Below are 144,179 nucleotides of genomic sequence, written 5' to 3'. Positions count from 1 at the left end.
TGGAAAGAGCAGAACTTCCTATGATGCAGCTGGCACTTCCTGAAATAGAACAGGATTTGAGCAAACGGTTTTCACTAGGCGGGTAGGAAAAGCTGCGGGTGGCTCGATATTTCCTCAGTGATGACTCAGACCCTTGCTCCTGGCTGCTGTCTCATCCTGGTTGAGTCTGTTTTCCAATTATCACGCTCAGCCATCAGATTCCCTCTCCCAGGGTCCTCTTTTGCCAGTGTTTATTGTCCCACCAGCCTATTCTAGTTCTGGGGAGGTCAAGTCTCTGTCTTAACTTTTATGTCACTTATACTCTGCTACAATTTCTATTATGAAATTGATTAGAATTTGATCAACAGTTTATGTTTGTTTCCAGAACACCTCCTGTCTGGCCCTGCCTCCTTCTGGAAGAGATGATGATTTATGCTTATCTCAATCACAGGCAAGTCTTCCAAATCTGTAATTTGGGACTGTTTACAAATTTTGGGCATATGCCCAGTTACTACCAAAATTACTTGGAGAGAAGTGTATCAAGGGTGCTGATTCAGCAAAGACTCTCTTAGACACGCTGCATCACCCAAAATCCATTCCAGACTTTCCGGCCCTGTCTCAAATTGGCTCTTATTCGATCAACATTTAGTGAGTCCTGACTATGAACCAGGCATTGTGCTTGGGGTACAGAGATAAAAAAAAAAAGCCTGATCCCTGATGCCCCCATTATATGCCAATGTGGAAAAGACTGCAACAGAGTTATCTCAAAGCACACGGGGAGTCTCAGAGCGAGGTGTGACCTGTCCCCTGCCTGCCTCTCCAGCTGCGCTCACAGCATCCTCACCATCCTCACTCTACTCCTCACTCTACTTGGTCCCACTGCCCTTCATTCTGCTTTGGGTTGCCCTGCTCTTCCCTCTGCCTGGAACGATCTTTTCCTGTCGCTTCACTTGACTAGCTCCTTCTCATGAGTCAGTCTCAGTTTATGCATCCTCCTCAAACAGGTCTTCCCCAATCATCTCATCATCCCCTGTAGCTTCTCCACGTGCACCCCAGCAGTCTGTATCATGTCACCTTTGTTTGCTCCCTGGAAGCATTCTTTCAGTATCTGACACTACCTTGTTTATTTATTTGCATATTGCATATTGCCTGTTTCTCCAAAACAAAATGGAGTCTCCACAGGGGCAGGAATTTTGAACCTGTGTTTATCACTATGTCCTTGATACCTCCAACAGACTTGGCACACATTAGATGTGCCAACAGTAAATACTTGATGATTGAATGAATAATACTTTCTGTGGGGAAACTGGGAAAGGATTCATAAGGATGTGACTTTAGGAGGTAGCCAGGTGAGCAGTTATACAGGTGAGCATCTCCCATAGAAAGGCATGATGCTTTAGGGGAATAGCAGCAGGTACTGCAGGCCATGCAAGCGATCTCGAAGGAGGGTGAATAATCAGGCAGGGCCCCCATGGTGACGATCTGTGGATGTCAATCTCAGGAGTTTTTATTTTTTTTCCACTAGGGCAGTGACAAGGTCACTCATCAACTAAACCTAAAGGGGAGGCAACTAACCATATTTCACAGGGGGTCTTCACCCATGCAAGTGAGGGACTAGGGGCTCACACTGTGAAATTGCCAAGGCTCTTTGCTAACACCCCTAATAATACAATCACGATTGCTTACTTAAAACTCACCATGTCTTCAGCACTTCACTGGCATCATCTTATTTAATCCTCACTACATCCTTAGAAGAGATCTTATCTTCCCCACTTGGCAGATAAAGATGAAAAGAGGAGAAGTGATTTGCTTAGAATCTGCTAAGTAGAAGAGCTGGGATTTGAACCCAGGCATTCAGACACCAAAGTCTGTACCCTACCAGCTTCTATTCCTTGGGAATGGAAAAGGCTTTCTGATTTTGCATGAAAGGGTGCCCAAGATAGAACAGTCTAGATTCCTTGCCGTCCTCCTTTTCAGGCACTGACCTGTGTGTTCATGATATAAATCATTCACCTTCCTGCCTGTTCGGAATGCTGGCATTTTGCCCTCCATCCCCTGCTGCCTACATTCTTTGGACATTCACTGAGGATGGTATGTGTGACCAGGGCCTTGACTGAGTTACTCAGCTCAGATTTAATCTCTTTGTGTCTCACTCCACTTAAGACCTAATTTCTGTCTTCAAGCATGTCCCAGGGAAGTAGGAGACTGAGGCAAGGATAAAAAAGTGAACTAAGATTAGTGCTAAGGGAATTTCTGTGCAAAACATCCATCTTCGAGTCCCTCAGTTGGCTGGACAGTACTGTTAGGGTAAAAACAAAAGTCCTTGTCAGGGCTCTGCCTGGTCATCCTTCAAATCTCAGCTCAGTAGCTTCAGGAAAGCCTTCTCTTTTATGTCAAACCCCCCTCTATGAGGCTGTCAAGGCAACACCACCTCTTTTCCTTGGCTCTTATCATAAAGGCACTGTTGTATTTACATGGGTGATTATTTGTTTAACATGGGTCTTCTCCACTAGAATGTGAGCTCCATGAAGTCAAGGACATGCCTGCTTTTCCTCAATATTCTCTCTCCAGGGCCCAGCACAGGGCCTCTTCATACTGGCGCTCAATAAACATAAGTTGATTAAATGAACTCACAGTTGGAAGGCAGTTACTGCATGAGTGATTGAGGGCATTACTTAATCTCTTTAATTTTCTCATTTGCAATTTGGATAATATCTGCTCTATGTCCTTTTGAAAGCCATGAAATAGAATTAAGTGCTTAATAAATTATTAAGTGCAGTACAGATTATTTCTATTAAGGAACTACAGACTGAGTCTATCTCCAGGATTTGGAGCACTTTCAGGAATGTCAGCCTCAAAAACGAGCTGAGAGGACAGTGAATGGAGGCACAACTTGCTGTCTCTTTGTTTAAATGGAGATGGCCACAGAAGCTTGTAAACTCAGTCATCATTGTGTCACCTGAGGCCAACTGGAAATCTGGGCATCTCCTCCAGAAGCCATGCTTGGAATAGCACAGGTGCTGTGGTCTTTGCAATTGAACTCTGATGGGTCTGAGGTCATGGTTGTTGTCAAGACAGCTGTGGGAGTATGTGGTCTAGAGGGGGAGAGGAAGAGACCAAAAGACATGCCTGTGTGTCTCCAGCATAGTCTGAGGAAGAAGAAGCTTTGATGGGTAAAGCTCCAGTACAAATATCCTCAGAATTGGAGACGTGAACTCATCACACTTCTGAGGAAACTCTGCCAGCTGACAGCCCCCATATTCAATTATTGCTAAGTATTTTCATTCCTAACCTCATCCTCTAGCTGAGCTGACCCCTAGTTTCTACTAACCTGGGGGAGAGAACCCCAGATTTGGAGGCTGAAAACCTAGATCAAGTCCTAGAAAATAAACAAATGACCAAATACTGAGTCCCTGCTGTGTGCCAGGCGCTGTGCTAAGCACAGGATGTGCTTTAGTTCATTTGCTCTCCCCAGCAATCCTCTAATACAGGCAGAAGTACCCCCAACCCCATTTTACAGATGAGGAAATGAGCCAGGCTGCCTGCCCAAGGTCACACAGCTCAAACATAAGCTTCCTAAGGCTCTGTCTCCTGGGTCACATAATGAGACAAAGCAACTCATCACAGGATAAGCATAAAAATCAAGTGGACTGATGGCACGAGTGTCATGTGAGGCTTAGATTTTGGGACCAGCGGCATGGACATCACCTTCAAGCTTGTTACAGATGTGGAATTTGGGGTCTCATTCCAAACCACTGACCCAAACTCTGCATTTTAACATGATTCAAAGGTGATGTATATGCACTTTAAAGTTTTGAGAAGCTCTGATGCAAGGTTATTAGCCCCCACTATAAATTGTTGAGCTAGCATCTGACTCATTACTGTCTTCTCAATTTGGTTAGTGAGAGTCTATCACTCTCTACCTTGATTACTTCTAGGACAGTTTAACGTGAATACAAATCAATGGGGGCTGTTGATAACTGCAGATTCTCATCCAGGGGGTCTGAGGTGAGGCCCCAGAGTCTGCGCTTCTCACATGCTCCCAGCTGATGCCACAGAGGGCTGTGAACTACACTCTCAATAATGAGGGGTGAGAGGAACCTGGCAAATCAAATACCTGCAAGGTGGAAACCAGACCTTGTGCTTGGATGACTTTCATCAGGGGAAGGCACCTCCACCAGGGCATACACGTCTAGAGGGAAGGGAGCATCTCTAGTCTTCCTTGCATTCTCAGCACTTAACTGAAAGAATGGGCATTACTCCCCTGCTTAACACTGTCCAGTGGCTTCCTATACACACAAAACTCCACACTGCTCACCAGAGCTCACAAAGCCTGACCCAACCTTGCCCCACTGGCCTCCCTGACCCCTTCATACCTCTCCTCCTCCACTGAAGCCCCACCACACCAGACTTTTTTCTGTTTCTCAAACACACCAAGTGTTTTCCTGCCTCAGGGTCTTGGCACCTGCTCTCCCCTCGACCTGGAATGCCCTCCCTCCAGCTCTTTCCATAGCTGATTCACACCTCAGCTCAAATTTCAACTCCTCAGCGAGGCCGTCCCTGACTGACCTGCCTAACCTGATGTACCCACACCCCACCCCAAAACTCTCAAACATGAGATTTTTTTTTTTTTTTTTTTTTTTTTTGCTTAGCCCTTATCAGCCTGAAAATATTTCATTTGTTTATTTACTTATTGGTAGTTGCTTTTTCTCTCTGACTCTTATGAAAGCAGAGACTCTGTCCACAACCTCTGGTCCACCGTAGGTGCTCAATAAATAGTTGTGGAGTGAATGGATTAATGGACTAACACACCTCCAGGAACTCATAATTTGCTCCTGTCATTACAACAAAGGAGGGAAAGATAGAGCGCTATGGAAGGCCAGAAGAGGAGCGAGCATTCCTCCTGGATGAGGATGAGGCACGGGCGGGGAGGACGGATGATAATCAGGGCCAGCTCTCTGAAAGAAGTGGTGTTTAAACTTCACCTGGAAGGGTGGAAAGGATTTTGACAGGCAATGATAGGTGGAAACAGCCACCCCAGGCAGAGAGAACAGTTTGTACAGAGGCTCAGAAGCTGGCAAGTGCAGAGGGCTTAGGGAACAGTGCATACAACTGACGGGTGGAGGCTGAGAATTTGCCCCATTCCTGCCCAACCCATGGCTCCAGGCAGAGACAGCCCTCCCTGCAGGAGTGACAGAGTCTGGCAGGAGTCCTGCAACTGAGCAGCTGAGGTCAGAGCCTCTCCTCACCAGGCCTCAGCCACACCCGTAGCCTAGATGACAGACAAGGCATTAGGAAGGAACAAGTGGGTCTGGGGCTCGGGACCCACCTCCATCCTACTCCCCACCTCACTCTAGCAGGCAGCTCCGAGGTCCACCTGGCTTCTGCCCTCTTGTCTCTATGGTTCCTTTAATCCAAGGGTCAGCAAAATTTCTGTAAAAGGCCAGGTGGTAAATATTTCAGGACTGTGGGTCAGATAGTCTCTTTTGCAACTACTCAGCTCTGCTGTTGTGGCATGAAGCCTGCCACAGAAAAGACATAAGCAAATGGGGATTCCAACAAGATTTTATTTACTAAGACAGCTGGGAGGTTTATGTTTTCATATATGGATCTCCTACCACTTTTGAGACCCCAAATGCCCTGTGCTGTCTGCCATCTGGCCTAATCCCACCTCTACAGTCTACAGCCCCCTCTCATTGCCTCGTTGGTTTTTCCCACCCAGGCACCTGGATCTCTAAGGGCTTCTGCAAACATGTGGTTCTCTCTTTCTTTCTCTCTCTCTCTCTCTCTCTGTCTCCCTGTGTCTCTCCCTTTCACTATCTCTCTCTCTTCTTACCTGTGCTCCTTCACACCTGGCTTCCTGCTCCCTGTGGAGCTCTTTTTCTCTCTCCAGCTGTGCCTTAGAAACCCTGACTCCTCTTCACTTTCCAGTCACATCACTTTCTCAAGGGAACCTTTCAGATGCTCTAGATGAGGTCCCGGGCCCTCTCGGGTGCCCGTATATTCCCGCTCTACAGAGCTTGGCACATTGCCATTATTTCATAAACCACTTGTGATCATTTGTTTCAGGTCCATGCTTATCTCTAAGTCTAAATGGGAAAAAACCACATTCATCAGCCTTTTCTATTCCATTCCCAGAGCCAAGGACAGGGAGCCTGGCACATAAAACATCCTCAATAAACATTTGTTGACTGTTCCTTAGGTCATAGCCCATAAGACTTGTTCATTCATTCGCCACTGTTGCTCATGCCCCTACTGTGTGCCAGCCATTGTGCTACACAGGGAGGATACAGGAGTGACACATGCACGAAAGGTCTCTGCCCTTTGAGGAGCTCACATTGTATTGGGGGTAACACATTCTAGAAACTGGATTCTATTAGTCTCAGTGTGTGACTTCAGTAAAGTACTTAATTGTCTGAGCTGCCTAGAAAATAAAAATGGGCAGACTGAATTGCCTAATTTAGAGTTTCCAACTAAATTTTGAGGAGTCTTGGGGTTCCGTAGCACTTCCTAGGTTCAGCAAACAGTGATGTGTTTCTTTCCAGGAAGATTTCAATGGCCTAAATAAGCTATTTGTTGTTGTTTTGTTGTTGTTGTTGTTTTACCGTTTTCTGTTATGGAGTTCCACTGAAAAGTTCACGTGTAAAGTAGGTTCCATTGCTCAAGAAAGAGTTGGAAGCTACTTGCTAAGTCTGGCCATGGTATGGGCCAGAGTTGGGGAAGGTAGAAACTCTCAGTGCCTCCAAGATGGGGTCAGGAGAAGCCAGCCAGATGTGCATGGGGGAACGACATTCTGGGAAACAGAAGATGGTGTCCAAGGAAATGCACAGATGGAGTGCCAACCAGAGAAAGAGAGAGCAGTCCGACAGCGATCCAGCAAGATGGGACAGAGACGGGCACTCCCTGGCTCTTGAGCACACGGAACTGCATGCCTGGTCACTGACAGTGGTCAGAGGCCTCAGCAAGAAAAATGAAGCTTCTGGGAGTTCTGAGAGCAATAGGTCCAGAGCCTAAGAGAGAGATAAGGGTAAAAGGTAAGCAAGTTTCCAGTCTCAAAGATGCTGAGACTTGAATACAAAGAGACGAGACTTAAATCAGAACTGAAGCCCATGGTGGGGATCCACAAATCAGGTCAGAGTAGGAACTGCAGCAAGCTGATTTACGCTTCTAATCAAGCTTCCTGCCCGCAAGTCTTTAAGTCTCCCACTACTGCTTGTCCAAAGTCGCCCAGACAGCAAGAGGGAAGAAGCAGAAACACAGCTCCCTTTACCTGATCCCTTGAGCTGTGTTATTCCCACTACCTAACCCATGCGATGCAAACTGGGCTATGTTCCAAATCCAAATAGGATTTTCTAAGCCTGCACTAGACAACGAGTTGTTTATTGAGTGCTTAGTGAAAAGGAGAAGATAATTTACTCTTAACTGAGTTCTGGCTCATGTCCTCAGGAACCAGACTGACATTTATGTTTTAGCACCAGCCCATTAGGGGAACTGGAATGGCTTTTTCTGCCTCTAGCTGAACATCTCTGGGGCGGTCTTAATGGTGATCTTAAAGTTCCGTCTACATAATATCAAAGCTACGGGTCAGTTCAGGCCAAAAATAATAAATAAAAATCACTACTATTAATAGTAAGCTAGTGAGAGCACCCTGCTCACTTTGCACTTCATCCTACTTGCTCCTAAAGATCACGAATCTTGGGGAGGAAGCACAAGGACAGGCTAACGTGCCCCCACCTCACTTTAGGAGTTCCCTCTGCTACATCACCCTGTGGTACTCTTGAAAGCACTTAACAGTCTTTAAGCTAATAGTCTATTTTCAAATGCCTTCCAACTAGACTCTAAGCCCCACAAGAGAGGGAATATGTCTTTCTTGGTAGGGCTTTACCTCCAGTGCCTAAAATCTGATAAATGCTCAGGAAATAGCTATTGTATGTTCTGAATTATGTCAATAATGAATTTGGGGTGAAAAAAAGGTGGAAATATGTGTGAGGATATTACTATCATTTGAGTGATAATAAAAATTACTCTAGAAACAGGATTCCGGTATTAAATTTTTATATTTCTGTAGTTTAAATTTTAAAACATTGAGACACCATCTCACTACTATTAAACATGCAAAGACAACATTGGTAACTGGCTGTGTTGGGGAGGGCCTGAGGAAAAAGGCAGTCTAGGCATTGTAGGAGAATACATTGACAAGACCATCATGAAGGGCAATTCAGCATCTATCAAAATAACAAATGCATATGCCCTTAACATTCTGCTATTTCACTTTTGTGGAATTTTTCCTACATATATAATCACAATCACATGAAATGACATGGGTATAAAGTTATTGACTGCAGCATTGTTTATAGTAGCAAAGTATCAAAAATAACCAAACTGACACCACTAGAGAACCAGCTAAACAAACCGTTATTCCCATCATGCAAGGAAATACTTTACAGCTGTAAAAATGAATGAGGATACTGTTTGTATAGTCATATGAAAGATTTTCCAAGATATACATTTTGAAATAAGCAAGGTGCAAAGCAGAGTGTATAGTATGCTATAATATTTAAAACGGCAGGAGAGTATATCACGGAATTGTTTTTATACACACAAAATGTCCCTGGAAGAATACACAAGAAACTAATTTTTTTAAATGTGGCCTATGGTAGGGAAATGGAGGCATGCTATTCCCTGTTTAATTTTTGATTTGGGAATCATGAGAATTCATTATTTGTTCATATAGATTACTTAAAAATACTTTTAAAATAAAAAATGAGCTGTTTTAACACCAGTGGACCCTGTGAAAGATCACTTTAGGAGACTGACGCCGCAGAGGCATCATATCTGGAAGTAGAAGATGTTGGTCCCAGGTCCAGCTCTGAAACCGACATTGGCATTGACATGGATGCTGATGTCAAGTTGTTCCCTTTCCTGGGTCTCAGTGTCCCATCTATGGATAAAGAGGGAGAGCTAGCAGGTATTTTAAACACCTCTTGCTAGTCTCACTTTCTGGGATCTAATCTGTGGCTAGGCTTTACTTAATTTGGCTTAAAGCACATGCTGTATAAAATATGTCCTGCTAAAAGCATTTTGAGTGCTGTATTTTTTGTTACTTTGCTTCATTTGTTTGTTTGTTCTTCAAATTGTCACTTACCATTTTTAGTACAAATTCCTTTTAAAAAGCTCCCACCTTGTCTCTCCAAAGAGGGGCACTTGGGTGTCATGAATACACCTGTGGCCTGAGATATAGTAAAGGAAGGAACAGACCAGGTTCTGAGTGGATGAAAATAGCTCAAAAGGAGATAGCAAGGAGCACCAAGAAAAAATTTACTGGGAATAGGAGCATCCTATTAGATGCATGCTGAACCCCTGAACTCAGTTTATCCAGGTGGAGGTTCCAAGAAACCAAATGCAGCTCCCTTTTTTACAGTTCTGCATATGTGGGAGCTGAATTGCATATCAGTTTCATCTTGCTGAAATGCACATTCCCCTTCCAGTAACAGCAATCTTGTTTCCTATTTTGGGGTTTCCTTCCCCCCACCCATCCCCCATTAGCTCCTGTCTGTGTTCTCTATCCCTGAATTCAGATGTCCCAGGCTGGTCAAACAATGGTATTCTACTTCCCTGTCACAAATGGCCATCGTGTCCAGAGCTTTTGTCCAAAGTGCTAGGGAATAAGACACTCTTTTTTCTGTTCCAGTCAAACCCAGGAGAGAGGGAAGATGAGATGTAAGCTCCTGGTCACCACCTGAAACTGCACGAAGCTTAGGAATGAACAGAGAAAGCACATCCAAGAGATGGTGACATCTTTGAGGTACTATCAACCTGCACCTGGAACCAGTGTGGTTTTTAAGTCATTTGAACCAATATATTTTCTTTAAATTACTTAAGCCAGTTTGAGTTTCACCTTCTGTTTCTCAAAGTAAAAAGAACCTGCATACAGCTTCTTGTACATGAATATTGATATCTCTTCACAGATTTGGGACGTTTTTAGCTATTATTTCTTTAGATAGGCTTTGTGTCCCTTTATCTCTCTCTTCTCTTTCTGAAATTGTATATGTAAATATTAGTTCTCTTCATGGTTTCCCATAGATCCCATAGACTTCTTTTATTCTTTTTTCTTTTTGTTCCTTCAACTGGATAATTTCAAGTGTCCTGTCTTTTAGTTCACTTATTCTTTCTTCTGCTTAATTGAACCTACTGTGGAAACTTTCTATTGAATTTTTCAGTTTATTCATTATACCTTATAAATATATACAATTGTTATGTATCAATTAAAAATAAATTTTAAAAGGAACAAATGCCATATAAATAGCAACTCCACTTGACTTATAGTGACTTCCTGAATAACTGTATTGGGAAAAACCCTGGGGCCTTGTTTGGGCTCATGACTCATGAGGAAGGTATGCAGGAAGAGGGAAAAGGTGAAAATTGAGCATTTCTTGACTAAGTCGAAACCCCTGACTCAGTCTTCTGTCTCACTCTGGACCGGGCAATGCTTCATATATCTCCCAGGCTTGGTCTTTCAGGTTGGCATATAGGAAGCAATTTGTCAGCATGTATCCCTGAAGGGTAAATGTCCACATTTGCTTAGATGTTTAGTGGGCGTTCTAGCCCTCAAAGAGCTGTGCTTGATAACGTAAACAAATTTGTTACTAGTATCTGACCTAAGAGAACTTATACTCGGAAGGAGAAATCTGCTTGTACATCACCTTGAAGGGTATGTACTCCACTCACTTCTTTGACCTCAAACAATTTGTAATATGCAAATAGTCAAAGTGAGCAATGACACCAAAAAGCATAATGGATTAAAGAGGTACCTTTACAAAGTGTATAAAACAGGACAGGAAGCAAATCCTAGGGACTGAAGCAAATCCTAGGGATCGAAGCAATGGAAGATTACTCCCATTATTTTTAATCTGGTTTTCATGGTTCCACCAATCTGGACAAGTTAATCTGGTTAACTGAGACTCTTCTTGAAAGAACGTTTATTGGTTCTGACCCACTTGACATCCTCAGAAAATAAACACTGAATAATAATGAGCTACTTTTCTGGAAAAAAAAAAAACTATTCACTCAAAGCACTTAAAATCAAAACACACACACAAATATATTACTACTCATTTAAGGGTATCCTGTTATGAAGGTATAATTTAAATATAATAAAATTCATTCTCTTTTAGTTACAGCGTTCTGTAAGTTTTGGCAAATGCATTCAGTGCCATCACAACCATAATTAAGATATAGAACAGCTCCATCACTTTGTGTCTTTTTTCATCAATTCTTCCTCCGACTCACAGCACAGATCTGTTTGCTGATCCTATAGTTTTTAAAATGCCATATGGGTGATATACAGTATGCAGCATTTTAAGTCTGACTTCCTCTAATTAGCGTAATGCATTTGATATAACTCCAAGTTGTGCATATATTGGGTATTCATTTCTTTTAATTACTGAGTAGTATTCCGTTGTATGAATACACCATAGTTTGTTTATCCATTTCCCGGTTGGAAGACATTGGGTTGTTCCAATTTTTGGCAACTATGAATAAATCCACTCTAAACATTTGTGTATAGGCTTTTGTATACATACGTTTTCATTTCTTTGATATAAATACCTAGGAGTAGGAATTCTGAGTCATTTTGTAAGTGTACGTTTAATTTGTAAGAAACTGCCAAAGCATTTTCCAAAACAGCTGTTTCATTTTGCATTCCCAGCAGCAATAGCCACTTTTATTTTTCAATGTGTAGAATGTCATTTTATATAGATTTGGCACACTATCATATCTCCATTAGGGCTCAAAAGACTTCACGTCTGTGCTAGGAGCAAAGTAACCTATAGATATCACTCGATCATTTTTCTGACATGAGACTTACAGAGCATCATCCCTAGGGTGATTTTTGAAAAACACATAAATGCAGAATCTTGGTGGTTTAAAAGGAAATTAGAACTCACTAGTTTAACATCTTTAAGTAGGGCTGTTTTGATCCAATTATAATCAATTATCACTCACTAAGGCCCTGCTTAATAGCCTTATTTTACTGCCCATGTGAAATTGGGTATATTACATAACTGCCTTAAACCACAGTTTCTTCATCTCTACACGGTTTTTGTAAGAACAAGAGAAAAAAATGTATCTGAAATCAGAAAGCAATTAAACATTGTGCTAATTAGAAAACAGACATTGCTAGTGAGTGTTCTTAAAACCTAATAGCACAAATCATGTAATTACTAAATGTTAGAACTAAAAGAACCTTAGAGATCTTCCATTAGGTCCCAGCTCTTAATGATAGACTTAGTGAGAAAACAGAGGCCCTGGAAAGCCAGGGTCAGACAAAGTTACTAATGGCAAAGCTAGTTAGAGAATTCAGAACTTCTGACCCTCTGCTCAGGTCTCTCATTATCCTGTGCTGCCACCTTCTAAAGGCTGGTTTAAACAAAAATCAGACATAACAATTACACCAGGTCAGTCCTCATTATGATTGATGACCACCCAACTTAAAGTAACCCCACTCACTCCCTATTACATCTCCTTGTCTTACTTTTATCATAGCACTCATTTTTCTGCTGTCTCTCTGACCCTTTGTGAGTTAAGATCTGCCAGGGTAGCAATCTCTATCAACCACATTCCTTAGAACACAATAAGTTCTTAATAAATGCTTGTTGAATTATCATTTTAAAAGTGAACTTCAATTAGATTATTCATACTCAACAGGTTTGACTACATGACAGATACCTTTTTTGACAAATTATTAAGCCACTTGTTAGGGTGACTTGTAGGCATCATAATGAGCCAAATCAGAGCATAAGAATTGCTCAGTCAACCAAATGTGACGAGCCTAAATCCCATTCCCATGCTGTAATCTCCCAGTCCTGTTCTGTCTTGCTCCTCCAAGGGACACGTTGTATAAACAGCATCAAGTGTTAACTTGTTAAAACAGTTACACCCAGAAAATGTTGAGATTATTTAACAATGCAATCATATGAGGTCATATCAAGAATTCCAAGGAGAGGCAGAGTTTTCAAAGACTCCAGTTCAATGCCAGGGAGCTATTGTTTCTAAAATGATTTTTGGAAAACGAAATATTAATTCCCCAGCTAATGTATTTCATGGTAGTTCATTGTGCTTAATTCTCTAATCTGAAATTCTTTATTTTAGATCCATTGCAAAATCATCTTATTAGTCTCACACTTTAGAAGAAATGTGTAAATCAAATGCTTCTAAATTTAATTTGATTTAAATTATATTTTAACCACTGTAACCCCTCTGTGGGGAGAGGAGAAAAGCACATTTTGCCAATGGTCTTTGTTCTGAACAAAGATTGGTTCTATCTGTCACCATTGGGAATGTTCAGGAATATTCTCACTGGATTGTAAGTGCCAAGAGGACAAGAACTTTATGAGTTTTTTTCATTGATCTATTGCCAGGCACATAGAAGGAATCTAACAACTATTTATTGAGTACATAAGTAAATTTGAGAAGATAAGATGTTGAAACTCTCCCAGGCCTTATTCAGAAGAGATCAGGCTGAGCTTCCAGCTAACAGTTGATCCCACAGCAGACCCGTGTGGTCTTTACATCTATAGTCTTGGGCGTATTCCATAAGACTTCCACATATTTGGCTGGGTTTCTCACCTATAGCATTTTCAGAGAGGCTCACTATGTACAAACACTGAAATAACTAAGTGCCAGGAATGACTACAGAAACAAGGGGAAACCTTATAATGAGTGTGGTGGAGTGATTCAGTAATGATCATCAGATTAGGATTGAGAAGAACAAAACTGTGGTCACTCTCCCACCACTTAACAAGTGTGGCAAGCTCACCAAGTCATGTCCTCACTCTAGGCCTCATTCAAAATCCGTGTGTGTGTGTATGTGTGTGTGTGAGCATGTGTGTTCTATAGATCGTGAAACTTCTCATCTGAAAATCTCCACTCTGTGGCCCAGAGTAAGCTTACATAGTGAGTGCACCCAAAGGTGAGCCATCTCTACTTTGGCCACTTCTCCAGATGCCCACAAGGAAGTGCTGAGAATACTACTGTTGCACCTCCTCTGGCCAAGGACAGAGTCACGTCATCTGCCCACTTGGGGACAGAGAAGATGACTTGCCTAATATCTTTCCTGCATATCTTAAGGACAAGGCTGGGTTCTTTTGGCCTCACTGGGTAGTAAAAACTCTGTGCATGCAGGCTAGAAGTTGAGTGGTGGAAGATTCAAGAGAACAAGATAGATTTTCTGAAAAGTGGGTAACAAAGCATCTTTACTCCTTTTCCCATGGACATGAAAATCATTATCAAAAATCCTACCCCAGATGGGAGTGTTATCCGGTCTTGTAAAGCTGCCTTACTATCTAGTCCCCAAGATAGCCTCAAGTGAACCAGGCTTCCCAGTGCTCATGCCATTGAGTAATCCCCTCCTCTACCAGCTCTAGGCTGGCCTTGTGTAACCAATAAAATGTAGCAGATGTGACACTGTGTGACTTCTCAGGCCAGGTCATAGGAAGCTTTGCAGCTCCCAGTTTAATCTCCTGGAATGCTAGCTCTTGGAATGCACTCTCTTGGAACTCAACCACCATGCTGTAGAAGGCCAAGCCACATGGAGTGGACATGGCTCATGGCTCCAGTTGATCACAGCCCCAGCTGAGCTCCCAACCAACCGCAAGCATCAATTGCCAGCCCTGTGAGGAAGCCATCTTTGACGCCCAGCCCAAAGGAGCCTTCAATGACTCTAGCTCCAGCCATTATGGGACTGCAACCACAGGAGAGAACCCAAGTGAGAATTGCCTGGGTGAGCCCAGCCAATCCATCAGACGAACAGATGATAAGCTGTTTTAAGTCAGAAACTTTTGGGATGGTTTGTTATGTCACTTGTTCCATCTTATGCTTCAAAAACATGATCCCCATAACTTTAATGTTCAAGAGTTATCGCTTTGCTTTCTTCTTTGGATTTGAGATGTCATTTCCAAGCAACTCTTTCTCTCATTCAAAATGTTTCCTTTATCTGGTCTAGTTGTGCCCTACTGATCCCAAACATGAGGGAAATAAAAAAACAAACACCAACCACACACTCATATAACACACACAACACACACAAAACAATGCCTTGGATTGTGGAAAAATTTGCTATTGTCATTGTTTTTTAACGTATTTTCTTCATATTTCTTTGAGTTCCTTTTGGAGTCACTGAATTCCCTCTTTGAGTCTTTTTTCCAAGATTACAGGCTCAAGTCATGGTTTTAAAAATAGCCATAATATATTAAAAACCTATTACATTCCAGTCACCATGCTAACTTCTTCAGACATATTAACTCATTAATTTTACAACAACTTTGCAATATAGGTATTTATTATCCCCATTTTACAATTGAAAGATCCATGGCTCAGAAACATAAAGCGATTCGTCAATGCCACACAGATACTAAGCACTTTGAGACAAGATTTGAACCTAGGTCTACCTTAACCAGCATAAATGTGGCTGAGGAATATCTGAATTCATTCACATCCAGAAATCACATTGTAGTTGTTGAGTCCTTTGGCAGGAGCTATACCTGGATCAGAGAGCAAAAGGAGTTCAGCAGAACTGTGTACCTTTGAAAATCACTCTGAAGGAAGGACTTACATGTGAGTTTTGGGGATTGCAAAGTATTGACATTTTCAGACTAACTCTGTATATTGCTACAGATGTTGGTACAATTCTGTATTGTTCGGTTTGCACTGATAATAAGACAGTCTGATAAAATCTTATGCCATCCTTCCAGAACATGAATACTGGAACCACTCATTCAAGGGGATCTGGAAAGTGACAAAGGATAGAGTGAGTCACAGAGACCCAAGAGCTTCAACAATCTGGAACTCAGAAGCAGCTGGAATGAACTGGAAGAGAAGAACTACATAGCAACCAGGGCATTTGGGAAATGTCCCTATGAATCAATCCATCTGCACCGAGGAAAAATGAGATACATAATGGAAAAGAATGAGTTCTTGGGGTGTGGGGATACACATGTGTGTGCACATTTGTGTGTATATGTGTGTGTGTGTTTGATGGGGTAGGGGCTGCTTCTTTTCTAGGAGTCATTTGCAAGCAACCTCTCCTCTCACTCAAAATGTAGCTCCCTTAAGCCAGTTTTCCCTGCTTTCTCTCGTAGATGAACCATCCTGGGGAAACTGAGAGAACTCCAAAGTAGATTTCATCATGGTATGCTCTGGGGTGGGGTGGGCTGCTCTGTTTTGTTCTCTGATTTATTCTTGTCTCTGCTTGCACTTGCAGTTCCTTTTTCCTACTAGGACATTGGTCATTTAAAATATATTCATAGTAAGATGACAAACAGTTCCCCTTTAGAAGTGCAGATATATGGCTCTCTGAGCCTTCGTTTCCTCATCTGTGTATGTTCACACCTCCCATCATAAGCAAGCTGGCCTTTGTCAACACACACACATACCCACACAATGTTGTGCTGCCACGTGGTTCATAGGGGAGGACTTGAGGGGAAGACCAAGTTAACCTAAAGACAACCATGCTGATGAAGCCAAGTCAGGAGCGAAAGGAGATCAGAGCAGCTTGGTGGCAAAGAGCATGGGCCCTTGGATGAGATCAACTGAATGCAAATTCTACCCCTGCTACTCACAAGCTATTGGACCTCATACAAATTACTGAATTCTCCAAGACCTCGTTTCCTCACCTGTAAAATGGGCATGCTAATAATACCACCCTTGAGGTTGTTGTGAACATAGAAAATGAAATCCTGCATTCAAAGAATTTAATCTAATACTTTATATCCCATAAATGCTCAGTAAACATTAGCTGTGTTATTTATTATAGAGTACACAGGATACAAAACATAAGCACCATTATATATTAAATATTTGCAATAAGCAAGGCCCTGAGTTAATTATTCTAAATACATTACCTCTTTTAATTTTCAGAGCAACTTTGTAAGGCAAGTTCTAGGATAACCCATTTGACAGGTGAGAAAACTGAGACCCAGAGAGGTTAAGTCATGTCTCCAAGGCCCCAAAGCTGCCAAATGTCAGAGTCCAGGCTATCTGACTCCAAGCCTTGAGGTCCCAGCCAAGTCCACAAACTTCATTTCCCAAAACCCAGAATTAGATCACTTGTTGAACATCTGTTGACACTTTCCAGGGGACTTTCAAAACCCCAATCCCTCAGAAGCCCCAAAACCTTTAATATCACCCTTTAAAACACCAGGAACATTCACGGCAAAAGACCAATAACTACACATGGGGTAGAAATTAACATATGTAGAGGACTGTTTCTTCTCCATACAAAAGCTTTTACCCATACACCACATTGGGTGTGAGAGTGAATATACTGTAAAAATGTACTTCCTGCAGCTGAAACCAGCAGGGCAAAGAAGATGCTTTCAGTAGGGTAGTGTGTACCCCTTACTGTGCTCTGAAGAAGAGGGTCAATTTCTTTGTGGGGAGTAGCAACACAAACCATCCCACCAGCAATAAAATCCACAGTTCCCTTGACAACAAAGCTAACTTTAGCCATATGGGCTCATCCTGTATTTCCCAGGACCCAGAAGTCTTTGGAAGTTTCTTGAGTGGGCTTCCACCTTAGCTTTTGCTTTCTGTCAGATAATACAGCGGTTATGTCTGAAGGTTTTCCCCCAGGATCTCCAGTTCTTTTAGTGGTGGTAACATCAAGCAGTCTCCAGACATTGCAGCTGAGTGGTTGAAATGCTTACTCTGGGAGGGGTGGCCAGTCAGCTGGGGTCACAAAAGCCTTGTAATTAGAATCAGTGTGACTAATTTCCAGGTAGAATGACAGGCTCTTGCAAACTGCTTTTGTAGAAATTATACTCACTGGTGTCCAAGCAGCCCTGAATCACTCTATACTCACAACAGAAACAGCTGGTGTCAGAGAACTCTACAAATATGGCAGATCATCACATGGGACTTTATCCATGGAGGTGAGCCTCCTCTTGCACTGGAAGCTGGTATGTTGATGATGTCATGGTGGCTCAACTTTCTTGGTGTCTAAGGGGAGTGTCAGAGAGCAACCCTAACATGTGTTGGGTGACTGTGGGTAAGGCTTTCCCTTTTCTGGTTCACCTTTCATATAATAACAGAGACTGAGCTAGAGGGTCTCCAAAGCCCACCAGCTGCCACTTTGTATGACATAAAGTTATCAGAACATGAATTCAATCATGAGGTAATAAGAGGTAACAATTGAACATTTAGCTGTTTCATCCAACAGCCATATGATGTTGTTATCATTAATACTCCCATATTACAGGTGCAGAAATGGAGGCCCAGAATGGTTAAGTGCCTTGCCCAAGATCATGCACAGAGTGGGGATTTTTACCAGGTAGCATAATCCCAAGGTTTATGCTCTTAACCATTCACAATATTAATGAAAACACTAAGAAACCAACAATGCATACACAGGGTTCCAGATCCTACTTTTCTGGATATCTCCATTTTTATCCATAAGCAGTGTGTGTGTCAGTTCTCAGGCATCACCTGGAGGATACATATATAACACCTACCTAAGCCCTAGCATGTCAACCCTGGACAGGTCCTGACAGATTAAAAGGCTGAGGTTTTAACTCATCATCCTTGGGCGTGCATTAAAGGGTCCATGAGCCCTTTGAAAGTATGTGTAAATATGGGTGTGCATACATAATTCCAAGAAGAGATTTCATAGGGTTTTTTTTGTTTTTTTGTTTTGTTTTGTTTTTTGTGTTTTAGATTTTTGAAGGGGTCTATGAACTTCTAGAGCAATCTTTTGACAGTTGGTAAAACTGAGACCTCAGGTGGGAAATGGATTTGTCCCATTACACACAAGGAGTGACAGAACTGGGTTCAGACCCCAGATCACCTGACCCCAATCCCACTGCTCTTTGACTACATTACATGGAGCTAACTCATCCCTGCAACATGCACCAAGAGTCTTCTAGGATTAAACTGCTGGGTATAATGTGCACAGCTCATAGGGTTTGGGAATGGTTTGGAAAATCATCATGCTTCACATATATCATTGACTTTAACCTTGGGCCTCTGTATCTCATCATTTCTTTGAAGTTTGTATCATTGATACAGTTACCCCTGATCTGCCACTCTGCCCATCTTCTGTGAATGAAAACTTAGCCCACAGTGTTTCATTCCGATCTGGTCTAGTGTGCCTTTACCTGGCCTCACTCCTGGCTTCCATAGACGCTTAACGTGATTAGACATTTGTCCCTCACTGTTTTAGTTGAAATAATCAGTTCAAAATAAAACTGACAACAGCTAACCTACATAAAGAATGTAATCCCAGCACTTTGGGAGGCCGAGACGGGCGGATCACGAGGTCAGGAGTTTGAGACCATCCTGGCTAACACGGTGAAACCCCGTCTCTACTGAAAATACAAAAAAGCTAGCCGGGCGAGGTGGCTGGCGCCTGTAGTCCCAGCTACTTGGGAGGCTGAGGCAGGAGAATGGCGTAAACCCGGGAGGCGGAGCTTGCAGTGAGCTGAGATCCGGCCACTGCACTCCAGCCCGGGCGACAGAGCAAGACTCCGTCTCAAAAAAAAAAAAAAAAAAAAAAATGTGTTAATGGGTAAACATTCACAGGGGAATAAAATTATCCAAATGAAATTCAAATCAATCAAATATGAACCAGGAAAATTTCACTTAGTAGAAACAAAATTACAATGGAAAATTCACAGTGGCAGAAGCCAAAATTTGACCCAAATAAATTATTGTCAATAAATTACAAGCCATCATTGTAAAATTTCAAATGCAAAAGAATTAATCTCCATAAAATGATTTTGATAAAATAAAAAAGAAGATAGAAAAAGGTAGAAATTGTTTAACTGCTCTGTATTGAACATTTATCTTGGAGTAAAATGATTGAGTAAGCATTAATTAGGAAAAGACTTTCTTGAGAAAAATTCAGCTATTATTGGTGTTTTTAATGTTGTACTTATAAGCGTGAGTCAAAACACCCTCAGCAATAAATCACAGAGGTCAAAATATCTGCCAGACTAAACATAGGTTCAAAATGACAGCTCCAATAAAGGGAGGTCACAACTTCCTGTGCCTATGCTTGGTAAGTGATGGAGGCAATCATTTGCAGATGATGCTCTGACAAGGGAGGCAGACTGAGACCATCACTGTCACATGTTCACTTGAACAGCCATGTGTCTAGCCCAGATTACATTCCTCTAAGCATGCCTTAACCCCACAAGTTCAACAAAGAAATGTTCACTAACTTCTTCGCCCAAACAAGTACTCTTCTGAAACGTCTGTCAACACAATAATAGCCAACATTTATATAACATGGGCCAGGTACTTTACATGTATTTACACATTTGATCCACACAACAGTCTCGTGAGATAAGTACTATTACCATCTCCATTTTCCAGTGATGAACGTGAAGCACCAAGAGCTTAACAACTTGCCTGAGGTCACACATTTGATAAGCAGTGGAGCTGTTCAGTGGTACCACCATGCATCCCAGACAGGATGTTCAGGTGAACAAGATCTTTCTAGCTTAAGTTCCATAAAATTTATCAAAATTTCAGCTGAGGTTTTATGAAATACTTGCAATATAGATAAGGCTTGGACTGGTGCCCTGACGCTGCCACTCTCTATCCACAGGACTTTGGGTAACAATTATCTCTTAACCTCTTTGAACTCATTTCTTCACATGTTAAGTGAATAATTATATAATGCAATTACTTCTTGCAGGCAGGAGAAATTAAGAGAAGTCAATGATGTAATAAGAGTATAACCTTTAGTACAGTGTTTGAGGTATAAGTGCTCAAATCTAAGCTGTGATGGTAAGAATAATAGGTAAGTTTATCAGAGGATTCTTACCTGCCCTGGAGCCCATAGGACTTCTGAAGTCAGGGACTGTCATTATCTTGCTCACTGGATTGTGAGTTTAGCACATAAGAGGTGTTGAATATTGGTTGGTTGGTTGGTTGATTAGTTGGTTGGGTATGTGCGTGGTTGGGTGGTTAGATGCTTGCTTGCTTGCTTGGCCGGTTGGTTGGTTAATTGGCTGGTTGGATAAATGAATGGATGGATGGATGGAAGGATGGGTGGGTGGATGGGTGGGTGGGTGGATGGATGGATGGATGGATGGATGGATGGATGGATGGATGGACGGACGAGTGGGTGAATAGATGAATGAATAGATGTATAACCATCTGCCTCCTCTGTCTCAAAGGAGCTAAACTCAGACTTTTCCTTCTAGTGCTTTGCACATATGCATCCAATCTCCCCAAAACAGACTGACAGATACTCAAAGGCAAGGATGAGCTTTTTATTGTGCATCCCACAATACCATTAACTTATGATTTCCCCAAGGAAAGAGACTTGGGATTCTGAAACAATACTCTGGACCACTCAGGCCTCAAAATACCTTAAAGGTACTGCTTATCCCCTGGCTCTTTATTCCATAGAACATTCATCACTGAAGGTATTTCCTGTGGTATTTGGTGCAATACTGATTATATAAGCCAAGGTCCCTGCCCCCTAGATTTTCTATCTCCCTCCTCCTTAAGACAAAGGTTCAAAAGAGAAATATTTATCTTGAAGATTCTAAGTTCTGAAAACGTGTAACCAGAATTACATAATTATGTAAAGCACTGATTTTTCAGGTCAGACAAAACTGGTTTTGAATCTCTGCAAAAGTCTGAAGTACTTTAAACCTTGATTCCATCACCTGAAAAGGGGCGATAAGGTCACCTTCTTTGGGGATCATTTGGAGGATCAAATCCTATACTGTGGGTGAATTACTTAGCACAATGACCATTACAGCTTCAGTAAAAGACCATGATTATCCCTGGTCAAACTACTATCTGTCTGAAAATTAAGAAAAGACCTACCACATCTATAGCAACTTATTCTAAACAAACAAAAATGATGCTTATTATTCTCAATAAACTTTTGCTGAATACCTGCTATGCATGTAAGCCACCCTATCACCTGATTTCTCAATCGCTCATGAGCAATAAGTAGTTCTATTATAGTTTTCTCAATCACTCGTGAGCAATAAGTAGTTATATTATAGTTTTAAAACTTTCTCCCTAAAGGTCAAAACCCAAGCCCAACATTTCATTCCTTTTTTTATTCATCCATTCAACAAATCTTATATTGAAAGCCTGCCATGCATCAGACACTGGGCTGGGCTCTGGAAATACAGAGCCGAGTGGCCCAAATAAGATTCCTGCTTTCATGGAACTCCCAATCTAGGTGGTGCACATAGATTATTTAAAATAAAATAAAACTGAGTCACATAAAGTATACTTTTAAACTATGATAAGCGCTTTGAAGGAAAAGTACAGGGACAAATGAGCACAAGCAAAAGAGAGATGCTAAAGACATGAGGAAAAAGAAAAAAGAGACAAAGTGGCCAGGCGCCATGGCTCACACCTGTTACCCCAGCACTTTGGGAGGTTGAGGTGGGTGGATGATTTGAGCCCAGGAGTTTGAGACTAGCATGGGCAACATGGTGAAAACCCATCTCTATAAAAGCTACCAAAAAACAATTAGCTGGGCGTGGCTGTACATGCCTATAGTCCCAGCTACTCGGGAGGCTGAAGTGGGAGGATCACCTGAGCACCTGAGTCTAGAAGGTCGGGGCTGCAGTGAACCATGGCCACACCACTGCACTCCAGCCTGGCCAGCAGAGTGAGACCCTGCCTAAATGAGAGAGAGAGACAGAGAGAGAGAGAGAGAGAGAGAGAGACAGAGAGAGACAAAGACAGAGACAGAGACAGAGACAGAGAGAAACAGACAGATGGACTTTACACAGCTTTGAAAGAAAGAAAACAATGCCACAGGACTTGGAAGAGGATCAGAATATCAGTTTATATAAGCTCTTAGGCCTTTAAAACAACTGGAAATGAAAATCCTCCAAGTAATCTTTCTGTTTGCTATCCTTTCCACCCACTACAGCCCAAAGCTACATGTTCTAGAACAGACAAAAGTTTTTTGTTTTGTTTTGTTTTGTTTTGTTTTATGAATAAGTAGCTTTTTGGTCACCAGGATTATCATGCAGCTGTTATTTCAGCTTAGCCCATGGCAACTCCCCTGAGGAGGAAAGCAGACATAGCCATTGTCACTGCTTGCTGTCTGGTACAATATTCAAAGAATTCAGGGGCATTCCTATGAATGTCTCTATGAAGTAGATGTCAGATATATCCCCAGATGAACAAACATCAGAAGTTCTCTATGTGCACGAAAGTTCAATAACAAAAAAAAGTCACCTTCACACATATTTGGTCTGGGCAAGGAAGATCAAGTAGTTGAGAATCATACAGATCATGTTTAAATATGGTCCACTAGATTTGAAAGGGTGAAATAAAAGACAGCAGTGAAGTATCTATTTTCAAAATCCTTTTCATAGATAATGGCAAAATGTGCGACCCTAAATAAAAATACAGTAAAATGGAAGGTTAGGGAAGTAGATAATTAAGCATTTCTGAATACTGAGTGAGTAAAAAAGTGCTACTATCAACATTTATGCATAAGAAATAAAGCAACTCTAATGAACATGGGCTCTTCCCAGGCTATTTGTTTTGCAACACATATTTGGAGGAGAAGGATGTTCCTAATAGCTTTTCCCATGATGTCAAAAGTAGGCTATTCTCTCATGTCCGTGATCTTCCTTCTGCTACCACCACTGGAGCTATGGGTACCCTGATGGGTGAGACCCACGAAACTCCACCTGGCTGCTTCCCTTCCTCAGATGTCCATAGTCTCCTATTATTGGCTCTGGAGTCTCTTGCAAGTTTCCCTCATTCACCTTACTCCCAACCTGGAATCTTCTTCAAAACACAACTTATAGATCTTATAATTTGTTTTGACCAATCACTACTATAGGTCAAAGCTTTCTGTTCCTCCTATTTTCCATTTGGGAAATACAGTCTCTCTTTTTTCTAGGCTAAGTTACCTGACTGTGGTCAACAATAACATCAGTTTTTTTTGTTTTTTTTTTTTTTCAAGACCTCCTGGAAAGTCAGTTCTTTCCGATCCTGTTCTAAAGTAACCAATTTTGACTGCTTCAGTTACACCAGAATCACTGTGTTGATTTCAGCCCAGTATTTCAGGCTGATGAAATAAGTTTTAATCTAACGCTCCTATTCATGATCATATTAGAGATAGCATTTCTCTCAGAGATGTGTCACCTGACAGAAACACAATATAATATAATGGTTTCTTTTTCTAGCTCCAGCATCAGAGAGACATGAGTTCAAATCTCACCTCAATCACCACTAACTGTGGACTTAGACAAGCCACATCAATTCTCTAAACCTCAGTGGAGATAAAAATAATAGTAACTACACCAAAATGTTGTTTGATTACATGAGAGTCATGACAAAGGTTTCGCATAGGACTTAATGCATAACGCACATTCAACCTCAACTATTATTTTTATTTTGAGATGTACACATTCTGTGGTCTCAAAAAGAAGTAAGATATCCATCAAATAATACATAGAAAAGAACGAAGGCTGGAGCCCTCCCGCACTTTTTTAGAGACCTCCCTCCAGGTCAGTACTTTTCAAACTACAGGTTAATGAATGAGAAATTCATTTGGTGAGTCATAAATTTTAACTAGAATAGAATGTTAATGAATAGAATAGAATAAAATGAATAGAACAGAAAAATGAATAGAATCGAACAGAACAGAATGTATCAGTGCATTTCTCTATATTGCTGCATATGCAAACATGCACACGAGGATATAACATAAAATGCATTTCTTACTGTGGGCCACAACAACAACAACATAACAACCAAAAAGGATTTGAAAGCCACTACCCTCGTCTGATTCAGAACTATTAATATTAAACACATTCTTTACCAATGATATACTATTTAGGAAGACATCACTGCCCCCTACTGGAACTCTTGGATTCCTCACAGAAAAGGACAGCAATTGATTAGCCTGTCTTTTCATTATCCATGTGACCTCAACCATCCTCTCACTTACCCTGTCTGGAAGCTCACCTCAAAGAGCCTCATCCCTCAAGCTAGTGTGATGCCCTGGACAAGGAGTCAAAGGCAGCACTAGAAGTGGCAGCTGGGTTGTCACCTTTAAAATCGTTTTGAAAGCACAGCATCCTTCCCTCTCACTTGCCTCACAGAGTATCTGCTGGGAAGCCAAGCCAAGCAGCCCCATTGTGCAGCTCTGGCCACGCATGTTATTCTTGATCCTGCACCATGGCAGCTGGGGAGAATCCCCACCCCCTAAGCAGCCACTTGTCTCTGCTTCTCTGAGGAGAAACACCCCTTAGAGGAGGGTGAACGAAGTGCACATTCCCAGAGCCAGCACTTCCAGCAGCCTCCATCCTCAGGTCCCCTGAGTTCTGGAATAATCAGACAGAGTTGGGAGAGTGAGGGGATACATATCAGGAAATATATGTCATCCCACTAAGAGGGAAGACTGCCAAGTGAAAGGCCCAGTAGCAAAGAGCGCCCCTAACATACACACCCTCCCACTTACGGTGTGGGAGCCAGGAATAGATGTGCACACTAATAATCTACTCAGTTCTGCTTCATTATGACAGCTACCACCAACTGAGCATTCATACCAAGTCATCCATACATCTCATCTCAATTAAAAGTCTGAGCAGAGGAATAATTGAAGCTTAAAGAGGTAAAGCAAATTGCTCAGGTCACTCAGTGATGAAAAGGAGAAGGAGCTTCAGACCCAAGTGTCCCTGAATGTAGGATCAGGGTGCCCGGCCACACCTCTAGGTTTGGCTGCACTTCTCAGTGTCAAGGCTTACATGCCCCCAAAGATGAATTTGCTTTAGCCATTTCCTTGTCTATGACATAAATAAGTCTGATGTAATTCCGACAGAACTGGGCTCAGGGAAGTTAGTTAATTTGCAGGCCACACAGCTAGTAAGAAACAGATTCTAACCCAAGTATGCCCAACTCCAAAACACATTCCATTGCCCCTACCTGAGCTGCCACCTGAGTGAGTGCAGAGCCCATTCCCTTGAATTTCTTCCTTCTTTGCCCCTGTCCACATCTCTCAATGGGAGCAATTAAAAGAGGAAAAGAGACCAAAACTGTCAAAGTCATGAAAAACAAGGAAAGGCAGAAACTGTCATAGACCAAAGATGCATAAGGAAATATGGCAACTAAATCCAACGTGGGATCAGAAGGAGAACATTAGTGGGGAAAACTGGTGATATCTGAATCAAGGCTGGAGTGTTTTGTTGCAATAGCCAAGTCCTAATGTGTTTTCCACCTCCACTGCTGCCCTAATCCAGTCTCATGCTGCTTCCAGAATCATCTTTCCAAAGCACAAATCTGATCATGTTTTGTTCAACTGCTTATAACCCTTCTATACATTCCCTTCAACCTCCAGGTAGAATCCAAACCCTCTTTGCTTCCCTGAATCTGCTCCAGCCTCACTGCACTCACTGCTGTTCTCAGAAAACATTACGCCCTGTCCACCCTCTAGAGCTTTGCTTGACACGTGCACTGTCTGTCAATAGCAACCTGCTGGTCTGCAGTTAGAATTAAGTAGGTATCCTTTTCAGAACTCAGTTTGGATGTCACGTCCTCCAGAAAGCCCTTCCTGATGCCCGTAACCCTGTCTGGGTAAAATCCCTTCCCCTCAGTGCCCGTAACATCCTGTAATTAACTCCAATCACAGTGCTTCTGATACTGAACCATATTACATAATATATCATTTGCCCCTTTCCTGTCACCCAGCTGAATCCCCACTTCCCCGCAGTGTGTGCCCAAACCTGGCATTGAATGACACTGACCCTCATCGGAATGAGCTCAGTCCTCCTCCCTGCTTACTCCATTTCTCTGAGTGCACAAGGAAAAAGTGGTTGGTGCTAGTCTGTCATCTACACTCTCTGCCACTTATTAATCTCTCTGTTTTCAAACAATGCCAGATAAGGCCTAGGCTGGGTGCTTGCAATGAGCAACATGACCTAGTTTGAAGTTAATGCATTGTTTTATTTTCATTGTATTTGCCGTTATTTACAGAATTCTGTTTATGGAAAACAATACAAGTTTTTCTTCTATATAGACTAGTCATGCTTTATAAAAATAAGTTAATATGGCCAGGCGTGGTGGCTCACACCTGTAATCTCAGCACTTTGGGAGGCCAAGGCGGGCGGATCACGAGGTCAGGAGATCGAGACCACCCTGGCTAACATGGTGAAACCCCGTCTCTACTAAAAATACAAAAAAAATTAGCCGGGCGTGGTGGCAGGTGCCTGTATCTGGAGGCTGAGGCAGGAGGATGGTGTGAACCCAGGAGGCAGAGCTTGCAGTGAGCTGAGATGCGCCACTGCACTCCAGCCTGGGCAACAGAGTGAGACTCTGTCTCAAAAAAAATAATAATAAAATAAGTTAATATGAGTAAAAGAAGTAAATCAATTTAGAAAATGTTTTGTAAAGGCTCTTTGGTGCATATCATGATAAATGCATGCATACATACACACACGTGTACATATATACATACAACTGTGAAGGCACCCCAAAACAGCAGAAATCCTGTCATTTGTGCAACTAAGTCCTTGAATCATGAGACCCCTGCCTCAACTACTGTTGCCTTTGCCACTAACTACCAATGTGTCTGGGAGAATGTTACCCTTCTGTTCCTCAGTTTACTCACCTGTAAAAAGAAGAGAATATAATTGGGCTATAAAAATATATTATTTCATCTCTCCAATACTATTTCTCATCCTGTTCATACAGTCTAAAATAGCTCCTGCTGAAAACCCAGAGGTGAGGTTCTTTTATCAGAGGACAAATATCTGAGATGTGCAGAGGTTAAGCGACTTGCCCAAGGTCACACTGCAATCTAATGTCAAAATCAAGACCAAAATCCAGGTTCCCTTTAGTGACAGGCTTCCTGATCCCTCATCCTAACACGCTCCATTTCTGCATATTCCCTTCCTCAAATAAACTTCTGCCAAATGAGGTGCATTATATTTACAAAGAGGAAGAAAATGAAAACACACACATACATATATATACACATGCACAATATAAAGGCATCTTAAAATAATGGAAAAGTAAATAAGAAAAGGACAAAAGCAATATTGGATTTCAAAGTGTTAATACTGTTGGACAGGGAACTAGTACACCTGAAAGCTGAGAAAACATGTTACAGGGTTTTCCACAATGTTGCAATGCCCTCCTTGTTCTTTATTTAGATTAGATGTAAGGAGCCAGCAGCCACACAGCCCATATAAGTTTTGAGGGAACAATTAGAATAAAGAGGATAACTAGATCATCTTTGGCTATGATACACTTATTTTTTCACAATGTTTAAGTAGAGACCAGATCCAATCACCACTTTACTCTCTGCGGATCATGAAAAAAAGGTAGCATCAACATGTTTCCAAAGGGAATAGTTGGCCCACATTTTAAAAATGAAATCTTTAAACGCCTTTTAAAAGAGTTTTAGCAAGTGATTTACATATAGAATGTAGTAATTGCAATGATATCACACAATGTTTTTCTTATTTAAAAAAAAAAATAGTCTTACCCTTGTCTTTGGAAACATGCTAAACATTTTGATAACTGACCTGGATACAGGTAAATTCATCAGATTTACAGGTAAATCAAAGTGCACAGAATCGGGGAATTTTAGCTAAAATCTCCAGTGAAATGTAACATGAATAGATACAATGCTCTTCACATATGTGTGTATGTGTATGCATATGCAAATGCATATGTATATTTGCAGCAGTTGAGAAAGATCTGTCCAAACAGAAGTTCAAGTCAGAAGACACAGAAGTTTCAATTCATTATATAGCTCAATGGAGGCCAAGGACAGATGTGGTTGCTGGGGAGAGGAAGAATCAAATTAAGTATAGTAACATCCCTCTGTACTCTTCACCCACCAGCCAGTGTCAAAAGCCTGGTGCACGTATGGGAACCGCTCTTTCAGAGAAACAGAAACAAATCTGGCCAGAGGAGAGTGAGTGGTCAGTGGGAAAAGGGAGGGGATCTGTAACCTGAGTCAGATGGGGAATGGCCAATGGCATGGTTTCCAGAGCTGTGTGAGCCTTCTTCAAATATACGATGCATAACTGTTCTGGAATGCGTGTGCCCCTGACTGTCTCCCAGGAATGTTGTTGAAAGGACTATGCATGGGAGATTAGACTGGATAGCCTCAACCACAACATCCCTCCCAGCTTGGGGCTTTTACAGCTTGTGGTGGGGGCAAAACCGCGTCTATTCTGCATGGTAGTGGATTAGATAATTTTACTAATTAGACAATTGGAAGCTTCTCCTTCCTGGGAATACTCTAGAGAGTAGACAGCCTTTTGACAACGAACCACATCTCTAAGAGAAAATATGTGCCAATGCGTAGACAACCTTGATGACTAGAAGATACAATCGTGGCTCAACTCACCACTCCCATCTCATCCTGCCATACAACTAACCATCTGGTCAGTCCAAGAAGCTAGAAATTAAGGGCAGATGGTCTGATAATAAAAGCTAAGCTGATGGGCATCAGACGCAGGGAATTATGGCTGGTGTCCTTGTGGTTCACACAAGGAGCAAGGGTGAACCACCTGCATCAGGCTTGCTTGAGTTGCTTGATAAAATGCATGTTCCTGGGATATATCCCAGATCTACTGAATCAGAATTATTAGAGATAGAAACCAGGAAGTTCATGTTCAACAACCTTACCAGGTAATAGGTATGCACACTAGCTGAGGGTTCTTACCCTGCAGTGGTGCTTCCCATACTTCAGGGTGCATTAAAACCACAGGAAAGTTTGCACGAGTCAGGGTTCTGGGATCCAGAGATTCTGATTCAGAGACCATAGGTGGGGCTGCAGATTTTCAGTTCAATCTCACAGGTGATGCTGATGCTGCTGGTTAGTGGACCATATTTTCAGTTAGCTATCTTAGAGAATTCCTGATTTCATTATCAAAGAACTCAGATACTGTGTGGTAGGTCACTTCTGAAATGATCCCCAATGATTCCTCACCATTTGGTATTCAAGCTGTTGATAAACACCCCACTCTTGTGGGAGCTGGACCTAGTGACTCACTTATTATGAATTGAATAGGTAAGACTAAGGAGATGTCACTTCTGTGATTAGGTTATGGAAAGACAGTGACTTCCTTCTCTCCTGCTCACTCTGGTTCTTGCTCCTCTTGTTTGCTCCCTCTAGTGAAGCATGGTGCCATGTTGTGACTGCCCCGCAGAGAGGCCCACGTAGCAAGTGGCTGCAGGAAGCCTCTGGCCAACAGCTAGCAAAAAAACTGACTCCTAACAACAACTGTGTGGGTGAGCTTGGAAGCCCATCCTTCTCTAGTTAAAGTTGAGATAACTGCAGCCCTGGCTGATTGTAGCCTGTGAACCACCTTAAGCCAGAGGGCTCAGCTAAGTCATGCTTGGATTCCTGCCCTGCAGAAACCATGAGATTATAAGCATTTCAGTCCACTCAGTGTGCTATGCAGTGATAGGTCATTAATAGAGATGCTTTGCAAAGCAGCTACCCTGAAATCAACAAGATGCCTTGTAGTTGGGTGTGGTGGCACGTGCCTGTAGTTCCAGCTACTCAGGAGGTTGACACTGGAGGATCACTTGAGCCCCGGAGTCTAAGGTTGTAGTGAGCCCTGACTGTACCACTGAACTCCAACCTGGGCAACAGAGGAGACAATGTCTCAAAAAAAAAAAAAAAAAAAAAAATGACATGTCTTGGGATTCTCACCCATCCTTCAAGTCCTCCATCTCATCTGTCCCCATTGTGGATGAGACAAAATGTGTGTGTAAATGTAACTGGACAATATTTAATCATATATACTATTTATATGTAATTTATGCCATAATTTTCTTAACACTCAATTTCCAAGCCTTGGCTCTTAGAAAGCTTCCCTGGAGCTTGTTATGTGGGAGCACAGCCTTACGGCAGGAGGAAGATAGTGAATCCCAGTCGGGTTTCGTGCTATCCATCTGGCCATTCTGAGACTGTGTCTTTTGAGCTAAGAGCCTGGTGAATTCTCTCCTGCCCATCCCTGTGAGCATGAGGAGTGATACACACTTTGGTTCTGAAGAAAGAAATGGAAAAAACTACAGGTTCCTCTGCTGGCAAGGGGAAGGGGTCTTTCCCTGAGAAAATTGGTGAAGAGCACAAATTCCAATCGGCTTGCCTTTGCACCAGTGCAGTGACTGATTTCCTCACTGGGGGAGGAAGGAAGGTTCCTGGAGGGCAAGATTCCTCATCTTCTTCAGAATTATGTATGGAGAAAGTGCTTTTCAGAAGCTGTTTGTGTGGAAGGCAACAGTCAACTGGTAAAGACTCCAGATGCAAAGCTTGGAACCAGGAATTCTCATCGCTGCACCATCAAATCTTTCTGTGACCTGCAATGAGACCCTCTCCTTCTAGACTTCATTCTTCTCATTGTAAAATGAGGGGGCTGGGCCAAGTAGTGACTCAGACCCTCCCAATGAGTATTTAAGAGCCTAGGGCAGTGGGGTCAGAGTCTGTCCATGCCAAATGTCCAGAGACAGGACAGCTTTTCTCAGAGGGCCAGGCCACCGCCACTCAGCCACCGTGCCCTCTCTGAGGAGCACCCAGAGGGGCTGCTGTGCCACAGGGGGCTCTGGCAGATGTTGTCCAGCCTGCTCCTAATGGTGTCCTGAAGCTCCTCGTCACCCAGCAGGACCGCTGCTGCCAGGGCCAGCAGGAAGTACTCAGTGGCATCATGGGCATCCTAACCCCAGGGTGTGGGGCAAAGACAAGACAGCATTAGCAAACACTTCCAGGACAGGCGAGGAGGCTGTGCTGGCCCCTCTAGCTTTTTTTTTTTTTTTTTTTGCCCAATATCCCATCTCCATCTCCTGAGTCCTTAGGGGAGCTCCTCTCTCCCTCCACTGTGGTCCTTGGAGCATTGCTAATCACAGTGCCCTGCACTCCAGGCACAGAGGTGGTCCCTTACTGAGGCTCAGCCAATCATGAAACATCATTGCCCTGGGCACAGTGCTTCAGGGATGTGTACATGACCCAAACTTGGCCTATATCTGCCACTCCCTGGGACTTTCCACTGTGTCTCAATAAGGAAAAAGGTCCCTCTGAAGTGGCAGGTTCAGAGGTGGACTTAAACTTCCAGTAGCTATAAGGGGAAAAGGCCAAGAAAGGAAGCAAAGTAGAAACATACAGAGTCAAGGAATACAATGAGAGGTAGGGAAATCCCTGATGACAATTGAGAAACAGGATCCAGAGCTATCTGCCGTTAAATTTGTAGCTCAGCTTTCAGATTCTTCGAGCCAGTAAGTTGCCTTTTTTACTGAAGGAAGTTTGAATTGAGTTTTTCCCTTTGCAATCTATAGAGTTCTTGGTTGACATGATCAGATCATACATTTTGTCCCCGAACCACTTCGTGGGAGCTGTGGGGCAGAGGCAAGATGGTTCTTCACCATCTTGAGGGTCCCTCACTAGCCCCTGGACCTCCCTGCTTGGTAAAGATGAGAAACAGATGCTTCTTTGGGTGAGACTCAAAAAGGCTGCCTGGTTTCCATTAACCCTCTTAAATCAGTAATTAATTCAGGCCAGAAGCAAAGCCTGGCAAATAAGAAACGGACAGCAGAGCTGCCCTGAGGGTTCCCTGGGGGCCAAACACAGGACTGACTCAGAAACCACTATATTAAGAGATTAAGGGTTGGGCTTCAGGGGACAGGGACCTCTGGTAAAAGGAAGCCAAATCTAGGGACATAGTTTGAGGGTCAGGGTTGTAACAGAGACTTGCAACCAACACAACTCTAGAAGACACCAAAAAAATAAGAAGTTCTGGGATGGGCATGATGGCCTACTGCAACTGTAATCCCACCATTTTGGGAAGCTGAGGCTGGCAGATTGCTTGAGTCCAGCAGTTTGAGACCAGCTTAGGCAACATGACGAAACCCCATCTCTACAAAAAATACAAAAATTAGCCAGATGTGGTTGTGTGCACCTGTGGTCCCAGCTTCTAAGGAGGCTGAAGTAGAAGGATTGCTTGAGTCCCAGATGCAGAGGCTATAGTGAGCCAAGACTGAGCCATGCTACTCCAGCCTGGGCTACACAGCAAGACCCTGTCTCAAAAAAATAAAGCAAGCAAAAAAAGAAGTTCTAGATTCAGCAAGCAAGAGAAGCAGAGCTAAAGCCCTCTTAAGATCTAAGTATACTTAGTTTAAAGGCCCCATACCTCGTTATCTCAAACATGTTAATATGCACTCACATTTCTCATAAAATGTACTTTTATATTACTTTATAAGAAATGAGTTGCAGTTGACTAGTTGGTCTGTAACATTTTATGGACATGCTCTTAAGTATTCATTTTGATCTTCATTTTAGACCTTAGAGTTGTTTTGGCGTCTTGTATATTTCCATAGGCCCTTGAGAGACTCACAGGCAATGTGCCTATAGTACCTGACAGATAAAGCAGCCACAGACATGGTGGCAAGACAAGGAGAAAGAGGAACCATGGTCTATTCCTCAGCGAAGATGGGAGCACCTTTGAGGTCTTCAGCTGGGCTAACTGGAAAGAGCCTCCATGTCCCCTGTAAAGCCACTCCTCACCCTATGAAACAAGACTCCTCATCTTGGCACTCTGGTTTTCTCAGCTCCGCCCCAAAGGCTCCTCATTGTCTTCCGGTCAGGAAGGAGAATGGTTGGGTGTGGCTCTCAAGAAATCTTGGAAGTCTGGCTCTTACCTTCAGCTGGCAGAAGGTGAGTCGGCCCAGGCGATAATATACCTTGGCATAGTACAGGGCCTCCTTGGGACTCTGCAGCCAGGGTGGACAGAGGGACAGGGTCTTCAGGTAGCAGTCCTCAGCCATCTCATACATGTGCAGGGAGTAGTACACTGTAGCCAGGCGGTGAAAAGCCACCAGCTCCTGCCTCCGATCTCCTAAGAATTGGAAGACTGAGAGAGATACCCTGCAGCCAACACTTTGCATCATTTGTTCACTCATTCATTCCATAAAACTTTTTGAAGGTCTACTAGATGTCAGGGACTGTGCTAGGGCATAGCGAATAAGACAGAAGAGGTGCCTGTACTCATAAAGCTTATTGTCTCACATGACAGACATTCCTTAAATAATCCCACAAACAAATGTAACATTACACATGTCATAAATGCTACAAAAGAAAATGCAGGGCTCTATAAGAGTGACTTAGTAGAGGATGGGTGCCGGTCAAGGTTTCCTGGGGGTGATTCTCGGAAGAAAATTTTCTCCTTATTGCAGATGCTACTGTAATGCAGGATTCTGGGAAAGAATTCTTCTTAAACCCTTTTAATGGGACATGGTGACAAGTCTAGCTTGATGGAGTAGCTAAGAATTGCAATGAATAGCTTGTATAATAAATGTCTTCCTCACACAAAAGTTTCTCTCTTCAGAGAGCTATCTTGGGTACCACCATGTAGCAGTCTCTCCTTGGCCCCATTACCCACTGTCAGTCTCAGATAAGCTATAAACACCTGTTCACCCTTACACCGTGCTTTAGAATGTTGGTTTCTAATGGGTCTATTACTTGTTGTTTGGTGGATTTGTTTTAATACAGAGCTACCTTTTACAGGGAACAAAGGCTTACAATCACGTCTTCGGAATATTTGCAAGGTGACTGTTGGATACCATCCAAAAACATCACTTTTAAGCTTCAAAGAGCCAAAAGCCAAAATTAAAAGAGAAAATCTTAGAGAGAGAAAATTCTCTGATATGGAAAAGTCAACCACAGGGGAAGTACATATAGAAAGGATGCATGCAGCCTCCCTTCAGCTCCCATCCAGTGAGAGATAAAGAGTACTCAGAGGAGCTGCCTGGGGCCTCCAAGGCCTTTCCTGAGATTAGCACACAGTCACTCAGATGAGACTTTATGCAATAAGGAAAAAGGTAGGGAAAAGACAGAAGGAGCTCTCAAGAGTGCAATTAGACACAACAAAGTCCAGTATCATCCACATCCGATGCCCTTGAAAATGCCCAGAAGTCCCTCCTGGAATCATCACAGAATATTCCATTTACCCTTACATCTAATCAAGGCTTCTCTAATCAAACCTGCTTTTCTTCAAACACAAACATTCAAGATGAGGGGTTTTTAAATCTTTTTTATTCTGCCACCACGCCCGGCTAGTTGTTTGTACTTTTAGTAGAGACGGGGTTTCACCATGTTAGCCAGAATGGTCTCCATCTACTGACGTCATGATCTGCCCGCCTCAGCCTCCCAAAGTGCTGAAATTACAGACGTGAGCCACCACACCCGGCCTCTGATGACTTTTATTGTTTACCACTAGCTTTTGACATAAACACAAGATACTCAGCTATGTTCTGAGTTAGGGTAATGGGAACCTGACCTTCATTTACATTTTGGCTTCATGGGAAAATGCACTTTTGACTAAAAATTAACTAATTTAAAATTTAGGGCACAGTCCTTTTGCAATGGGAACATAGCCTACGCAGAGAATAAAATACCATTTACTTTACACTTGGGGAACAACAGCAACTGTAATATAATAATTAGTGTGGCACAGGCAACACTTACCAAGGACTTACCATGTACCCAGCATTGTGCTGTGGCCGTTACATGGATAATCACTGGTCTTCATAACAACTACCATGAGGTGGGCACTATTTTTAATCCTGATTTGGTGACGACAAGCTTGAAGCTTACAGAAGTTAGGCAGCTTACTTAACTAAGGTCTCCCTGACAGTTGGCCCTGGGATTTGAACCCACACAGTCTGACTCCAAAGCCTGTGCTGTTATTGCTTTGCTGTCTATCCTTGACTAGTCACCTCTCCCATTCAACACACCCTACAGTGAAGACCACCAACCTGTGACTGTGCTGAGCCTGGCGGCCAAGGTGGCAAATTCCAAAGCCTTCTCAAAGCCTTCGAGGCTGATCTGCAGCTCTGTCAGCTTGTTGAAAATCCGGAGCTCAGTTCTCACCGCCTTCAACCTCCTTGCTAAAGGAACAGCTCCAGCCTAAGAACAGAGGCCCAAGGAACCTTAGTCTAGCTAGGAATCATCAGTGCATACCATAGCTAGGAGGCTTCTCTTCTACAGGCAGGGTTTGGGGAATGGCAGTGGACTAAAACAAACGGGGGTCAGCCATGTTTCCTTGTGTGCCTTTACTCAACTCTCTCCTGGTCCTTGCTCATGATGTTTTGCCCAGATCTTAAAGAAGTAGAGGGCATTAGGCCTCCTAAAATTGGGGAAACCTGGAGCAGAAAAGGGAAGTGGCTTTTCCCAAGGTCACTGGAAAGTCGTTCCCTTCTCAGCTGTGTGCTCTCAGCTGTGCATCCCTGTGGATAGCATCCACGGCGCTATCTATGAAGCACACTTGAGTACACACATAGTGTGGGAATATCTCAAAAAGTGGTCATTTCTATGTTTTTATTATGATAGAATTTTAGGCAAATCACTTCATCTTTCTGAAACTTAGTTTTCTCATCTACAAAATGCATATGAAAATAAGCCCCTCAATAGTCAGAGATGCGTTCCCTGTTCTTCCCCACCCCTAGCTCAGTGCCTGGCACAGACTGGGTGTTTGCTAACGTTTGATGACTGAATAAACAACTGAACAAATAAATAAATGAATAGCTGAATGAATAAAATTTTAGGATCAAATTAGATAATGAGAATTCCTAAACGTCAGTGATGAAAAACAATCACAATCTTTGACATATCCGCTTAATATCTGGACATTCATTTAATTTGTGTTATTCTTAACATCAACTCTTTTTCTTGCCTCATGCTTTGCAATACTATCTGTGAAGTGATAGGTTTAATGAGCTCATATTATGTTTTTAATTTAAAAAAATATTTTTTTTTTTGAGATGGAGTTTCGCCCTTGTTGCCCAGGCTGGAGTGCAATGGTGCTATCTCGGCTCACTGCAACTTCCGCCTCCCGGGTTCAAGTGATTCTCCTGCCTCAGTCTCCCAAGTAGCTGGGTTTACAGGCAGATGCCACCATGCCCAGCTAATTTTTGTATTTTTAGTAGAGACAGGGTTTCACTATGTTGGTCAGGCTGGTCTCGAACTCCTGACCTCAGGTGATCCGCTCACCTCGGCCTCCCAAAGTACTGGGATTACAGGCGTGAGCCACTGCGCCCAGCCTAAAAAAAAAATTTTAATACATGCTTATTAAAAATATGATCAAACAAAAGCACTCATCTACATAACCCTTTAAATAATCTCCCACCGCACTCCCAGTAGTAAGTGGGAAACACTGGTAAACTTGAAAGTGTGCTGCAAACTGTAAAGTACCATGCACCCAAGAGTTCGAGATGGTCTTGAACTCCTGGACTCAATTATTTTGATGTATTATCCCAGGAAGGATAACTTATCAAGCCTGAGAATGACTAAGTTTATCAGAACCTTCCCTGAGCTCCCACTAGATTGAAGAGAGGGTAAGTAGGTGGGCACTGGACAAGAAAGAGAAAAATGAAATACAAGCAAGAGAGGAGAAGTGGGACCCAGGCCAAAGTCCAGCCTGACCCTGCCCATGCCTGTGCCAGGACTTGTCTCAGCAAACTACACAGCTTGGACTTACTCTGTAGTACTCTACTGCATGATGCCTGTGGCGGGTCCCATTGAAGAACACATCACCTGCTTCTTCATAAAGTCTGAGAGCCAGCAAAGGCTCCTCTGACTTCAGGGCTGTCTGGATGGCTGCCTAGTGGGGACAGAGACAGCTGTTAAAGGCAGAGAGGAGGGCTTCCAGACCTCCACAGGACTGGCAGAGCTAAGATGCAGACCACCTAAATCAATTAATCCTCTGCTAAAGTCCCCCAAATCCTAAATTGGTCTTCACACTCATAAGGCTGGTAAGAGGACTTTAGAGATTCTCCAGTCTGGCATTTCCCCATCCTGGTATGAGAGACTGCTTTTGGTGGTGCTAGATTATTTTTAATGGCATATAGAAAAACATTTTGTTTTACTAGTTAAGTATTTATTTTAATGTGTTTTAGAAAAAAAGAAAAACTAATAGTGCATCCAACCTGCAATTTTAGATAGTATTGTGTAGAATAAGGCTAAGTAAGTGTACAAAAAGCTACATTGATTTGATGTTGAGTCAAAGAAGTAAACAATGGTATAGATGACACATGTATATAGCAAAACCATGAATTTAATATGTAAATAACTGAAACGGAAAAATAATGATCCAGTTCAACACCTTACACTTTCCAGATGGAGATAGTGCGGCTCAGAAAGAAAACAGAACCTCGCCAGTTTCATGCCAATAGTCACTGGCAAACAAATGTTGGTGTCTTCCATCCCAATACCCTAGTCTCCAGAGCTTCTTTATCTCTAGCAAGCTATTTTGGATTACATCTACACCAAATGTGCTAAGGAAGTTGAAGAGTAAAGAATATACCGCTGCATCTGCAGCACAGTTACAGGATCTCAAATAGCTTCAGGTCCAGAATGATTCACTTCCATGGAAATGACCCTGCACAACATCAGTTAGGTGGCAGCCTGGGATTGGGTGAGACCTGGGACCCGTTCTGGCCAGTGAACATTTCATCGCTGGGGCAAGATGCTGCAGTTGCTGTGTTATTGCATGGGCAGCTACAGAGAGAGAGGGGGCCAGTGAGATGGAATCCTGGAGTCAGGACCATTAAAACAATGCACAATCGGAACAGTGCCCTCTGGGCTTCAGTCTCCCACAACATGAAAGGAAAAGACTGAATTGTCTGCTCTCCAGAAACGCTTTCAGCCCTTAAATCGCAAGGCAGATGGCATAAAGGCTGAGAGTGAAGGCTCTAGGTCACATTGTGTGCAGTTCTCAGCTCCACCACTTACCAGCTGTATCACCTTGGGCAAATTACTCAGCCTCTCTGAGCTTCATCTGTAAAATGGAAATTATAATGGAAACTCCTACTGCATTTATAATGAGGGTTAAACTACATCATGCAAATGAGGTGTTTAGCAAAGTCTCCCGTACATAGGAAGCATGCAATCAGTGTTATGCAGCCATTATTAAGTCTCAGTAGAAGTGAATTTGTGCAAGTTTATGTGCTAGTATAAGGAGAAGTAAAGAGAGAAAACAAAACATGGGAAAGAAAGATAAATTGGTACATTTTTGTAGACGGAATTAAACATCTTACATATCATCACAGTATTTAATGTCAATATTGTACAGATAGTAATAAAACACTAAAATATCATGTATTAAACATTTACTAAGTTCTGAGCACTTAATAAATGCTTACTATGCATTTACTACTATGCAAGTGAGATATATAAATTTTTGTTTTACTAATCCTTATGCTAAAAGATAGCGTTCAGTTCCCCCATAAAGAAACTGAATCCCAGAGATGTCATATGGCAAGCCCAAAGTCACACAGTCAGTCCATATGTAATGGCCCTGAGATTTGACTCTAGGCTTTTCTCTCTTCAAAGCCTAGGCTTTTAACCACTACACTGTACCACATCTCTGATATTAAAAGTATGCAAACCAACAAAAAAAAAGAGAATAATATTGTTAATACCCCACATGCACACCAACCTTGCCTCAAACTGCAGCGAAACCCTAAAGTCAAGGTGTATGTTGAGCTTTGGAAAGACGGGTATACTTAATGGGACAAGTGGCGTTACAGGTGATATGTCAGTCTCCCCTCACATCTCCCAGGGTGCACACGTATATATGGGTCTCAGCGACTGGCCCTTTGCTACCTGTACTCAGCTTGCTGGATGACCCTGGTTTCCACCATGTGTTCAGGGAGCAGCCCAGTGCTGACCCTCTCTCCACGGGCTTAGGGTGAACATCATTCCTCTCTGGTTCCAGCTGGTCGATTTGGAGGGTACAGCTGCCTCCCCATATGACCCAAGTCAACAACTCCCAGAGAGCTCTGCAGGAGGCCTACCTGCAGGTACAGCTCCACCAGCTCGTCTTCCTGCATGAGGTAGTGGAGTCGCCCCGCCCCAAGCCAGGCCTCGGCAGCCTTGTCTCTCTCCCCCAGGTCAACGAAGATACGCAGGCTCTCCTTGATGCATGTGAGTGACCTCCTGAGAGACCTGGGGACAGACATGAACTTGTGAGGTGCTAGGGCTCAAAGGGCCCTCAAGGTCCCCTCAGCACAGAATGAAACAGAAGCTCCGAGAGGGAACAGCCATGTCCCACATCACACAGGGAGGTGGGCCTGACTGAATCCCAGCTCTACCCCAATCAGCTGTGTGACTTTGAGAACTTACAGGATCCTTCCTGCTTTGGCTTGCTTACCTGTAAAACAGGCCTATAATTGTGCCCACCTGAGCAGATTGTTGTGAGGATTAAATGAGATAAAACTAGAGTGCTTAGAACAGTGCCTATTACGTCGTTGGCAGCTGATGAATGTTTAAAGATTACTTACAATTATTATTATTACTGACGCATGATCCATCAACCCTTTGACTACTCTATAACCTTTTTTGGTGTTATGTTATTGCAATGGTTTGTCTCTGTCCCCACCCAAATCTCATCTTGAATTGTAGCTCCCATAATCCCCACGTGTTGTAGGAGGGACTCAGTGGGAGGTAACTGAATCATGGGGCATTACCCCCATGCTGCTGTTCTCATGATAGTGAGTCTCATGAGATCTGAAGGTTGTATAAAAGGCAGTTCCCTTGCCATTTAAGATGTGCCTTTGCTCTGCCTTTGCCTTCAGTCATGATTGTGAGACCTCCCCAGCCATATGGAACTGTGAGTCCATTAAACATCCTTTCCTTTATAGATTACCCAGTCTCAGGTATGTCTTTATTAGCAGTATGAGAATGACCTATTACAGTTACCAACACAAAGTAGACACCAAACGCATACCTATTGAGTGAATGCATGAATGAGTGACAACAGTGGTAACTTTAAGTCATCAAAAAGATTTTGATGTTTTGTTTGTAAAGAAAATCAAAGCAGGGTGAAAGTTTTAACAGGTTGCTGCTTAACGGGTGCCCTTTAATTATTTGGAAAATTATATTTTGTAGAAAACTCTCCCTCCACGACAATGGAGGGACCAATGAAGAAATGAGACATAGGTAATATATTTTCTCATAGACGATTCAGTATTCAAAAACAAGGAAAGAACACTGTGCATCATCCAGATAGTAGTTCTCAGTCCCAGCAACAACTAGAGTCACCTGGAAGCATTTTAAACTTGTACACTGCCACACTCTTTCCCAGTGTGTTGCAACATCGTGATAGCATGAGCACCGGGCTCAGGCACAAGCACTGTGTCTAAGTTCTCCATGTAATTCTGTCGTGCAGTTTGGCTTGAGACTTGCCAATCTAGTCCAATATTCTTATTTTATAGAAGAAACAAGCCCAGAAATTGGAAATAACTTACATATGTTTGCACAGCACATTAGCGGAAGATCCAAGGCCAGAACTCCCTTCTGAGTAGCAGCCTAGGACTCGTCCCATAACACTCATATTTCCCAAAACATGATTTGTGGCCCACCTGCATCAGCATTTCTTAGGGACCTTATTCAAAGCACAGAACCCCCACCCCAGAATTACCTCAGACTGACTGAAAAAGATTCATTACAGTTGCAATCCAGGAACCTGAATTCCTAAGACACACCCAGGTTACACTCCTGCACAGCGAAGTTTGAGAACCACTGCAGCAAGCCATGCAACTCTTCCCAGAAACACTGATCATCATCAACCACGTCTGTGGACACTTAAGTAGAAAGTCCTCAACAAACGTGGTTACCACTTGATTACAGACCTCTCAGCCGCCAGGCCCCTTTGTGCACCATGAGGGAAACAAGCATTGCCCTCAACTCCTAAGGCCCAGATCCTTATTGGCAATGAGGCAGCTGTTGGCCTTCTGGAGAGAGTGCCAGGCATTTGGCCCTTGTAAGAAATAGAAAGAAAAAACTCAAACTTTCTCTTCTGCCCTGCTCTTAACATGAGATTTATTGACATCCCAGATGGGCCCTGGCCACCCTTTCACAGGTTTTAAAATGTGAAACTTCCTCTGAGAATGCAATGAGCTGAAAAACTCCACACCATGCTGCAGTGATCACCAACCTCCTCAGCTCAGCTACAGTAACCACAGGCATCTTTCACTATAGGAAGCCCTGCCTTTCACTCCCCACTTTGTACCCTGCAAACTCAAGCCGGGTTCAGATTCAGCAGGCCTGGCCTCCACAGCTCTCCTCACTCTCACTGGAGCAGTTGATGAGGATAAGACCCATAAATCTCATCCTCATCCTATTTCCTGCTCTGTTTTTTTATATTACCATTTACTGTCCTGGGATGCCCTTGGGCTACTATAGTTGTTTTCTCCAGACCTTCAGGGAACAAGATTTAGGTATTACAGACAGGCCAACTGACAGAGCCAGCATTTGCTTCTTGTACTTTCTCCCTCTGAGTTCATTATGACTGTGGAAGAGAGGAGATCTCTATTTCTTTCCAAGAAACACCCCATCAGGGGAAGGCGAGACTTACTGAGACCTGGTGGCTCACACAGCACCACTGAGACTCCTTGCAAATGGAAGATTTTCCAAAGGCACTGCCTCTCACCAAGACTTGCACATGATCTATGATCTCCAGTAAGAAACAAGTGCTTTTGTGGTCTAAAACTGGGCAGTAGTCCAGCTTCCTTGGTTCCTTCCTATCACCACTCACCCCCGTTACTTTACATCTGCCAGTGGCCAAGCAGTGTCACCTACCAGTTGAGCACCAGATGGCCCAGCATGCCAATTCCTCCAGCCACCACCCACAGACTCTAGGTTTGGTTTGGCTTCCAAAGCCAAAGAAGCAAGGAGCACTGCTGGTGGGCCAGCACTGCATCAGCCTTGTGTACTTCTGGGTCTCCTGTGCCTGTGTTCCAGCATGTTATCTCCTCTCCTTTCCAGTCTTGACTCATCTCTTTCTCTCATTTTTCCTGTCCTCAAGTTCAGTCTCTGGGCTAAGTCTTTGTTTCTTCTTCCCTGCCTGAACATCAGCCACGAGCCCATGGCCAAGTGACCCCAATACACCTGCATTTCCAGACTTCCTCTTACCACCCCCTGCTGGGGCTTCCCAGATCCCTGCCCTGCCTGGATGAGTCTGTCTGATCTCTGTCCAAAGCCCAACCTCTGCTAATTGGTCTTGTCCTGTTTTTATGATAAAGATGGCCAAAAACTGAGGGCTGACTCTGTGTGAGGCATTGGGTATATACTTTCAGTAGGCGTTTTCTCATTTAATCCCCACAGAAACCCCAAGCCATTAGAATTCTTAGTCAATTTTGCAAATAAAGAAATCCAGTAGGATGTTGTTGTTTTGATTTGTCTTTTGAAACGTATCTAAGTTTTCCTGCACGTTTCCAAAGCCTTATTTTGAGCTCTCAGCTGCTTTGTCTTCTAATAGTAACAATGGCAGTATTATTACCGGACATCTATTGAGCACTTAGTGTGTACTAGGTACTTTACATGCAAAATCTCATGTAATCATCACAACAGCCCCAAGAGATCAGTACTATTATTACATTCATTTTACTAATAGAAAAAAAATAAGACTTGGTAAGAGTAACTATCTTGGACCAAATAATAAACCCTGTTTAAACCAGGATCTAACTCTGAGTCTGAACCAGACCCTTACATTTACACCCTCAAGCAGGGCCTAATTTCTGGCTCAGATATCAGCACTTGGGAAGACTTTTGTTTCATTTACCACTTTAAAAATCCTGACGTTTTAAAAGACATAAGCTATTTTAAACCTTGAACAAAGTTTCCTCATGTGTGAAACTGGGGTGGTAGTGTACATTATAGCCTTGTGATCAAATGAGGACATTTCAGGAAAAGCAATTGTTTCCTTATTTACAACAAAAATGAGGAAAGAATTGCTTCTGTGTTAAGGATTAACATATTAATTATATTTTTTAAAACATAGAACTTTTTTCAGTTCCAGAAAAATAAGAAGCATAAATATAAGAATAGAAGCCAGGAGCAATGGCTGCTAGGCTACTGTTGTATTCACATGCACAGAATTAATCATTATTTTGAGAGGACCTATTATACACAAGGCATCCCTTCTTTCTAAAAATAATAATATGCACATCCTTTGTGGCACTTACCACAATTTATATGATACCTTTAGTGGCTATTTATACATTTATTTTCTGTACTATTCTGTTATTGTGAGCTCAGGAACGATTATCACCCTTGTTCAGTTTTTAGCACAGTGCCTGGGCGATAGTAAATGCTCAGTAAATATTTGTTGAATTGATTTAATAGATTTAATAGAGCCACAGAGTTCTCATGGACCCCATCTGGCTCAGTTCTATGGCCAGTCTGTGTTGTGTCACCTCAAGACAGAAGACAAGACTCCCTAAGATCCCTCCCATTGAGAGATTGCAAACCTTTATCAAACTAAATTCTGTAGTTGTCCCCTGGAAGGCAGAGAAGGCATGATCCTGCAGATATTACACAAAGGGAGAGAAAAGTGTCCCAGAGTAAAAACCTGAAGGCTGGGACAAAGTTTTCAATATCTACCTGTGCCCTCCCCATAACCACCCCCCTCCCCAACACACACACACCATAACCCACTTCTAAACCCTAGAGAAAATCTTTCAAACAAGAGAAATTAAAATCAGTAAAAAGGCAGCATGAGATCGTAAAATTGAGAAGTCAAGGATCTGAGCTAGTACCAATGAAACCAAGTGGTGAAATTGTCCGGACCCTCTGTGGCAGGCAGGGGACAGACTGATGACAAACGAAGTCCCTCCATACAATTCTACAAGGTTGCACTCTATAGCCTTCAATACCTATTTCTTTTGTCTAAGGCAAAAATTATTGGCTGGGTGGACAGAATACATAGAGTGCTTAAGACTATGCATTTTAGACCAGGAGTTGTTAAACTATGGTCCATGAGCCAAATACAGCTTTCAATCTGCTTTTGTAAATAAAGTTTTATTGGAACACAGCTGCATTTATTCATTTATGTATTATCTATTTTCATACTACAACTGCAGAGTGGAGTACTTGTGGCAGAGATCATATGGCCCACAAGGCCTAAAACACTTACTATATGATTCTTTATTTAAAAAGCTTGCTAACCCTGCTCTAGATTCACACTGTTTGGATATCAATGCCTGCTGAGAAGCCTCGTGCAAGTTGTTTGGCTTCTTTAATTCTCAATTTCCACAATTCTGTCTACCTCACAGGGTGGTCCTGAGATTTACGTATGGCTTAGCAAACAATGCATGCTCACTGAAGGCTATTATGGCCATCATTTTCACTACAGATGTTCACTGTACATTCTGGATGCCCATTGCAACCCCCCGCCCCCATGCCCACCAACCTCCATATCTCCTTCTAGGGAAGAAGTTGAGTCTTCGTTGCACCTATGTTAGTCCATTTTCCCACTGCTGATAAAGACATACCCAAGACTGGGTAAATGATAAAGAAAAAGAGGTTTAATGGACTCTCAGTTCCATGTGTCTGGGAAGGCCTCACAATCATGGCAGAAGGTGAAAGACACGTCTTACATGGCAGAAGGCAAGAGAGAGAATGAAAGCCAAGCAAAAGGGGTTTCCTGTTATAAAATCATCAGATCTCATGAGACTTATTCAATACCACGAGAAGAGTATGGGGGAAACCACACCATGACTCAATTACCTCCCACCAGGTCCTCCCACAACACATGGGAATTATGTGAGCAATAATTCAAGATAAGATTTGGGTGGGGGACACAGCCAAACCATGTCACTACCCATAGCCAACTGATCACCAAAACCTGTCTGTTAAATCTACAGAATGTCTTTCAAATGTGTCCTGACCTCTCCATGCCTATTGCTATTCCCTCCACCTAAAACCTAAGCCTTCTCCACTTTTCAAAATATTACTTATCCTTCAAGGGCCTCCTCAAATGCTACCACCTTGATAAAGTCTTCCCTGACAGATCACCCCCATCCTTTGCTTGAAAGCATTGTCTCCTTTCCCTCCAAACCTGCCCCTACACAAGCCTGCCGCTTCTTCCAATGAACATTTCCTGCCTTTGCTTGCTGTGGCTTTGAGCTTTGTGAGAATGCAAATCCCTAGAGGGGAATTTAGTTGAAGAAATCTGTCCATTACATCAAGACCCACTTAATAAATTCCTCCTAAGCAATCTGTGCCAGGAAAAAAATTGCTCCAACAGATACATGTGTTTATGTTCTTTTGTCAGACAGTGAGAACCTCATACAGCTTTCCCCTTTTTACTCAGCTACCAGGAAGCTTAGTGCTAATTTACAGTAACCACCCCTAGGTGCATGGAAACACCCGTTTATCTGCATCTGTAGTTGGTCTTTGTTCTTTTATATTTTTTTTAAGTGTTCTGTAGGAGAAGGTGATTTACACATGCTAAATAAATACAGCATTACAGCATGTTTTCTTCGTTGAACTGGCCATTCTGCAAAGGGACAATGACCTTATGTGTACAGGAGTTTCCTCTAACACCTAAAGTATTTCCCAATCTTCCATTCAGTATCACTCATATTAGTGGTAAAGCAAAAGTGGATATTTATTTCCTCCCAATTGTACAAATAGTAATCTTGGAGTTTAAAACTATAAACTATTCAAATTAAAAATCCTAATTTAGATCAATGTACAGAACAATGGAGTAAAAATTTCCAAAAATTTACTCCTCCATAAAAGCAATGAGAACAGGCAAAATTATCTAAATAAAATTTTCAGAACTCTGGATATTAACCAAAGGTTTGCAAGGAGTGTTTATTCAGGAAAACGGCTGAATCTTGTTGTGAAAGTGAGCTTCATTGCTTTTCAACTTGCCTTAGAGACATCTTGCTTGTCCCTAGCTCTGTGGTACACTTAAAAACCAACAGCCTCACAATAATGGTAGCTGGAAAAACCAGCAACCTAGCAACCACTGAAGGAGACAATGAGCTTGAAATCCCCCAAAGTTCCATCCCCAGGGAACTGTTACTGTTTGATCTGTTTGGAAGTTCCCTGGAAGCCTCTGCTCACAGGGCTTGTTTTCATTTAACCTCACTCAGAGCTCACTCAGCGAAGAACAGCCTTTTCCCTGAGGCATATGTCAAAAATAATCAGCAGCAATTGTTTAATATGGTCACTGCCTTAGGTGGTGAAAACATTTGGAGCAAACAAGAAAAGGTCAGAAAAAACAACACACACACGAGAGGAACAGTTGGGAAATGAGATGTCCATAAAAAGTTTTAAAAGTTCTAACATATTCCTGGGAATCTAGAAGACCCACATGCATGTGCAGGGCTGTGGGCATGACCAGGAAACGGCTAAGATTTTTATTTTTTTAAAAAAAGCTAATTATTACCCCAGAGTAACCATTAAGAAAATAACTGAAAGAAATACAGGATAAGAAATAACAAGGAAATTAAAATAATATACAAGAAAAAAATCTATTTAACATAAAAGAATGCAGTAATGGAGAAATAGAAAAACAAAAAGATATAACCTATTAATATAGAGAAAAAATGGCAAAATTGCAGACATAAATCCTGTCTTACCTGTAATTAAATGTAAATGTATTAAGCACTCTAGTTAAAAGACAAACATTGAAGAATAGAGAGGAAAGAAAATGTTTCTACTATATGCTGCCTACAAGAGACATACTTTAGATTCAAAGACACAAATAGACTAAAAGTATAGACCATGTTAACAGTAATCAAAGAGAGCTAGAGTGGCTACGCTAATATCAGATAAAAAGATCAAAATTGTAATTAAAGACAATGAAGGGCATTTTATAATGATAATAGACTCAATCCATCAGAAAGGCATAATTATAAACATACATGCAGCACCTAATAACAATGCCCCAAAATACATGTAGAAAAAGCTGACAGAATGGAAGGGAGAAATAGACAACTCAACAATAATTAGAGATTTTAATAACACACTTTCAATAATGGATAGAAGAACTAGACATAAGAACAACAAGGAAATTAAAAAATTTAATTAGACCTAAAAGATATTTATAGACTACACCAAACAACAACAGAATACACATTCTTCTCAAGTTTACGTGGAACATCCTTCAGAATAGACCATATGTTGGGCCACTAAACAAATCTCAGCAAATGTAAAAAGAATGAAATCATACAAAGTTTGTTTTCCCACCACAATGAAATGAAATTAGAAATCAGTAACAGAAGGAAATTTGGAAAATTCACAAATATGTGAAAATTAAACAACATACTCCTAAATAACCAGTGACCTGAAGAAGAATCACAAAGGATATTAGAAACTACTTTCAGATGAATGACAATAAACACAGCATACTGAAATATATAAGATGGCATAGGCACAAAACTCAGAGGAACATTTATGGCTGTAAATACTTATATTAAAAGAGAAAAAGATCTCAAATCAATAACCTAATATTCCACCGTAAGACACTACACAAAAAGAACAAAGTAAACCCAAAGCAAACAGAGGAAATGAAATAATAAAGATGAGAGCAAAAATACGTGATACAGAGAATAGAAAAAAATCAATAAAGCCAAAATTTAATTTGTTTAAAAAAAATTTTTTTTTTTTTGAGGCGGAGTCTCACTCTGTCGCCCAGGCTGGAGTGCAGTGGCCGAATCTCAGCTCACTGCAAGCTCCGCCTCCTGGGTTTACGCTATTCTCATGCCTCAGCCTCCCATGTAGCTAGGACTACAGGCGCCCGCCACCTCGCCTGGGTAGTTTTTTGTATTTTTTAGTAGAGACGGGGTTTCACCGGATTAGCCAGGATGGTCTCGATCTCCTGAACTCGTGATCCACCCATCTCGGCCTCCCAAAGTGCTGGGATTTTTAAAAATTTTTTTAATGACAGAACTTTGGGTAGTCTGATCAAGAATAAAAAGAGAGAAGAGTCTCAGGAATTAAAGTGGACAATACTACCAACTTTATAGAAATTATAAAAAGATTATAAAAGAATGCTATGAACAATTGTATACCAACAAATTAGTTAATTTAGATGAAATGGACAAATACCAAGAAAGACAAAAGCTATGAAAACCGCTCCAGAAGAAATAGAAAATCTAAACAAACCATAACAACTAACAATATTGAATTAGCAATTTTCAAAAACAAAACAAACAAACTCCTTACAAAGGTAAGTCAAGACTTAGAAGTCTTCGTTGGTGAATTTCATCAAATGTTTAAAGGAGAATTAACACCAATCCTTCACAAACTCTTTCAAGAAATTGAAAAGGAAGGAATATTTCCCAACTCATTCTATGAGGGATCAAGAAGTGAAAAGACAACCCATGGGCCGGGAGAAAAATTTGTAAATCATATATCTGATAAGGGACTCGTATCCAGAATATATAAAGAATTTTACAACTCAAAATCAAAAGACAAACAACCCAATTTAAAAAATGGACAAGTGAATAGACATTTCTCCAAAGATACGCAAAGGGCCAGAAGCACATGAAATGATGCTCAGTATCTTTAGTCATTAGGAAAATGTAAGTCAAAACCACAATGAGATACAATTTCACTCCCGCTAGGATGACTAAAATTTAAAAAGACAGACACTAACAAGTGGTGGTGAAGATGGGAGACATTGGAACCCGTATGCATTGCTAATGGGAATGAAAAATAGTGCAGCCACTTTTAAAACAACCTAGCAGGTCCCCAAAAGTTTAAATATAGAATTATGGTGTGACTCTGTAATTTTGCTCCTAGGTCTACCCAAGAGAAATGAAAATACTTCTTCACACAAAAATTTGTTCATGAATGTTCACAACAGCATTATTCATAATAGCCACAAAGCAGAAACAATTCAAATGTCCATCAACTGATGAAGGAATAAACAAATGTGGCATATCAGTACAACAAAATATTATTTGGCCATAAAAAATAATGAAGTATTGATACATGTGACAACATGGATGAACCTTGAAAACACTATGCTAAGTGAAAGAAGCCAGACACAAAAGGACAAATACTGTATGATTCCATTTATATCAAATGTCCAGAATAGGCAAATCCATAGAGACAGAAAGTAGATTAGTGGTTTCCAGGGTTGGAGCGAGGTTGGGTAATGAGGGGTGACTGCTGATGGGTACAGGCTTTCTTTCAGGGGCCATGAAAATGTTCTGAAATCAGATAGTGGTGATATTCACAACTGTGTGAATATACTGAAAACTAAATCGCACACTTCAAAAGGCTGAATTTTATGGCGTGTAATTAAACCTCAATAAAACTATTAGTAAGTAGTTCCAGATCCAGCTCAATTCAGGAAACTCTTTTATAAAATTTTTGAATAGTCGGTCTCCTTTGAATACTTGTAAAGGCAACAAGCTCACTCTTACATAGGGCAGACTGTTCTGTTTGTGGGTATTTGGATTGTTTTTTCTAACCACTGAATTCCCCAGTACCTGCCACAGTGCCTGACACAATGGAAGGGCTCCCATAGTGTGATAAAATGCTGGATTGACATTTCACAGTGATATTTTTAAATGAAAAAAAGCAAGTAAGAGAAGAGTATATTATGTAATAGAAATTTTATCTTGATTCCATTTATGTAACTAAAACATGTGCATATTATATTTAATATATCTAATATTTATTTAAGATAGAAAATATGTATCATATATAATCTTTAATATGCATGAAATATTCCTTCATGGGTATTTAAAATCTTTAAGTAGTTACTTCAGGAAAGTATCAAAGAAAGGGAAGTTGGAAGGGAACCTTTATTTTTCACCTATAACCTTCAATACTAGTGTAATCTTTTTTTTTGTTTTTTTTCTTTTGAGACACAGTCTCGCTCTGTCACCCAGGCTGGAGTGCTGTGGTGTGACCGCGGCTTGCTGCAACCTCCGCCTCCCAGGTTCAAGCAATTCTCCTGCCTCTGCCTCCCAAGTAGCTGGGATTACAGGCACCCACCACCATGCCCGGCTAACTTTTTTGTATTTTTAGTAGAGACAGGGTTTCACCATGTTGACCAGGTTGGTTTTGAACTCCTGATCTCAAGTGATCCACCTGCCTCAGCCTGGTTAAAAAGGTGTAATGCTTTTTAACCTGAAGCAACTACATAATTTTAGAAAAACTATGTTCCTCACGAAGTAGAATATCAAATCTCTGATATTCTACTTCACTATATGTAATTTGGTTCTTTATCAGAGGAGAATCCCTAAGAAAAGACACACCGTGTTCTGTGGCTAATACTGTATAGGCCAGTGTTCTCAAAGGGCTATTGGAATGGGCAGCTGAGGTTCCACTCGTGGCACTGTGACTACTTTGCTGGTCACTAAAGACCAAAGAGCCTGCCTCCAAGCTGCAAACACCTTTCTTTCCTTACCTGAGCCCTAAGCAAAAGAACCATGGACTCCCCCACACAAAGCTCCACCATTCTCCATCATAATCATCAGTAGCCATGTCAGCATATAGCTTCAGCTCAAGGGCTGTGAGCTAGTGGACTAAATTACTCACTAATGACTTGGCTACTCCAAACACACATGCACCGTATGTCTCTTCTGTGCCAAGCTCTGTGCTAGACATAATGTCTGCCCACAAGACCTTCTAAATATACTACAAAGTCTTTCAACCCCTAAAAGCTGAGGTCTGTGATTTCAAAGGCACCCTAGAAAGCCCACAACTTTAAGAATCTGCACCAAAAATTCAATACACTTTGGAAGCAGCAGGAATTCTAGTATGAATATTCAGTGTAAGAATACCATAACTAGCTGGTCCCAGACTCAACGTTTTACAGCTGGAAGGTACCTGATTCAACTTATCTTTACAGACAGAAGGAGACCAAGAAGAAAAGTTACTTATTTAAGGACATGTTATTAGGTCATGGCAGGATCAGGTTTTCCGGCCCCTAATCCAGTTTTGGTTGCTCTTCTGCCAGCTCTGTGGCTTCTGACTCCCTTCAGTAACTTCTTGGGCCATCTGTAGACCCATCCCTGACCTCCTCTCCATCACCCCCATCACATCAGGACAGTGATTCTGCGTCCTGTCTTAACTAAGGCCTCCGTGGTCCATGCTAACAGCATCCAGGGCCTTCTCTCTGGCTTCCCCCTTAATATTTCAGTGGGTTTAGGCATTTGGAGTGGGGAGCTGGTGAGTAAAGGATGACAGTGGGGTAGGTGATGTCTGGGAATATTTAAGACTGAGTTTGCCCAGTAGCCAGAGGTGCCAATAGCCTGACACATATTTGGCACTCTTGTTCCTGTTCCTTAGAATCCAACTTTTCCGGAGCCCAGTCCTACAATACCTCACCATGAGCATATGACTATGTCATCTCAATAGTTAATTCAAGCCTGCCTTCTGGATCTTCTCCAGAAGCATTCAGACTCCTAGGGTGTCCTAGAATGAAAGCAGGGTGGAGCTGGGGCCTCCTGACTCCTCACATGCTGCATGGATCCAAAGCTCCCTCCCTGGGACTAAAGACAAAGACAGCAGGAGGTTTGGAGGATACCTGATTCTTGTAAGAGAGGGAAAGAATGAAGGAGAGTGAGAGGGAGACAGACTGGAGGAGAAAGAGAGGGGGGAGTGGAATTCATTATCTGATTATTCCTTATCTGATTGTCCAGGTGCACACCGTTACCATGTTGCTTAGAAATGCAAAAAAAAAAAAAAAAAAAAAAAAAAAATTTCATTTCATTATCTTCTCCTCAACCACCTCTCTCTCTGCTTAACAGTAGCGAATTTACAAGCTATTCTGAATGCTGTATTTTAGAAGTCATTTATAATTATGAATGCAATCCTGCAAGGCAAATCTGTTGCAAAGTGAACTTGAAGATCTTGCAAACCATGCAGGATTTAATGGAATCAATTTAAGGCTTGTTACAAAGCAGAACTTCAGTCTGCCCACTGGCAAATGAGGATGAAACAGCATTAGACCAGTAAAGAAACAATGAAGAGAAAATCAACAGAAGATGGCAAAATCTGCAAGTGATAATAATGTGAATACCAAAGGGTTAAAGGAGGCATTTGGGTTAAACTGTTAAGTTTTATTTTTTTAAAAATGAGGATTTTTAAGGTAGTGCTAAAAAATCAATCACAAAACAAAGAGTGCCCCATTGTGCTGTTACATAATTTTGTCAGCACAATTAAGCCAAAAAGTCAACACTCCTTTTATTCCATGTTTATTCTAAGACTTAATGCATAGTTGAAATTATAATCCAAATATTCTGAACTAAAAGGTGAAAACACACTTCATTTCATAATCTACAATTTCATTTTAAAGGTAAGTTCCCAATAAAAGTTTTTTTTACCATGACATTTTACACCCCTGCTTTCAGTGGGGTGTCCTTTCTTTAAAACCAATTGCCCTCGGTAATGAAGACCTCCTGAAGGTTCCTCTGTCCTTGGTATAACCGCCACTTCTCTGAATTATGCACCCTCAGCCATGATCCTGTGATAGGGATAGGGTTATAGAAACACACAAGTAATGGTGGCATAGTTAAGATTACTGAGACCTACCTATGTATCAGGCACAATTATGAGTGTTCTATGAGCATTAACTCATTTATTCTTCACAATAACACTGTAAGATAGATGCCATTATTATCCTCCTTTGGCTGATGAGGAAACTGAGACACGGAGAAATTAAACAGTTTACCCAAGGCCACACCACTAAGTGATGGATGCACTGTGGTGGCTGCAGAGCCCTTGCTCTTTTGCACAATGTCCCTCCTATACCGTGTACATTTGGACTTGGCTTCCTGTGGGAAAGAACACTGCTTCTCCCTAAGGAAGGAAAGCTACTTCGAGGACGGTTCCTGAGCCCTGACTCACCTGGTGGTGTTGAGGTTCCGATACAGCTGCCCTAGGGACTCCAGCAGCCTCCCTTCCATCTCCCGGTCCCTGAGTTGCTGAGCCAGGGCCAGCCAGTGCTCGTGGTAGGTGATACATGCCTCAGGATTTGGGGACACAGAGCTGTAGAAATGGCAGAGGGATTTGGTGGCCTGAAGCTGACCTGAACACAAAGCAGGAACATGAATGAGATGACTTGTGATAGGAAACAGATAAAACTTGCTCCAACAGTTTTCTCTATAGCTTCCCAGCAGCATGGGACATACTTACTCTTTAGGTGTCGATGCCTTAAGCCAAACAGCAATGCCGTTTCATAACAAAGAAGGCCATGGGTCAGCTGGTGTCCAGACACCAGAACTTGGGCCAACCAGAGAAACACCTGTACTAATTCCATGTCTGTCTCCTTACTGGCCTGAAGTTCACAATAGAGTCGTACAGTCTGCAGGAGATAGTTTCTGGCTGGATGCTGAGCCCAGGACTTAAGGCTCAGGTGGCCAAGATTGGCCATAGCCACTGCCTGGTTACGCACATCTCCCACCTCCTGGGCTCTGTTCAAGGCCCGAAGATAGCTCTTGGCTGCCCTGTTCACCCGGCCTTCACCTTGGAGTGCAAGTCCCAGGAGATTATAGACGACTCCCCTTTGAGTGAGACTCTCTGTCTCCTTCAGGGAGCATAGCAGTGGCTCAAGCACATCCAAAGCCTTCTTGGCCTGGCTGGCTAAGAGATAGGCCCATGCCAGGCAGAGAGAAGACTCAAAGGATTCCTGCTCACCGAGCAGCTGCCCTAGCACCAAGGCCTGGCTCAGGTAGTGGATGGCACCGTCAGGAGACCTGTGCTGGAGGTACACTTTGGAAAGGATGAGACACAGGGCCCTCTGGGTGCTCCGGTCTGCTAGTTCCTCACAGGCAGCCAGGGCCTGTCTGAGCATTGGGCAGGCCAAGGCAGAAACTTCACCCCAGCCTGGGGAGGGAACGCCAAGGAGCTTGGTTGTGTTCTGGAGGACCAGGTGGACCTGCCAAATAGGAAGAGACATCCCTTGGGCACTCTGGATACCATGTTGCTGGACAGAGGCCACTGCAAGGTGTGGAAGATATTTCTTGTCATACAGAAAACTCAGAACACTAGCCACAGCCTCAGAGGCAGGAGGGTGTCCAGAGAGGAGCTGCAGGCGCTCGGCGAATGGCAGGACTTCCTCATGCCGGCCTAGGCTCAGGAGCAAGCGGATGGCCAGAAAGCAGGCCCTGGCCTCCAGCGGGCTGCTGCCCACCACAATCCCCTGGCGCAGCACATAGGCCACCACGTCAAGTTCATGCTTGGCACTAGACTCACGGTCAGGCAGGCAGGCCAGCAGGGCACCTGCCTTTTCCAACAGGGTGGAGCCTTTATGTCTCAGCCTCTGCTTCAGGTAGATGGCAGCCAAATTGATGTACAGAGCAGCCACCAAGGACAGGTCCTCAAATGCTCCATTGAGAATGTGGATGGCCTCCTCAAAGTACACCCTGGCCTGAGAGAGTTTGACCTTCCTGACGCTCAGCCGGCCCAGGAGGAAGCAGAGCCGGGCATGGGCCCAGGTCATGTGGCTCTTCTTGGCCCACTTTCTTGATGCCTCCAGGTAGGCCACAAACTCATCCTCCTCAGAGAAGCTATAAAAGGAAGAAGTGAGGAAAGAGAAGGAGAAGTCATAGAGACTTTTAAAGTGGTCGGCATAACCCTCATGATCCAGAAAAGCCAATATGGGGGTGAAGTTCTCAGCCTCCTCCTCCTGACCAGTGCTTAGGTCCATGAGCAGTTCCGGGTCATCAAGGTCATCGGGCTCCGGCAGGTGATAGCTGTCTGAGGTGGCCGAGAGGAGCTCCTCCTCCAGGCTGGAGTCCTCAGAGCTGCTGGACTGTCTGGAGCCCACAGCCTGATGCTCCTCCCAGGCTCTGCCAGGCCTGACCTCCTTGAAGCCTTCGGGCTGGGATGCTGTAAGGACAGGCAAAGTTGAGCAACCTTGGGCACCTCCTAAGGTGGCCACTCTTGGCAAGAGGACAGAAGTGCTGTCCTCAAGGATGAATGTCAGGTTCAGCATGATCGCTACTCACCACTCAGATCATTTGGAGGATTCTGGATGGATTCAAACCCACCTAAGTAGAGATGAAGAACAGATCTGGTGTTAGGTCAGGATGGACCACCAGGCCCATGCCTCCAGGTGTACCCCAGACCAGCGGCCCCTTAGGAGACTTGGCATTTAAGACCTTCAGTCATCATTAAGGAACAGGGCAGAATTATCCTTTCACCATCATCTTAAGAGCTGCAGGGGCCTAATCATCTTGTTTAACCCATGCACTTTACAGCTGGGAACCAAGGTATACGTGAAACTCAGAATCCGAGAAGAAAAGCTGGAAACACAGGCTGTATGTCAAGAGGTGTGGGTACTGTAAGGGGATGGGGGTGGGGACAGTGGAGGTCGTGGTCGAATTTGAAGATCAGAGAGATGCGGCTCCCAAATCTCTCAGCGAGTTCACGATGGAGCCAGGACACAACCCCCAGCACAGAGCATGTGGGAGCACACGGTGCTTCCTCCCACTTCCAAATGTATCACATCCTTGCTTCTTCCCTCCTCCGTTCATTCGTCATTCATCCACTTGTCAGACATTGGTTCCATGTATCCATTCGGCTGGACACTGTGTTTGTAAAAGTGGCAGGGGCGAGGGGCCAGGAGTGAAGGGCGAATAAAAAGGAGCAAGGATGCATCTGAGGATGAAGTAGGGGATGGGAGAATCTGGAGTGCAGTTTTAGACATTTGGGGTTTGAGGTAGCTGCAGGAGCTCTAGGCAGATAATGATGTAGGTCTGGAGCCAAGGAGAAAAACTGAGACTTTGCAAACACAGGTTTGTGACCCACAGCAGGTCACAAATTGCTGGCCAGAGTCCCAGGACTAAATGTGATCACACAGGTGAGGCATTTGGGGGAAAAGAAAAGTAGTAGGGGAGTGAGGGAGGGGGAGTTTGTTACTAAGCCTGGGCAACTCACTGGCAGCCAGTGGCCAGTGAGGGAGACTGAAAAGGCACAGTTAGGGAGAAAAGGGGGTTGCAGAGGCCAAGGTGACTTAAAACATAGCCACCTAATGCCACCAAGTGCAACCGGACTAGGTAAGAACCAAGAAGACACCTTGGGTTTGGCAGTGAAGAAGTGACCGCTGTTAGCTAAAGCAACCACAGTGCAACTGTGGAGTGAAGGCTAGCTTCACACGTCACAGGATGGCAGCTGCTAGAGGGAAGATTCTACCTCTTCTTAGCAGAGAAATAACAACTGTCTGTGCCACCACCCTGAGTTCTCCAGTGAACTCTGAGGACCAGCAAGCCCCTCACCAAGTCAAACCATTTCCTGCTGTTCTCCAGAGAGGGCTTCTCCAGAGACTGTCACTGCAGAAACTCCAGATCTGCAACCCCCAAAGGGTAGAAAGCCCCGCAGCTCAAGATGGAGAGCTGTAGAGCTTGGCTAAGGAGAGCTGTTCAAGCCCCCTGGCCTCTCTGATGTGCAGGGGCACATGACCCTCATGGGCCACCTCTTCCCTCCTGACCAGGACACCAGGAACACGAGTGATGCGCAAGTTACAAAGTGGTGTCCCCTCTCTAGGAGGAAGAATTACAGAGGGCCATCCTTCCCTAGGGTGTAAGCCTTGGGGAAGCTGCAATTTACCAACAAGATATTCTCCTGCTGCTTGCCTTGGTGCTGGGGCAGCCTGCACAACCCTAAGGTGCAGACTGCACGCCGCAGAGCTGCATTCCTGATCTTTGAGTGAGAGGCAAGTGCTGTCTGGGGCCTCCTCTTGCATCCTCCCCACCACTAGACCAACAGCTGGCAGAAATCATGATCCAAGTCTGCCCCCCAGGCCTTCTCCCCAAGGAACACTGCTAGGACACCTCAATTTTCAGACATCAGACTCCCATCTACTAGGCAGTGCTTACAACTCTAGCTTCCTACTCAACCTCATAAGGCAGTGTGATCTGCTTGTGGCTTGTGGCAAGAAAGCTCTGCTAGGGCAGGGTGCTGATACTGAGGCAAGTGCTTTCACAAATGCTCTTTATGCACGGACAAAGCTCTCAACTCCCTGCTCTACTCCTGGGAGATGGCCCGAGGGCCTTTTCAGCAGAATCTCTGGCTGTATCCATAAAATATGGATCATCTAATCTGGCTACACAGGAGCGGACACAACGTCACCCTCAATAAAGAGATGGGAGAAACAAAAATTCTTCCTCAGGTCACCATCAATGAGAAAATGTACTCCCTGACACAGGGCAGCAGGCCTCTCTCAAAGTAAGGGAAATGCATATCATTCAATCAGTCAGTCAGTCCTTCAGACACTGCTGAAAACTAGTCAGTTTGTCAGAGGAATCTTTCACAATTGTTGAGATCTGATTCTGTGACATAGAAAACATCCAAGACTAACACATCCAACATTTCAATGTCATTTTGTGTAGGGGGAAGTGTGGTAAAGTGGATTGCTCTGACTAGCAGTGCTCATCCTAGCTCAGGCACTAATTCTTTGGGGCCTGTTTCCCGATGTGTAATGTGAGACAAGCAATCATCCCTTAAGGCCTTTTTACAGCGGTAACATTTACAGCCCCACCCGTGTCACTGGGGGCCTACTTAAGTCCTAGAAGCTATCTCAGCCAGGACTCAGGAAGTTCTCCTTTCCCAAGATTAGGAGGGAAGACCCAGTACAGCCGACCACCCATGATATAGGTGAGTTGGTTTCATCATGTCTCATAGTTCCCCTGCAACCCCAGAATTACCTGAAATCTGAAGTGAAATGCTGCTAATCAAATATGATGCAGGTCATCAACAGAATAGTGGTCATGGCCACCCAAATTCATGAATAGGATTAGAATACTTCTGGTTAGGGACACTATCTTATTCTTGAGGACCGCAGGCTTTTGAAGGTGTCTGAGGACCAACACTCACTGAGCCGGTATACAGATGTGATGTCAGTACGAGCAAGAGTGTGGAGAAAGCTGCAACACTCAGTCTGCTTATCACTTCCCAGGGCCAACAGGGAGCATCTCTCCTCATCACTGAGAAAGGCAAAGTTCCTGCTCCTGCATCAGGGCAAAAAACGTAGAGACAGATTAGTGCAAGGCTTCAGACTCCATCTCCTCTTCTCTCCACACTAGGATATAGTGGAGGATGCAGAAAAGCCATCGACCCATCTGCCCGTAGATGAAATTGGATTCCTCATCTCACCGTTGCATACTATATTTATACCCCCAAAAAAGAAGAGCTATTGCACATCACGCTGGGAGAACTGAGGGGTATGGTTGTCCAGTAGGTCAAAGTGGGGATGAAAACACCCCTCCTCTTAAAACTCCATCTCCCAAGAAAAACAAAGCCCCTTCTCTCAACCTCTACCCATTCTTTGAGACCCCATGGTACCCATTTTAATGGAAGAAAAGGAACTGATTGCCCTAAATGGAAGTGTTGAAAAGGGACCATTTAAAAAGTTTATTTGTCCTTAGGTTATTTCAATAAAAAGTGAGGGACAAGTGACACAATCTAGAGGAACAATGAAGAAAATCTGACCATAGTCAGAGGAATCTTTCACCATTGTTTAAGGTCTGATTCCATGGCATAGAACAACAGTCTAGTCAACATTAAGAGGATTGGAATCGCTAAGGGAAAGAAGTGGGTAAAAGGAAGATCAGGGGACCTGAAAGAAATGATTATAAACAATAGAGATCTTGATACTCATGCTGTTGTGTAAACTAACTGTTAAGCCTAATTTGCTTACTGGAGATTTGTTACAGAATTGAGTAATTTAAAAACTAGCAGTGCCTTAGAAGCTATTGGATTGCATCTATCTGAACAATTTTTTAGGCCACTTTTAGTTCTAAAAAGAGAATGTTTTAATGTCAGAACCCATTTTTAAAACAAAATTAACTTGGAAACCCAGGAGTTGATAGTAGTTAACACTTTGGAAGGAAGTAATATGAAAAACCAGATACTGTTGTTTTATTTAATCCACACATTTGCCATACAAGGCAGGTACTACCCTTATCCTTTTTACAGGTGAATAAACTGAGGCACAGCAAAATGAAGTTAGTGGTTAGGGAGTGGTAGAGCAGGACATAAGAACTTCTCTAGTTAAAGTAGTATTCAAGGAGGGGATGGGACGGGGGTACTGTAATCAGCCATTACCATTTGTCCCCATAACTCAGGTAAATGTAGTTTGAAAGCCCGTGATGAGAAAACTAATAATAGCACCACACTTACCGGGCCCCCATCTCCCTGGGCTGGTCACTAGATTCTCCCCAATACCACGGAAGCTTCTAATCTCAAACCAGCATGTAATTGAAATCTACAACCAGATTCAATCGGGATGAGTTGATCCCGAAGTTTTACAGATCTCTTAAATTTTATAATGTATTCCTAAATTTACTATTTCATTTACTGTTGATAACAACTTTATGGTGCAGGTTTTTTAAATCCATGTTTGTAGATTAAGAAAAGGATTCAGAGTGGTTCAGTGACATGCTAAGAATTGCATGGCTAGAAAGTGGTAAAGCTGAAACTAAAACTGAGGTCTTCTACCTCTGTGTGCATTGCCTCACAGCATCTGCTAAAGTCCTGAGTTCCAGGACAACTTAGAGAATTTAGAATTTAGAGAAAGGCCAAGAAGCTTAACAAATTGCATTAGAGATTTCCAAACATGAAAACTGGGTTAGAAGAACATGGCAAAGCTTCTGGCAATATGGCAAGTTGAAGGGCTCTAAAAGAGCCACTCTCCCCCATATCTACAGAAAAATCCTGCATAAAATGTAACAAAGATGACTATTTTAGCATATTCTTTAAAGAAAGAAGGGAAATCACTGGAAGCCAGTAATAAAAGCAAAAACCAAACCCAGATTGGCAGGTAAGAGCAGATGGCCCAGAGCCCCTGGTGGTTTCAGCTGGGACTTTGGCCTTCAGAACTGGGGTGACCTTCTAATGCCCACCCCAAGAACAGGAGATGTGACTCAGACCTGCCTGAAGCAGGGAGCCAAATTACACTCCCTGCAGTCTGAAAGGGTTCAACTGCTATAAAGAGCAGATTGGAAAATTTCTTCCTACCTGCCGAGAACACAGTTTTCATCTATTTGAGTTCCTGGAAAACATCAAACACCTAGGCTTATGCCACACCTAGGCTTATGCCACACCTAGGCTTATGCCACTGGGACCTGTGGGATCTGAATTTCCACTACCTGGTGTTGCTACCACGTTCCAGGAATTAACAGTAAAAAATCAGTCCTGGATCATTACTCCCTAAGGTTCCAGGAGAAGCAAATGCAAAACCAAGGTTTTCTTCAGTCCAGGATCCATATAAAGCCCATCTTTTAAAATGTTGAAAATTAGTTCATGTAACAAAAAATATAAACCATGCAATAAAATGAACTATTCACAAAGAGAGCCAGCAGTGCACAAATAACTATATTAACACTAAAAAAAAACTAGAAATGACAATAATCTGAAGAAGAATTTATAAGAGTGATTAAAAAGGTGAAATAATAAGAAAAAATAGAAGCTACAATGAAAAGATGGAACACTGTGAGAAGAAACAGCTATATATGAAAAATAGCAAAATACAAATCCTAGAAAATGGAAAATAAAGGCACAGAAATAAAGAACTACGTGGGTGGGTTAAACAGCAAGTTTAGTCATAGCGGAGGTGAGAATTAGTGAAACTGAAGATTATGTCAAGAAAACCAATCAGAATTTAGCCTGATGTGACAAAAAGATAAAAAAATAAAAAAACTGACTAAGCAAGAATGAGGATAGAATAAGTCCAACGTACCTCTAATAGGAATTCCAGAAGAGAGACTAAAAAGAATGAGAGAGAGGCAATATTCAAAGGAAGAAGGACTGAAAATTTTCCAGAATTGAAGAAAGACATGAATCTTCATATTGAAGAAACCCACCAAGTCCTGAGCAAAATAAATAAAAATAATATCATTTTTAAAATGATGTCCATGTCTTTATGCTTACAGGTCTTTTGAAGTTGTCTATTTCTCCTACGCCTCCTTTCTTGGTTTAATTACTATTGACAGTTCGATTTCATGGAATGAATGAATTAAATATAAAAGACAACATAATAAATTAATGAAATAAAAACAAAGAAAGTAGAAGAAAATGATCAAGGCAAATGTTGTCATTAATGAAGTATCATTATAAAAACAAAAACCAATAAAGATGGTCAACAAAAGAAAAAATGATTCTCTGAAAAGACTAACAAAATGGACAAGGCCCTGGCAACATGGATTTGCAATTTTATATTTAAAGTTATTTTTTCCTGCAAACTTTGAAGATGTTATGCTATACCTAGCTAAATTATCATTCAAGAATATATTTTAAGTATTATATATATTTAAGACAGGTCAAGACTCAGGACTGAAAGTATTTATAACCCACAGATCTTCGCTGAAATAGCTACTAAAATAGATACTCTATGAAGAAGAAGTGGACAACCTGCTGTCAATATGTAATAAAATATATTACACGTAGACACGTCATGCAAAGAAATGGCTACGAGACCAATGGCAAAATTATTAGTAGCAAAAATAGATGCCACAAGAAACTGAATTATAAAGACACAGGCAATATGAAGAATAAAAGAGGGGGACATAACAAAAGAATGTTTTCTAACTGTAATACTCTCAAATACTAGCTTTTTTCCAACGTTCTTTTTGGTTTTGAGTACATTAATTTATCAATCTTACTTAGTTTTTTAATTTAGGCACGTAAGTATACACACATCCTTTAGGGAGTAATATACAAGCACAAAAAGAGAACCTACACGGAGAAGATGGAGACTTCAGCAAAGGCTGAATTTCTTCTCAGACCCTGACGCCCAACGAACATAGAGAAAGAGTGACACCCAGTGGCCAGTCGGAAGGCAGCGTGCAGAGACTTCAGCCGCTTACTTGCGTGAAGTTGGGTCATTCCTCTGAGCTCAACACCCATCTTTTGGTTGCTGTGATTCAAGGAGCTCTGATATCTGGAGAGTGCTTTTGGGGATATGCAAGGAGCCGGTTCCCCCTCCTCTTCTTGTGCCACCCCTCCCTGTTTTCTGGCTCATTTTCCCCTTCTGTACCAAATGTGCAACCTCTGGCGCATTAGGTCCCACAACTGACCAGGCACAGGAGAATGTCGTAGTCCACCTCACAGAGCACGGGGGACACTGCCCTTCAGTGTGAGAGGACCCCTTACAGCTAAGCCAGTGAAAATGTGATGAATGAATTAATTCAGTAGTGCTGATTTACTGTCATTTAAGATAAATTAGCGTGAGGTCCAGAAGTCCAAATATAAGTTATGAAAATGACACCTGTCCCCAATATCCTATTAAAACTGCCTCTCCAGATCACCACCCACAACAATGGTAATGACACAAACAACAATAAGAACAAGTGTCTGTGGATCATGCACACACACACACTGTGCCAGGCACCATTCTAAGGGATTTGTGTGTATTATTAGCTCATTTAAAGTCACAGCAATCCTGTTAGGCAAGTGCTAACATTCTACACATTTTACAGATAAGAAAACTGAGGCATGGAGAGAGAAATGTATGTGTCCAAAGACACAGAGCTGGTAAGCCAGTGGAGGCACAAGCTGCGCTCACATGGTCATGAAAGCCTTTTGGGCAGCCTGACTCCAGAACTCTGTAAGTCATTTAGCTACTGTGCTTCCGGAAGGCCTCCCAATGGCCAGTCCCAAAGGCCTGTCTTCACTTGGCCCTGCTGTGCCTCTCTGATGACAGCACAGGTGTCAGCCCCGCCTCCCCCGCAGCTTGTTTCTTCCTCTCTGTGGCTCCTCTGTCTCCTCTCTGCGTTCTCTCTTCCTCTGCTCTGTAAATGGAGGCATCCTCCAGTGTTCTTCCCCCATTCCTATTTTCCATTCTCTTTATTCTTTCTCCCTTTCACTGCGACTTCTCACCAGAATGTATTGGATTTAATGTCAGGATTTAAAATCACCAGGACATTTAACCAGAGTTCACTGGATATAATGTCAGGATTCTAAGGTTCCAGAGGGAAGGCCTTGGGTTCAGCCCCTTCACCTCTGGGGTCCTCAGTTCCCCCTGTGGTAACATGAAGGGGTGGCTCAGAGCAATGTTCTCACCTTGGCTGCCCACCAACCCCACCTGGGGAGCTTTTATCAATATCATTGCCCAGCCCCATCCAGACTAGTTACATGACAGCCTCTGGAGGGAGAACACAGGTATCCATATGTGTACAGCTCCTGGAATATTTGACTTCCTGTCCACTGGTCCTCAGCAGTGGCCTCTCCTCTCCATTCTCACCATTTTCTAAGTGCCACCCTGGGCTTCTCGCTGGTCTCCTGCCTCCCGATTCCCCCTGATGATGCACACCTACCCCGAAGCCAGGTTTCATTTCCTAGAGAAAAGGTCCAGTCACGCAATATGTCACTCTTGCTCAGAGACATGCAGTGGCTCCCCATTCTCCGCCAGGTTAAGGACAGGGCCCTGACACAGGCATTCCCAGATTTCCAGAGCATGGACCCACCTTTGCTGCCCTAGTGCCCTTCTGGTAACTCCCTCCCAACTACATGAGTCGTTCTTCAAGCATTGACTCACTTTTCTGCCTATGACCTCTTTTCCCATCAACATCTGTTGAAATATTTTACATTGTGCAAATCTTAATTCACATGTCACCTTCTTCACGAAGTTCTCTTGATATCCTTTTCTTCCTTACAAGTCCCCATAGTTCTCCATCCGTCTCCAGGAGCTCAGTGAGTGGTCTTCCTTGTTTATAGTTATTTGAACTCCCACATGGAGAAAATAACCTTCTGTTTACATGGAGAAAATAACCTTCTGTCTCCTCTTTCTTCTACATGGAGAAAAGAACCCTCTGTCTCCTCTTCTCCCCATGAAGGGCAGGGCTTACAGGGAGCTTCTGCCCCTTGGTCTGCTCTCTTCATTGGCTATTTCCCACAAGAGAAAGAATTTCAGTCTCTGTTCAGATCCTTAGACATTTCTTGGACCACATTTTCCCAGTGTGGGGAGTTATGTTGTGTCAATGTTAGGAGCCAACTCTCCCTTTCCCCATGTACCTCCTGCTCCCAGGCTTTCGACTGTTTCCTATCCCCACGTAGGAAGCCCACTCCAAAAAGATGGGGCGATACCCCATATCTCTGTCCTTCCATGACAGGGTGGGTGGAGCAGGCTGGCCACCTTCTCCTGATTGGCCAGGCAAATGTGTCTGCTCCTCAGAACCAGCCTTTCCGGGTTCAAGGCAGAAAAGAGTAAGAGAAGCACGCTGCCCTCCTAGCCAATGCTGAAGTCACACATTGGCATTCAGCTTGAAAGCTGAATGAGTGAAGATCTATATGAGACCTACCTTCCAGCCTTACATGGGATCAGTACACTGCCAATCTATTACTCCCCGTGTGTGCCCTTCCTCTGAAGGGGCCCTGTGGTTAGTCAGGGTGGGTAGCAGGATCCAAGTAGCAAAACCACACCCTCAATGCTTAACAGCATGCCCTTTGTCTTGGAGTTTTGCTTCCCTCCTTGCACAGAGGAAGTCCTCAGTGACCACCTATTAAAATAAACTGAACTGATGCATTTTCTCCTTTCTATCAGTCTCTGTGTCAACCTTGGTGTCAGAATGTGCTTTTCTGGCTCCATGATACCAGGCCACCCCCGAAGCTCAACTGCAAATCTGCTCAAAGAGAGGAGGGAACCCTGGGAAAGGCAGCCCAGCTCCAGGACATGCTCATTGTCAATACTCACATTGGGGAATAAGAATCAGGATCTATGTTCCTGGTGGGGACAAAGCCCACTTGTCCTGAACTCGTCGACTTTCCAATGAACCACTGAAGCCCAGGTATGACAAAGCCAATGATCTCAATGCTTTCTCCCTGGTAGAAACTCAGTTCGTCCTTTTCTTCTGGCTTGTAACTCTTCATGGCCTTACAGCGTCCTCTGCCTGTGGAAAATAACACGGATCAGCTACAGAAGATGTGAACACATGAGCCTCCCATCACCTTCCAATGCAATAGAAAATGAGGGGTTCTCAGACTTTAGAATGTCAAGGACCAGTAACATTTCACTCCCCAAATTGGCAGGAATGACTCAGCACAATTGGCTTTTCATTTTGCCAATCTAGGACATATTTTTAAAAGAACTACAATCCACTTTCACCAAAGAAAAGATGTCTTAACAAACATAAAAAAAGATATTCTCAGATAATGGATATGCCTTAAAAACGAATAAACGTAGCTTATGGGAAACTGGAAAGCTCACTGTATTGTCCTGGTTTGTCTGATTTTGCAACTGTCATGTAAACGCTTTGTCATAGTTAGCACAAATCCACAGACCAGTGTGTGAGAACCACTCGACCAGAGAAGCTTTCCATGTCCTTCCAGCTCCTTTGGCCTCTGTGACTCTCAGTCTCCCCAACTGTAAAACGGGGATAATAAGAATGCCTGCTGCTTATAAATATTAAAAAGAATCAAAGAGATACAGTGCACAATGCCTGGTACTTGGTCAACCCTCAGTGAACATTAGCCTCATTACCACTGGTGGAATAGAAAGCTGCTAATGACTTAGAAGGATCTAAAAGACTCCCTTTCTGACTATGGTAATTACTCAAACTGATAAATTGCCTAACTAGGAGCTAGCAATGACCTTTTGATAAATGTTTTTCTGTCCAGTTTACAAAGTACAATTTGCATTCACTTTCTCAGGTCTTCCCAAGAGCCTCAAAGGGCAAGGAAACGATCAGAATCCCCTTTTCCCAGATTACAGAGGGAGAGAGAGGGTACATGATTTGTCTAAGGATTGTATGCGTGGCAAAACTGGGTCTAGAACTTAAGTCTTCCGACTGCTGGTTAGCCTGTCTATTAATCCTGCCCTGGTGGAGATAATGGCTTTTATGTGTCTTAGTTTTGATATTTGCTTTAGCTTCTCTGCTAAAGCTACTAGCCTATTTTTTCTGACATTTTTGGTCAAGTTTCTAGATTGTGTTTTCAAGATCAGAAATTCCCACTGTTCTATGGGTTGATGGGATGTACCACATGTTAAATATCTACATTGTATAAGAAACTATATAGAGTGATTTATGGATGTCATTTTGTTTGGTTCTCATAACAACATTGAAGTCGGTTTTATTGTATCATTTTGCTAATGAGGAAGTTGCAACATAGGGCAGGTGGATTGGCCAAGACCACCTTGGTTTTAAGTTGGGGAGCCAGAATTTGAACTCAGAACTGACTTCAAAGCCTTGCATTCTAACTACAAGTCTGAACTGCTTTAGGAAGCCAAAAATCTGGTTCATCATCAATAACTGATTAGATCTGATGTCTTGGTTCCATAATCCTTCTATTTCTTTTTTTGTGTTATTTGGGTTTAGCACTTATAAAATTGTACTTTGTGGTAGGAATATGTGGGAGGGGGGTGAAGGGGTGTTCTATGGATGAAGATGAGCAGAAGGTAGTTCTAGATGTCTAAAAAGTATTGGACTTCATTATCCAGTAGATACATATCTACACTACTTACAGATACGTGTGTGTATACACACATACAGAGATTATTTAAATTGTGTGTGTGTGTGTGTGTGTATAATTCATTTATTCAACAAATTTTTACTGAGTACACTTATGTGCCAGGCATTTCTACTCTTCCTAAATTCAAAGTTAATTTTACAAAACTCCAAGGGAAATTAGAGAATGTTTTGACCGGAGATTGAAACAGGCAGCCCACAGGCTGCATTTGGCTCATAAAACATTTAATTTGGCCCACAACAGGCTCTTTTTTCACTCATGTATCTTAAAATCCCTAATTGTTCCAGCCATTCCCTAACACCTTCCATCCAGGCCCCCTAGCATCTGTGTGTCCTGCCCACACCTGCAGGCATTTGTAGCTGCCCCCTGGATTGAGACCTCTCATTTCACAGGCAGGGAAAACCATGTGCACAGACAGAAACTGGCTTCCCTAAATCCAGTTCCCAGCAGAGACAAGACAGAAATTCACATCAACTGACTCCAAACCTGCAGATAAAATTGAGAGACAGGACAACATTATCTCCCTAACAATACTGTGTTTTTGACTCAGCCATACCAATCTGACAGGAGCCTGTCCAATCCCTCTTCCTGGAAAGGCCACAGCTTCCTGGATAATTCTTTAGGAACCACCTGCCAACGAAAATATGGGGTTTGCAAATACGGATTTCAAAAAATTGCAACAAGGAACAGAACAGTCCATCAGAATAATGATGATGATGAGTATTGCTTTTTCTCTTATTTAAATGATAGCAAACGTTTATTGAGAACTTACTTTTTACCAGGATATGTGAAAAGGTGAGAAGTTAGCAAACCTGGGATATTTTGTGACTCCGAAAGTAGTTTGTCAGTTAAATAACTAACAAACAATCCCTTCACACTTGAACTGTCAGATTTCTGCCAGAGCCACATACAGGTCCATGGTGTGAGGTAATGTTTACTGTCAATCTGTATATTTAAGTTTATCATATCCTCCAGCAGGAATTCTTAAACTTTAGCGTGAAAAACATCTTCTGGGAAGTTTATTTAAAATGCAGATTCCTAAACTCAACCCCAAGAGAGTCTAAGGAGGCCCAGACAAGTGGTCCCCAGTCCATACATAGAGAAACACTACATTGGCAGTCATGTGGTATATTTGCTCCTAAGTACAATGCCCATCTGAAATTTAGAGTTGTCTCCAATTTCATCAGATTGTACAAACCTTGATTGTTAAAAAAGAAAAGAAAAAGACAGAAAGATAAAGAGCCACCCAGAATCTGTACTCTCCTTCACACTGTGGATGCCCATATCTGAAAGCATGCCTACTCTGTTCTGTGCAGACCTCAGTCTGCTCTGGGACTTGCTCCCAGGAGGCAGATGGCTACTCACTGGTGGAAAGGGAGAAGCAGAGGCTCCAAGGCTGACACCAGTACCAGGCCCCGCTGACCTGTCACCAAGGACACGCCTTCCAACTCGGACCCTGCTTCTGCCATCTTCACTGAGATTAACTCATTCTTGCAAAGTGTCAAGCACTCCCCTTCCTTCTCAGCTGGTGGAGTCACAGAGCACAGGGCTCTGCAGAAGAAGTGGCCTGTGGATAATGAGAAAAGCAATGGTTTTCCAAGGAGTAGCAGGAAGTGAAAAGGGATTATCACACAAAGTAATGTTTCTATCCAGAGCTGGAGTACTTTTCTTCCTGGAAGTAAAGTAGACATTTCATGGGGGAGACAGTAAAAGAGGCCTTATGATCCCAGGAAAGCTGATACCAGGAAGAAAAAAGCCATTGAGAGGGAATTCAGTTAAAACAGACACCGACATTTCTAATAATCTATGAGAAAAGGCTTAATTGGGACTTTATCTTGAAAAGAGATGAAAACCTGTGAAAATATGTTTATATTTAATAGAATTTCATTTATTGTTGCAACCTCATGATTAAAATTAGAACCAAAAAGGAATTGATTAAATTAGTTTAGGTGAATATAATTACTCCAATAAGTTTTATAATAGTATGATATTAAATTTTTTCCTTCATGCAATATTTGTGTAATGCAATCATAAGAAGAATCCTTTTTGCAAAAATATCATATGCAAATCTGGCTCTTTCCATGTGTCTGTGATGTCATCAGGCTTATCCACCTCATAGTTGTTAACTGGTAGATGATAACCTTGATGGGACTCTCACCTATAAACAGATCAAGAGGTGCTCCAAGAGGTTCCTCAATCTCATAAAAAACTTCAAGTTTTGCAACATTTGGAACTTTATTTTACAATCAAATTTTATCACATGTTTGGAAAAGTGTTTCTCGATTTTGGATAGACATTAGATTTATGCGGAAAACTTTCCAAAATATGCCAACGCCTGGGCCCTGACCTTTAGAGATTTAATGGGCCTAAGTGGAGCCCTGACATGGGTATCTTAGTAAAACTCTCCAAGCAGCTCTAATATCAATCAGTGAGACCAACCAGCACAGCTGTTCATGTAATGTCAGTGTTTAACTGAGAGGAATGTTCGAAGTACTATTATAACAAGTGGGTTCATTTATGAATATTCCATGTTTCAATGATTTTTCCCTCCCTTCGTATCCTGCTTATTTCAGGGCCACTGGTAGCAAATATCTGAATAAGATCTCATCCCTACCCTTACGCTGCACTCACCTTCCTGTATCAGGAGTCCCAGGAATATTGTTTCCAGGTGTTTATCATCTACAGACACTTGGATCTCTGTATCCTCCACCAATATGCAGTTGAGCCAGTACTTGTGGTCAAAGAGGAGATGTTCCAGACACACGGATACGTAGCCTAAGAAGTCAAGCCAACAGGATTTCTGAACAAAATGATTTCTGACATAGCTGAGCACAGAAGAGAGTGAGAAAATTCCCTCCTGAGCTTGATTCCCAGACCACAAGCCCCAACCTGCCATTTAACCGGAATTAAAACAGCATAAGAGGGAAAACTAGACATTTTCTAGAATGAGCTGAGTCTTCTCAACATTTATTGGGAAATACAAGTCATTTCTAAATGTTATTTACCATTTCGACATATTGTGGGTTTCCATAAATGCATAATGAGATGACCAAAACCAACTGCCTTTTTCTAATATATCCATGGAGGTCTCCAAGTTTACAGTGTCGACTATGGGGCTTCCTAGTGCCCCCTTAAAGTTCTCCAGACCTGAGGTTCAAACTACTGTGCCCCTGATGATGCAGTGGCTGAGGAGGTGCTACATGGTTCCCCCTCAGTGAATTTCAGGAGTCCGGATTTGCTTCCACCCACCAGCTCTGACCCTGCCCCTCCTCCAATGCCCAGAAGATCTCTCTGGTAAACACAGACTAAAAACTATGTATATTAGAAAACTCTAGTAATTATACATAGTATTTTAAACATGGCCATAAACATGACTACTCATGTTGCTTCTCTTGAGGCTTCTTCTTTTTCCTAAGATGCAAAAGCCTGTCTGTTTCCATCCTGATTGTCCATTGTGCTGATCTAGGCCTTATGTATCTTCTATAATTGCACTTTTGAACTTTAATGTGCACACAAATCACGGGGGGATCTTATTAAACTACAGATGCTTAGTGAAGGTCTGAGATAGGGTTGAGCTTCTCCTTTTTTTTTTTTTTTTTTTAACAGATCCCATGTGCTGCCAATGCAGCCGGTCTATGGAGCACAGTTTGAATAGTGAGGATGTCTGATTGTCAGGAAAGAGTTGTGTAGTGTGGAGAGCACATCTCCAGACCATAAGAGGAGAAGTTATACCCTATGTCTTCCAGTCATGAGTCGTCTTGACCCTCCATCCCTGCACAAAATCTGTCCCTGTGTATGTCGGCATGGAGCCCAGCATTTTCTGAGAGATATAAAACATCCATCAAATTAGGCGGCCTCTTGTTTTGTTTGGCTTCTCTTTAACTTCCCCATTATAAGTTGCTCTCTCTGGAGAAGGCAGGTGAACCATTTCCCACCACAGTGGAACTGATGCTGCATCCCAATGTCCTTCTTTACCTTCTAGAAAACCCTGCAGCCTTAGGATGCTATAAGCAGATAATTTCCCTATTTCTTTCTTTAACTCTTTTCCAAATACATGCGATAACACATCTGGAAATTTGCTACTTACTATGTTGAGCAGCTACTTTGATCTTACTCAAGATTAATTCCCTATATTTTAAAACACACACACTAGCACCAGGTTCACATCTATTTCAGTACTTTGAACTTAGTAGATGACCAACAACTGTTTTCCAGTTGACTGGTTAACTAATAAAAAGGATCTCCCTGGACACAAAAAAGCAAACTTCTTCATATGGCATTTTAGAATAATAGTTAATATTTGCTTTAGATTTAGTTTGAGGCATTTTGTGATATTTCAAAAGTTAATCATCTTTTTTAAGTCTCTATTTCTCTTAATTACCAGAGCCACACCAATTCCTTAATGTCAAGCCCTACAAGTTGGCTAAACCGTGGGGGAGGTCATCCTCCACCTGTTGGCTTTGAATCATACCTAAATTAAGGTAGGTGGAGAACTTCCAGATTTCCTCCATGGTCTTGAAGGTGATGAGAAACTGGGACCTCTGAGACTGGATACTGACCAACCTTGCTGAGAGATCCTATGTAAAGAAAACAGCGAGTCAGCCTGGGATGACAGAAGTGTCCCATTAGCAAGCTCATATATAGACCAAATACTCTGTATGAACTTCTTCATTATGGCATTGATTTTTACATCACCAAAAAATGGAAACAACTTAAAATATTCATCAATAAGAGATTGGCTAAAATGGAGTAAAATTTATCCATAAAGTGAAATATTGTATTATGAAGCCACAGAAAAGAAGAAAGAAGCTCTTTGTGTACTGATATAGGCTCCAGATATAATACTGCTATACAGCAGCAGCAGCAAAAAGAAGCCAGGGAATAGAACTATGTGCAGAGAATGCTACTTTTTGTGTTAAAAAAAAAAAAAAAAAAGTGTATGTGGGAGGATAAAGGACGATGATTCATAGAAGGCATCTTGAAAGCACGTTTGATTGTGAGTCTATGACTAATGATTATTTTTATTAATATAAAGCTGAAAACAGAAAAACCAAAACACACAAAAATAATCATCCCAGTCCTCACCCCTAAAGATCATCAATGTTAGCACCTTCATGTAATAACTTTGAATCTTTTTTCCCCACACAAGTTTCCATACAACTATTTCACATACATAGAATCACATTGCATAAATTATTTTGCAATCTTCTTTTGCTGCTAAGCAATATTTTGCAGAGCATCTTCCATGTCATCACATAGTTTACACCATTCTTAATGGTTACATATGCCATTGTTGCATTAAGATAATGCATTATTATCATTTCCTTATGGTTTCACGTTTGGATTGTTTCTCATTCTTTAAAATCCTAAATGGTACTGTGATAAACATCTTTATAGCTAAATCTTTGTGCACATTCTTCATTGTTTTAACACAAGTAATTCTAAGAAGTGCAATTGGAAATGCAAGGATATGCACATTTTCAATCCTAAAATGCAGTCACCCAACTGTCCCCCAGGAAGGCATTCCAACTTACATGCTCATGAGGAGAGCGAGAGAACTATAAGTCTCTTGGGTTTGTTTTTGTTTGTTTGTTTGTTTATTTGTTTGTTTGCTTGTTTGTTTCTTAGAATCTCGCTCTGTTGCCAGGCTGGGGTGAAGTGCAGTGGCGCAATCTTGGCTCACTGCAACCTCCGCCCCCCCGGGTTCAAGCGATTCCCCTGCCTCAGCCTCTGGGACTACAGGCACCCGCCACCACACCCGGCTAATTTTTTGTATTTTAGTAGAGACAGGGTTTCACCATGTTGGCCAGGATGGTCTCAATCTCCTAACCTCATGAGCCACCCACCTTGGCCTCCCATAGTGTTGGGATTACAGGGGTGAGCCACCGCGCCCAGCATGGGTTTTTTTTAAATACCTAAAAAAAAAAGCAGGTCTGAATCACTGCCCAGACTTAGTTTTCCCTTCCATCTGTTGTTTGTTCAAGCCTCTGGAGTTGACTATAACAAGTAATGGTCAGAACATCCCTCCACCAAGCCAGGTGCTGTCATCAGTGCCAACTCCAGGAGCCCTATCAGGAGGGAAACTTAGAGGCAGAAGAAGATAGAAGAATCCAGAAGAAAAGCCCCAGTTCAGTAAAATCAGAACTCTGGGGTTCCTTCTGCCTTACCAAACTCCAGGAGGCCCCAGATCCATCATTAGGGAAGGGGTCCTAGGTAAAAATCAACTTACAGAGAATTTACTACATCCCTGGCACTTCACCTAGAGCTTTATGGGCAATATGTCATTTAACTCCCACAAAAGTCCTATGAAGAGAACGCAGTGACAGTATTTAGTCCATTCCAAAATGTGCTTTGATCACATTTAACCACTTCTGAACTAAAAGATAAGGAAATGTGTCATCAACCATAATTAGAAGCATTTGTTTTCTTTCTTAGAGGTACATAAAATAACAGTGCATTTTATAATCAGTGGCATCTTAGATCTAATGAAAAATGGCATTATCTCTGTTGTATATTCAAGGGGGCCAAGGCACAGAGAGGTTAAGTAAATTGTCCAAGGTCACCTTCAGGGAGCACGTTGCGAAGAGCCTTGATTAGATTTCAGATCTAGCTGACTCCAGACCTCAACTTTAGCCCACAAGTTTGTCTGACTCAAGCTTCAGCCCAGCAGACCAGCTCTCTCAATCAACCCTGCTCCTGCCATACCAAATGAGACTCAAAATAAAGGAAAATCTACAGTACCAATAGCAGCCAATGTCTCCCAGTTCCTGAAATCCAGGTATTTAAAAAAAAAAAAGAAATTCAAAAAAACGTAACTACTGTTTATGGAACACATATCACCAAACACAATGCCAGGCTCTCTACTGATACCATCTCATGTTTTGCCCCTCAAAAACCAAACACTATCTTTTTCTACTGCGTGACATTTAGACCACTTTTCTCTTTCAGTTTGTAACAGATTCCTGCAGAAACTGTAAAAAGTAACTAGAACATATTAGTTTATTATGTAAAGTAATATTATCCTTTCCCTACCTCTAGTCGAAACAATTTTTTTCCATTTCTGACTTTAGTTCTCCTCCTTAGTACATCCTAAACTGTAAATAATTTGATCATACCCTTCTTTCTTGGTTTTAACAAATGAAGATATTACCTACCTACTATGAAAGATGAGAAACTGGTTTATTTACTTTATTGTTTTTTTCCTCTTACCCAAGTATTTATAAGGTGTTGCTTTTTAACTGGCAATCTTGGTACTTTAAAAATATATACTTAGTGGTTACCAGGAGCTAAGACATGGGGATAGTGGGAGTTATTGTTTAATCGATGTGGAGTTTCAGTTTGAGATGATGAAAAAGTTCTGGAGGTGGATAGGTTGTGAATGTACTTAGTGCCATAGTGAATTACATACTTGAAAAATGATTAAAATGGAAAATTTTATGTTATGTATATTGTATCACAGTAAAAAAAAGAATTTGAAATTACCACATTAGAAAAAAAAAGTATGCTTAATGAGGTAGGTATTATAACAATTACCATTCTATATAGGTTAAGTAACTTGTCAAAGATCACACAACTAACAGAAGATTTGAAACCAAATTTTCTCTGACTCACCAACTCCAAGTTACCCCATTCAGAGCTCCTGCCCATTCCTCTCCACTCCTGTGCAGAGAATGTGCATGGAATCTTTCATTCATTCAGTCTACCTATTAGATGTTTTTTCCGAGGGCCTACTTTGTTCCAGATGCTGTCTTAGGTGCTGGGGATCCTGTAGCAGACTGACACAGTCAGCACTCAGCATTCACCTGTTTCCTTCATGCTCACCTTAAACAGCATGCGCACCTCCTGGTCCTCATTCTCCAGCGCCCAGAGCCGCCTCCGAGCAGCTTCCTGCAGGGGTCCGTTTACACACCTCCTGGAGCGGCTCTTTACACAGAAGGAGAGTGTCAGGTCTTAAAGAGAACAGAGAGAGAAGGATTAGGCTGGAAATAGAATAAAAAGGAAGAAAGAGTTAGATAAATCCACAGTGTTTCCCCTACATGTATACCTGAACCCTCAACTGGTGTCCTCATTAGTTACAGATTAGAGTGGTCTTAACACTCCTCGGAGCACCCCTTTAAATGGTCCTCCCTAGAGGAAAAACACATACTGAACCCAGGAGGGCTCTGGAATCGCAGGAGTTGATACACTCACGTTGGTTATTTCTGCTTTGTACAGGGTTTATTCCTACACTGCCTGGCACTGATGAAATGGTGCTGACACAGGACCAGCTAGGACACACATCACTCCCTGTGAATAACTTGTGAAAGTTTAGAATCAATAGGACTTTATCCATATTTAAGGAAATGTACTTATATGTCAAATTATCTTATGTAATAGACATATACTTTGTGCATTACACATAAATACATACACATAAACATAAACACATTACACATAAACGCATTTTCTCTAACTTGTTTTTTCTGATACCGCAATTATTAATGTTTGTCAGGGTAATTAGTTAATGTATTAAAGTCTACCTTTAATTTCTCCAAAATGCAAATTCATTTAACAGATACTCATTGAGAGCTTTCTATGAGCCAGAAGCTGCTTTACGGGCTCCTCAGCAGAGAACAAAACAGGCAGTCCCTGTTCTGATGGAGCTTGTATTCTTCTTGGTAAGTGAGTAACTACGCAAGAAATTCCACAAAAACAATATTTTCAGATGGAGAAGAGTGCTACGAAAAGAAATTAATGGGGTCAAGAGACAGAGAGATGGAGTGCTTGAAATCCTTTGGATAGTGTTGTCGAGAAAAGCCACACTGAGAAGGTTTATCGTATAATTGCACTTTGCAATGTGTCTTCTTTAGACAGTAAGTAGCAATCCTGTTAATAATTATTCAACGCAATACACCGAGAAGGCATTGGAATAGATCATCACAGAGGTCTCACTTTCAGCCTCAACTTACCAGGACCGTTTCAAATTCTTGAGTACATTAGAGATGACCCCTATCATGCTGGCCCGAGTCCACAAGGCAGCCGTGGACTTCTACCTTTAAAAGGCCTGTCTTTAACCTAGAAGTCGTGAAAATGCTGTGGCTGCAAATGAGCTCTTCTACGACATTCCCAATGACCTGACTTTGATGTAAACTTCACGTGGGTGTTTGTTCCACTCAGTTCCTCCTAGGCTTGTCCTCCAATCTCATGCAACCCCTTTTTCTTCAGCACCCCCCATCCATCCAGGCCTCCATCTGGTAGCCTCATGGCATGCTGAACTTTAGGAGGAGGTACAGCGCAAAGATGAAGCCCAGGGAGGGGTCACGCAGGCTCCAGCTCAAGACTTGGCTCTGCCCCTCAATAACTGTGCCACCTTGAACAATTAATTGCCTCTCTATGCATGGCTTTTCCCTTTAGCAAAATGGCTTTTATTGTACGTATCCCACAGGGGTTTTAAGATGTTTACTAGACTGGGCGCAGTGACTCATGCCTGTAGTCCCAGCAGTTTGGGAGGTCAAGAGAGGAGGAGAGCTTAAGCTCTGGAATTCAAGACCAGCCTGGGCAACATGTCAAAACCCTGTCTTCTGACAAAAAAGGAAAAAAAAATTAGCCAGACATGGTGGCCTGGGCATGGTGGTGCATGCCTGTAGCCCAGTTACTCAGATGCTGAGATAGGAGGATGGCTTGAGCACAGGAGGCTGAGGTCACAGTGAGTCAACATCACACCACTGCACTCCAGTCTGGGCAACGGAACAAGACCCTGTCTCAAGAGAAAAAAAAATTCTTCCTAAGTAACATTGTGCATATAAATCTTTTTACTCAGTGCCTGGTACATATTAAATATTCAATAAACACATTAAGCATTAGCTGTTGCCCTCCTCACCTCCCCATCACCAGCAAGTACTGCTCATGGCTGGCTGCCCTTAGATGATCATGACTATTAACCTTGGCAATAACTGATTCTATGATTCCTTTCTACTAAACCCATCTCATCCATCCTTCCAACATCTGATCCAAAATACCCATTCAAATCTCTTAGAGTAGCCCCTGCTGACTGACAGTCAGGGCCTTTGGTGTGAATCTCCTTGCCATGCACATGAATCCATGTATATGGAACTCAAAAGACCTGGACTTAAATAAGCAGACGGCTCTTGAGATCTCGACTGTGAGAATTGATACTTAGGCTAGAGCGTCTGGGCCCACAGTGGGATCCTACAGTGCCCTCTGCATCACTAGAGCAGGGAGGAAGTCAAGCTCAATATTGTTTTCATGAAGTGGATGGTGCCACAGATTAATCCTTCTCAAAGTCAGTTCTGTAATTGTGATAATATGTCTGACTGATTCTGTCTGCAACTGCACTGCATTAAGGAGAGGTTGGCAGCTACAGCCATCTCCCCTTCTTACTCTGTGACCTTCCTGGAAACAGCATCAGGGTGGAAAATGCTGAAAGATGAACAAGTTCAGCCCGAGGTCAGTTCAGTTTCACCTACAGATACCCTTTGTTCACTGGCCTTCATGCATTGATAAGGCAAAATGCTGACTCTACAGAGTTCGTGAAACAACAGATGGTAATTCAGGTTTTTTCAGGGGTGGTCCAAGCTGACAGACAGATAAGCAGGCTGACACAATATCAAGAAACAAAGGGCAAAGTTTTTCTCATTGTCAACCAAGAAGTTTGACAGAATTTGAAATCGGGCCTATGGCTATACCACCCTGAATACGCCCAATCTTGTCTGAATTTGGGAAAAGAAAGAACCTGGTATGACATGTATATAATATGTATTTACATGGTCTAGATCCTTTAAATATTTATAATCTTTTTCACAAGCCTATATTTTGTGTTAGAGGGGGAGCTACATTTTTGGAGGGTGAAGGAGCGTCGTGGTTTTGAACAAGGCCCTTCCTCATCATGTGTTAAGTGTGCCGTGGTGAAGTTATTTCCCTCTCTGACACTCTGTTTCCCATCAGCTAAATGGAGATTTGGGCGCTTCCACCTAGCAATGGGCAAGCAAAATGAGAAAACATGTGAGGATCACTTGGCATGCGAATTGCCCTCTAAAATGGTCCCATCTACTGTACAACAGAAATCAAGTCTTCTACAGGTTTGTCCTCAGAGTTTCTGGTGCAGAGTTCAGCTGAGACGCACCTTTCTTCCGGTGACAATTTTCTCTTTGCGGGCTTCATCAATGTCTTTTAAAGGGGATTTTGTGAGAGATGTGTATTAAGAATAAGATTTTTTTCACGTTAATTTCAAAACTTTTTCTGCTTCTGAAAGATTCATACAGATGCCCTTCTGCTCAAGCCAATCTCAATTCATATATTCATTTAGTTATTCACTTATTTAACAAATATTCACTCAGAACCTACTACATATAAAGTACTATGTTGGGTATCATACAGAATGTAAAAGTGGCCTCCACATATTCATTCAGCCATTCATGTATTCATCTACTTATTTATTTTGAGGAAGGGTCTCACTCTGTTACCCAGGCTGAAGTACAATGGTGCAATTACAGCTTACTGCAGCCTCGACCTCCCAGGCTCAGGCAGTCCTCCCATCTCAGCCTTTCAAGTAGCTGGGACTGCAAGCATATGCCACTATGTCTGGCTAATTTTCTGATTTTTTTTTTTTTTAGAGATGAGGACTCACTCTGTTGCCCAGGCTAGGCCCCAACTCCTGGGCTCAAGTGATCCTCCCATCTCAGCCTACCAAAGTGCTGGGATTATAGGCAAGAGCCACCACATGCTGCCCATGTATTTATTCATCAAACATTTTCTGAGCAGCAACAATGTATGAACAACTCTTTGAGGTACCATGTTGAATATAAATATTTTTAATTATCCCTATCTCTCAACACCTTCAAATCTTAAGTTATGATATACTTTCTTTAACAAAGCAAATAAGTATGAAGCTCCTAATAAGTGCCAGATTGTGAAGAGCTTTGAGTGACAGCTTGAGAAAGTTAAAATTAATTTTGTAGGCAATGGAGTGCAACAGAAGATTTGTGAGCAAGCAAATAGCATAGTCAAAATCTTTTCATTAAGAGGGAAAGAGGGAGGGGCTCTTTAGATGGGAGAGATAAAGAGATTACTGCAATATTCAGCATGGAAGAATAGGGCTTGTCTTTGGGATTTGGATACCTGGATTCATGTTCTGCGGCAGAAAACATTTTTCCTTGTATTCAGATGAGGCTATACACTCACTCGATATAGTTGGATCCTTGGAAGGAGTTTCTTTACCTGGAGAAGATGAAATAAAAGGTCATCTTAAGAGTGTAAGGAAGTTGGAAGCAAGTTATAAGCAAGGCTGTAGTTTTTGTCAAGTGACAACTTTTTTCCAGGATTAGTGTCATAGAAGAATTCTAATTGTTATCACCATTGCCTTGTAATAATCTAAGCTATTATCAAAGAACTGTCATACATGCCATCTCAATCCAGCATCAGCCTGGGTGTGCCCATGTTATTAGAAAGCAGATCCCTATTCACATATCAAACTAAGTCTCATGGCTTAGAACACTGAAGGTGCTCAATATACATTGAGCCTACACAAGTCATCACAGATCTGACTACAGCAAGGCTTAAGGTTCAATAGGGGCAGATAATGGAAGGGCTGGAGTGGAGACAGACATTGGCATCATTAGGGAGACAATTGGGGTGTGGTTGTAACGACCCTGAAATGTATAATTGTCCCCAACTGTCCTTCTGTCTGACCATTAAATAGGGTCCTGTCAGGACTCTCTTTCTTCCCAACTCTCTGAAAAGTTACTGTCTTCACAACAGTAGAAGTGGAGTGAAAAGAAGAAAGAAGATCAAGACACAGGCTAGGGCTGGGGAGGAGGAAACTTTGATGGCAGAGAGTTGAAAAGAAAGAAGATGGTGCACCTATAAAGCATAGTGAAGCAGATACAGATGGAAATGTCAAAAACATTGCTGTAGAACATAGGTCTCCTTTATGGCATCCCAAAATACAACAAGGAAACTCAAGTCCTTCACACATTAATTTTAGTTGATGGATTCTGTCCTTTTTTCCATAAAACTGTTCAAGAACTGTACTATGGAGTCGGAATGTGAGAAGTATTACCTGGTCCTGAAAAGCAGAGTTAGAGAACCTTGGCTCAACCACTATTTGTGAGTCACTCGTTGAATTTGCTTGTAAAATTGTGCATCAGAGCCAAAGAGGCCTACCAAGTTTTGCATACTGGATCTGTGCTTCTAATGATACAGCTCAAGAATGCAACAGGGGTGGAGCAGTCACACTCACTTCTGGTTAATGTTGAACCTAAATTCTCATATTGCTGCTAATAGCCTGTGTCTCCATTCTGTGTCTATGGAGGGGGATTTTGACACCCAAGTTGAGGACCTTCCATTTCTTCACAGTGGGAGCAGTTAGCACGGTTTTGGGTGATGTACATGAAGAATGAAGTGGATTTCAGCTGGAATAGGCAGAAGCAGGGGCCTGTCAGCTCTTCATCCAGTAAATCTTGTTAGCTGTTCAGTGCTGAAAGCTAAGCAGCTTAGCTGGAAACCTGGCGGCAATGAGCTGTAGTCGAACAGGATCATTTTTCAGTTCTGCCCCAAGGAAGCAAAAGCAACTGCAGCAAAAAGGCACTGGCTTGGGAATAATGAGAAATGAGAATGAGCACAAATCAAATCTTCCCATACATGAGTTCAATGACCTTGGGCAAGACACTTCACCTGTCCACTTTGTGAGTTTTCACTTTCCCCACTTACAAATGAAGGATTGATCTAAATTAGTGCTTTTGAACCCCAGCTGCCTATTTGAATCATCTAGGTTGCCTTTTAAAAATATTGCTTCATCCCAGCTAAAAAAAAATTAAAACAATTGGACTCATGAAGAAAAAGTAGAATGATGGTTACCAGAGGCAGGGAAGGGTGTGTGTGTTGGGGGAAAGTAGGGATGTTAGTGGGTACAAAAATGCAGTTAGATAGAATAAATAAGATCTAGTTGTTTGATAACACAATAGGGTGACTACAGTTAACAATAATTTATTGTACATTTAAAAATAACTAAAAGAGTGTAATTGGATTGTTTGTAACAAAAAGAAAGGATAAATGTTTGAGGCGATGTGATTTACCCTGATGTGATTATTACCCATTGTATACACCTATATCAAAATATCTCATGTATTCCATAAATATATACACCTAATATGTACCCACAAAATTAAAAGAATAAAAGAATAAAATAAAAAATATTGCTTCATCCCTAGAGATTCAGATTTTTGTGATCCATAGTACAGCCATAGATCTTTCTTTTAATAATAACCTCTTCAAATGATTCTAATTTGAACCAGTGTTGAGAACCATATGTCTAGATTGGCGCTTCTGAAACCTTATTGTACCTATGAATCACCTATGGATATTGATAAAATGCTGATTCTGCTTCAGTATTTGAAAGCTGAGGTTCTGCATTTCTGATGTTTTCACAGGTGATACTCCTCCTGCTGCTCCCAGGACCACACTTGGAGTGGCAGCCTGCTTTCCTGGGACAGAGTTTGACTGTAGACTACAGCAAACCCACAAACATCTTCTTTATTTTTTTCTGGCCCACACAGTGAATTTTTAATTTGAACTGCTTGACATCATTTAGAAATTGAAATGTTCCACATAACCCAGATGCTTGGGTTTGTTTTGAAACGTGGAAGATCTGTAGCCCAGGTCAGCTGGGGCTGAGTGGTTGCTGTCGTTCTACAGGACATTTGTTCTCCAGCCACCATGGTCCCCACCCTATTCCGTCACTCATTTACACCCGGCCCTGGCAAGTTTGCGAGTGTATCCCTGCTGTAGAGTTCTCCGAGAAAATACAATAGCCTGACAATGAGGGCTTGTGAGGTGAGCCCACCTTGAAGAAGGGAAGTCAAGGATGGGGACCTGGCTTGGGGAAAGGGTACATAGCTTTTTAGGGATTTGTGAGGCTTAGAGCAGAAAATTGCAAGGTTTTGCAAAATGTGATATGTGAACTGTCTGTATCAGAATTTTTTAGATAATTGTTTTTAAGAAGATGTCTATGCAAAAAAACTTACAGAAAATATAGAAGAATATCTGCATGACTTGATGTTGCCAGTGATTTCCTAAACAGGATGGAAAGAATGCTACCCTCAAAAGGAACAAAGGATAAATAGTAATACATTAAAATTAGAAACTTCTATTAATCAAAAGATGCAATTAAGAGACTGAAAAGCAAGTGACAGAGTACAAGAAATATTGATCATACATATGTATAGTCATCAAATAATTCAAACATAGAATATATAAGGAATGCCAAAAATCTTTGAGAAATAGGTAGCCAGCCCACCAGAAAAATGGGCAAAAGGCTTGAATAAACTTTTCACCAAAGGCAATGTTCAAACAGCTAATAAATACATGAAAATTTGTTTCACCTCATCAGGGAAATGAAAAGTAAAACCACAGGGGAACACAACTACACAGACTGGCTAAAATGAAAAAGACAGATAAAGCCAAATGTTTGTGAGGATATAGAGCAACTAGAATACCTAGAATATACTGCAACTAGAATATACTGCAAGTGTGAGAATAAACAGAAGTTCTATCTTTGGAAAACTGACAGTGTCAGTTCAAGCTGAAAATACGCATGCACTAAGACCAAAGACAACCACTAAAATATTCAGAACAGCACTATTTATAAGAACCCAAATTTGGCCACAATTCAAATGTCAATTTACACTAGAATGAACAAGTAAATGATGTATATATAATATATAATTAAACCTTAATCCAGCAAATCGGGCACGGTGGCACATGCCTACAATCTCAGCTATTTGGGAGGCTGAGGCTAAAGGATCGTTTCAGCCCAGGAGTTCAAGCCCAGCCTGGACAACATAGCAAGCCCCATCCCCCAAAAATTAAATAAATAAATAAATCCAATACAACAATAAGAATGAATGAATTACAACTGTATAAAACAATATCGATGAGTATATTCACTTGTGAAAAGTTACCGTGCTGTACACATGATTTCATGCACAATTCTGTATAAATGGTAAATTTTTTTTAATCCTCTTAAAGCCTTTACTGACCTCAACATTCTTTTTCTTTTTTAACTTTTATTTTAGGTTTTGGGGTACATGTGAAGGTTTGGTTCTTAGGTAAACTTATATCATGGAGGTTTGTTATACAGATTATTTCATCAACCAGGTATGAAGCTCAGTACCCAATAGTTATCTTTTCTGCTTCTCTCCCTCCTCCCAACCTCCACCTTCAAGTAGATCCCAGTGTCTGTTGTTTTCCTCTTTGTGTTTATAAATTCTTATCATTTAGCTTCCACTTATAAGAGCGAACACGTGGCATTTGGTTTTCTGTTCCTGCATTAGTTTGCTAAGAATAATGGCCTCCGATCCATCTATATCTCACAAAAGACATGCTCTCATTCTTTCTTATGGCTGCATGGTATTCTATGATATATACATGTTAATGGTACATTTTTATGAAAAGTTGAATTTTAAAATATTCCTGGAGCCCCTCTCTACCTACTCTACGTTGAAATATCTAGGAGTAGAGTCCTGAAGTGTGCGTTTTTAATTAGCACTTTGGGTATTTCTGATGTCTTCTAGAGCGTGAGAATACTCAAACCAATTCACCAGAGGCCTCGGAACCCATGAGCCAGAAGGGCACCTCTCTGAGAAACAATGAGGAAGCTGGAAAATTAGAATGCATTCTATAATAGGAAAAACAGCTAATAGTTACACATGGATCGTCTGTTTACAGAATTCTTTTACACATGGTGTTATATTTCAACATGAAGAAGTTTGAAAACTTGATCTGGGCCTTGAAAAAGAACCAGAGATGATTCAAGGCAACAAAAAACTGTCATAGAGAATAAATTACCTTAGGAAAAAAAGTATGACTTTTATAACTGAAAGAAAATAAACCAGAAGGTCTATAGTAGTTATCGCTGAGTCATCTTAACAATCTTTTGATACTTTCATCTACTTTCCAAATATTCTAATTTTCTTTTTTATAGGCACATTAAAATATTATTTAACTGAAATATTAATTTTTTGAAAAATAAAAGTTTTGTATATTAAAGATGATAAACAACACAATCTGCTAACAATACAAGCTGCTGATTAATATTGTTTTAATATTAATACTTTAATCTACTATTTCAATTCCAGCTTTGTCAATTGACCCGGTAATGTCAGTAATATCCTTTTTATCATCTTTTCTTCTTCAGTATAGAACGCAGTCTAGGGTCAAGTATTACATGTAGTTGTCAAATGTCTTTAGCCTCCTTTCATTGGGAACATTTCCATATGATTTTTTATGACTTTTTTTTCCTCTAATGACATTGACATTTTTGAATGATAAAGTCCCTCCTCCACCCTTCTTTTAGTTTTTCTTCAGCTTTTATTTTAAGTTCAGGGGTACATGTGCAGGTTTGTTATATAGGTAAACATGTGCCATGGTGATTTGCTGCACAGATCATCCCATCACCTAGATATTCAGCTCAGCATCCATTCATTATCTATTCAAAAATATGGAACACTTTACAAATTTGCATGTCATCCTTGCACAGAGGCCATGCTAATCTTCTCTGTATCTTTCTGATTTTAGCATACGTGCTGCCAAAGAAAGCTCTCTGTTTTTCAAATATTCTGTAATCGGCATGCATTTGTTTTCTAACACTGAAGGCAGGTAGAGAAGTGGCTAAGAACAAGTGGCAATCAGACAGTCCTGGACTCAAACCCTGGCTTCTTCATTAATCATGCGACCCATGTGAACCCAGTCTATGTAGTCTGTGTGGAGCTGACTCTCTCCCTAGCTCCAAAAGTGAGCACATAATTCAGGCATAATCCAACTGGGTTATGCAGTGCCATGGCCACATGGTCAAAGTTAAGCCAGTGAGAATTAGTTCTAGGACCCTCATCAGCACACTTAGCAAAGACATTTCTTTTCACTGCACTGGAAGCTATGAATATGACAGCCTGGAGCTGTGGTGCCCACCACAAGGAGAAAGCCTGCCTGACATTGAGTCCAACCCATAAAAACAGAGCTTAGGAAAGAGAGTTTTCTGATAACATCATCTGAACACCTTGATTTAGCAATATCTGAAGAAAAAAAAATCTAGACTTTGAATTATTAATCAATAAATTGCTTTTGAATAAGCTAGTTTTATTTTTATTACTATTGATCAGAAAAAGTTACTAAACCTCAGTTCAGAAAAACATTGAGATTTATTTGTAAACTGCCAAACTGGTATCCAAAGAGGCTGTAATATTTTGTATTTCCACTAACAGTGTGTGAGAGTTCTAGTTGCTCCACATCCTCACTAACAATTGATGTTATCAGTCTTTTTAATTTGGGCCATTCTAAGTAGGTAGGCCATTTTATCTGATTGTTTCAACGTGCATTTCGCTAATGACTTATGATGTTAATCACTTTTTCACATGCTTATTAGTCATCCACATATTTTTTATATTGAAGTGTCCATTCCAACATTTTGCAATTGTTACTGGGTTATTTATCTTATCACTACTGAGTTGTAAGAGCCTTTTTTTTTTTTTTTTTTAATATTCTTATTCTGATATTACTCCCCAGTTGACAGCTTGCTTTTTATGTTCTTGGCAGATGTACATAAGTGGGAGGAAAGCAAGATAGCGTGGGAATGAGCTTTGTACACACATGGGATGGTAGAAGCCATCCGGCGCATGCTGGGGAGGTGGGTAGTTGTGGGACTAAAATGGATAAGTATGGTAGGGTCAAGATGGGGAGCACTTTAAGGCAGGCAGGGGTGTTTAGAATGGATACAGTAAGCAATGGAGAGATGTGAAATGTTCTTGAACATGGCAATGGTATAACAAAAGTGAAAATTCTACTTGGGTAACATGGGAAGGATAAGGAGAGAAAAGCACAATAGGCAGGGAGCCAGCTGAAGAGGTGCTGTGAAAATCCAGGGACGTGAGTGTGAGAATGTGGGCTGTGGCCCTGGCAATGAGAAGTGAGGGCATAGAGTGAATGAGGCTATTTAAAACAAGAAAAGAGAAGGCATCTTGACATATTGAATATGAGGGGTAAAGATGGGGAAGAGGCAAGAATTGCAGAAACTGAGTGAAGGAGGGGATTTAAAAGATCACCTAGTTCCACTCTCAATTTTACTGTTGAGAAACAAAAGGCCCAGAGAGGAGTCGTGATTTTACTGAGATCGCACAGCAAGTTAGCAAGAGAGCCAGAGGCCATCTAAATCAATGGGTGGGGACCTTGCGTTCTCACTACATTAACCTGACCTCAGAATTCTAAAGTCTCGGGCCTCTGATCACGGAAACATCTCACAACAACTTGCTGAAAATGAGAATTCAACTTCATTTCTCCTCTCTCAGCCTCTCTGTGCTCCTACCCACCCACCATCATGCTCAACTTTAAAAAGAAGACTAAACAGCAAACATTTCTCTGCATGTTTTTTTTCTTCCTGTACCCACATTTTTTTTTTCTTTTTTGACTTAACAAACTTACCATCAGCAGTTTTTATGATGAAACCACTTTCTCCTTGTTGGGATGAGTAGCATGTTAGAAGTACAGCTACATCTACCCACATGAATATATCTTAGATTATAAATGTTTAGGGCAAAAAAAAAAAAAAAAAAAAAAAAAAGTTGGCAGTCAGAGTATTCACTTTGTTTTTGTTTAACTTTTAAAGTCTATAAAACAATTCTTCGGAATGATTGTGAGCTCATGAATATGTAGTGAAAGCACATAACCATTGAATTCATGAAAGTTATTAACTATGTGGAGAGAGAAGGGGAATGAGATTGGAAAGAGATATCCAGGGGCTGCTAAGTATGTTTGTGATGTTTTATTTCTTCAAAAGTAAGAGAAAGAAAAGGTAAAGTTCTGAAGATAACATGACATAATGCAAAAATTTGTTATAGCTAGATGGTGGGCTAACTATTCTAATATCCTCTGTTATCAATATGTTTTACATGCTTTACAAGGCTTTTAAAATTCAAAAGTGAAGCATCATTTACTATTGTCAGCATTCACCCTTGATCTCTTGTTATTATACTGATGATTCGCATCTATCAAAAAGGTTAAAAGGAAAGTCACAAGCACCAGTGATCAACAGAGGTGAATGTATCTCTTCCACATCTTCTGTTTAAGGGCATAAATCTGCCAAATTTTTTCAAACAGGCATTGAAAATAAGGGAGAAGTGCTAGAAGCTTTTCGATCAACAAACTTTGACATGGCTTTCTCTGTGATGCAAAGTGAGCAATTGTAGCTTATGAAACAATGGCAAGAAACAACTCATAGATAGGGTGGGGAAGTCAGAGATGATAGCAACGGATCAGAACCTATCCTCTCACCATGTGCATTCCTCCAGATTAGGGGACTTCTGTGAGCAATTGAGAGCCATCCCAGGGAACAGATGCTGTAGGCAGCGTCCACACGTAAGAATGCAGGTGCCTGGAGTAGTCAGAGTCAATGTTCATTATTGCGTCACTCCACGCAAACCAGTCTGGCAGCTGTCCAGTGCTCAGTGCTATCAAGAGCCTTCTCCTTTCCTGTGTCCATTAGCCCTGAGGACTCACTGTTTTGGTGTCTGCTGTTAGCTCCCACTTAAACAGACATGAGGCAGAAGCACCCCAGGAAACATGAGCACAGACTTCTCCAGGCCAGGATGGAATTAGCAGAAACTGGTGTAAGAATGGTCCATATTAGCTAACGATAAAACAGCCTGTAGTTACCGAAGGGTTATCAAAAGCCAGACCCTGTACTAAGTCCATGAGAGTAATTATTCAATTTAATCCTCACAAAAGTTCCGTGGGATAAGTACCACCATTAGATACAGTTTACAGCCAGGAAAACTGAGGTTCAAAAAACATGAGGGACTTGTCCAAGGTCACACAACAATTAAGTTGCTCCAGGATGGGTCTCATACTTTGTCCCTTTTCTCTAGGATAAATAGGGGAATCTGGAATGGGAATATCCAGATCAACTGGACTTGGACCTACAACACCCACATCAACCTCGCTAGGGAAAGGCCCTGACACAAACAGGGAATAATATGGGGGAATGGCATGAAAAGTCTCGAGGGAGATACATAGCAGGCTGACTCTTGGTGAAAAGGTGAATCCGAGGTGCCAGTCAGTAATCAATGGCAAAAAGAAGGTGAAAGAATAAAGTAGTTGAATGATAGTGTTATTATGATTTTGACCTTTTTCAATATTGTGTTTTGTTTGTTTATTTGTTTTGAGCTGTGTAACTGTTCTACAGGAAATCTTTGGCTGAAGGACAGATGTGAACTAGAAGCAGAGCCGCTCTAGGTAAGGATGAGGGAACATGAGCAGAGCTCTCTGAGACACCTCTACACAGCAGTCTACAACCCTAAAATTGTATAGATGACCAAATGGAGGCCCAGAGAGAGAACGAGATATACTAGTCATCAAAATGCAATTAATAATGGTTAATTTTATTTTGTTCAACTAACTGTGCACCAGGCTGTTTCACCATTTCACATGTAGACTTAATCTCCACCACAGCTCTATGAAGAAGGCATTATCATGTCATAAAAGCTACAGATAAGGAAAACTGAAACACAGAAAAATTAAATAAGTTGTCAAGGCAAGTAAAAGAACCAAGATCAAATCCAGACACTTTGGCCTCAAAGACCAAGTGAGTAGCCAAGATGACACCTGCCTAACTAGAGCTAGAGGAAGTCAGATCTAGACCCCAATCTCCGACTTCCAGACCAGCGGTCCTGCATGTCTCCCTCCATGCTGTTTCTGCTCTCATGGGCCACAATGACAATAGGACTTAGTGGGAGGGACTGAAAAGTGTTTACATCTGAGAAATCTGGAGAAGCTAAATTGTGCATAGATTAAGTTGTGCCTTTTGTGCCAAGGGCATCATTTGGGGTTTGTTTGCTTATAGTTTTAGGTCCACAGGTTGCCTTTTTCTGGGAGACACTCCCTGCTGTAGGTGCCAAGGTGCCTAGATGAAGACTTCAAGCAGAGGAAGCAGAATATGGTTGTTCTGGGTTCACTTCAATGACCTCGAGTGCCTTCTACAAGCCCAGGTCATAAGACTACAGAAGAAAGTTGTCTGTCAGAAAGTAGAAAGCCCTCAGCTAGGGGATGCTCCTTAGCTCCTTCTCTCAGGAGCCATGGTGGAGCCCCAGGAAGACACACAGTTCTAACAAGGGCTAGGAATGATTGCTTGGAGCAAGGTTCCCCTATCTCCCAAGCAAGCCTCCCCCCACCAATCAACCCCCACATTTCCCCAAACCCACCACTCATCCTGATAAACACCACACAAGAGAACACAGTGCCCTACCTTGATTCTCCTCTGAAAAAAAGAAGAAGGTTGCTTCAGGGAAACCAACCAGCCTGGTTGGCCTGGAACTGACATATCCCAGCAAATTCCTCAGTCCCAGGCAAACCATAATGGCTGGTCACCCTAAGTCACTCTCCCACGACTTGACAATTTCTTAGAGCAACAACTCTCCATTTCCTCAACTTGATGCCCACACTCACACACAAATCACACTGTAATAGGTGGAGGCAGGAAACTGCCTGTTTTTCTCCAGTAACAGCAACCCTGACAAAAATAGGCTTGAATGACTAAGGCCAAGTTTATGACCACCTATAGGCCACAGAGGAACTCACTGCCTGAACTTTCTTCCTGTCCTGGGGGATCTCGGGAAGAAAGGAAGGAAGGGCTTAGTTACACCCTGGGAGTGGCAGCCAGGAGCAGTGCTGCTCAGCTTCTGACAGAGCGAACTCAAAGCCTCTTTCTTCAGGAAAAAAATAGATGCTTCCAGGCTTTACTCCCTTTTTACAGAGCCAGCATGACAAATACCCAGGGAGGAAGGAGAGGCAGCCAGAAAGCACAACCATCTCACCATCTTTGAGAGAAAAGTGTCCCCAACCCAGCAGGTCCCTGAGCCTCCACTGGACCATCCACTTTGGCCAAGCCACAGGCCAAGGGCCCCCTGGGAAACTCACCTGGGCCCCGGGTCAGACTCCGCTCCCTGGGGATGCAGAAGCAGCCACCCATGTGTATACCATCCTACCCTGGCCGAGGCCCTTGAGAACACCGGCCAGAAGAGTGCTGCAAGGGACAGCCTCCCAACGGTGTCCCTCCTCCCGCCTCCTCCCTGGCACACGAGGGACCGAGGCCTGCTCAATGCACAATGCAGCCTTTGATATCCCGGCTACAGCAGGAGGCCCAGGGAGGGTGGGAGGGGCAGCCTAGCCCAGCCTGCAGGCCCACAGCTCTTGCACTGTCAGGCCTGGAGAACAGGGCTCCTCCCTGCCTCTCAGCAGATCGCCTCATGCCTATCAGCCTGCAGCACATTCCTCGCATTCTAGGATTGAGATACACAGTTTGGTTCTTGTGGGGGCAGCCAGGGCGGGGGAGGAGGGCAGAGAACATCCCAGAGATCAAGACTGCTGTTGGCTTTCTCCCTCCCTGACTGACTTGACCCACACTGACTGGCCTGCCACCCCTTTACAGTGATCTCCACCCAGTCTCTCTCTGCAAAGGCCTCCCTTGGCTCTCTGATAAAGTTGGAGCTGTGGGTGCAGCATTTCACTTCGACCTAGCAGCATCAATGAGCCAGCTCCTCACTGGTGAACACGCAAACCCCCAGCTGCTGGTGTGCAGGAAAAGAATCCAGGAGATCACCTGATGAAGCCCAGCGTTTTACAGGTGAGGGGATGGAGAACCAAATACATTAAAGGATGGGGAGAGGTTGGTCAATAGGTAAAAGGTAAGAGTTACATAGGAGGAGTAAGTTCTAGTGTTCTATTGCACAGTAGGGGGACTATAATAATGTATCATATATTTCAACATAGAAGAGAGGATTTTGAATGCTCTCACCACAAAAAAAAAATGATGTTTGAGATGCTGGATATGCTAATTACCTTGATTTGATCATTACACAATATATAGATACATTGAAACATCATATTCTAGCCCATAAATGTGTAGAATTATTATATGTCAATTAAAAATAAAATTAAAAAAAACACAGCAAGACTACAGGTATGCATGCAAAACTGGTCCCACCAGACTAACCTCTTTCCTGTTTCAGATAGGCAGTGGAGCAGGGGAATCCAGTTGACACTGTGGCTAAATTTCAGAAAACCTCCCATGAGATCTTGCAAAGGAGATGGAGAAAATATGGCTGAATGCCAGCAAGGCTGGACGGAAGCATGACTACTCTAACAACCAAGCTCAAAGAGCACTGCTTACCCAATGTTTCCTTCATGCCTAGAGCAACGTGGTGAGAGGACCCTAGTGAAAGGCCCAAACAACAGGAGGTGTGAGCCAAGAGAAGGTGGAGTCCTGCCGGGCCTGTGTTGCAGGCTATTTGGAGGCTGAACTTGAGGTCAGTATCACCAACATTTTAAGGAGGGCAGCATCCCAATCAAGTTTATATTCTGAGAGGAGCAGTTGGGTAACCAGGTGAAGAATGGCCTATGGGTCAGTCCCACCGGAGGTCAGGAGTATCCACCTCACACACCAGCCCAGCCCCAGAGGACAGGGTCTTGAGCCTGTCTCTGAAGCACCGCTGTCATCTTCATGCTTACTCATCCTGAGACACAGTTTCCAAATGTTTACTGTGGGCCAGGCTCTCACTGTATGTTATTCTATTCAAATCCTGTAACAGGCCCATAATGTAGGCATCATTTCTACTTTGTAAGTGAGGAAACAGATAAAGAGGAGTGTATAACTTGTCCACCTCCCTCCCTTCTCCCACCATTTATGAATGTCAGAGTCAAGACTGAGCCAGGTCTAGTTGATTCCACAGCCCGGAAGGATCACGTTTCTGATACATGGGATACATTGTGGGTTCTCCCATGACTGCTAGGACACACGATGAGAAAGGCCCAGGAAGGAGTGAAATCTCTGCAGCCAGCTAACCATTCACGCAAAGCCCCTGGGCTTTGATATAAACAGGTAGGCAGACATGCAGCAATTGTAACATCCAGCAGAGAGATGAGAGCTGGGGCGGGGAGTAGAGTGCAGGAGGGATGGGGTCTCTGATCACATTGCCACCGGGCAGGATGTTTTCTCTGTGCAGGTCTATTTAAAGTATCTACTTCCCATACAGTTTCTCATGTGTTTCCCTTACCGAAGCACAGTGTTTTTGAGTATGAATTAGAATGTTTTCTTGGGCCCACAATGAAAGGACAAGAGTTTCTTTAGAAAACAACCACTTAGGCTGGGCGCGGTGGCTCAAGCCTGTAATCCCAGCACTTTGGGAGGCCGAGACGGGCGGATCACGAGGTCAGGAGATCGAGACCATCCTGGCTAACACGGTGAAACCCCATCTCTACCAAAAAATACAAAATCTAGCCGGGCGAGGTGGCGGGCGCCTGTAGTCCCCGCTACTCGGGAGGCTGAGGCAGGAGAATGGCGGGAACCCGGGAGGCAGAGCTTGCAGTGAGCTGAGATCCGGCCACTGCACTCCAGCCTGGACGACAGAGCGAGACTCTGTCTCAAAAAAAAAAAAAAGAAAAGAAAAGAAAAGAAAACAACCACTTAAAACTGGGATGCGCATGAAAATCAGACAGTGACGAGAAGTCCCATGTTCTAACTTACACATGCTGACAGATGTGCAGACTTATCATTGCTCCTTCACTGGTCTGCACACCACTCCTACACAGGTACAACAACAATCAGACTATAAGTGATCAAAACCAACTACTGAAAGGATCCCTGGCCATCTTAGAGGTCATCTAAGGACTTCAGCTTTTACTCTGAATGAGGTAAGAGCCAATGGAGGACACTAAAAAGCAGAGTAACATGCATGACTTCTGGTTTTAAAGGCTCAGCCTGGCTTACAGGCTATAGATGGAACTCCAGATATGCAGCAATTGTAACATCCAGCAGAGAGATGATAATGGATTGGACCAAAGTGCTACTGGTAGAGGTGATGAAAAGAGTTTAGGTATTAGACATATTTTGAAATAAGGGTGCATTAGTCAAGGTACTCCAGAGAAACAGAACCAATAAAAGTTGATAAAGATAAAGAAAGAGGAAAAAAAATTAACTAATTAGCTCCTGTGAGGGTTGGCAAATCTGAAATCCACAGGGCAGGCCAACAGGCTGGAGACTCAAGTAAGAGTTGCTATTGCAGTCTTTAGACCAAATTCCACAGAGCAGCAGACTAGGATAGAAGCTCACACAAGTTTTCCATGTTGCAGTCAAGAATTCTTGAGAAGAATTTCTTCTTTTTCAGGAAACTTCGGTCTTTGGTCTTAAGGCCTTCAACTGATTGGAAGGCCCCCAATCAGTTGGTGGGAAGACCCACACACATTATAGAGGGTAATCTGCTTTGTTCACTGTCTACTGATGTCAATGTTAATCACATATTTTTAAAAAAAATACCTTCAACATCTATTTTGTTCTTTGGTCAAACAACTGGGCACCATGACCTAGGCAAGTGAACACATGAAATTAACAATCACAGAGAGCCATGAGGATGTATGGATATATAGAATGGATGAGAGGGAAAAAATATATACTCTAGAGGTGTTCTGATTTTTTTTTACCTGAACAACTGAAATAATTTAATACTTATTGAAATGTTAAATGCTAGGAGAAAAGAAGCTTTGTGAATTGAAAACAGGAGTTTGGTTTTGTATATGTGATATTTAATAGTCCTTTAGTACATCCAAGCAAATGTAGACAATGTAATCTGGAGTTCATGCAGAAGTTAAAAGCTGAAGGTAAGTATTTGGGAGTTGTCACTGTGCAGAGGGTATGTAAAGTTAGAAGACCAAATAAGATCTCTTAAGGGAGAAAGTGGAGGATAGAATACAGAGGATAAATCAAGAAACAGCCCTACAAACACGTTAATTTTTATATGAATAAGAAAGGAGTAGAAACCAGCAAAAGCGATAGAGAAAGAGTGGCCAGTGAGAGGATATGCACCAAGAGCATAAGATGGTACAGAATTCAAATGAAGAAAGTATAGGAAGAGCACCTGCAAGAGCAGAAAGTGATTAACTATGTCAAATGCTGCTAGGAAGTGAGATGTGCACAGAGAATTTACCACTGGACATCTTGGTAGAGCAGTGGAGATAAAAGCTAGATTGGGAAAGCTTCAAGAGTATATAGTAAAAAAAAAAAAAAACAGTGGAGCTCCAACCCACCTTCAACTCACCACCATCACCATCATTGCCATCATTATGGAATACCTCTTGTTTCCTTAATATTTGCTTGGTGTTCAGGGGTTACAAGCTCATATGTCTACAAGAGCCAGGCAACTGACGGAAATGAGTGAGCTGGCCAGGAAACAAGTGGCAGCTGATCCCACTGTAATTGCCTGATGGATTCTTTCTGCCTGCTGCACAGACAAAGCCAGTTCACTGAGACTGGTATTGCAGCAAAGAAAACCTTTCATTAATGTGAGGCCAGCCATGCAGAACAACCAGGGTTATCGCTCCAGTCAATCTCCCCGAAGACTCAGAGTTTAGGGTTTTTCAAGGATAGTTTGGTGGGCAGGGTGGGAAGGGGTGGGTGCTGCTGATTGTTTGTGGATGCAATCACAGGAATGTAGAAAATAGTCCTCATGCACTGAGTTTGTTTCTAGATGGAAAACACAGGACAGGTGAAGTTATGAGTCTGGGTGGTGTCAGTCAGTTGCAAGAATGTAAAAGTCCGAAAGACATCTCAAAAGACCAATTTTAGGTTCTACAATAGTGGTGTTACCTACAGAAGCAATTGGGGAAGTCACAAATCTTGTGACCTCTGACCACATGACTCCTGAGCAATAAGGAATTATAGAAACTATACCTACATTTTAGCAGAATTCACGTCCCTCCCATAATCTTAATCTTAGGGCTTTTCATTAGTCTTACAAAGGCAGTTTCAGCCCCCAAACAACGAGGGAATTCGTTTTAGGGAGGGACTGTTATCATCCTTGCTTCAAAGCTAAACTATAAACTAAATTCCTCATATGGTTAGCTTGGCCTACACCTAGGGATGAGCAAAGACACCCAGCCTGTGAGGCTAGAAGCAAGACGAAATCAGTCACATTCAACTTCTCTCACTGTCATAATCTTCGCAAAAGCAGTTTCACTGGCGTCAAGGTTGGGGCAACAACAGGGAGAGGTGTACCTGTGGGGCATGGAGGGCACTGCTCTGTCTAAGAAGAAACCCCTGCTAGGCTTTGGGCAATGAGGAACATGGTGCAAGACAGGTCTGTGTAACCAGACATTCTCATTTGTCATGGAAACCAAAAATCCAGATTTGTAAGTGAGGCTTCCTAATATTTAAATGTTTATAAGTTATAGGAGGCTAAGGCAGGAGAATTACTTGAAACCAGGAGTCCAAGACCAGCCTGGGCAACATATAAATACCCTATCTCTAAGAAAATGTTAAAAGTAAATAAATAAATAAATAAATAAATAAATGTTTATAAATTATTTCCAAATATCTTTCAAAGCACTACATGGGCCAATACCTCAGGGCAGACAAACTTGCCTGCAGACAAAATCCAACCCAAGGGCCACCCACCAATTTGCCATTTCAGACATAAAATTGAACTGTTTCCTTAGAAAATGTGTAATCTACTTGGAGCAATCATAAGTTAGGTACTATAATTCCAGGGAAAAACTGAACATATCCCATTATCAGTTGAACTGTGTCCCCCTGAAAAAGATAGATTGAAGTCCTCCCCCTCTGAATCTGACTTTATTCAGAAATAGACTTGTGGTAGATATAGTTATTTAAGATGAGGTTATACTAGAGTAGGGCGGGTCCCTAATCCAATATGATCTTATAAAAAACGTACTTATAAAAAAAAACCTGTGGGCCAGGCACAGTGGCTCACGTCTCTAATCCCAGCACTTTGGGAGGCCGAGGCAGGCGGATTACGAGGTCAGGGGATCAAGACCATCCTGGCTAACACGGCAAAACCCCGTCTCTACTAAAAATACAAAAAAAGTTAGCTGGGCATGGTGGCAGGGACCTGCAGTCCCAGTTGCTCAGGAGGCTGAGGCAGGAGAATGGCGTGAACCTGGGAGGCGGAGCTTGCAGTGAGCTGAGATCGCACCACTGCACTGGGTAACAGAGCAAGATTCCATCTTAAGGCAGGCTTAAGGCAAATCAGCAAGTATGATGAGGCACTCCAGGGCTAGAAATAAAAAGGCCACCAATCCTTGGCCACCATAACATCCTTAGGCCTGAAAGCACAAGAGGAGGGGTAGCTAGTGGAATCTAGCAAGAGCTTGCTGCAGCCAGGGCCCGAGGCCAGTGGCTGTGTCTTTGATAGAGGAACATAGCCATGGCCTAGCCAAGGTCATGAATGGAAAGGGGCCAGCAGAATAAATACTCCATTCTCTCACCTTCCATCTTCCCATGACTGAATATAACTGGAAGCCAAAGAGTAAGAGAGCTTTGGGGGCACAGCACAGGGTAGAGAAGAATACAGAGTGGGTTCCAAAGGATGACTGAAGATTGGCCAGCACAGGGAGATTTGCAGGAGATGAAGTCAGAGAGGTAACAGGGGCCTGGGTATGCAGAGCTTGCTAGATCATTTTAAGGATGGTGGCTTTCATCTGAGTGAAATGGCAACCACTGGAGAATTTTCGGTGGAAGAGTGATATGACTTATGATTTGAAAGAATCACTCCAGCTGCTGTGTTGAGAATAGACTGCGTGGAAAAGGACTAGAGTGAAGCAAGGAGACTGGCAGGAGGCTATTGCAGTAATGCAAGCAAAAGTGTGTCTGGACCAGGGAGTCAGCCTAAAGGAAAACAAAACTGAGGCAAACTTAATATAAGTAGAGAGTTTATTTGAGCCAAGTTTGAGGACTGCAACCCAGAATTGTAGATTCAAGTTGCCCTGAATATGAGCTGGGATTAGCAACAATTACAGGTGGGTTTTTAAATGAAAAGAAGCAGCAGTTCCTAAGTTATTTACCAAAAATTTACATTAAAATAACATAAGCTATTGATTGGCTATACATTGTTATTAAATTCCAGGAAAATGAAGATTATGGGTGAGGCAGCTAGTCAGGAATAAAATGCCTTTAATAATGGACCCAGGGCGTGGGTGCAGGAGACATTACTGAAGTCCCATACTCATGTCTCTGAGCCTGATAAATTTTGCATATCTCTCACAGCTCAGATTGTTCTGAGCTATTTTCTTTTCTTAAAATAGTGTTAAACTAAATTTGGCCTAAGGATGCCTCCATATTTGATTTCTTATGTTACAAATTATAACTTAATTTAGTACATAAACTAACTGAAACTAACTTGGGTGTATACTTTTCTAACAAAAAGCTGAGTCTCAGCCAATCACAGCAGCAGAGCTTCAGTCAATTAAAGGTGGCCAACTGATCAAACCATGATCAAATAAGGCAAATACTGAGCTGTAACCAATCAAGCAGCCTCTGTACCTCACTTCTGTTTTTTGTCCGTAAATGCTGCCTGCTCAAGTTGCAGCCTGGAGCTCTCTGAAACTGTTCCTGTTCTGCTGGGGGTGGGCAAGGGTGGGGGTGCCCAATTTGTGAATCATTCCTTGCTCAATTAAATGCTGTTAAGTTTAATTTTTCTAAAGGTTTTTTCTTTTAACAGTAGAAGCAGTGGAGGTGATGAGAAGTGGTGAGAGTCTGGTTTATTTTGTAGGTTGAGGCAGAATTAACTGTTGCATGAGATGTGGAGTATGAGAGAAGGCCTGAGCACCTAGAAGGATTGGGGGTGCCATGAACTGACAGAGGTTGTGTAATAGTGTGATATAAGAAGAAATACATGGTGGGCATGGTGGCTCATGCCTGTAATCTCAGCACCTTGGCCACCAATGCGGGACCATTGCTTGAGCTCAGGAGTTCGAGACCAACCTGGTCAATATAGTGAGACCTCATCTCAAAAAAAAAAAAAGAAGAAGAAGAAGAGGAAATACATATTTGGTCTCTGCCCCTGGTTGTTGAGACAGAGCTCCTGAAACTTTTATGATTTCCTAAGTGACAAGATCACCTGAGGCAGAGCTCCTAAATCCTTTGGAATTTCCTGGAGGACAGGAGCATCTTTTGTTCTAAAGGTCACTCTTGGTGGATTCCTTAATAGCCTCATGATGGGGGCTGGTAGCCGGGGGAATTCACCATGTGATTACATTAGAACTTTCAAGCCCCCCTGCCCTGACCTCTGGGGAAGAGAGGGGGTGCTAAAGATGAGCTCATCACCAATGGTCAATGATTTCATCAGTCATGCTACATAATGAAGTCTCTATAAAACCCCAAAAGGACAGGGTTCAGAGAGCTTCCTGGCTGGTGAATCAGTAGAGCTGCTGGGAGGGTGGCGCACCTGCAGAGGGCGTGGCACTCTATGCCCCTTCCCACATACCTTACATTATGCCTCTCTTCCATCTGGGATTCATCCACATCCTTTGTAATGTCTTTTATAATAAATGGGTAAATGTAAGTCAGGTATTAGTCTGAGTTCGGTGGGATGCTCTAACAAATTAATCAAACACAAAGAAGGGATCATGGCAACCCTTAATTTACAGCTAACTGGTCAGAAGTACAGATCACAACCAGGGACTTGTGACTGACACCTGAAGTGGAGCGCAATTTTGTGGGACTGGGCTCCTAAACTGTGAGATCTGACACTATCTTTAGGTAGATAGTGTCATAACTGAACTGTATTATAGGACACCCAGTTGGTGTCTGCTGGAGAATTGCTTGGTATGTGAGGGAAAAAAAAAGATACATTTTGGTGAGAAGCAATAAAATATTCTATACGCTGTGTTGAGTGTTGTATCGTGTGTGACAGTAGGAATAACAGCTTGTTTTTCCTATTGTTACAATTGGCACTGGATCTATTTCATATGGGGGTCAGGAGGAGGCCTGCCAGGAGAGCAGGCTTGGCTGAGTGGGCAGGTGAGGCGGAACTGTTCACAAGTCTGGTGTTTAGGGGAAAGATCTCTATGGAAAATACAAACTTGGGAATCACCAGTAAATAGATATATATTTGGTATGAAAATGAAGTTAGCACTTCTCAATGGGAAAAGCAAAGTTTTCTAGAGGAGGTGGCATGTGATTGGGGACCTTGAAGGATGGGATTTTCATAGAAATAGGTGGCAAGACAATCCCAGATTAAGAAAGAGCCATTATCAATGCTAGGATTCTCATTGAGGCTAGTTTAGGGAACACTTTTTCAGTCTGAATGAGCAGAGGACTGATTTTGGAGGGAGCCAGTGGCAGAAATATGAGCAGAATATCAGCCTTATAACTTCCTGTACACTCATGCATCTATCTATGAATTCATCAGACACCACTGGTCACCTTAAAAATTGTGTATGTTGTGGATATTAACAACAACAGTCATAAACGTGTACTGAGCCCTTATCATGTGCTCATGTGAAAATTCCTCACTTAATATTCACCCCCAACTAAAACTAAAGAAAGTAAGAGTCTGAGTGATTTGCTCCAGCTCTGTCTGCTGGCAGGATTGGAACCAAGGCAGCGTGACCCCAGGACCTTTGCCTTACCACTCAGCTCTACTTCTTCGTCAGAAACACCAAACCAGATATCTGTGGTGGTGGAGCCCGGCAGCTGTCAGAAATATACACTACTAGGCCGGGCGCGGTGGCTCAAACCTGTAATCCCAGCACTTTGGGAGGCCGAGACGGGCAGATCACAAGGTCAGGAGATCAAGACCATCCTGGCTAACATGGTGAAACCCTGTCTCTACTAAAAAATACAAAAAAACTAGCCAGGCAAGGTGGCGGGCACCTGTAGTCCCAGCTACTCCAGAGGCTGAGGCAGGAGAATGGCGTGAACCCAGGAGGCAGAGCTTGCAGTGAGCTGAGATCCGGCCACTGCATTCCAGCCTGGGCAACAGAGCGAGACTCTGTCTCAAAAAAAAAAAAAAAGGAAATATAGACTACTAAGTCTTGGGCAAGGCGTTCTCCCGACTTTCTTCTGTATGAGATGTGAAACATGCCCTCTCCAGGGGTCAGCTGAGGAGCTAGAGTGGTAGCTCCAGGAAAGAAGGTAGGGCTGCTGACCAGGGTTTAGGTTACCAAGCTGCTGACTCTGACTCACCTGGGAAAGCTGACTGGCATTTAAAGCATCCACTCCCCATTTTGTGTCTCCTACAGGCAAACCTGGGGTCAAGGACAGAAAACCAAAGCATCACCCTGGAAGGTTAGCACTGAAAGTGCCCTTGAATAGTAACGTGTCTATTCCTCTACTCCTTACCTCCTTCAAACCTATTTAGGACCATAGAGGCTATGTCCCTTGCCCTACATTTTCTTGGAAGTTTTGTGACAAATCCTATACTAGAACTCAAATATGAGGACTTTCATGTTCACTGTGCTTCCACAAAAGATGCTAACATGAATTAGTTCCTGTTTTGAAAGCAATAGTATCAACAACAAAAAGAACGTCCACTCAGAGGCCCCATCCGAAGGCCACCAACATCAAAGACCAAAGGTAGATAAATTCACAAAGATAGGGAGAAGTCAGTGCAAAAAGGCTGAAAATTCCAAAAACCAGAACATCTCTTCTCCTCCAAATGATCACAACTCCTCACCAGCAAGGGAACAAAACTGGATGGAGAATGAGTTTGATGAATTGACAGAAGTAGGCTTCAGAAGGTGAGTAATAACAAACTCCTCTGAGGTAAAGGAGCATGTTCTAACCCAATGCAAAGAAGCTAAGAACTTTGAAAAAAGGTTAGACAAATCGCTAACTAGAATAACCAGTTTAGAGAAGAACATAAATGACCTGATGGAGCTGAAAAACACACGAATTAGCTCCTGTTTTAAAATTAGGTTTCCTGGTGAGCAGGCTGGAATAGAATCATGTGTGTGTGTGCATGCATGTGTGTGTGTGTGTGTGTGCCAAGTTCATAATACAAGCCCAGGACTGACACTCCCTACCACTCCCAGGGAAAGGAATTTCTTCTCAGCTCAGCTTGTCTTTCAGGAAAATTGAGATTTTAGGCATCTGACCCGGTAAATGGGATAGGAAGGAGAAGCCCTCACCATCCAGTGAGTCCTGCTCAGGTGTCTTTCCTGGAGAAACACACACACCTGTGTAGCAAGAGGCCTATGCAAGGAAGGCTACAGCAGCATCACAAGAAATAGTGAGGAGTGGAAGGAACTCAAATGCCCATCAATACAGGAGTGATTATCCAGCAGTTAAAATGAATGAAGTGGGTCTTCATAGAGTCAAAGAAAGATCCCTAAGATATTACACACAAAGAAGGAGAAGAAAAAACGTTGGCAATACAATGTATACAATATGATCCCATTTGTGAAAAAGAAATAACATCCCAACCATATGTGTGTGTCTGTGTGTGTATGTAGAAAGAAGATCCTCTTGCCTGATGATTTCAATGGATTTAATAATTCCACAATTGTGCATTGAGTGCCCTCTTTGTGCTGGCCTTGTGCTCCATAAGGAAATCATCTAGCAGGGAGCAGGGTAGTTAACATCATTGCCCTCCAGTAGCTGGATAAGGGAGGGATAAATCATGTCTGAGCCAGCAGAGCATGCCTGACCCCCCAGAGCCTTAAGCAACCCCATACCTCACCCTTCAGAATCAGAGTGTCAGCCCAGGAGAGTAGCCACAACTCCAGCATTCAAGTCTATGTATCACCAAGCCCCTTGTGGATCCGGAGACTGTTTCACCAGAGCAGCTGCACTCCTGGTGCCTGAGCAGATGTGGTGCTCTATCCCCTAGGGAAACAGTCTTGGCTGTGTTATTTCACCCTACCCTTTGGGCTGAGCAACTGCAGAGCTCCATCTTCTTGGATGTGAACCAGCCCTCTGGAGTCTGAGCTGCTGCACCTCCCCAAGGTGTTGAGCTATCATTGCACTGCACCTCACCTCCTAGAGCCCAAGCCACAGCTGTGCCCCTCCATTCCTAGGAATTCTCCGCCACTGCACCTGGACTCACATACCCTAGGCCACTGTTGTGTTCCACCTCTCCCGAGTCTAGAGTCACCATGATGTGCTACTTCCTCTCCTGATGCCTGAGTTGCCACTGTACTCTGTTGGTTCTAGGCCCAAGTTTCTGGAACACTCCTTCCTCCCCAGAGCCATACCAGAGCTGTGCCCTGGCTCCCAGCATCAGAGTCACAGCTACACACCTGACCCCTGGGCCCAAGCTATTGGGAAGTGCCTCAGAGTAACAGTCCTCTGTTTAGTGGGAGAGCTTCATTCACTTGTCACAGAGAGTGAACCTGCACCCACATTACTGGTTCTACAGTAGTACAACAAGACATTGAAGCCAGAACCCAAACTCCACAGCTACTCCAAGCAGCTGTACTCTGAAACACAGCACCACTGTGGCTGCCTGTGGCCTGTGTCAGACCCAACACCAAGAGGGATCCCCTCAGCTACTTCTTCCCACTGTGGGGAAAAAAAAATCAAGAGGACCCCCCTAAAGACTTTTCCACTGAGAGCTCTAACAACCTACCCTGCCACCACTGCTGCTAGAAACTCCTGTAGCCTTAGCCACTGAATCAGCTGCAGCTATCAATGATGTCAATCACAACTGAAAAAACTGCATGGAGACTGCTCTACTGCACCCACCTGGAACCAGAGCCAACACACTCTGACCAACCTAGGACTCATATGCCAGTGAAAATCTTTCCCTATGAAAGCTACTCTAAAATTGGAGATGACTATTTCATCAGAGGCACAGACATCAACACAGGGACACAAGCAGCATGGAAAATAAGAAAATATGACACCACCAAAGCAACATAATTCTCCAGTAACTGACCCTAAAGAAATTAAACTTCACAAATTTCCTGAAAAATAATCAAAATAATGATCTTAGGGAAACTCAGTGAGATACAATAGAATACAGATAGAAAATTCAATGAAACCAGGAGAACAACTCATGATCTGACTGATAAATTCAACCAAAAGATAGATATCATGTAAAAAGAATCAAACAGAAATCTTGGAGGTGCAGAATTCTTCACCTCCAAGATTTGAAATTAAAAAAATACAGGTGAGGGCTTCAACAGAATAGATCAAACAGAAGAAAACATCTCTGAACTTGAAGACAAGTCTCTTGAAATAACCTAGTTAGAAGAAAAAAAGGAAAAAATTGTAAAGAGTGAAGAAAGCCTACAGGATTTATGGGACACCATTAAATGAGCAAATGCTCCCATTATGAACTTCAAAGGAAGAAAAGAGAAACACATACACAGAGTTTATTTAATGAAATAACTGCTGAAAGCTTCTTAAGTCTTGGGAGAGATATGGACATTCAGATCCATGAAGCTCAAAAGTCACCAAACAAATTTATTCCAAAGGCACATTTTTATTAAAATGCCAAAATAAAAGGCAGAATCTTAAAAGCAACAAGAGAAAAGCAGCAAGTGACATAAAGCGAATCCCCGTTGGACTATCAGTGAATATCTTAGCAGAAACTTTGAAAATCAGGAGAAAAATGGGATAATATATTCAAAGTACTGAAAGAAAAAAATGCCAGCCTGGAATACTATACCCAGAAAGTTATCCCTCAGAAATAAAAAAAGAAATACAATATTCCCCACTTCATTACTGTAATGATGTTATGTAAATCTTTCAAATTGCTAGTATGAAGATTAAAAGTTAAAATGGTCAAAATAACTATAGCTACAATAAATTACAAAGGAAGATACAATATAAAAAGATGTAAACTGTGACAGCAAAATTATAAAAGTCTTGGGTATTCATATGCAACTAAAGTTAAGTTGTTACCTGTTTAACATAGTCTATCACAACTATAAGATGTTTTAGGTAAGATCCATGGTAACCACAAAACAAAAAGGCACAATAGATACACAAATGAGAAAGAGAAAGAAATCAAAACTTGACACTACAGAAAATCACCAAATCACTAAGACAGACAATAAGAAAGGAAAAAAGAAACAAAGGATCTACAAAACAACCAGAAAACAATTAACAAAATGGCAGGAGTAAGTCCTTATTTATCAATAATAACTTTGAATGTAAACAAATTAAACATTGCAATCAAAAGAGACAAGCTGGATGTGGTGGCACAAATCCCTAATTCCAACTACTCAGGAGAGTGAGGTGAGAAGATTCCTTGAGCACAGAAGCTTGAGACCAGCCTGGACAACATAGTAAGACCCCCATCTCAAGAAAAAAATAAGACATTGAGTGGCCGACATAGAGTGGGTAAAAAAAAAAAGATCCAACTATATGCTGTCTGCAAGAGACCTATTTTAACTGTAGAGACATGCATAGGCTGAAAGTAAAGGAATGACAGAAGATATTCCATGGAAATAGCAACCAAAAGAGAGAGGGCTTGCTATGCTTATATCAGATAAAGTAGACTGTAAGTCAAAAACTGTTACAAAAAACCAAAGATCATTATTAAATGAGAAAGGAGTCAATTCATCAAGAGGGCATAACAATTATAAATATATATTCACCTACCATTGGTACACCTAAATATATAAAGCAAATATTAATAGACATGAAGAAAGAAATAGATAGCAATACAATAAAAGTAGGAAACTTTAATACCTCACTTTCAATAATGGATAGTCAACCAGACAGAAAATTAACCAGAAAATACTACACTTGAACTGCACATGAGACCAAAATGGACCTAATAGACATATATAAAACTTTCCATCCTAACAACAGGAGAATATACATTCTTCTCTAGTGCACATGAAACATTCTCCAGGATAGACCACATGCTAGGCCACAGAATAAGTCTTAACAAATTTAGGATGATTAAAATTATATCTAGTACTGCTTCTGATCAAAATGGTGTGAAACTAGAAATCAATAACAGGAAGGGTCTTGAAAATTCACAAATATGTGAAACTAATCAACATGCTCCTGAACAACCATAGGTTCAAAGAAAAAAATCAAAAGGAAAATTCAAAAATGTCTTTAACAAATGACAATGGGAACACAACATATCAAAACTTATGGAATGCAGCAGATGAAGTTCTAAGAGGGAAGTTTAGCAATAAATGCTTGTATTAAAAAAGAAGAAAGATTTCAAATAAATAGCCTAACATTATACCTCAATTATCCAGGAAAAGAAAAACAAACTAAAATCAAAGTTAGCTGAAGGAAAATTAATAATAAAGTTCAGAATAGAAATAAGTCAAATAAAGAACAGAAAATTATAGAAAAAAAAACATAAGAGTTGGTTCTTTAAAAAAAATAGATAAAATTGATAAACCCCTAAGTAGACTAAGAAAAAAAAAAAGACTTAAAAAAAGAAAAGTAAAAACATTACAGCAAATGCCTCAGAAATTCAAAGGATCACAGAAACTATTATGAACAGTTATATGCCAACAAATTGGTTAACTTAAAATAAATCAATAAATTCCTAGAAATAAATAAACTACCAAGATTGAATTAGGAAGAAATAGATAGATTGAACATACTAATAACAAATAAATTGATTGAAGAAGCAATTAAAAGCCTTTCAACAAAGAAAAGCCTAGGACCAAAATTGCTTCACAGCTGAATTCTACCTAACAGTCAGATAAGAATTAATGTCGATACCTCTTAAACTCTTTCAACTAATTTTTAACAAGGGCACCAAGAGGACACAAGGAGGTAAGGATGGTCTCTTCAACAAATGGTGATGGGAAAACAAACTTTAACATGCAAAAAAATGGAATTGGACCCTTATTTTACACCATACATAAAAATCAACTCAAAATGAGTAAGAGACCAAAAAGTAAGATCTGAAACCATAAAATCTTAGAAGAGAACACACGGAAAAAGCCCCTTGACATTGGTCTTAGCAATGAATTTTTGGATATCACACCAAAAGCTCAGGCTACAAAAGCAAAACTAAATAAATTGTAATACATCAAACTGAAAAGCTTCGTTATAGTGAAGGAAACAATCAACAAAATGAAAAGGCAACCTATGGACTGGGAAAAAATATTTGCAAACTGTATGCCTGATAAGGGGTTAATATCCAAAATTTATGAAGAACTCTTATAACTAAACAGCAAAAAACAAATAACTTGATTAAAAAATAGACAAAGGGTATGAACAGACATTTCTCTAAAGAAGACATAAAAATGGCCAAAATGTATATTAAGAGGTACTCAACATCACTAACCATAAGGGAAATGCAAATTAAAACCACTATGAGATACCGCCTCACACCTGTTAGAATGGCTATTACCAAAAAGATAAGAGATAATAAATGTTGGTAAGAGTGTCAAGAAAAGGTAAGCCTAGTATACTATTGTTGGGAACGTAGATTAGTAGAGCCATTATGGAACCCACTATAGAGGTTTCTAAAGAAATTAAAAATAAAATTTCCATATAACTCAGTCACCCTTCTTCTGGGTATATATGCAAAGAAAATGAAATTACCACTTCCACTGCTGAGTGTGTTAGCTCATGTCTGTAATCCTAACATTTTGGGAGGCTAAGGCAGGAGGATCACTTGAGCCCAGAAGTTCAAAACCAGCCTGGGCAACATAACAAGACCCTTTCTGTATAAAAAATAAGGTGTGGTGGTGCCTTCTTGTAGTCCCAACTATTCTGGAGGCTGAGGCAGAAGGATCAACTTGAATCCAGGAGTTTGAGTCTGCAGTGAGCTATGATCACACCAGCCTAGGCAACAGAGCAAGACGCTGTCTGAAAACACAAAAAAGAAGTAGCCACCTCATAAAAATATTCACACCCACATGTTCATTGCAGCCTTATTCACAGCACCTCAGATAAACAACCTAAGTGTCCATCAATGACAAATGGATATAGAAAATGTAAATATATATGTATATGAATATTATTCAGTCTGGGGAAAGAAGGGATTATTCTGCTATTTGCCACAACATAGATGGATCAGGAGGACATTTTGATAAGTGAAATAAACCAGACACACAAAGAAAAAAATTGTGTGGAATTACTTATATGTGGAAACTAAAAAAAAAAAGGCCAACTATACAGACCTGAAGAATCAACATTGTCCTTGGTCTCAGTGGTTATGATGGGGAGGGGTATGGGGAGATGTCAAAGGATACAAAGTAGCAGATGTACAGAATGAACAAGTCTAGAGAGCTCATGTACAACATGACTGTAGTAATAAAATAAAAGTAATATTGTATTTGGGTTTTTTGTTAAATAGATTTTAGCTGCTCTTATCACACATACACAAAGAATAACTATATGCAATGATAGATATGTTAAGCTGCCTATAGTAACCATTTTACTATCTGTATATATCCCATAAAATCATGCTGTAAACCTCAAATATATGCAACAAAATGTATTTTTTTTAAAATATGTAAAAAGAGGAGATGAAGAAGGCAAAAGAAAAAGAAGAGCAGAAATTCTAATGTAAGTAGGGTGTATCGGGGTGCTCTTGGAAGAGAGGTCCAAGGTGCCTCCTAGGCTGTTATACTCTTGACCTGACTTGAGAGATGGTCCCTCATACTGAGCATCACAGCAGATACCAGATCTCAGTGCCAAACATAATCTCCATAGCAACTCGGAAGGAAGAAGAAAAATCAAGAAGCATTTTCTGTAACAGGCATATTCCAGTAACTGAAGGTCTCTCAACAACCCAGTTTCTTGATGGCCTTCGTAGAGCACTGCCTGTAGCTGATTATAGCACCCTGGGGAAAGTAACTTTATACTACCAGTATCTTCTTCTAGAACAGACTGTCATGCAGGAGTTGCACCATCTGCATGAATGTGACCATCCTCCAAGTATGACCTCTGCACTCTCCCCTGCCTGATGAAGTGCCTCCATTCACCCAGCAATCTGTTCAGGGGACCCCATTCTTGCTGGGAGCCTTGCATAATAGCAGAGGAAGCCTCTTCTCTTCTTGAAGATGACACACTTCTTTTCATCCAGTCTAGCTGAGAGCAGACTGAAGAGTTACATGGATTACATGGAATAACACACCCTTCCCCCACAGCACTTTCCGGTCCTTGGGCTTGTCTTCCCCCCGGGTGGAGAAATCAGCCAGACAAGCTACTATCCAAGAGGGTAACAGAAATCTTACCAATACTTGGATGTGTTTGTACCTCTCAGTGGTCAATTTGGGCATTAGATTTGTGGTCAGAAGACTTGAATTAAATCCTGGCTCTACCGGTTTTGAGTTGTATGCTCTTTGGCATATTTCCCCCTTTGTAAATAACAATAACAATACTAATTAAAGAAAGATAGCAAAAAGGTAATACCTCACTAAATAATGGTGAGAATTTGAACAGGTTTATTTTTTACTTGTGCAAGGCTCGTGTGCATGGGCGTACACATGCAAACACTGTTCCACTTGTCTTAGGTGTGTTCTTCAAGCATCTGGAGCACATAGGTCTATGGGGAGGAAGGGGATCCAGGTGATCAGAATGTGCCAAGCAGTCATGACAGAAACAAAATCTCAGTTTCAATCCGAAGGCATATCCAGAAATACCACTGAGCAAAACTGCATCCACCTGTCCTCAAAGATAATCAGAAAGATTCCTTTCAGATTCCTAACATCTGTAACTCTAAGAAAATACAATTTGTGTTGTTTTAAGCACTAAGTTTGTGGTAATTCATTACAGCAGCCATGGGAAATTAATATACCTGGGAACCAGTCAGGTGCAGATTTTGATCCTGACGGGTGGGAAGGGGCTGGAAGATCTGCATTTCTAATGGGAGCTTGCCTGTGGTACCTGTTCCGCCGGTCTGCAGACCATACTGTGAGCAGCAAGACCACAGGCAACTCCACCTGCAGCCCTTTCTTCAATGACTGGAACCTCCAGTTAGCATGGCATGGGATCAGGGACCCTGCAGAGCCCATAGTTCCTTTCCTTTGACTGCCTGACCATCTGTCCCATTGAAACTGGCATGGATCTTTTACCAGGCTTTCAATGTCACCTCGCGTAAGAGATACCCCTTTTATTCCCTTTTGTTGCCCTCTGTTTATTTACTTCAAGGAGGATAATCATAAATCTGGGTTTTCGCTCATTTATTTTCCCCCTCCTCATATTTCTGCCCCCACCCACTCTGTGCAGCAAGTGCCTAGCACAGAATATGTACTTCTATGTAAATAAATAAATAAATAAATAAATAAATACGTGGATGAAAGGTTGAAGGGTTCCCTTAGGTTTTTTTCGAATACACGTGTGCCAAAATCTCTCACAACCTATATTTGGTTTTTTGTTTTGTTTTTATTTTGAGACAAGGTCTTGCTCTGTTGCCCAGGTTGGAGTACAGTGGCATGATCACAGTTCATTGCAGCCTCGGCCTCCCAGGCTCCAGCGATCCTCCTGCCTCAGTCTCCAGAGTAGCTAGAATCACAGGTGCACACCACCACACTTTTTACATTCTTTGTAGAGATGGGGGTCTCTCAGTGTTGCCCAGTCTGGTCTCAAACTCCTGAACTCAAGTGATCCTCCTCCATCAGCCTCCCAAAGTGCTGGGATTACAGGCATGAGCCACCACACCCAGCCTACATCTTATATTTGTACAACTGGATTTTTCTTTAAGCTACATAATTCAAAAGTTTACATCAATCCAAGGAGCTTTATCTTCTCAGACTGGGCTCTGGCAGATGAAATCAATTTGAGTATTGATTCTTCCCATCCATGTTCAAGATTTCTTCCCAGATTTAAAAAGCCTGCTGTAGTAGGTTCGTTTCCTAGAAGCAGACTCTGAGAAGAAGAATGACAGGCAGGAAATTTATGGGGATGTGCTTTTGGGATCCACACCAGTGGGTAGAGCGAGAGAAACAAGATCAGACAGGAGGAGTTGCTGGGCAGCAATACAGATCCAACAGAGGCCTCAGCTGGTTCCTACAGAGTGCTCTAGAATGGGTGGGCCCTTCAGAGTTCCTGAATTGAGGTCAAGGGGTCCGACCTGTTCACACCTATAACAATCTATCATTGGAGTCAGGCTGCTTCAGAAGGGACCATGCCCAGGAGATTGTTCTCTTCAGTTCTAGGCAAGCCCTAGAGAGGAACTCAGCTGAGAGCTGTCAACCTTGAAAGCTTCCAGCAACTAGGGGATAATGGGGTCCATCCTGATGTGGTGGGAATGTAGGCATAGGCAGCCTCCACAATATTCTGTATGCATGCCTGTTTTTTCAGCCATTTTGTGGCAGGAAACTACTAAATAAGTCCAGAATAGAGATGTGTGGCACACTGATATGAACAAAAGAGAAATAGACTAATGATGCAAAGGAGAAGAAAAACACTGTTATTTGTTTTTTCTGGAGGCAGGTTCTTGTACACACACTTTTAAATGACCAGATCTCATAAGAATTCACTCACTATAACGAGGACAGCACCAAAAGAAACTAGGATGGACTTGAGGGTATATACAAATAGCCTGTCTCGGAGACAGAGTTCTTCTGAGATGGGCCACAAGGAGAATGTGATACACAAAAATGTTAAGAGTTTGAGGGAAGGAAGGGAGCATTTGGGGCAGTTCATGGGTGGAAGTCTCAGTGTTCTCAATATAAACCAGAGAGGAAAGGTCTACATGGGAGAGCAGTGTAATAAGAAATCAACAGAAAGGAATAAGATGATTGCTTGGGGCAGTGAGGGGGCAAGCCAGGCTGGCTCTCAGGAGTTTTCAGGGGACCCAGTCATGGGAATTTATGGCTCCCCTCCAGCAGTCTTGAAACACAGCAGGGACAACAGATGGTTCTGAGGTGGCCAGGGGACAATGGGGTGACAGAATCCAGGGAGCTGGTGAGAGAGTCACTGAAATAGGTGACCTTGGAGTCAGGCTGGATGGGGAGGTCAAGGTGGGTGGCAAGGGAAATGAGAGCAAGAATGGTCCATGACATAAGGTCATCAGAAGACTGTCCAGCAGATTCAGGAGTCAGTTTGTATATTCTCCCCATCCAAATCTCATATTGAAATTTAATCCCCAATGTTGAAGGTGGAGCCTAGTGGGAAGTGATTGGATCGTGGGGACGGATTTCTCATGAATTATTTAGTGTCACCCCCTTGGTGCTGTCCTTGTTGTAGTGAGTGAATTCTCATGAGATCTGGTCATTTAAAAGTGTGTGACGGGCCGGGCGCAGTGGCTCACACTTGTAATCCCAGCACTTTGGGAGGCCGAGGCAGGCAGATCACCTGAGGTCAGAAGTTCAAGACTAGCCTGGCTAACATGGAGAAACCCCGTCTCTACTAAAAAAAAAAAAAAAAAAATACAAAAAACAATTAGCCAGACATAGTGGTGCATGACTGTAGTCCCAGCTACTCAAGAGGTTGTGGCACAAGAATCACTTGAACCCGGGCAGCGGAGGTTGGCAGTGACCTGAGATTGCGCTACTGTACTCCAGCCTGGGCAACAGAGCGAGACTCTGTCTAAAAAGAAAAAAAAACAGTGTGGCACCTCCCCTTTCTCTCTCTTTTGCTCCTGCTTTTACCATGTGATGTGCCTGCTTGTGCTTCACCTTCTTCTAAAAGTAAAAACTTCCTGAGGCCCTCCCAGAACCTGAGCAGATGCCAGCACTATGCTTGTACAGCCTGCAGAACTGTGAGCCAATTAAACTTCTTTTCTTTATAAAGTACCCAGTCTCAGGTATTATTTTTACAGCAATTCAAGAACAGCCTAACACAGAGTAGGAGAGCAGACAAAGTGGATGGTGCGGAGAGGAACGTCAGAGATCATGTTTGTAATGCTGGAGAGTCAGAAGGGGTCCTAGTGCCTGCTGAGGGTGATGAGGGAAGTGCCATCCTGCAGAGGAGTCAGGTCCCAAAACCACCCAATGTATTCTGCTTAAAATGATGTTATTACTGTAGGTGCATGTGCATTAAAGAGTTTAAACTATATATATACACACACACACAATATATATATAGTGAATATATATGTACACTATATATATATATATATATAGTGTATAGTGAATTAAAAAGCTAGTCCCCTTTCAAACAACTTCAGCCCTATCCCAAGCTCAGCCCCCTATCTAAAGGCAACCACTGGTATTTTGGAGTGACCTTCCAAATCTTTGGCTCTATATTCTAGACACATGCATATGTGATCCCATTTCTGGAAGAAATATTAAATATATTATATATGTGTGTGTTATATATGTCATATATATCAAATATATCATATATAACATATATGATGTATATGCTATATAACATATATGATGTATATGCTATATAACATATATACACATACCCTTAAGATAATATTAATCACATAATAAACATATCCATATATTCATACTATATATCATATTATATAATTACAAATATATAATTACATTATAGTATAATATATTATATTATATAATGTATATTAATTTGCACACCCTTCATGCTTGATTTCACTGGAATTGCCCCATGCTGTGAAAATGGCAACTCTGGCTTTGCCTGTTTAACTTGACTTGTCACTGGGTCTTTCAAGTGAGAAAGATGGGAGCTCTTCATGGAAAAGAGAACTTTACTGAGGGCAGCCCAGATGGCAGCCTGTGAAGGGTGAGGTCCATGGGTAAAGCTGGCCCAGAAAGATTTTCTCTTTCCTCCTGCTAGAGGCAGTAAAGTTGTGTCTCAGTGTTTTTGGCACATGGTTTTCCAACATCTAGGAGTATTTTCCTCTTTCCGGTGGGAGTTGTATCTCCTTTCCTGTAATCTAAACAAGTTCAAAACAAACTCCTAAACAAAGGGACTCTCTGCTCCATGGTTCTCAACTCCATTCCCTTGAGAGGCAGGAGCCGAGATTCTACTCTTCTGATTACTTTTCCAGGCGAGCCCCACAGACAATCCCACCCCAGGCCTTCCTCTTGCACCTTGCCAGTGGCCACCAATTGTTATGAACATCCTTATGCGTGTAGCATTTTACACCCTTTATTTATGCTCTCATAATTATGCAGGGAAAAGAAGATTGTTTTCCTGATAAAAGTTATTTGGGGACTTTCGATGACCCGAGGTTCACTGAATGGTCTTGCCTAAGACTGGAATTGATCACCATTCAGCTGGATGAGATAAAATGAATCCTAGAGAAAGGACAGTGAGAGGCCCACATTTAAGTCCTGATTCTGCCCCTCTGCCTCATAACGAGGCTGAGAGGCTGAGCAGCTGATCCAAGGGTGCATTCATCAATTATGAAATTGAAACATAACCTCTGCCCTGTGTGCTTTACAGAGTGGATGTGAGAGGAAATTCAGAAGTATTTTTGGAAGCATTTTGTTAATTTTGAGATGCTGGGGACATCATCAAAATGAAAAACTTTTGTGCTTCAAAGAGCACCATAAAGAAATTGAAAAGACCACCCAGGAAGACAATATTTGCAAATCTTATATCTGATACAATATAGAATATATAAATATATATAAACACACATATCTATAATATATAAAGAATTCTTACAACTTAAAATCAAAGTAAAATGACCAATTTAAAATAAATAAAAGATCTGAATGTTTCTCCAAAGAAGATATATAAATGGCCAATAAGCTCATGGAAAGATGATTGACACCATTAGTCCTCAGGGAAAACCACAATGAGATACCACTTTATACCCACTAAGATGGCTACAATCAAAAGGCCAGATAATAACAAGCACTGGCCAGAATGTGGAGCAATCAGAACCTTAATACAATGGTGATGGGGATGTATAATGGTGAAGCCACTTTTAAAAACCAGTCTGTTAGTTCTTCATCATTGATATGGTTTGACTCTGTGTCCCCACCCAAATCTCATCTTGAATTGTGCTCCCATAATTCCCATGTGTTGTGGGAGGGACCCACTGGGAGATAATTTGAATCATTGTGGTGGATTCTCCCATACTGTTCTTGTGGTAGTGAATAAGTCTCACGAGATCTGACAATTTTATCAGGGGTTTCTGCTTTTGCATCTGCTTCATTTTCTCTTGCTACCACCACATTAAAAATGCCTTTCATCTCCTGCCATAATTCTGAGGCCTCCCCAGCCATGCGGAGCTGTAAGTCCAATTAAACCTCTTTATCTTCCCAGTCTCTGGTATGTCTTTATCAGCAGCATGAAACAGAGTAATACAGTAAATTAGTAACAGTAGAGTGAGACATTGCTGAAAAAATACCTGAAAATGTGGAAGCAACTTTGGAACTGGGTAATAGGCAGAGGTTGGAACAGTTTGGAGGGCTCAGAAGAAAACAGGAAAATGTGGGACAGTTTGGAACTTCCTAGAAACTTGTTGAATGGCTTCGACAAAAATACTGATAATGATATGGACAATGAAATCCAGGCTGAGGCGGTCTCAGATGGAGATGAGGAACTTGTTAGGAACTGGAGCAAAAGTGACTCCTGTTATGTTTTAGCAAAGAGACTGGTAGCATTTTGTCCCTGCCCTAGAGATTTGTGGAACTTTGAACTTGAGAGAGATGTCTTAGGGTATCTAGTGGAAGACATTTCTAAGCAGCAAAGCATTCAAGAGGTGACTTGGGTGCTGTTAAAAGCATTCAATTTTAAAAGGGAAGCAGAGCATAAAAAGTTGGAAAATTTGCAGCCTAGTAATGTGATAGAAAAGAAAATCCCATTTTCTGAGGAGAAATTCAAGCTGGCTGCAGATATTTGCATAAGTAACAGGGAGTTGAATGTTAATCCTCAAGACAATGGGGAAAATGTCTCCAGGGCATGTCAGAGACCTTTGTGACAGCCTCTCCCATCACAGATCTGCAGGTCTAGGAAGAAAAAATGGTTTTGTGGGCCAGGCCCAGGGTCCCCATGCTGTGTACAGCCTAGGGACTTTATGCTCTGTGTTCCAGCCACTGAAAGGAGCAAACATAGAGCTCAGGCCATGGATTCAGAGGGTGCAAGCCCCAAGCCTTGGCAGCTGCCACGTGGTGTTGAGGCTGCGGGTGCACGGAAGTCAAGAACTGTGGTTTGGGAACCTCTGCCTGGATTTCAGAAGATGTATGGAAAGCCTGGATGCCTAGGCAGAAGTTTGCTGCATAAATGGGGCTCTCATGAAGAACCTTTGTTAGGGCAGTGCAGAAGCAAAATGTGGGGTTGGATCCCCCTACACAGAGTCCCTACTGGGGTACTGCCCAGTGGAGCTGTGAGAAAAGGCTCCCCATCCTCCCGACCCTAGAATGGTAGATCAACCTACAACTTGTACCGTGTGCCTGGAAAAGCCACAGACACTCAACACCAGCCCGTGAAAGCAGCTGGGAGGGAGGCTGTACCCTGCAAAGCCACAAGGGCGGAGCTGCTCAAGACCATGGGAACCCACCTCTTATATCAGCGTGACCTGGATGTGAGACCTGAATTCAAAGGAGATCATTTTGGAGCTTTAAAATTTGACTGCCTCGCTGGATTTCAGACTTTCTTGGGCCCTGTAACTCCTTTGTTTTGCCCCATTTATCTCATTTGGAATGGCTGTATTTACCTAATACCTGTACCCACGTTGTATCTAGGAAGTAACTAGCTTGGTTTTGATTTTACAGGCTCATTGGCAGAAGGGATTGCCTTGTCTCAGATGGGACTTTGAACTGTGGACGTTTGAGTTAATGCTGAAACGAGTTAAGACTTTGGGGGACAGTTGGGAAGGCATGATTAGTTTTAAAATGTGAAGACATGAGATTTGGAAGGGCCAGGGGTGGAATGATATGGTTTGGCTCTGTGGTCCCCACCCAAATCTCATCTTGAGTTGTACTCCCACAATTCCCATGTGTTGTGGGAGGGACCCGGTGGGAGATAATTTGAATCAGAGTGGTGGAGTCCCCTATACTGTTCTCGTGGTAGTGAATCAGTCTCACAAGATCTGATGGGTTTATCAGGGGTTTCCACTTTTACATCTTCCTCATTTTCTCTTGTCACCACCATGTAAAAACCACCTTTCACTTCCCACCATGATTCTGAGCCTCCCAGCCATATTTAACTGCAAGTCCAATTAAATATCTTTTTCTTCCCTGTCTCGAGTACGCCTTTATCAGTCAGCAGCATGAAAATGGACTAATACAATCATGTTAAACATAGACTTACTGTTTGATCCAGCAACTCTACTGCTAGTTTTGTATCCCTAAGAAAAATGAAAACTTATGTTCACACAGAAACTTGCACATGAATGTTTATGGTAACATTATTCATAATAACCAAAAGGTAGAAACAACCCAAATGCCTGGTAATGGATGAACGAATACAAATGTGGTATATGCATACAATATATTATTCCCCAACAAAAATAAATCAAATACCCATACATGGTACAACACGGATAAACCTTAAAAACATTATGCTAAATGAAAGAAGTCAATTACAAAAGACCACATGCTGCATGTATGATTCTATTTCTTTGAAATGTCCAGAATAGGCAGATCTATACACACAGAAAGTAGTTGCTTGGGGCTGGGGGGTATGAGGGAATTGAAGAGTAATAGCTAAAGGGCACATGGTTTCTTTATGACATGTCACAAATGTTCTAAAATTGATTGTGATGATGGTTGTGCAACTATGCGATTATACTAAAAATCACTGAGCTATACAATTTAAATAGGTGAATTGAGAGGCTTCAAGATGGCTGACTAAAGGCATCTGGTGCTTGCCTCCTCCACAAAGAAGAACGAAAATAGAGTAGAACACTTTGAATATATCGTCTAAGAAACAACACTGGCATTCAACTGAGAAATGACAGGAAGCACCCAAAGTAAGGAAGGAGAAGGAAGTCAGGCAATCTGCTTGGCCAGGATTGGCTGGGAGCCTGGGGAGGCTCCACAATGCAGGAAAAGGATAAGTGAGTGACTCTCAGAGGTCAACATTTCCACTACAGACTCCTGCATCCTCTGCATGGGAAAGCCCTAGACCCTTGCAGTCTTCAAGACTAATATCAAAAGCTGCCTGAAGATCACACAAAGGCATTGTTCCAGAAAGGGAGCTTATGCTGGGCCCCACACACCCCAAACCCTAAGCAGCGACAGCAAAATGCCATATTGAGAGCCCAGCTTCCAACAGACCACAGACTCCAGGGCTGAAGAGTAAGCCATTAGCAAAACCCCACTGCCCCCCACAATGAAGCCACTGCACATTTTCATGCATCGCAATGACAAACCCCCCTACCCTCAACAACTGCTTATGGCTGCCGCTGCCAGGATTCAAGCATGAGCAAAATGCATACTCCCCAGCCACCTGCATATGGCTCCTGCCACTAAAAGCAACCCTGCCACTCCCACAACCCCTGAGCAGGCCTACAGTGCAGCCACTGCAGTCCCCACCTGAACATTCTGCCTTGGCCTGGAGATTACCCCACCGCTGCCGACCACAGCCAGCATCTGCAAGCCCCACCAGCAGATCTGAAGGACAGAACTGCGTGGCTCACTCCACCACCCAAACCTCCTGGTGCCAGAGCACACAGTGCAGGGACCTGGAGACTGCCTAGTCCAGTCCGTCACCATTGGCACTTAAGCACTTCTCCCAGGGGCCTGAGGTGAGGCTCATTTGGCCTGCCACTGCCACTGCAGTTGACACTCGCCCACCCATGCTACCAGTGGGTCTAAGGCTCACCCTGCCTCTGCCTACCACAGCTAGTACCTGCAAGTACCCCTGGGAGGACTAAGGACCAATTTGCCCAGCCTTGCTCTGCTTCCCCACCACCAGCACCAGAACATGTGGTCCAGAGACCCAGGGCCTCCCAGCCCAGTCCACCATTGTTGGCACCTGAGCACTCCTCGTGGAAGCTTGAGTTCAAGCCCACCCAACCTGCCATTACCACCACAGTGGGCACACACCTATAGGCCCAGGGACTGGCCCACCTAGCCCATTACAGCCACTGTCAACACAAGTACAGACCATGTAGGATCCAGAGATTACTCCATCTACTACTACTACAATCACCCATGCCATGACCATTGCCCAGAGGCCTGAAAACCCACCCATTTGCCTGGCCTAATTCTGCCACTACCAGCACCTGAGAAAGCCACCTGGGGATCCAAGAATTGGACTCCCTGGAACCACTAAAATCAGTGCCAATATATCCCACCCTGGAGCCCAAGGACAGGCATGCTCAGCCCACTACTGCCACCATAGAGGCCTGAAGATAGGACCACCTGGCATTGCTATATCCAATAAAACTTTGCCACAGTCTCCACTCCACTAACAACTGCACCCTAAGCCACTCAGGAAGTCACAGACACCACTGACAATGTTTACAGCTGAAGAAATCATATGGAGACCACACTACTGCATACATCCAAAATCAATGGCAAAGTGCCCGACCCAACCAACACTATAGATACATCTTCAAAAAAGTATCCTCCCCATGAAAGCAAATTCCAAAAATTGAAAGAAACAACTGTTACACCAGATGCACAGACATCAGTGTAAAAACATATGAAACATGAAAAAGCAAGAAAATATGACACCTCCAAGAGAACACAGTAATTCTCCAGCAAGAGTTCAGTCAAAAGGAAATCCATGAAATCTCACATAAAATACTCAAAATAATGATGCTAGAGTAGGAGGAAAAATGGCACCTAGGAGGCAGGACTAACTTGCAGCTCCACTTGGATGGACAGAGCAGTGTGTGGAGACTCACACCGTGAATGTTTGCTCCAAGAACCACCACAAGAACATATGAGGGAAACCAAAAGAATTCACAGACCCTTTGAAAGAAGCAGCTTGCTGCTGCAAACTATGAGTGGGGAAAATCTGCCTCCAAACACACATCCTTACTGGGGAACGTGAAAACCCAGATAATTGAAGAAGGATTTAACCTTACCTAGAGCTGAAGCAAATTTAGCAAGCCAAGTGAAATATAAAAGTAGAAGAAGCAGCAGGAAGAACCTGTAGGCATTCTAAGTCCCCAGGGAAGCCATTTCTGACTTTATCTCACAGGGGTCCTTGGGGGAAGGTAGCCAGTGGAATTAGGGAAGGGCCACAGGCTATAGGAGGCTTCCAGCTGAACTATGTAATAATTCCAACCAAGTGCGAATTTTCTTGGGCAGAATCTGTGGGCTACCAGGGTGAACGGAAAGTGTAGAGATGAGCACAGAAGTCATGGAAGGCAGGGAGGGTCAAGGCTTGAAAGCACTGCTTGCTTTCTCAGCAAGGAAGCTTGTAGCCTGAGGCAAGATCTCAACCTTGCACACTGGAGGCCTGGATATAAATTCAGCTTTATGGAGAGTACGGCAGGAGTGAGACTGGCTTTGCTGGCTGTACAGGAGCTGGGTGAGACCTGTCACTGCCAGCTTTCCCCCACTTTCTTGACCAACTGTATAAAGCAACAGAGGCAGCCATAATCCTCCTTAGAACATAACTCCGTTAGCCTGAAAACCACATTCCCATCCCCCTCAGTAGCCATGGCAAGCCCTGCCCAAAGACAGTCTCAGCTCAGACACACCTAACCCTGCCCCAACCTTATGGTCCTTCTCTACCCACCCTGGTAGTCAAAGACAAAAGACATAAGGTCATGGGAGCTCTATGGCCCCAACCATCACCAGAGAAACCCAATACTTATCCAAGTGACCTTAGGACAAGTTTGTATCCTCCTTCTACTAGCACAGCTGGTGCTCTGTTGAAAGTGCCACCTCCTGACTGGAAGCCAATCAACTCAAACCATTAAAGCAACCCATAACGGAACAACCATACTCCAAGGAAGGAGAAGACAACAGCCAATTCCACCACCTAAAACATCCTGGCTAACCAGAGGTCCTGAGTCTGTCCATATTACAACTTTACTGCTAGCATAGCCAGCATCCAAAAAAACCGGTGCACTAAACAAAAGTACAACCAAGGACTCTCACAGAATCCACTTCACTCCCCTACTACCACCACCAGAGCAGGTGCTGGTCTCCATGACTGGGAGACCTGGACTAGACCCAGAAAAGCAATAGCAGTCACTGCAGTCCAGCTCTCAGGAAGCCCCATCCCTAAGGGAAGTGGGAGAGCACCAAATCAAGGCATCACCCCCTGGGACAAAAGAATCTGAACAGTAGACCTTGAGCCCCAGATCTTTCCTCTGACACAGTCCACCCAAATGAAAAGGAACCAGAAAAACAATTCTGTTAACATGACAAAACCAGTTTCTTTAACACCCCCCAAAAGATCACACTAGCTCACCAGCAATGGATCCAAACAAAGAAGAAATCTTTGAATTGCTAGAAAAAGAATTCAGAAGGTTGATTATTAAGTTACTCAAGTAGGCACCAGAGAAAAAGTGAAAACCAACTTAAGCAAATTTTTAAAATAATACAGGATATGAACCACGATGTCTTCAGAGAAATAGACATCATAAACAAAAAGCAATCACAACTTCTGGAAATGAAAGACACACTTAGAGAAATACAAAATACATTGGAAAGTTTCAACAATAGACTAGAAAAAGTAGAAGAAAAAATTTCACAGCTCAAAGACAAGGCTTTCAAATTAACCCAATCCAACAAAGACGAAGAAAAAAAGAATAAGTAAAAACGAACAAAGCCTCCAAGAAGTTGGGGATTATGTGAAATGACCAAACTTAAGAATAACTAGTTTCCCTGAGGAAGAAGAGAAATCTAAAAGTTTGGAAAACTTATTTTAGGGAATAATTGAAGAAAACTTCCCTGGCCTTGTTGGAGACCTACACATTTAAATAAAAGAAGCTCAAAGAACACTCAAAAAATTCATCACAAAAGGATTATCACCTAGGCCAGGGGCAGTGGCTCACACCTGTAATCCCAGCACTTTGGGAGACCCAGGCGGGTGGATCACCTGAGCTCAGGAGTTCAAGACTAGGCTGGCTAATATGGTGAAAACTCATCCCTATTAAAAATACAAAAATCAGCCAGGCATGGTGGTGCACATCTGTAATCCTAGCTACTAGGGAGACTGAGGCATGAGAATCACTTGAACCTGGGAGGCAGAAGTTGCAGTGAGCCAAGATGATGCCACTGCACTCCAGCCTGGGTGGCAAAGTAAGATTCTGTCTTCAAAAATAATAATAATAATAATAACAATAATAATAATAATAATAAAGGTTATCACCTAAACACATAGTCATCAGGTTATCTGAAGTCAAGAAAAAAAAAACAAATCTTAAGAACTAGGAGGCAAAAGTATTAGGTAACCTATTAAGGAAAATCTATCAGATAACCAACAGATTTATCAGCAAAAACCCTACAAGCTAGAAGGGATTGGGGTCCTATCTTTAGCCTCTTTAAACAAAATAATTATCAACCAAGAATTTTGTATCCAGTGAAACTCAGCTTTATAAATGAAGGAAAGATAAAGTCTTTTTCAGACAAACAAATCCTGAGATAATTCACCACTACCAAGCCAGCACTACAAGAACTGCTAAACAGAGTCCTAAATTGTGAAACAAAACTTCAAAACACACCAAAATAGAACCTTCTTAAAGCATAAACATTGCAGGGCCTATAAAACAATAACACAATGGGGAAAAAATGTATTCAGGCAATAGTTAGCACTATGAATAGTATAGTACCTCACATCTCAATACTAACGCTAAATATAAATGGCCTAAATGCTCCACTTAAAAGATACAAAATGGTGGAATGGATAAGAATTCACCAACCACGTATCTGCTGTCTTCAAGAGACTCATCTAACACTAAGGACTCACATAAACTTAAGGTAAAGGGGTAGAAAAAGATACTCCATGCAAATGGACCCAAAAGCTAGCAGGAGTCACTATTTTTATATCAGACAAAAGAGACTTTAAAGCAACAACAGTTAAAAAAAAAGAAAGAAAACTAAAGAGAAACATTATGTAATGATAAAAGGACTAGTTCAACAGGAAAATATCCCAATCCTAAATATATATGCACCTAACACTGGAACTCCCAAATTTATAAAAAATTACTACTAGACCTAAGAAATGAGATAGATGACAATAAAATAATAATGGAGGACTTCAATACTCCACTGACAGCACTAGACAGGTCATCAAGACAGACAGCCAACAAAGAAACAATGGACTTAAACTGTACCCTAGAACAAATGGACATAGCAGATATTTACAGAGCATTCTATCCAACTACTGCAGAATATACATTTTATTCATCAGTGCATGGAATATTCTCCAATATAGACCACATGATAGGCCACAAAACAAGTCTCAATAAATTTTTAAAAATTGGAATTATATCAAATACTCTCTCAGACCACAGTGAAATAAAACTGGAAATCAACTCCAGAATAAACTCTCAAAACCATACAAATACATAGAAATGTAATAACCTGCTCTTGCATGATTGTTTGGTCAGCAATGAAATCAAGACAGAAATTTAAAAATTATTTGAACTGAATGATAACAGTGACACAACATATCAAAACCTCTGGGATACAGGAAAAGTGGTGCTAAGAGGAAAGCTCATAGCATTAAATGCCTACATTGAAAAGTCTGAAAGAGCACAAGTAGACAATCTCAGAGTACACCTCAAGGAACTAGAGAAGCAAGAACAAACCAAACCCAAACCGAGCAGAAAAAAAGAAATAAAGATCAGAGCAGACTAAACAAAATTGAAACAAAAAATACAAAAGATAAATGAAATAAAAAGCCAGTTCTTTGAAAAGATAAACAAAATTGATAGACCATTAGCAAGATTAACAAAAAAAGAACAGAAAAGATTCAAATAAGCTCAATTACAAATGAAATGTGAGATATTACAACCGATACAACAGAAATACAAAGATCACTCAAGGCTGCTATGAACACCTTTATGCATAAAAACTAGAAAATCTAGAGGAGATGGATAAATTCCTGGAAATATAGAACCCTCCTAGATTAAACCAGGAAAATATAGAAATTCTGAACAGACAAATAACAAACAGTGAGATTGAAATGGTAAATTTTTAAATGGACAACAACAAAAAAGTCCAGTCCCAGATAATTCATAGCTGAATTCTAAAAGACATTCAAAGAAAAATTACTACCAATCCTACTGAAACTATTCCAAAAGATAGAGAAAGACAGACTCCTCCCTAAAGTATTCTATGAAGCCAGTGTCACCTTAATTCCCAAAACAGGAAAGGACATAACAAAAAAAAGAAAACTACAGACCATATGCCTGATAAATATAGATGCAAAAATTCTCTACAAAATACTAGCTAACTGAATCCAACAGCGTATCAAAAAGATAATCCACCATCATTAAGTGGGTTTCATACCAGGGATGCAGGGATGATTTAGCATACACAAGTCAACAAATGCAATATGTCACATAAAAGAATCAAAACAAAATCATATGATCATACCAATAGATGCAGAAAAAGCATTTGACAAAATCCCGCATTCCTTTATGATTAAAACCCTCAGCAAAATTGGCATGGAAGGGCCATACCTTAAGGTAACAAAATCCATCTATGACAAATCCACAGCCAACATTATACTCACTGGGGAAAAGTTAAAAGCCTTCCAAGAACAGGAACAAGTCAAGGATGCCCACTCTCACCACTTCTATTCAACATAGTACTGGAAGTCCTAGCCAAAGCAATCAGACAAGAGAAAGAAATAAAGAGCATACAAATTGGTAAAGAGGAAGCCAAACTGTCGCTGTTCACCAATTATATGATTGTATACCTAGAAAACCCTAAGTACTCATCCAAAAAGCTTCTAGATCTGGTAAATGAATTCAGTAAAGTATCGGGATATAAAATCAATGTACACAAATCAGTAGCACTGCTATACACCAACAGCAACCAAGCTGAGAATCAAATAAATAACTCAATCCCTTATACAAGAGCTGCAAAAAATAAATGAAATACTTCAGAATATGCCTAACCAAGGAGGTGAAAGACCTCTACAAGGAAAACTACAAAACACTACATAGATGACACACACAAATGGAAACACATCCATGCTCATGAATGGGTATAATCAGTATAATATAATCAATATTGTGAAAACAAACATACTGCCAAAAGCAACTGACAAATTCAATGCAATTGTCATCAAAATACTATCATCATTCTTCAAAAAACTAGAAAAACAATCCTAAAAGTGGGATCCAGCAATCCCACTACTGGGTATCTACCCAGAGGGAAAGAAGTCATTATACGAAAATGATACTTGTACATGCATGTTTACAGCAGCACAATTTGCAATCAGAAAACATGGAATCAGCCCAAATGCCCATCAATCAATGAATGGATAAAGAAAATGTGATAGATAGATAGATAGATAGATAGATAGATAGATAGATAGACTGTGAAATACTACTCAGTCATAAAAAGGAATAAAATAATGGCATCTGTCACAACCTGGATGGAATTAGAGACCATTATTCTAAGTGAAGTAACTTATGAATGGAAAACCAAACATTGTATGTTCTCACTTACAAGTGGGAGCTAAGCTATAAGGATGCAAAGGCGTAACAATGATACAATGGACTCTGGGGACACAGGGGGAAGAGCGGGGGTGGTTGAAGGATAAAAGATTGCACATCAGGTACGGTGTACACTGCTTGGGTGATGGGTGCACCAAAATCACAGAAATCACCACTAACGAGCTTATCCGTGTAACCAAAAATCACCTATTCCCAAAAAAACTATTGAAATAATAAAAAATTATTTTTTAATTTAAACAACAAAATAATGATGTTTAAAAAGCTCATTGAGATACAAGAGAATACAGAACAATAATACAAAAAATCAAAATAAATTCAGGATATGAATGAGAAATTTTCCAAATAGCATAAAAAAGAGTCAAATGTAAATTCTGGAACTGAAGAATTCATTAAATGCAATATGAAACACATTTGAAAGCTTCAACATTAGATGTAACCAGGCAGAAGAAAAAATTTCAGAACTTGAAGGTAAGTCATTTTAAATAAACCAGGCAGAAAAAAATACAGAAAAAAAAGAATTTAAAATAATGAACAAAGCTTATGTGACATATAGAACACTGTCACATGACTAAATACTCAAATTTTCAGTATCCTGGAGGAAAGAGAAAGTGAAAGGTTAGAAAACCTATTTAACAAACCAGTAGCTGAAAACAGTCCAAGTCTAGCAAGAGATTAGACATCCAGATTAAACTTTCCACTTAAAATAGATAGCCTGGCTGAATGGATTTTAACAAACATGACCCAACTACTGGCTCCTACAACAAAATCATCTCACCTGTAAAGACATATAGACTGAAAGTGAAGGGACAGAAAATGATATTCCATGCAAATGGAAACCAAAAATGAGCAGGAATAGCTATACTTAGATAAAACAGAGTTTAAATCAAAAACAGTAGAAAGAGACAAAGAAGGTCATTATGTAATGATAAAGGAATCAATCCAGCAAGAGGATATGACAGTTATAAACATATATTCACCCAACACCAGAGCACCAGCATATATCAGGTAAATACTATTAGACCTAAAGGGAGAGATAAGCTCCAATACAACAAGAGTTGAGGACTTCAACACCCCACTGTCATCATCTAGATGAGAGATCATAAGACAGATCATCCAGATAGAAAATTAACAAAAAAAAAATCGGATTTAAACTGCACATTTGACCAAATTTTCCTCACAGATATTTACAGAATATTTCACCCACAGCTACAAAACACACATTCTTCTCATTAGCACACAGAACATCCTCTAGGAGAGACCATATATTAGGACACAAAACAAGTCCCCCAAAATTTTTTAAATTAAAATTATATCAACCAGCTGCTAAGACCACAGTGGAATAAAACTAGAAATCAATAATAAAATGAACTAGGGAAACTATTAATAAGTAAAAATTAAAAACATGCTCCTGAATGACCACTGGGTCAAGGATGAAGTTAACGAGGAAGTAAGAAAATTCCTTGAAACAAATGAAAAGCAAAAATCGACATACCAAAACCTATGAAACACAGCAAAAGTAGTGCAAAGAGGGAAGTTTCTAGCAATAAATGCCTACATCAAAAAGTAGAAAGATTCCAAACAAGCAATCTAACGGATGCACCTCAAGGAATTAGAAAAGCAAGAATAAACCAACCAAAAATTAGTAGAAGTAAAAAAATAAAATAAAATCAGAACAGAACTAAATGAAATAGAGGTGAAAAAGCTACAGTTAATGATATCAAAAGTTATTTTTTGGAAGGATAAACAAACTCAATAAACCACTAGCTAGACTAACCAAGAAAAAAAAAGCAGAAGTCCCAAATAAACAAAATCAGAATGGAAAGGAAACATTACAACTGATACCAAAGAGATACAAAAGATCATCAGAGACTGTTAGGAACAACTATATGCTGACAAACTGGAAAACCTACAAGAAATGGATGAATTCTGGACACATACAACCTACCAATATTAAATTAGAAAGAAATTAAAAACTTGAACAGACCCATAACAAGTAATGAGATTGAATCAGTAATAAAAATCTTCCAACAAAGAAAAGTTCAGGAATGATGGCTTCACTGCTGAATACTACCAAACTTTCAAAGGAGAACTCACACCAATTCTCCTCAAACTATTCCAAAAACTTGAAGAGGAGGGGACTCCTTCTAACTCATTCTATGAGATCAGCATTACCCTGATATCAAAAACAGATAAGGATGCAACAACAACAACAAAAACTACAGGCCAATACCCTTGATGATCATAGATGCAAAATCCTCAGCAAAATACTAGCAAATTGAATCCAACAACACATCAAAAAGATAAACACCACAATCAAGTGGGATTTGTCCCAGGGATACAAGGATGGTTCAATATATATAAATCAAAAAACGTGATACATCACATTAACAGAATGAAGAACAAAACTCATACGATCGTCTTAATAGATGCAGAAAAAGCATTTGACAAAATTCAACATAACTTTCTTATAAAAACTCTCAGTAAACCAGGCATTAAAGGAACATTCCTCAACATAATAAAGGCCACATATAACAAACACACAGCTAACATTATACTAAGAGCGAAAAAGCTGAAAGCCTTTCTTCTAAGAACTGGAACAAAACAAGAATGCCCACTTTTCCACTCCTATTCAACATAGTACTACAAGTCCTGCTCAGAACGATCAGACAAGGGAAAGAAAAAAACATCCAAATTGCAAAAGAGGAAATCAAATTGTTCCTCTTTGCAGATAATACAATCTTATGTCTAGAAATATCCTAAAGACTCCACCAAAAAACTCTTAGATATAAATAAATTTTGTGAAGTTACAGAATACAAAATTAGCATACAAAAATCAGTAGCATTTTCTACACACCAATAATGAAATACTTGAGAATAAAATCAAGAAGGCAATTCCACTTACAATGGCTACACAAAAAGTAAAATAAAACCAAGGCATGGTGGTTCACACTTGTAATTCCAGCACTTTGGGAAGCCAAAAAGGATTGCTTGTGGGCAGAAGTTCAAGAACAACCTGGCCAACATAGAGAGGTGCCATCTCTACAAAAAAAAAAAAAAAAAATTAATGTAGCCAGGCATGCTGGTGTCATGAACTTGCAGTTCTAGCTACTCAAAAGGCTAAGGTGGGAGTATTGCTTGAGCCTAGGAGATCAAGGCTGCAGTGAGCTATGATAGCACCATGGAACTCTGAGGAAGCTGCAGTGAGCTATGATAACACCATGGTAAAGAGGAAGCCAAACTGTCGCTGTTCACCAATTATATGATTGTATACCTAGAAAACCCTAAGTACTCATCCAAAAAGCTTCTAGATCTGGCAAATGAATTCAGTAAAGTATCGGGATATAAAATCAATGTACACAAATCAGTAGCACTGCTATACACCAACAGCAACCAAGCTGAGAATCAAATAAATAACTCAATCCCTTATACAAGGGACAGAGCAGGACATTTGAGTCACTGTCTCAAAATGTATCAAATGGGACTATATTAAACTAAAAAGTTTCTGCACAGCAAAGAAAACAATCAACAGAGTGAAGAGACAACCTGTTAATGGGAGAAAATATTTGCAAACTATTCATCTAACTAGGGACTGCTATCCAGTATACACAAAGAATTCAAACAACTCAATAGTTAAAAATTATAATAATAATCCCATTAGAAAGTGGGTAAAAGGCATGAATAGACATTTCACAAAAGAAGACATACAAAGGGCCAACAGGTATATGCGTGGGGATTTCTTCCCACCAGCAACCAGTCAATTTTCCAGCAGATTATTCAGCTAGGTGTCCTCTTATTCAATCTAATTCTGACACTATCTACTCATAGATTGTATCAGATCCCATAAGGTAAAGGCTCAGTTTCACAAGACTGTCCACTTCAGACACAAGTCACATTTCCTAGGACCTCCTGCTTGGGTTTCATTAATTTTCTAGAGTGGCTCACAGCACTCAGGGAAACCCTTTGCTTATGTCTACTAGTTTATTAATAAAGCATATAATAAATGATACAGATAAATGGACAGATGAAAGACAGGGCAAGGCACGTGGGAAGGGGCATGGAGCCTTCATGTCCTCTCCAGGCATACCACCCTCTAGAAACCTCCACATGCTCAGCTATCCAGAAGCTCCTGAGCCTAGTCCTTTTAGGTTTTTATGAAAGCTTCATTACATAAGCATAATTGATTAAATCGCCATTGGTGATCAACTCAACTCTCAGTCCTTTGCCCCTCACTTCTCCCTAAAAGTGGGGAGCTGGAGCTGAAAGTCCCAACCCTCTAGTCATGCCTTCATGTCCTTTTGCCAACCAGCCCCCACCTGAAAATATCTAGGGACTTAAGACACTTTTATCACTCTGGAGATCCCAACGGGTTTAGGAATAGTATGTCTGGACTTGGGGACCAATACAAAATATGTATTTCATAATGCGACAGCCTCATGCAGCCAAAGAACTTTGAAAAGAGCAAAATTCTTTAGACCGTATCATGCTGTGTTGACGCAAAGCAGCAAACATAAGAGGTAATATTCGCTCATTTTTGCTTAAACCCCTATCTGTGATGAAATGCAGCTCTCCGGAAGATGCTTTGAAGACAAAACAGGATAGAACACACACTGCCTCCACATCTCTTGCCTGAGTCACTGTATTTCTTAAAAAAGAAATGACTCTGGCCCTTGTCTTTACTTACACATAAGATAACATCTGCCAAGGTTAGGGATTAGGCCCCTGCAAACTATAATCAGATGTTCTCTTGTACTCATCTGATGTGATTTTGCATGTGCCAAATCCCCAACACCTGTGTAAGCAATGGACTAAACACTGCTTTAGAGGTGTGTGACAGAACCTCTCTGAAAGCCTCCTCCCAGCATATGTGCCTCAGTCTATAGACCTCGGTAAGATTTCTAAATAAAACAAATTTTAATTCTTTAAAAGCTTGCTTGTGGTTTTCTTTAGTCAATGATCACGTCACATGTTTTTATCTGCACGCATTCAGACACATGTAGGCTGTACTTTGCCTGTTGCTTCTCGATTTTGCCAGAAAAACACTACCTTGGGAGCCCCTGTCTCTCTCAGAGAGAACAGAAATGAGCAGTGGTCAACTATTTTCCCAAATAGTAAGAAATAAGAGGACAAGTGACCAGCTCTGGGCTTCATCTCTCTGGAATCCTGAGGAACTCGAGGCTTGTTAATACCATAACACTGAGTATTCCTGAAACAAGGAAAAATACTTTCAAAATTTTTTAAGGTAAATATGGCCTATAATGTTGAATACTAAAAACATGAATAGTAAGCCATTCTAGGCTCACATCTTTTTTTCAAATAAGCAGAGGGTATAAGTACACTTGTACCTCAGTATCTGTAGGGAGTTGGTTCCAGGACCCCTACAGATACCAAAATCCACAGATGCTCAAGTCCCTGATAGAAAATGGTGTAGTGTTTACATAAAACCTATGCACATCTTTCTGTATGCTTTAAATCATCTCTAGGTTACTTATAATACCTAATAAGTGTAAATGCCATGTAAATAGTTGTTACACTGTATTGTTTAGGGAATAATGACAAGAAGAAAGTCTGTATTCATATTCAGCATAGACTTGACCACCCTTTTTTTCCTGAATATTCTCAATCTGCTGTTGGTTGAATCTGTGGATGTGGAACCCCCAGATATGGAGGGCCAACTATTTTGTGTCCTAGAGGCAATGGATTATGCGTTGACCTCATTTTAAGGGTTAAGCAAAGAGAGCAGGATGAATGGCTTTGGGAGACCCTAACACCTCCATCAAGGGAAGTGTTTCCATTCATGAATACTAGGTGGGATACTGCAGGAGGGTTAATCACAAGGCTCTGTGGTTGGATCATCGAGATACCTTCCAAAACTGTTAAGAGTAGAAATCAAATATTTGTGATATCACATGTCATGTAGCCTATGGATAAAAAGAAATCAATTACTAATACAACCAACAACATGGATAAATCTCAAAAATATTATGCAAAGGGGAAGTAGCCAGTCACAAAAGAATACATACTATGTGAGTCCATTTGTATGAAGTCCAACAGACTGAACTAATATTTGGTTGCCTCTGGAGTGGGGATGCACACAAGAGATGATATTCATTGGGAAAGGGCATAAGGGGACTCTCCAGTGATAAAAGCTGTCCTCTATCTTGATTGTGTTGTTGAAATATGGAGATATACATTTGAGATCTGTGTACTCTATGTATTAGAACACTTTCTGCTGTTCAATGGCTCCATCCAATCTATTTATGTCAACAGATTGGTATCAAATAAAACAGCACCTGTTATTTTATTATTAAACGCTTTACAGTTCAAAAGTCTCCTCTCCAACTTATTTTGTGCAAGCCTTTCCTTGGCCCTGATGTTCCAGCTGCACTGGCCTCCCTGAACTCACCATGTGCTTTCCAGCCTCAGGACCCTTGAATGTGCTATTTCTACATCTGGATTGGCTCTTACTTCTGGTTTTCCATAGCTGGGTCTCACTCATCCTTCCAGTCTTATAACTGAAATATTTTATCTTCAGATTACTTGTCCCCACCTCTTGTACATTTCCTTCATTCCACTGTCTTACTTTGCAATTATCTATTTATTCATTTACTTAATGAATGGTAAGCTGGTCTCTTTTTAACAGTGAATCTTTAGTGCTTAACCATACCACGTATCTCATTATTTACTGAAAAAAGAAATATGTTAGTCAACATGTGCGTCAGGGCATAAATTTTGTAATCTAGTTTTAGTGACTAAATTGCATAATTCATCCCTGAGTCAGGCATCAGCAGCCTTGTTTTTCTCCCCCGGGCCAATGAAGATACACAGGCTTTCCACGATGCAGGTGAGGGAGGACGTGGACTTGAGAATTGTGAGGCTTGAGGAAGCCTCAGAGATCACCTACCATAACAGGAAACCAAGGATTTGGAGGGAACAATCTTGTCGCAGATCACACAGAAAGATCAGGACCTGGTTTGAATCTTATCTCTGCCCCAACCACTTGTGTGACCTTGAGAAAGTGAAGATCTTTTTTGTGCATTGGTTTCCTCATCTGTAAAATAGGGATATAATTTTACCTGCCTCAGAAGATTGTAGTGAGGATTAAATGAGGTGGTAAAACTACAATGTTTAGGACAGTAAATTGTATGTAATATAATATTAATAAATATTAGCCATTATTAGTATTATTTTGCCCTGAACTCTAGTCCAGCAATCTTTCTACTTCTCTATGTCACTTCTATAGTAGACACCTAGCATACAATAGATGCCAAATAAATATTTGTTACATAAATGAACAATGCTCATCCATAATGGTGACTCTAAAACATAAAAAACAAAATTTTCTTCTGATTCTTTTGCTCAAGAAAAAATAAATAAATAGAGCAAATGCTTTAAAAGAACGGCATTTAGGTTGGGCGTGGTAGCTCATACCTGTAATCCCAGCACTTTGGGAGGCCGAGGCAGGTGGATCACCTGAGGTCAGGAATTCAAGCCCAGCCTGGCCAACAGGTGAAACCCTGTCTCTAAATGCAAATCAAAACTACAATGAGATACCGTCTCACACCAGTTAGAATGGCAATCATTAAAAGTCAGGAACAACAGTGCTGATAGGGATGTGGGAAATAGGAATACTGTTTACACTGTTGTGTGGGACTGTAACTAGTTCACATGTGAAGACAGGTGTTGGCAATTCCTCAAGGTTTCTAGAACATAAGAATACCATTTTGACCCGCTCGCTAGCTGCATCCCACTACTAAGGTATACACCAAGGATTATAGATCATGACCTGCTATAAAGGACACTGTAACTATAGGTTATTGTGGCCGCTATTCACAATAGCAAAGACTTGGAACCAACCAAAATGTCATCAATGATAGACTGGATTAAGAAAGGTTGTTGCATTTACACCATGGAATCTATGCAGCCATAAAAAGGATGAGTTCATGTCCTTGTAGAGACATGGATGAACTGGAAACCACATCTGAGGCCAATGACTTATCTCAAGGACAGAAAACAGACACCACCGTTTTCACTCATAGGTGGGAATTGAACAATGAGAACACTTGGACACAGGTTGGGGAACACCACACACCAGGGCCTGTCATGGGGTTAGGGGGAGCGGGGAGGGATAGCATTAGGAGATAAACCTAATGTAAATGATGAGCTAATGGGTGCGGCACACCAACATGGCACATGTCTACATATGTAACAAACCTGCACTTTGTGCACATGTACCTAGAACTTAAAAGTATAATAATAATAATAAAAAGAACCCATCTCTACTAAAAATACAAAAAATTAGCCGGGCGTGGTGGTGGATACCTGTAATTTCAGCTACTCAGGAGGCTGAGGCAGGAGAACTGCTTGAACCCAGGAGGCGGAGGTTACTGTGAGTTGAGATCATGCTACTACACTCCAGGCTGGGCAATAAGAGTAAAACTCCATCTCAAAAAAAAAAAAAAAAAGACTGATATTTATTAGTGTATTCTTTACTTGTCTGTAAAATGCTCTTATGCAGAAGAACTCTTCTTTCATGACAGGGATTAATGCAAAAGTGAAATATAAGGCAACATAGTATTGCACAGGCTGAGAATCTAGAATTTCAAGGAACAGTGGACATCATCTAGATTAATAGTTCTCAACCGTGGTGCCAGGTATACTCTCCCAAAGCTATGTTATACATACATGTGCAGTCGGCTGAAATCCCTTGCTAGTCTGAGGCTCCAGACTCTCTGGGAGCGAGGCCCAGATTTCAGTCTTGGTCAGAGAGCTCCAAATGACTATTGCGCAACCAGGTTTGAAAACTGATCTAGTCTAATGCTCTTATTTTATAAAGGAAACCTTGAGCCCAGAGATGAAAATGGACTTGCATAAGATGGCGAAGGACATTAGAAGACTTTCCAAAGCAAACATTTTCTTCTCCAAAGTCACGGTCCAGATCTGTTCTCACAGCCCTAAAATAGTTGTCATGATTAATGGTGTGCTAGTAAACCAGCAATCCAGAAAAAAAAAAGACTCTGATTTGTACTATTTGCCAATTTCCATGGTATAAATACTGCCACTATGGTTAATTTCATGCTACTAATGTTTAAATAACCAGCTCACAAAATTCCTGTGTGTTTACTAATCAGATCTCAAGGGCGGGTACATGCTGGCTCCAGAACACTGCTGTGACCATCGCCCATCTGCATCAGTATTACATCAGAAACCCTAGCCCTGTCTGAGACTGACTGAATCCAAATTATTACAATTGCAACCCAGAATTCTGACTTTCTAAGAAGCAACCTTAATAAAACTCATACAAGCCAAAGTTTGAGCACCATGCTGCATGGAATAATGCAGCAGTCTAATGGGTACCCTGGATAGTCATGAGTTGATCCTATGCACCAACAGGAGGACCTTATCTAATGTGGTTATCATCTCATCATGGACAACCCAGCGCCCATGCCACCTTGTGCACAGTGATGGAAGCATAGCATTGTGTTTGACTAATGAGGCCCCAATTTATTTTGACAGGAAGACAGATGTCAGCTTTCCGAAGAAAGTGTCAAGCATTTGTCCCTTACAAGGACTGGGAAAAAAGAGCACACATTTTCCCTGTTGCCCTGCCCTTGACATATTTATAACATCCCAGGATTGGCCCTGACCATCCTCTCCCAAGTAACGGAATGTCAAGATGACTGCAGGGATTATGCTGCAAGTGGAAAAACATTATAGTAAGCCGAGGTGATCACCAGTCTCCCTGAGCTAAAATAATCACAGGCTTCTTTTTATTAGTGACCCCTGTCCTACTCTCAGGCACCTTATATCCTCAAATCCTGAATAGAGTTAAGAGATTGGGCAGGCCTGGCCTATTATTCTCCTTACTTCCACCGGACATAAGACATGCTTTACATAATCCTGGATTTTTTATACCAATCAAATACTATGAACGTCATCAAGCTGAATAGTGACCATAACCCCAAATTCATGGATGCCCTGAACTCTAATCCAGACTGAACCACCCTATTCCCAGTTAGAAAACTTGATTAATCTTGATGAGCTTGGTTGGATCTCCAGAAGATATTAGGAATATAGCGTCAGCTGGTAGGCAGATGTTGTATCAGTCCATGAGCATCATGCCAGGTAGGTGGCACACTCTGACTTCTTGTCACTTCTATGATCCAAAGAGAGCATCTCACTTAGTCACTGAAAATGTAGAGTTTCTGCACCTGAATTAAGGCCAAGGGGAAAAATAAAGGTACAAGCCCTGAGACCTTCCATCATCTGCACATCACACTGTGATGTGGTGAAAATCCTGGGGAGATCCTCAATGTTCACTGCTCACCGCCAAACCCCGACTCATGCTCTCACTAGCTCATACTGCAGTCACACTTTCAAATAAGAAGAGCTACCACCAGCTCATCAATGGAAAATTGTGCTGAATTATTGCTGCATGGGAATAAAAATACCTCTCCCAATAGCATCTTCTCTCATGGAACAAAGCGAAGCCCTTCCCTCAACTATTACCCTTTCAGTGAGACAACATAGACCCCACTTGCATGGGAAATGTAGAAGAGGTTGCCATAAATGTAAAAGTTAGAGAGGGACCATTAAATAAGATTCCTTTATGGTTAAGTGATTTCAGCATAACACGTAAACACAGGGGACACAAAGTTGAAGAACAAAGAAGCAAGGCTGGCTTCGGTCAGATAGAAGCTTGCATAACCATTAAGACTTGATTCCATGACTTAGGACAAATTCACTGTGAATCATTAAGAAAATGTATAATTGCTAAAGGATGGAAAGTGGGGTCAAAAGAATGTCAGGGGGCTGGAAAAAAATAATTATAAACAATAGAGATATGTATACCCACTCTGGTAGGCTTCAGACTTGGCTAAAACTAACTTTCCTACTACACAGTTGACATAGAAATGAAGAATTTTCAAACCAGAATGTCCTTTAAAAGTACAATAGCCAGTGTAGAAAGTGTAGTGCTTTTAAAGCCATTTCTAGATCTAAAAACACATTGTTTTTTCATTCAGAATAATTATTTAAAAATAATACAACTTGGAGCTCAATAACCACAAGGATCACCTACTGAGTGATTACTTTGAACCAGGCACTAATCTGAGTGCTTTCTATGTGTTACTCATTTAATCCTCATAACATTCCTGTGAGGCAGGCACTACCATCGTCCCCTTTTTACAGATGGAGAAACAGGCATAAAGAGATGAAGTGTTTTCTAGGATCACACAGCTGGTCTGTCATAGAGCAGGACACAGGAAGAATTGCCCTGTTTAAAGCAGAGGAGAGGGCAGGGGTCTGCAGTCCTGCCACTGATCCTTCCCACGGTACAGATGACCCTGTTTGAAAACCACTAATAAGAAAAACAGAAAAGAAATAGAATTACTTAAGGTCACGCCAGGATAAAGTGTGACAAACATGAATATTTTCATGTGTATTTAGCTTTAAGAAAAAAAAGGTTGGCTGGGCACAGTGGCTCATGCCTGTAATCCCAGCACTTTGGGAGGCTGAGGCAGGGAGGATTGCTTGACCCCAAGAGTCTGAGACCAGCCGAGGCAACATAGGGAGACCCCATCTCTACAAAAAATCAAAAACTTAGCTGGGCATGATAATGTGCACCTGTAGTCCCAGGTGCTTGGGAAGCTGAGGTGGGAGAATCACTTGAGCCCAGGAAGTGAAGGCTGCAGTGAGCCGTGACCATGCCACTGCAAGATTCTGAGGGGAAAAAAAAAGAGAAAAAGGAGAGAGAGAGAAGAGAAAGAGAGAGAGAGAGATGAAAGAAAAGAAAGAAAGAAAGAAAGAAAGAAAGAAAGAAAGAAGGAAGGAAGGAAGGAAGGAAGGAAGGAAGGAAGGAAGGAAGGAAGGAAGGAAGGAAGGAAGGAAGGAAGGAAAGAGAAAGAGAGAGAGAAAGACGTGGGAACCAGAAACAGAAGCAGAAATCAGTGATCAAAGCCCAGTCGAAAGGTGAAAATAGATGTCATGGAGATTCTGGAGTTTGTCAGCCTACACTGCTCCACAGAGCTAGGGGCTGGCCTTCTGTTGCCCCCACCTGTTAACAATGACCTTGAGCCTGTGTGAAGCCAGAGAGTGGGAAATTTGCTCCCTGCAGAAAGCCTGCAGGCTGGAAGGGTTGATGTTCTGTCAAAAAAGAATTGGAAAACTTCCTTTGATAGTCTGAGAAGACCCTGAAGAAGCTTTGCCTCTATTAGAGGACTTTTAAGGAAAAATTGAACACCCAGGCCTGCACCTTGAGAAAGTACTGTGCATTGTCCAGGAACCCCATTCAGAGAAGTTAGTGACAAAAACTGGTTTCTGGATGTTGATTCTCTAAGAATACAACAGAAACAATGGCAAAAACAACTCTTTAAGGATATTTTCACAGTGTAGGGTTCACAAGAAACCCATTTTCTTAAAACATTGAAAAGTAGTCATATACTGCATAATGACATTTTGGTCAATGACAAGCCATATATATGACAGTGATCCCATAAGATTATAATGGAGCTGAAAAATTCCTATCACCTAGTGACATCTTGATGATCCTGACCCTGTGTAGGCCTAGGCTAATGTGTGTGTTTGTGTCTTTGTTTTTTAACAAAAATTTTCAAAAGTTAAAAAAAGTAAATAATTTTAAAAAGAGAAAAAAGTCTTATAGAATAAGTGTATTAGTCCATTTCCACATTACTATAAAGAACTACCGAGGCCGGGCGCGGTGGCTCAAGCCTGTAATCCCAGCACTTTGGGAGGCCGAGACGGGCGGATCACGAGGTCAGGAGATCGAGACCATCCTGGCTAACATGGTGAAACCCCGTCTCTACTAAAAAAATACAAAAAACTAGCCGGGCGCGGTGGCAGGCGCCTGTAGTCCCAGCTACCAGGAGGCTGAGGCAGGAGAATGGCGTAAACCCGGGAGGCGGAGCTTGCAGTGAGCTGAGATCCGGCCACTGCACTCCAGCCTGGGCGACAGAGCGAGACTCCGTCTCAAAAAAAAAAAAAGAACTACCGAGACTGGATAACTTACGAAGAAAAGAGTTTTAACTGACCCACAGTTCCACAGGCTTAACAGGAAGCATGACTGGGAGTCCTCAGGAAATTTACAATCACGGCAGAAGGCAAAGGGTAAGAAAGCACCTTCTTCACTAGGTGGCAGGAGAGAGAAAGAGCAACAGAGAGAAGTGCCACACACTTTAAAACCCTCAGATCTTGTGAGAATTCACTCACTATCATGAGAACAGTAAGTGGAAATCTACCCATATGATCTAATCCCCTCCCAGCAGGTGCCTCCCCCAACACTGGGGATTACAATTGAACTGAGATTTGGGTGGGGACATGGAGCCAAACCATATTGATAAGGATATAAATAAAGAAAATATTTTTGTACAGCTTACAATGTGCTTGTGCATTCAGCTAGGTGTTATTACAAAAGAATCAAGAAGTTTAAAAAAATTAAAGATTATAAAGTTAAGAAGTTATAATAAACTAAAGTTAATTTATTATTGAAGAAAGAATTTTTTAATAAATTTAGTGTAGCCTAACTGTACAGTGTTGATCTCAGCTCACTGTAACCTCCGCCTTCTGGATTCAAGCAATTCTCCTGCCTCAGCCTCCCAATTAGCTGAGATTACAGGCATCCACCACCACGCCCAGCTAATTTTTTCTACAGCAGTATACAGTAATGTTCTAGGCCTTCACATTCACTGACACAACCTGAGCAACTTCCATTCCTGCAATATCTATTCATTGTAAATGCCCTATACAAATGTACCATTTTTTATCTTTTATACTGTATTTTTGCTGTACCTTTTCTATGTTTAGATAGATAAATACTTACCATTATGTTACAATTGCCTATTCAGGACAGTAACATCCTGTAAAGGATTGTAGCTTAGTAACATTAGGTTATATTATATAATCTAGGTATGCAGTAGGCTATACCACCTAGGTTTGTGAAAGTACACTCTATGATGTTCACACAACAAGAAAATCATCTAATGACTCGTTTCTCAAGAATGTACTCCAGAGTTAAGCAACGCATGACTGTAGTTCAAAGTAGTTCACAGTTAAAACAGATACAAATCAAATAAAGAAATTAAACACCAAGAGAAAAAGAAACAGCAGATGCAACTAACCAGTGAATTAGCACTGCAAGAATGAGAAATTAAAAAACTACAAATGAAAGAGATAGAATAAGCATGTTAAAAGGTAAACTTCATAGTAAGTGTTCTTATCACAACTGTTTTTAAAAAAGGAGAAAAAACACAGACTAAACTGCAAAGAAATGACTATTAAGCTGACAGTAAAATTCTAATAAACAAAATTAGAAACAAAAAGAGAATGGAATTATACAGGCACCACAAGTAAATGGTATTGGGCAACAATTTGTATACACTTTTAAATGTACAAAGCCATACTGTTAAATATTTATGAACATGCACAGATTTAATAAGATCATCAGAATATGGACAGGACAGAGATCACTTACATCAGAAGAGAAAATGCCTCTAGGGTGGAAGGAAGGGGAGTGTGATCAAGAAGGGTTGTAAAGGAGACCTCAACTGTATCTGAAACCTATTTCCTTTAAATAAGTACACACACTCACATGCACATACACAGAGACACACAAACACATCTGTATACAAAATATTCTTAAATGTCAACACGAAAAAGCAAGTCCTGTCACCTTCAAAGATGTAAGATCCCCATAGCCACCTTGGCCAAGTTCCATAACATATCTACTTCATTAGAATGTCTGCTCAATGCTTTCAATACTTGTTTTCAACTGCTATTGCTGTAGAATTACTTGCTGAAGCTGGAAACTCCTTACTTTCATGACAAGCAAGTTGGTTTCCCATGTGTGGATCAGAAGTCAGCTTCATGAGGCGATTTCACTCTCAATATACTGCCTGTGTGGCCAGTAGAAGATTTTAGGGGTAATATATCAGCACAGGGAGAGAACCTATGTGGAAGAGGATGGAGATTTCAGCAAAGGCTGAATTTCTTCTCAGAACCCTGACACCAAAGGAACATAGACGAAGAGTGACACCCAGTGGCCAGGCAGAAGGCAGAGTGCGGAGACTTCAGCTCCCTGGCTGCTTGCTTCTGTGGAGTTGGGTCATTCCTCTAAGCTCAAATTCCATCTTTCGGTTGTAATTCAAGGAGCTCTGATATCTGGAGAGTGCTTTTGGGGATATGCAAGGAGCCGGTTCCCCTCTTCTCCTTGTGCCACCCCGCCCTGTTTTCTGGCTCATTTTCCCCTTCTGTACCAAATGTGCAATCTCTGTTGCGTTGCGTCCAACAAGTGGCCAGGCACAGAAGAATGTCGTAGTCCACCTCACACAGCACGGGGGACACTGCTCTTCAGTGTGAGAGGACCCATTACAGCTAAGCCAGTGAAAATGTGATGACTGAATTAATTCAGTAGTGCTGACTTACTGTCATTTGAGGTAAATTAGCATGAGGTGCAGAAGTCCAAATATAAGTTATGAAAATGACAGCTGTCTCCAATATCCTATTAAAACTGCCTCTCCAGATCACCACCCACAATGGCAATGACAAAAACAACCATAATAAGACCTAGTGCCTGTGGATCATACACACAAACACACACACACACACACACACACACACACCGTGCCAGGCACCATTCTAAGGGCTTTGTATGTATTATTAAGTCATTTAAACTCATGGCAAGTGCTAACATTCTACACATTTTACAAATGAGAAAACTGAGGCATGGAGAGTTAAATGTATGTGTCTAAAGACACAGAGTTGGTAAGCCAGTGGAGGCACAGGCTGCACTCACACGGTCACGAGTGTCTTTTGGGCAGCCGGACTCTGGAACTCTGTAAGCCATTTAGCTGCTGTGCTTCTGGATGACCTCCCAATGGCCGGCCCTGAAGGTCTTTCCTCAGTTGGCCCTGCTGTGCCTCTCTGAGGACAGCACCAGTGTCAGCCCCCACCTCTCCCATGGCTCGCGTCTTCCTCGCTGTGGCTCTTTTGTCTCCTCTCTGTGTTCTCTCTTCCTCCACTCTGTAAACAGAGACTTCCTCCATGTTTCTTCCCGCTTCCTGTGTTCCATTATCTTTGTTCTCTCTCCCTTTCACTGGAACCTCTCACCAGAACTCATTGGATTTAATGTCAGGATTTAAAATCACCAGGGCATTTAACCAAAGCTCACTGGGTTTTTGATGTCAGGATTCTGAGGTTCCAGAGGGAAGTTCTTGGGTTCAGTCCCTTCACCCCTGGGGTCCTCACGTCCCCCTGCGGTAACATGATTGGGTGGTTCAGAGCAATGTTCTCACCTTGGCTGCCCACCAGCCCCACCTCAGGAGCTTTTATCATTATTGCTGTCCTGGCCTCACAGACCGTTTAGATGACAGCCTCTGATTGTAGAATTTCTATTTCTTCCTTTAATTTTCTCAATTGCTTCTTTGTATATTTTGAGAGCTTGTTTAGAGGTCCTATCAGCACAGCTACTGGTATACCCTTGACCCAAGACTGGTTCTCCTCTATCAGGGATGGTCATCCTCTTCTACCAAGCACACAGCTCCAGGAGGGATGCACGTCAAGTGGTGAGGGAGGAAGGGGACTCACGCCTAGCCAGCCAGCTCAGCTGAATCAACCCTGGTGATCAATGGGGTGACAGATGTCGTAGCCAGATTGCCCTCACATCCTCTTTTTATATTTTGAACATCTATTATTCGGCACATGCCTTCATGATTATATGTCTTCTGGGGTATTAATATAGCCACTTTAACCTTCTTGTGCTCTACAGTTTTATATCTTTTTCAATCCATTTGCTTTTAACCTATCTTTATACTTAAATTATAACTTCTGAATAGCATATAATTGAATCTTACTCTTTAAAAATAAATTCTGATAGACTGTCTATTTTGATTAGAGAGCTGTTTCACACTCTTCTGACCTCCATGATTTCTGATGAGAAGTCAGAGATCTTTGCAATTGATATTCTGTTTTATGTAATGTGTCTTTTTCTCTGGCTCTTTCAATATCTTCTCTTTACCTTTAGTTTTCAACAATCGACCATGATGTGGCTAGGTGTACTCTTCTTCTGATTTATGCTAAGCTAGAGTTTACTGAGATTCTTAAGAATTTGTACCTTTCAAAAGAGTATCTACCAGGCACGGTGGCTCATGCCTGTAATCCCAACATTTTGAGAGACCGAGGCGGGTGGATCACCTGAGGTCAGGAGTTCGAGGCTAGCCTGGCCAATGTGGTGAAACCCCATCTCCACTAAAAATACAAAAATTAGCTGGGTGTAGAGGCAGGCGCCTGTAATCCCAGCTACTCAGGAGGCTGAGGCGAGAGAATCGCTCGAACCCAAGAGTCGGAGGTTACAGTGAACCGAGATCATGCTATTGCATTCCAGCCTGGGCAACAAGAGTGAAACTCCATAAAAAAAAATAAAATCTACTCAATTCTATCTCTCCTCTCATCTTGGGGTTCCAATTACACAATGTTAGATCTTTCATTCTCTATTCATTGTTTAAAAATTTTTATTTTCCTCTTCAGATTGTATAATTTCTATTGATCCATCATCAAGTTCACTGAATCTTTCTTCTATTATTTCTATTCAGCTCATAAATGACGTGGTGAATTTTGATTTTAGAGATTGTATTTTGCATTTGAAAGTCTCCACTTGGGTTATGTTTGTAGTTTTTTGGTTTATGTTTATCTACTATTATTTTGAATACATTTTATTTGTTGAAAGTATATTTTTCTTCGCTTCAACCAAAATAATTACAATAGCTGTTTTTCAAATTCCTATCTGTTAGTTGTGGTTTATGGACCATATCAGGATTGGTCTTAGTTGATTTCCTCTTCTCTTAAGATTTTCCTGATCTTCATATGTCAAATAGTTTTAGATTGTTTTCTGGATATTCTGGATATTATGTTGTAAAGACTGATGATTCTGTTATATTCCTCTGAAAAGTTGTTTGTGTTTTCTTTTGCTAGGATATTACAGTTTGTTTAGACTCAAACTGTAAGCTCTGCCTCATGAGTATTAATTCAAATTTAAGTTCAGGGTTTTTCCCCATGGGTAAGGCACTAGGAATATCCCTCCATATGAATTTGGGGGAGAGGGGTCAACCAGAGACAGAAAGAGTTTGTACACAGAATTTGGAGCTGTCCTTCTCTGGTTCTCTCCTTCCTATAGTTTACTCCTCACTTTCTAGTAACTGATTGCTCCAGACTCTGTCCTCTGATATTTTAGGTCACAATCACTGCAGCTGTTCTGTCAGAATTTTAGTCACCCTATGTGAGGCAATGAGTTTGATAGCCTGCTGTCCATCAAAATTCTCCCAAAAATGAAACACACTTCTCACTTGCCCTTCTCTCAAGTTTCAACTCCTCTCTGCAATCTGTCTGCTTTTGTTATTGCTCTAATGCCTACAGATCATTGTTTTGTTTTAGTTTGGTTTTTGTTTAACCAATATGAACTTACTTGGGCATTACCAAAATCAGAAATCCTCACCTTATCACCTCTTGAGATTTTTATTTTTTCTTCCGAAAATGAAGGATTGCTCTAAAAGAGCAATTCTCAATCCTGGCTTTATAGTTAAATGACCTAGTACCTTTTAGGAACGCTGCCTATTCCCCATCCCTAAAATTCTGATTTAAGTTTCCAGAATGGGGTTTGGGCAGGTGTTTGTTTTTTGTTGTTTTGTTTTGTTCTGTTTTGTTTTTCTAATGATTCTAATATGCAATCCAAGTTCATACCCACTCTTGAAGTTAGGCACTTTTTAAACTTTATTGGGCACACAAATCACCTGAGGATCTTGTTACACACTGATTCTGACTCATATTCCTGAGGGAGGCCTGAAGCTGTCCATTTCTAACTAGGTCCCAGGCAATAATAATGTCACTTGCCTGAGGACACGTTCTGAGTGGCAAGATGCTACTGAACTCTTATATCCTAGAACAATGGTTGAAAATAGGTAAACAGTAAACCATATCTTTCCAAAACCATAACTTTTTCCCATACAGTGATTTCCTGAATATCTGTAGCCCTGAACCTTCATTCCCATGTAGCAAAAACAAATAACACCAAGTGTTTGCTACACTTCACACAGGATGAGTACTCTCTCTGCTTCCAAGTTCCCACCCTGTTTATAGTACTTATTTGCATACGTCCCCTGCAGGCTTTGAGTTTAGGATTCTACCATAGGATGCCATGAGCAGAGAAGGTAAACATCATGAGAGAACATATACTACAAGGTTGTTCTGAGAATCAAGTGAGATATTACAGGTAAAGCAGCACTGTTTGCAACCCATATGAAATGTTGAATAAATGTTAGTTATTTGTAGTCAACATCTATTGGATTTTTTCCCTTTTCAGTATTCCTTTTCTTATAAAAATAATACCCCAGTTTCCTTGTAGAAGCCAATCCTTAACCCTTCTCGGTATATGTGGTTCATGTGGGGCTAACACCATCTCTAGCTCCAAAAGTAGTTATTAACCTAGGTGTGTATATAATCCTAGGTATGCATATCCAAGAGAAATAAAAGTATTCTCTCCACATAAAAACCTGTACATAAATGTTCATAGCAGCATTATTCATAATGGCCCCAAACTGATAAGACCTAAATGTTCATCAACCAACAAATGGATAAACAAAATGTGATACAGCATAGGAATGGAATATTATTCACCAATAAAAAGAAATAAAGTACTGATACATGCTGCAATATGGATGAATCTGGAAAACATTATGCAAAATAAGAGAAGACAGACACAAATAACACATATTGTGTAATTCCACTTATATGAAACCTCCAACATAGTCAAATTCATAGAGACAGAAAGTAGATTAGTGTTGCCTAGGGCTGGAAAGGATGGGGGTTTTGGAAAATGACAGCTA

General features: G+C 41.7%; 1 protein-coding gene and 1 long non-coding RNA gene across 2 annotated transcripts; one reads left to right on the top strand and one right to left on the bottom strand.

Annotated features, from left to right (window-relative positions):
* Positions 1–28,099: 28,099 nt before the first annotated feature.
* Positions 28,100–90,178, bottom strand: SH3TC2 (SH3 domain and tetratricopeptide repeats 2). The gene is made up of 17 exons (XM_017875837.1): positions 90,104–90,178; positions 79,265–79,363; positions 74,969–75,096; positions 71,619–71,724; positions 69,779–69,922; positions 68,513–68,714; positions 67,704–67,777; positions 65,376–65,571; positions 58,562–58,695; positions 55,696–55,737; positions 53,882–55,576; positions 53,594–53,774; positions 39,784–39,934; positions 37,467–37,589; positions 35,746–35,896; positions 33,631–33,827; positions 28,100–31,655 (listed from the first exon to the last, which is right to left on the bottom strand). Exons 1-17 carry the CDS (start codon positions 90,153–90,155, stop codon positions 31,464–31,466), a joined length of 3,867 nt encoding a protein of 1,288 aa, XP_017731326.1. The 5' UTR covers positions 90,156–90,178; the 3' UTR covers positions 28,100–31,463.
* Positions 90,179–90,614: 436 nt separating this feature from the next.
* On the top strand, positions 90,615–134,133 carry LOC108532067 (uncharacterized). The gene is made up of 3 exons (XR_001886347.1): positions 90,615–90,809; positions 91,378–91,491; positions 133,807–134,133. It is a non-coding gene; the product is annotated as an uncharacterized LOC108532067 (long non-coding RNA).
* Positions 134,134–144,179: the final 10,046 nt, after the last annotated feature.

The sequence above is a fragment of the Rhinopithecus bieti genome, unplaced genomic scaffold (assembly GCF_001698545.2).
Source record: "Rhinopithecus bieti isolate Rb0 unplaced genomic scaffold, ASM169854v2 scaffold_7673, whole genome shotgun sequence".
In the NCBI taxonomy this organism is placed as follows: Eukaryota; Metazoa; Chordata; class Mammalia; order Primates; family Cercopithecidae; genus Rhinopithecus; species Rhinopithecus bieti.
This window is presented reverse-complemented; position numbering and strand designations above follow the sequence as displayed.

What these genes read in the sequence shown, in the direction of transcription:
- SH3TC2 (XM_017875837.1), bottom strand. Translation starts at nt 90,155, where the DNA reads ATGGGTGGCTGCTTCTGCATCCCCAGGGAGCGGAGTCTGACCCGGGGC. An exon ending in ATGCAGTAGAGTACTACAGA is followed by an intron (nt 35,897 to 37,466) that starts GTAAGTCCAAGC and finishes CTCTGTTCTTAG; the next exon opens with GCTGGAGCTGTTCCTTTAGC. An exon ending in TCACCTTCTGCCAGCTGAAG is followed by an intron (nt 31,656 to 33,630) that starts GTAAGAGCCAGA and finishes CCCTGGGGTTAG; the next exon opens with GATGCCCATGATGCCACTGA.